General features: G+C 38.0%; 3 protein-coding genes and 1 long non-coding RNA gene across 8 annotated transcripts; 3 read left to right on the forward strand and 1 right to left on the reverse strand.

The window, feature by feature from the left end:
- Nucleotides 1–21,328: 21,328 nt before the first annotated feature.
- Nucleotides 21,329–24,550, forward strand: ATP5MC3 (ATP synthase membrane subunit c locus 3). Its single transcript, XM_029959577.1, has 4 exons — nucleotides 21,329–21,411; nucleotides 22,373–22,453; nucleotides 22,806–22,999; nucleotides 24,309–24,550. Exons 1-4 carry the CDS (start codon nucleotides 21,376–21,378, stop codon nucleotides 24,421–24,423), a joined length of 426 nt encoding a protein of 141 aa, XP_029815437.1. The 5' UTR covers nucleotides 21,329–21,375; the 3' UTR covers nucleotides 24,424–24,550.
- A 4,107-nt stretch (nucleotides 24,551–28,657) lies between these two features.
- Nucleotides 28,658–75,783, forward strand: ATF2 (activating transcription factor 2). Of its 5 annotated transcripts, XM_018071753.2 has the most exons (15): nucleotides 28,662–28,726; nucleotides 32,489–32,521; nucleotides 34,039–34,137; nucleotides 37,840–37,908; nucleotides 38,535–38,604; nucleotides 40,906–41,002; nucleotides 42,706–42,824; nucleotides 44,386–44,514; nucleotides 49,865–50,043; nucleotides 50,359–50,473; nucleotides 50,652–50,738; nucleotides 58,443–58,592; nucleotides 60,510–60,716; nucleotides 66,388–66,493; nucleotides 73,119–75,783. In XM_018071753.2, the coding sequence occupies exons 5-15, from the start codon at nucleotides 38,557–38,559 to the stop codon at nucleotides 73,343–73,345; spliced, it is 1,464 nt and encodes a 487-aa protein (XP_017927242.1). In that variant the 5' UTR covers nucleotides 28,662–28,726; nucleotides 32,489–32,521; nucleotides 34,039–34,137; nucleotides 37,840–37,908; nucleotides 38,535–38,556; the 3' UTR covers nucleotides 73,346–75,783. The 5 variants fall into 5 exon arrangements, with proteins under 5 accessions (XP_017927239.1, XP_017927244.1, XP_017927243.1 ...); XM_018071750.2 differs by lacking the exon at nucleotides 34,039–34,137 and having other exon boundaries at nucleotides 28,658–28,726; XM_018071752.1 differs by lacking the exons at nucleotides 28,662–28,726; nucleotides 34,039–34,137 and adding an exon at nucleotides 29,199–29,241.
- An 11,114-nt stretch (nucleotides 75,784–86,897) lies between these two features.
- Nucleotides 86,898–90,807, reverse strand: LOC108639500. The gene is made up of 3 exons (XR_001920564.1): nucleotides 90,241–90,807; nucleotides 88,770–88,892; nucleotides 86,898–86,963 (listed from the first exon to the last, which is right to left on the reverse strand). It is a non-coding gene; the product is annotated as an uncharacterized LOC108639500 (long non-coding RNA).
- A 22,134-nt stretch (nucleotides 90,808–112,941) lies between these two features.
- LOC108639501 (N-chimaerin-like) lies at nucleotides 112,942–137,999 on the forward strand. The gene is made up of 6 exons (XM_025895007.2): nucleotides 112,942–112,964; nucleotides 116,057–116,112; nucleotides 123,323–123,354; nucleotides 124,237–124,350; nucleotides 136,860–137,148; nucleotides 137,708–137,999. The coding sequence occupies exons 4-6, from the start codon at nucleotides 124,247–124,249 to the stop codon at nucleotides 137,882–137,884; spliced, it is 570 nt and encodes a 189-aa protein (XP_025750792.1). The 5' UTR covers nucleotides 112,942–112,964; nucleotides 116,057–116,112; nucleotides 123,323–123,354; nucleotides 124,237–124,246; the 3' UTR covers nucleotides 137,885–137,999.
- The last annotated feature ends 442 nt before the right edge of the window (nucleotides 138,000–138,441 follow it).

Consider the following 138,441-nt stretch of genomic DNA (forward strand, 5'->3'; position numbering starts at 1 on the left):
CAAAGCTAAAGGAGCTAAGGAGACCATACTCAGGTTTAAACTTGCTATTTTGAGAGAGTTCCATATGTGAAAAGGTCACCTAGATTTCATTAATAAATCTGCACTGCTGTTTGTTTTCTTTTTTAATCAAACTCAAATGCATCCTGTTAAAGGGCTGAATGATTAGATCGTAAATCTGGATGTCCTTGAAGATGATGAAGAAAATGCTTATCTGTAAAGCAGTCATCATACTGCCAGTTCTATCATTTGCACGTTTTTACAGGTGCTGGAAAAATTGTTTAATTTTAAATAATTTGCTTGAGTTTCCAGATAAGAACAAAACAAATGCTCTCAGAATTTACAGTTAAAAGAGCAACTGGGTTACTTGTGACATATGGAAGCAACCCATTACATCTAATATTCTGTACCTAAATTCAGGGTATTAAAACAATCAACATTCATAATAAACATGAATTAATATTTCATCTTAGGAAACTCAACACTCAGTATATTATCTTCTGGTTCCAGTTATATGATACAATGCTCCTAAATTCAACAACTCTGAAATTAGTCAGTTTTAATGGGACCTGAGTATAAATTTGACTTGCTAAGTTTTATTAGGACTGGTAGAGGCAATCTGAATGAAGTTACCAACTGTTTTTGTTACATTAATGCCTGGAAATCCTTATTCTGTGGGCTCCTGACCAGTACATATTGTGCTAGGTTTCTTGTTTCTTCTTTTTTCCAATTTTTATTTTCCTTATGTCTTGATTTTTCCTTCATTTGCAAAGTATTTATTCAGTACTTTTGGCAGTGTATTTTTCTATTGTAAGCATGATTAGGATATTGCTGTGACTTCTGTGTGCATTTGGGTTACAGCTGGTTTGTCACTTTGTCCGAACCCAGCTGTGGACACAACTATGTCCAGCACCAGCAGTGTATTTTGCTATTGCAGTGCTAGCAGGAAGTTGAGAAATGAATGTCTCTTTGGAACTTTATTAAAACAATGGATGTGGAAAATCATTTTTGTGGATTTATAAACATTATTACAAAAGGAATGAGATATGGAGCAATAGTTTGAGGTGGCTAAACAAATTTTGCAATTTCTTAGCTGACTGCGTGGTGCCCTTTAACTTAAATCCCATCTAATTTGATTCAATGGAGCCATTTTGATTTCTGAAGACTTTGATCCATAGTAGGTAAAAGTTACAAGATATATGTATCTGACACTGATGCTAGTTCCAAAATCTGGCTTAGTGGAATTTAGCACAGTGCACGTTATCTGATGACAGTGGACGTGTTGCATTATTTAGTGCATAGAATGTCCACCCTGAAAAGATTAATGTGTTTGTTTAACTTTTTCTGTCTAGTTGATTACTTATAGTCACTGAAGATCCTCACATGCATAGAGTGAAATATCAATGTGTTTTATTTTCAACATATTGCTAAAATTACTTTTTAAATTGTTCACTACTTGAAAAGGCATTATGGTAAAAGCTTGTTGTACTTTCTAAAGGTCTGAGATTTCTAAATTATATTTTTGCTGCAGATCATAGTGAGTGGAGGGAGTAACAGCATCATTCTAACGTTTGTATGGATGCTTCTAACTTTACTTCACACAGTTTTCTCTAACTGACATTTATAAACATTATTTTTATTTGTTTTGCTGTAGACCCTGCGATCTTTTGCCCATAAACGCAAACAGTAATTTAAATTGAGTTCAGCAAGCCAGTTTTGAACTGCATGCAGAGAAGATTAAAAGAAATAGTACAAAATCCTCTCCTGGGAAAGATCAAATGGTTACTGAAATGAAAGCAGCCTAAAACTGTAACGTTTAGCCCAAAGCGGAGGAGGGGAATTGAGCATTTAGCTATAATTAACACCTTCTACTTACACTCTCCGATGTTTCAAACAGGTTGTTTCTTATTATGGGTAGTTGCTCACAAACCTAAAATTAATTTATACAAAGAAAAAAATAGAATCAGAAAAAATATTGGCAACTAATATGTCTAAGTTCAAGGGTTTGCTCTTCAGACAAAGGTTCTGCAATCTTCAGACATCTACAGTCAACCATAAAATCATCAAGCCTTAGCTACATATACAAATACATTATTTCTGTGTGCATATGTGATTGCAGAGAAAAGTCACACTTTTTTCTGCTTTCTAAGGAACTTGTACTGAAGTTTTGCTTGGGCAAGCACATTAGTTTTATTAGTTTATCTGAAGCTCGAGATTAGCAACTTTATCCAGGATAAATGTCTTAAAGATTCTTGCTGCTATTTCTTCATTCCTCCATTATTTCTGCCAGTATCGCTTAAAAATATCTTAGACAGCTACCTGGAACATTTTAAATTAAGGTATTTTAGCTCTTCCTTTTTTCAGTTTGTCTTGATAGATAAAGTGTCCAAGGAAATAGAAAAGCTGACAAGCTTCCTTACTTGGCTTTCAGAGACCTTTCTCAGTGTTTTTGGTACACTGCATGCTGGAGTCTGAAATACAGCTTATTTTCTCTCCCTTTCTTCTGTCACGAGTCAATCATTGTCAGGTCATTGCCTGCTGATCATCCAGTCCCTCAGTCTGCTGCCACAAAACTACTTGTGTTTTCCCTAAAAATAAGTATGTCGCTACTCTGCATCAGCTGATCTTAAAGTAAGATTTCCTGGCTTTCTGAACTTTGATTTACATGTTGCTACTGCTACACTCCTTTGGCATTTATAAATTCATATCCTGTGTAGGTTCATATCCTGCCCTTCTAATGCATTGCAGGCTGTTAGCATACTTCTTCAACTTGTGGAGATAAACTCCGGTAGTACATCGTAAAAATAAATTCTGGTTCACATGTGTATTAAATAAAATATAATCTGTATAATCTGCATATTCTGAAATAACAAGACAGTGGAATTTGTTTTGAAATTCTTCCGTAACTGCAGAAGTGCCTCAAAATCATCACCTCTCCTTTTTCCCTCTCCTGTTGAGCTGTACAAGGAACCCAAGAAGTGTGAACAGAGTGCAGATGTGTCCTGCTGAGTTCTCTGTTCACCACTGACCTACCACTGAACAGCACACCTGGTGATTCTGATAAATTTATGCAAAAATTTACGCCCATAGCCTTGTTATAAGATTAGGAATGTTTTCTCTGTGTGAGGCCAAGACCCCTAATATCAGGAGTTTTGTGGGGATACAGTGGGTATGGAGATGGCAGATAGTAGTTTAATTATTGACTTCAGTGATCTGTGGTAGTGCATCATGAAGTATTTTGGTGTGTAAGAGGACATAAGAAAGAAGCTGATAAAACAAAGACTGTAAGATTGGTTCCTTTCTTCTCTGAGTGAGGTCTATGAGATGTAGATTTGTTTCCAGTTTTTTTTGTTTTATTCCTAAAGAGACACTGTATTGACTATAATCTTATTTTAAGTAATTTCTTTTTCTGCAGATAAGGTTAATGCTTTCTAACTTCCTCTTTTATGCCTAAGGGGTGTAACGCATATGGTAAGTAACAATAAAATACTGACCTGACTGTACAACTTTATGTAAGGCATGTGACTAAAACCTGAGCAATAAAATTTCCTTTCCTGCTCAGACAAAATTGTATATGCCTGTCATATTTTATTGGTTGCTAAATGGCACATACACTTATGGATCACAACCAAAAACAGACAGCTTACAGTATTGCTGCATATTTGTCATTTTCAATGAAAACATTGGAGCAGATTTCTCTATACTTGGGCAAATTAAGCTATAGGAAAGTAAACAATCATGTTGCTGATGAATATGCATGCACTTAAAGCTCATGGAAGCTGTAACTGTTCAGTACTAGTGGCAAAAAATATTTGTGATTTGAGTAGTGACACATGCAGTAATCAGAAAGCAACATTGTAGAGCAGTAATTTTTTAAAGACATATAGTCACCTTTGCAGAATGCAGACAAAAAATAGCTTATGGATCCAACAACTCAGACCCATTTTAGCTACATTAGTAAATATCATGTAATTCATTAACACCCAGTGACTAGAGCTATCTGAAAGAGATATACTCAGAACTTAAGTTACTGAATTATTATTAGTATCACCATTAATAGTGTTATTCAGCCTTGTGAATTCTGAAATTGCTGGTTCTTTTCCTACATGGTAGACAATTATAAAAATTATTTTAAAAATTCAAAAGGAATCACATATAACAAAATTGAAAAATGAACTATGTTAAATATACAGTGAAAGTGTGCTTCAAATTCCCTTTCAAGGAATCCAATGGTAAAAATCAATGACAGTGATTTTTAATATGGATTATTGATATTAATGCATATGAATTAGTAATATCACATGCTGCAAAACAAACTGCACTGCTGTTTTCAGGAATTTCTTTTTGAAAAAGTGTGAACACGTAATTAATTAGTCTAAGTACTGGAAGGTGTTGTAAGGATGATAAACAGAATACATGATATAGTTACATTTGTAATTCATCCTCTGCCTTTGCTTCAAAGCTGGCTAAAATAATGTTTGTTTAACAAAATAAAGCCTTGTGACTTTTTTAAGCTCATATGGTAGTATAGACTACTGAATAAGCTATTTGGACACAGTAACATTGATATTTATCAGAGAAACTTTTGGTCAGGAAAGATATGAATGTTCCTTCTTTGCAGGTATTAAAAATCTTTGGTCAATGCCCAGCCCTCAACCAAATAAGTAACTAGGAGAACTATACTGATCTGGATTCCAAAGAGCAGTTTGTCATTATTGTAAAGCCACCCAAGGTAAGAAGATTTAATTTTGTCATATTCTTGACACCAGTAGCTAAGAAAAGACCAGAGGAGTGACAGTGACATGTAAGGAAACTGAGAGTGGATTACTGAAATTGATTTTGGTGACCAAGTATAATTTATTTATACAACACTGTGAACACTTCAGATTGCATGTGTCCACTTCTCATGTGCCAGGCATTCTGGCTGGATCCTTAGCCAGTTAGACAGACTGAGAGTAACTTGAAGTAATGCTTCCTTAGGCACTGCCTGCAACAGCCAGATGTGTGATACCACAGTGATGGAAAACCCAGAGCAACTCTGAGATCCCTCATTTCTTTTCAAGCAAGACCACCAGCAAAACCCTTAATCTTTTCTCTGCCTGTAAGATAAATTTTCCATAACTGCCATTTCCCCCAATGTCATTGTTGCTTTACATTCATTAGAAACAATGTACTAAAAGGCTGATGATGATAGTCTTCCAGTTTCAGATGGCTGGTTTTGAGATGAGCTGAACTGACATGATCCTGGGCAGGAACTGAGCTTCTGGGTTTGTTTTGCTGTGTTTATAAGCATGTCAGGTTTGTAGTGAGAGCATCTTCCATTAGAGGAACTGATAGGGTGGAAGGAAAACAGAATTCATGTGCACGGCCTTGTCATCTAGTCTACAATGTCTTTGTTAGGGTCATGTTGGCTGGGTTATTGGTTTATCTCTTGAATTCCTTGCTATTAAATACTTTTGTCTTGTGAGAAAATATGGGAGAATGAGCTTAAATCCAAGCTGATATATAGAGGTTTTTTGTGCAACTTTGTATTACTTCATATGAAGCGACAACAATATAGGTGTTCATATTCGGTGAAGATAATTACTGAAATGGGTAAAATGTCAAAGAGCCAACTAACATATTTGCTGGCATATTAGGACTCAACTAGGAGTTGTTTAACAGAGGTTGTCTCTACTCCTTTCTCTAGGACAAAGTGTTAAAATCTAGAGCTTTGGAGATGAACTACACTGCTTTATATCCAATCTTCTCTTACATGTGTTTTTAACAGCTGTGAATTTCCATTTTTCTGCTAGACTGGTGGAATGAAAATGCTAAAATGTCTGTTGAGGACTGATTTAATAATTCTGACACTTTTAAACATCGAAACTGAACTGTAACAATTGGCAACTTGAGAATACATTCCAACATCTTTCAAAATCTTAGGTTTTGAGTAACAACAGTTTTGATAGTAGAAATACATCTTCCCACAGAACTGTGGTTTAAATTGCAAAATCAGAAACAGTGTTTGCTAAACATCCTTGGAACATGCTTTCAGCTTACAAGATGTGATGGCCATGGCCTGTGTAGTCAGGTCTCTGATCTTATTCCACATACCACTTGTGTGCCGTGTATTTTTCACAGAGTTGTAGATATGATGCTACTGATTTAATTGGAGAACAGACAAGAGTTTATTTATAAGAAATTACAACTATTTAAATTCAAGGATTATTTCTAGCCTCAGACATTTTTCCTTGGTTCCTGCTGACAGCACTAGAAATTTTGTCACGGTGTTGCAGAATTTGGCTTATTGAGTGTTCGAAACCCCACGTTTGTGCAGCATAATCGCTGGTGCTCCCTCTGCTGGTGGTGAAAGATGAAATTACAATCAACACCATGGATTTATAACTGTTCCATAATACAACATAAGATATTCCCAGTTTATATGTGTAAATTAGCTAATATCCACAGTTTTTGTGTAAAATTGAGCTCTGATTTATCTGATGTGTTCAGTGTGGCCTAGCTACTGCAATTTCATGTATTTTCAACCGTGATTCTTTTTATAAAGTACTAAACTGTCTCACGTAAAAAAAACCCCTCATTTTGAAACAATCATTAGAGAAAAATCAGGATGCAAACTAGCATACAGAATGGATTCTGTGAATGTATGGCCGATACCCCATTGCCAACAGAAATTGTTCAGGAGTACAATAACTGAAACAATAAACAGCTTACTCAGGAGATGTATGTGCATAGCATTCATATGTTTTCCCAGCTAAGACCACTCCACGCCTCCTACTAAATCTTTATTTAATACCATGTGCATGAAAGGTCTCCTTATTTTCATAATATAAATATGCTAAAGGGCCAAAGGACTGAATTACAGTATGCTGACAATTCTATAAACAAAAATTCTCATCCAAGGCAAATGGATGCAATGCCATATTATTCTAGAATTTAATCTGTGTATGCACCTTTCACTGACTTCTACAGAAGTTGCACTTGTGCATCTGGAAGAAGAATTTGAGCCTCAATTTAGTGTTTAGTGCACATTTTATACCTTTACACAAGAAGGAAAGTACACTGCAGTGAAAGTGTTGATCATTCAGACTCAAGGCATGCATGTTTCCCACTCATTATTCTCTAAACTGCAGAACACCAAAAAATATGTGGCCTTTAGGTCACAAAAAAATATGTTTCCCTCTTACTTCATATTTTTATGGATTAGGAAGCTTAGTAGTAATTGCTTTAGAAATCTGGTACTTAAATGGAAGATGATTCTGTTGTATGATATGCGATTTAATGACTTCAGCTTTTGCCATGCCACATGGAGATATTTGGTGAAGATTTTTAAACACCAACAGCTTCTGCTAAGCATTAAAAATGTGAAGCGTAATATAACAGGTGCAAAAGCAGTTCTTTAATGTTCTTGTGCTTTCCTCATGAGTTAGGTGGATACAGTATAGCCAAAGGGGATAAGCTGCCAGTTTAATATACTGTGGTATCTTCCACTTAGGAACTCTGACAGAAGCAGTGATACGTTATACGGCCACTAATTTTTCTTTAATGTTGCTTCTTCCGAGAAAGATGAATTTTCTTTCCTGAATTTCTCTGAGCTACTACTATAATTTGGGTTTCTGTTTCTCAAAAAATCCTTCTACATTAAATAAGACGCAAATGTCCTTCTAATAAAACCACCTCTTACTGTTATCACAAGGTAAAAAGATAGGAGATAGTATGGAAGATTATTTTATGTTAGACTTGCTAGTCTACTTCCACTAGTAGCTGAAGTGTAATTTAGTATAATCTCCTTTTTCTTGTTTGTTTGTGGTGGTTTTGTTTTTTATTCTACCAGTGTACTCATTTTGTGTGATTCAAAGAATACCTTACTGATAAGCAGAGAAAGGAACTACGTGATGCTCTTAATCAGTTATGGGCAGCCAAAGGGGAAGTCCTTCCCATAATTTGACTAGCAACTACATGCACTACCCTGTAACAGAAATAGTGTATTTAATGGTACTTATGAAGTATGTGTCTTTCCAGACCAATATCAGCAGTAACAAACAGAGAGGGCAGTTTGCCTCATCCTTGTAGGTGTGCAATCAAGTGTAGTGCTTTTCTCAATATGGTTTTCAATGACTGAGTCACAGGGTTTTTCCATTGTTTCCAATTTGTGGTTAAGTCCACTGTTTTTTAATTTCCAGTTTCAAATTAAATTAACAGTTCCTCCCTTTCATTATGCTACATCATTGAACTCCCAGGAAAAAAAATTTAAAAATAAAATTAAAAAATCTATCAGAAAACAATTTTGGCATGATAGTTATCTGTAAACTTGCATATTTTCCCCAGCTCCAATAATTATTTTACTTATCTTTCTGATTTGTCAGTTAAGTATTCAGTGATTCCCATGTTTACTGCTTTATCTTTAAAAGTTTTGGGATGTTTTTCCCAAATGGACATTTCTGAAGGATGCTTCTGAACTCAGATGCCCATACCCATAAAACGAATAGAATAAAAATAAATTTGGTTATTTAGAAAACACACAATTGTCCAAGATCCCTTTTCATAAGTAAAAACAAGTTTATAACTGAAATAAAAACATACAAAGGAAGAGGGGAGAAGGCAAGGAAAGCTAAGTGACTATTACATGCACTTTAATGAGATTGCCAAGTTAGTCTTTGATTTCTCAGTCTGACTATTTTTCAAGTATAGATTATCTTTCAAAAAGATTTCAAGGCTGGAAACTAAAAGAGATATAGAAAGAAACATTTTCAGCATCACAGAGTAGCCACCAACTCCTTGAAATTCAATATTGTAGGTAAGAAGGAGCTGACTAGATATATAAAAGCTAAAATCTGGCATCCGGGAATGAGATTACAACGTCTTATAACCACTCTTTGTGTGTGAATACATTAGAATCTGGTTAAAGAAAAATAAATTGCCTATTTTTAAAATTGATGGAGAGTACAGACCAATGGAGAATATTCCTGGATGGCTATTATTTACCTTATTTCTTCCTAATACTGTACAGAAATATTTTAAAATATAAATTCTAATAAATACAATAAAGACACTTTAATGTACATTTCACTGTAGGTTCTAATAACATAAATATGTTAACATACCTATTATTTCCTATTCATCTTGGAGCACACATAAAAATCACTTTCTAAATTAAAATCAAAACTTCACTTAGGAATTTCACTTTCTTTGAAAACAATTAAGAATACTCATGAGTCACATCCATAGCTTGCTTTTAGCACAGAGCTATAACGTAAAGTAAGTTTCCTTCACTCTGTAGGGATTGATTCTCCCTGGAAGCCTGGAAAAAATCATTCCAATAACACCTGAAGGATCAGTAGAGGATAGAGCTTTAATTACAAGCAAGAACTTGGGCCAAAAAGGAGCTTCTGTAATTCTCACAGTGCTCATTACCTTTGGCTTTCTGCCTTAACTACTGGCATGTACTATATCAGGTGTATAAACGTTCTGCATATCGTTGTTGCATATTCTCCACACTTAACCTCACTTGGCAGTGCTCTGCTTCTCCTCCTCTGCTGCCTTTCACCTTGTGAAATCATTATGTCGTTTACATTTACATAAGGTGGATCCCAACCACTTCTGAATTACAAGTCTTTGAATGGCACCATCTTTGCAAGGATGTGAGTAGCTGCACTACGAACAAGGACACAAAATTCCTTGCCCAGATTCTGGATTTCTGAGCTGTGCTTGTCTTGATTTCTATAGAAAAAATGCTTTAGCAAAAGTTGTGCAGCTGAAACAAATGCCAATGAGTTTTTTTCCAATTCACTCTTCATAAAAGCTCATAAAAATGACCTTTGTGTCAATTTGCCAAGGAAAAATATTTCTAGCTAAAAGGTGCACAAATCCAGAGAAGTCGAGAGGATAAACTCAACATTCTGTTTTTGCATCTGGCTTATATCAGTCAGTAGTATATGATGTGATAGTATCATAGAAGTAAAGAGCGTATGGAGGGATTCTAACACTCAGTTACCACATCTGTCTCTCTACATTATCATCATTAGAGTGTTTAGATGTAATTTATCTCTCTTTCCATTCGGAAGATTCATGTTCCCTCCCATGAACTGGGCATCAGCCCAGCCGTGATGGGTTGTGTCCATAGAGGAATGCCTTCACTTCGACACCTGCTAGTAGCCATCATCAGCTCAGCAAGCTCTGCTTAGCTCATTTATATATTTGTAATCCTTAGCCAAGCAAGTAAGGAACCAGTGTATGTTTCTCTGATATGGAAACAGCAGAGAAAACTAAGGGAAAGAAAGATAAAGGTATGTCCACTCTTACACAGCTGACAGATTTTACACTTCAGACATACCAAAACTTAGCAAAGCTGGGTTCTGCTTTTAATTATTTATAAATAGAGTGCTGCTGGGGTTAAGGCCATTGGCTAAGGCACAAGAGACCAAGAGTGAGTCACTAGCAACAGGTACAGTCTGACACTGGGCAAATCAATCTCTCTGTCCCAGAGTTACCAAATAGCTTGTGTATTTAGACTTCATGTTCCTTTGGGCAGGGATTGACTTTTATTACATTTTTGGCAGCATTCAGTACCCTGAAGCCCTGATCTCAATGAGGTCGTCTGGTTATTAGCATAATGCAAACAGTCCCATCTATGTCTCTGCTCTCTGGCCTAAATCTTACCAAAAAATTTTGTATATAAAAAGAAGCTGAGGAAAAATACCTAGATGGAGCACAGAGAATTTTCCTTTCAGGTAAAAATTTCTATTATGTTAGAACCAAATTGTGTATTGCTAATCAAGGCATAACAGGAAAAACTGGAGCTGAAGCAACTCCCTTTGTCCAACTCACTGGCATTGATGGCAAAAGCAAAAAGCACTAAGGTGATCAGAAATTCCAGAGTATTGTTGCAGTGCACACTTTGTCAAGTCTGATAACTTCTGGAAATGGTTGTTAAAGCATACTTGGAGAAAGGTACAAGTATCCCTGTTTTCTCAGTCTTCTACCAGGGAGGATAATGAGGATGGCCTGTACTTCTGCCAGCCTCATCTTACTGGGATGTGTAGGTGGGGTGATTCCTGCAGTATGTGTAAGAGTCATCACGTGAGCTTTTATCTAGAAGCCAGCCTGCACAGGCTGTGATGACACATCCAGTTGCAGCATACACAGATGTTAGATACAAAAGAAGACTAATTTGAATCAGGAGATCTGGGTTCTGTTAGTGACTCTGCTATATATTTCCTGTATTGCTTTAGGCAAGGTATTCAGGGCCTGATCCAGTTTCCATTTAATTCCACAGCATGGTTTTCTCTAGCAGTACTCTGAGCTGGATTAGACTCCTAGCCTGTCACTTTCCCAGGCTCTCCATATTCCTCAGAGGTACAATATTACCTGCTCCATAGGTGTTTGATATGGCTTAAACCATTTCCTTCTAAAGGGATTTGCTACTTAGGCATATCATGAATATGCAATTGAATTAAATTCTCAATTCAGCAAAACCCTCAAACCTTTAATAAGCTTCAATCAAATAAACACATACTGGAGAATTTCAGGTTCTGTGTCATTAGGTGTCAGTACATAGTCTTAAACATGCAAGAAGGTAAATTATTTCAGTGGAACTACTTAGGGACCCAACATTAAGAATACCTCAAAGTACCTTGCTCAAGGATGTATTATCTATCATAACCATACACATGTACTTGAAGTTAAGCATCTGCTTAAGTCTATTGCTCAATTCGTCCCTGAGAGCTTAATACTCACACACTTTCTAGCACAGAAAACAAACATTTGAGCCTAGAAGATACTAAAAATAAACTACATTTGATTATATGAAAGATCACAAATTATTATTTTAATCTTTTTAATAAATCTAAAGAAATAAAGAAAATTTAAGGTCAAGTAGCCCATGCTAATTTCCAGGAATCTTGCTTACCCTATAACCCTTCACTTTTACGTAACATTGAAATCACAATACGGATGTGTAGTTTGAAGTAATTGCGTTGGTGGTCCCTTCGTGCTTTCTGAACATCTAACAGTTAGCTAAGCAAACACACGTGACTGATTAAAAGAAGAAAGGGAACTATTTTTACAGGGATCATTAAAATTTAACTGCCATCTGGCAGGGAATGATTAGAGAAGATCAAAATTAAGGCAGTCAACACAAATACTGTGTGGATACCTCAGGGAATTAATGTGGATAGAAGATGGTGGACTTGTGGCTATGTTAAGAGACAGACAGAGAAGGAAGTGGTGAACACATCCTTTATGACTGCTGCCCTAATGGCCATATTCACAGAAACAGGAGCAGAGAAAGAAGAAATCAAGAACACCTGGGTATAATAGGACGCTTGCTGTCATAAAAAAGAAAGTTAAAGCATTATACAAGAGCCACACCATTGTTGTTCCTCAACAAGCCAGGAAGGAAATTTTTATTGTGGAGGTGTGTTGCAGTTGGCAGGTAGTTAATATTCAAATTACCCTACTATCTTTACATAGGCATTTTAAATAGGGTCTGTAATAAATCTTTTAATTGAAAGACCTTACAGAACACAAACCTGTGGTTGATCTAACTGAACACTGGATGTCACTATTTATACACACTATTACTCATTTTAGAGGCATTAAAAACACAATCCAGCCATGAATTGGAGCAATCCAGACATGGCTTTTTCAAATTAGCTCTCTTTAATTATTGGTGTTCTTGAGATAGCAGTTCAATGAGCCAAAGCTTCCAAGCTGCCTGAACGTGCACAGGTCATTTTTTACAACTACTCAACCGCCTGCCCTGGCAATGTTGCTGTTAGGTGTTCCCTAACAAGAGTACCACATCTGACTTCATATTTTACAGGAAAAATTTGAGGTTTGTACAGAGAGATAAGGGACTGGCTGTTTACTGCAACATATCATAGCTAAGACTGACCAGGCAGCCTTATAACTCTGCTGTTGTGACTGGTAAGAAACAATCAAAATACCACTCACCCAAAACTCCAACAGCCCCTGCATGAGGCAGCTCCTGGTCTGACTGTGCTGGAGTAGAACCTTGTTTCCACCCCTCATGAGCTATTGAGTTGGAAAACCCCTGCTCCCTCAAGCATCTGCCTTGAGGTTTGTTTTATTCTGTGGCACTAATAACATACACCTCTTCTGCCACTCTGCTACCCTTACTTGAGGAACAGGTGATATCTAAGGTATACAATTATTATGAGGGAGCACTTTTAGGAGACAGGGGAAGGTAAGAAAAAGAAAATTAAAAAAAAAAGAATATCTCTGAGTCCAAGTGGTATGGGACAAAAATCAGTGCTGATAGTCCACAAGGTCAGGTTAGCTGCCAAAAAGACTAAGGACAGAGACAGGTGAGAAGAGGCAAAGATTAGTAACAATTGATACAATAATGTACTGTGAAATTGTTTCTTGAGCTCAATACAGTATTTTGAAGCTGGGCTTTTCAATAGCATAGGAGAAGCACATTAAGTATGTTTCACAGCCTATGATATCTTGTCAACTGTACCCAATTGGACAAACATGCTAAACAGCAACAACATTATCAGAAATATACACAGTGCTGTTCTGAAATGTACAGTCAGCATAAATGTTTGGTAATCCTAGACCTTGATTCCCAACAGAATTTTTCAGTATATTCATGTGTCTACTTGTCACTCTGCATCCTTGAAAATGCTAGGACTCTAAAAAACATCTGACTCTTCTGAACTTTCTTAAATTCATCAATCTTTTAGAGAGAGGTAAAATATAACTAAAGACAGCCTTAAGTGTTTTTTGCTGATAAAGAGAACGACTGAAAATACCTTTCACGATTTGCAAAACTGCATTTTTATGCAGGGCATGTGAACATGGTCCTTCCTAGTGCTATACTGCGAGTGTAGTACTGCCAAAACACTATGGGTGTCAAGAGGGTTGCATTTTTTGGTTTATTTTCCACAGATCCTGGGTAAACAGCACAATGTCTAATTATGACTAGAAATATATGGCTGGAAATTATCTACCCTGAATCTTACTTTATTTCAAATAGTGTTTTTCAAGAAATATTCTGGGCAAAATATTCTTTTGCTTAACTACAAAATTATATTTTAAAATTTGAGCACAGGTTGCTGTCCAGTTGAGGCTTGTGAACAGGTTTTACTCTTTCCTAAGCCATTTCTAAGCCATTTCTAGCCTTACACAGAACAGAATAATTCTGCTAACACAAGTAATGTGTTCAGTGGAGTAAAACAGGAGTCAAGTACAGCTATAACATATTAATATGATACTAAGGTGATACTAATGATCTACTATATGATACTATTAAAATGTATCTTATATAGAGCTTTATATAGACTAAAAATTTTAATAAGAAGTATAATTTTGTTATACATATATGCCACTTTACAATTGTGTGGGGACAGAATATGCCTTATACACAAATCTGTTGAGAACCTGGAAAGCCAAATGTGGTGCAAAAAGGCAATGGTCTATCATTCTCTCCTCAGAATACACCACAGACACCAAGCAGTCAAAAGCCACCTGAAAAAGCAGTGCAGCTCTGGTAAACTTCTGCAGTCTGTTGTCCCAGCTTTGATGCAGCAACCTGTTAAGACTGCTCAGGGCATATAACAGCCTATTGTTCACTCCTGTTAACAAGGTGCACAGCATTCATTCTCCACATGCAAAATTCGGATCATTAAGCCAAGCTGAAAGAGAAATACAGTAGACATTTGTTGATTTTTTTTTTATGATGCCCACAAGCATCTACAGATGTGATCCCATGTAATGAGGCATGTGGCCTTAAGCTGCAATTATTTGCAAACAGCAGGATCTCCTGGCAAAAGAGATGGCACTTGCTGTGTTATGAAAGCTGTCCCTCTAAAACCATGTTTGGTTAGCACCTATGCCCTGTTGAAATTGGCATAGATAATTCCAAGTGGGAAGAATGCCAGCATGACAGATGGGAATGAATACAGGCATGCCAGAGAACCAGGATGTTCGTCAAGTCTAAGTATTAGGGACAGAGTCCTTTCCAAGAATTTAGAAATGGCAGGCTGTCCAGACTTTCTCTACTTGAGGTACGAAATATAAGAATATATGATCTCTTTTGTAACTATGAGCAAAATCAATTATAGTCATTTAAAAATAGCTTATCTGTGCCATGCAAAACATGATAGTAGTCAGCTGAATTAGAACAACTTTTTCTCTGGATTCAGATTGGCACCAGGTCCTAGAGTGTAGAACCTGTGCATCAGAGTGAAAAGGATTCCACGGGTTTTCTCCTAAGTGGTTTGCACTGAAAAGCTTTTGGATGATAATGAGTATTGTTCATTTATATACTGCCTTTCAGGCTGTGAGCCCAAAGCAATTTGCAAGTTTATGAGAATGTAAAGTTATAACTGGGAGGTACGTCATTTACAATTAAGCAAATGAATCTTGCATGTATTAATGGGCTATAGTCCTATCTCCCATCTCCTCTCCCCCCAGGGATCATAAACTGGAACTGTAGTCTCTGTGAAGAGGGTGGAGGAAGGCAAAATCCCTCTGCCACAGTCCTGACAGATATGCGTGCCCTGCTTTTCTCTTTACATGGCACAAACAGCCATAACAGATCAGTTATCCAAAACACTAACTTAATCTCCAAACAAGAATTACTAAATCCTATGGGGTTTTTTGCGCACTGAACAGCTACTTTCTCTATTTCTCTTTTCAGATTTTGAACAGCCAAAATATATCACCCAAAAAGACTTATCTATGATCATTTATGTGATTCTGAGAGATAGGAAGAACAAAAATTGCTTAGGTACTTCTGTTCAAAAACTAAGAATCTGGTGTTGCAATTCCCACTGCACAAAATGACTGGACTCCCAGAAGAGCCTACTAACAAAACATCCCTCCATTTTGGATTTGTTCAACTTCAGCAACCAAAATTTATGGATACCTCTGAAAAAAATATTGGCTCTAATATGGACCAATTCATGGCTGTCTGTTCTGTGTATCATATGAAAGGTACTATAACTGGGTTGCCGATCTTGTGTTCTAACCAGTGCAGCTAATAGTGTCATCTTACGGCTGAACCCTGTTTTCTCTTCAAAAGAGTTTTAATACTATTAGTAGGAATAAAAAGCATTGCTGAATTTATTTTCATTTAATCCAGTGATATTCTGTAGACTAGAAATCTATATGTGTGTTATCCAATGAACTGACTGACCATTTCAGGTATCAGCTCTTTTTTGCAACACAACCTTGAGTAATATCACGAGTCATCTCAATAAGAAACCTTAGTTAATAGATTTCATGTTCTAAAGTAATACATGAAGAGATACATTCATTCTAAATGTCCTGAATTTTCTGTGCATTTATAAAAATTACTTTGATTAAAAATCAGTGGATTGTTTTATTACAGCTTTTCCTCAAAGATCCATTTCTGAAAAATATTGAATAGACACACAATAATGATTTTTAAACACATGAGAGCTCACTCTGAATGTGGCAATCCTGACACACACAGTGCAATAGATGCAAAACATCAGTTGAGACTATTCATGAACCTAAAACTTCCTTAACTTAAAGTTACATCGCGAAGGTTAATGGTTGGACTCAATGATCTTTGAGGTCTTTTCCAACTTTAACAATTCTATTAGTCTGTGAAATACAAATAAAAGTTACATTAAAATAGGGAAGCATAATTTTATATACAAATTATAATTTTTGACATATAAAATTAATTTTAAAAATGCAAGATTATCTTCTACCTTGTGATATGCTGCGTTTTACAGTAGGGTAAAACATGTTTACACTGCTGTACATCATCCTGAAGGTAACCAGCAGAACCTGAATGTAGACAATAGGGCTTGTTATCCAGAGTGAGAGCAGCTCTACCAGTCTTTTCTGGCAAGATTTCTTGGAGTCTTGATCTCACTTTCCACCAGAATCCAATAGCTAGGATGGGAATGAGAACGCCTCTTTGCCATGCTGAATTTCTGCTATAGCAGAATGTTTTTCCTCTTGACAACATCCCATTTTGATGTATAATGGCTATTGTAGTAGCAGACCCTATATATATAATCACTGTGCTATTTAAAGCAGATTTTAAAGACTCAAAAATTACATTATAAGGATTATCATGATTTTGGATTCAAATTTTATTAATGTTCTCAATGATATTAGCATACATTGCAGATCTTGCCTAGTATGAACATGGTATAATGTTTGTGGCTAATGTCATCCATTTCTGGGACTCAGGTGTTAAAATAATCAATGGACTGTTGAGCAGAATGCTCTACAGCCTAAATTAGCTCTACTTGGTTAATTGCCTTCCGCTCTCCACCGAAGGGAGCTGTTGAGACTATAAAAAAATAATTTTAGAAAAAAAACTGCTTGAGTAAGTAGTCTGGAGGACAAAGATCACTCAAGAAACAGTTTCTACCTTTCTCCTGTAAAGGAGAAGTTTAGAATATGGAGAGAAAAACTTTATCTTCTGCATTCCTATAAAGCATCTCTTACAATTCAGTCAACTCTGTAGTTAAAACTTGCAACATTACTTGTATCAAAATTTGCTATCTACTAATAATCAATAAAGTAAACAGGTATTAAGAGTGTGCTACCAAGAGAATTTCTCCTTAAAGTAGAGCTATCTAATAATGGCTTTGTTTCTTCTTTCCAGATCTAAAATGGTTTAAATATTCTGGAGTGTATTAATTCTGCTCTATATACCTTCTTTCTACAGGCCATTACTCCAGTTGTATGAGAGGACCTATGCAGTCCTGAAGGGGAAGATTCAACTACACGGCTGTGAATGGAAGAGGTAGAACTGAAACGTGGCCCAAGCTGTGAAAAATGCTGAAAAACCCTGACTTTGTAAATCAATATCAATCAATGCCCTGCAAAGTACATCATAAATCTGGGTGTTCAAGAAGGCTAACACTGAGGTAATAACACCACCTTAAGTTTTAAAACATTTCACAAACATTAGGAGAATCTCAGGAGGCCTTTGATCCAATGTCCTCCTTGGGGGTCTTCCAACAATTAAGAGTTATTGGAATAGATTGGTTTTCCAGACACATCTCCTCCTCAAAACAGATTTAAAAAAAAAAGACTAGTGTGAGTGTGGGACATGTTTTGAGTTAATAATCCTCTGCTGGGAGATAAATTTAACCTGGAAGAACAGGTTTCAGTGTAGAAGGAGAACATTTTATTTAGGCTTTGGACAATGGGATTTCTCTTGACTAGCCAAGATTTCTCCTTCAGCAAATATAGAACAGACATTCATCTTTTATAAGTTATTAATAATAAATGTTGAACTTTCTCAGACCCTTCAGTGCAAAGCACTTACGACACGCTCATTTATTTAGCACTGAACAGGATTTTACTTGTTCAATTGAACCAATATGCAACTGCCATCATTTGTCTGTACCTGGAGGAAAAGCAACCCATATTTACCAGGCAGGCTTTCCAGTTTAAGGGTACTGTGCCCAGTTTCCTTATTATCTGCTTTCTGGACAGCTATAAGGCTCAGACAGTTCTCTTTTAAGAAGTCACCAGAAAAATGCCTTTTGAATGCAATATCTGTTCTGCTGATACTTGTGTGTCGTAACATTCAGAGCCTGATATGTGTGGATACCAATTCATTTCAGGGTTACAAATGAAACTGCATGTCACTATAGGACTGATTAATTACATGGTGTACCTAAGAAATGAGCTGCTTGGCAGCAAGAGTGAAAAAGACTGCTTCTTTTCTAAAAATAAGGACAAAAGGACTGGGAGAATCTTTATGGTTTCGTAGGAAGTGAAATCTGAGATTATCTTTTCTCTTTCCTTTCTGGGAAAGGAAAAGGCCAGACTAGTGAACCACAGCTAGTGGTCATTTGCTGTTCTTACTGCCCTGTCCCAAACCTGGCTAAGCAGCAGGAAGCTGTGGGAGAGAAGTGAACTGGCTCTTCAGGCACCATGTACTACTCAAACATCTGTACTGCTCAAGTATCTTCCTCACCAGAGGCAAAATGGGGAGAAAATCTCCTCTGACAGCCTTTGCTACTGTGCACACGCATAACTGGTCCTGACGGGGGGAGACAGTTGAAGAACTGGGAATCTACCCTAAGAGATTTTGAGAGCCTAAGATAATATTCCAAGTAGAATAGATTTTAAGAAACGTGGTGAGTGACTAGAAATTACACTGTCTTTAGTGCATTGATGTCTTTCCCTGGGGACCTAACAGCAGGTCAACCAGATAGGAAACGGTGTGAGATTAACAAGTCTTTCTTTATGATCTGCTTGAATTAAAATCAACATGGCCCCTAGAGATCAGTAACTGCTCTTCTAAGTCCTCCTGAAAGTGAAAGCTGAGTCACATTCAAAATACAGAATAACCTGTTATGCCTTAAAAGCAACAATCAACAAGTGTTTAATGGTGGTTCTGATGTTATTCACAACAAAGAGCTTGTGAATGCATTTTTTTGCAAAACATTCCAGGGCGGGAATCGTGACACAAGAGGGCACTTTCATGAATGAAGAGTTTCCATTTAATGCATCTTTGAACCCATGTGAATTTGTACAATGCATACTGTGTCCTCTCCATTCCTGAGAGCTGGGGGAAGATCTGTGTCATACCTGGAGGCCCAGACCTCCACTTTCCCAAGAAGAAAGTATGTCTCTGTGCTGTACTTCCTTCCGTGAACAAGTGAATTCCTTTGTTGTAAACAGCCTGCTCACTGCTACACTTCCTAAGGTGAAGTACCCTACTTCATAAATGGTGTACTCTGTATATTAGTGTACAGCAGCATGTCACATTTAAGTCATTCCAACTCTACAGCATCCGCGTTTGCTTTCTGGTTTTATTAATGAATAAAATGGTGCCGGAAATATTTGTTCCCACGGTAGCATATAAATTGAATTTTATTTTTTTTAAGTGAAAAGTTCTGCCTAACCATTAAAGGGTTTTGCCATTGATATTTATTTCTTAGTGTTTGACTGTGAAAGAACCACATGGCAGGCACAGCAGGTCTGCCGATGTGCACCTCAGTTCCCAAAGAATGGGTGTAAGCTGTGAAAGGAAAAATAAAAAATACAAAACCACCGGCAACCTCTTTTGCTGGCCTTTACAGGCTGATTTTATACTGCTCTGTAACTAAGACTCTGGATGAACACTGGAACAAAACCAAGCTTGCTATTGTATTGAGGCAGGGAGCACAATGCTGGAAAATTCAAACCGTACTGTTTCTCACCTTCAGGCCTATAACTGAGTACACCTCCACTGTACCTGAGGATCAGAAGACACTGTGTTGTAGGTTATAAAAGGAAAATTATCATTTACATTAGTACGCAGCTGCTGAAAGTACCTATTGGTCATGTTTGGTGGTGGGTGTTCAAGCTGCTGATACGGAGCATGTCAGCTGGGTGGCACCTGTGTTTTAATCCATGACAACAACATAAATCGTCCATGTAAGTTTGCAGGAGACCAGCAGCTGAGTCCTAAGAGACTGTGCTATGTTCCCATCCCTAAAAACAATGCACATATCCTCTTACTTGTTCCCTTAGAGGCAGTACGCTACATACAGACCATTTAGAATTTATTTTTATGGCACAGATTGTATCAAGTGAAAATTGTGCAATGACTTAAATACATTTCCCAAAGTTTTACATAAAATGTGGATTTTTCTGCATCTTTCCTAGTTAATGCTAATACTACTTACAATGGAAAATGACCATTAAAATGATGATCCCTTTATCAAATAAAAAACACCAAAGCACGTGTGAGTGATCAACGCGGGAATCTCAGGAACACGTGCCCAGCTCAGTGATGATAATCCTGTTTCGACTAAGCTTGATTAAAAAGGATTTTTGTCGTTGCTTGGGTGTGAACCTGCTCATGGTGGAAAATTACTCATTAAACAGGAGGGGCTTTTTGAGCATTACTAATTAAAATGTAGCCGCATACGAGGACACAGCAGGTGTTCTCGGACGCGACCCCTTCTCCTGCCGGTGACCCGAGTCCCGGGGAGGGGGCGCGACACCGCGACACCGACATCGCGACACCGACACCGTGGCACTGACACCGTGTCATCGACCCCACGACACAGCCACCGCGATACCGTGTCACTAACACCGCGACACCGCGACACCAACACCACATCCCCGACCCGCCCTCAGCGTTCGCCCCGCCCCTCTCGCCCCGCCCTGCTCCGCCCGCTGGCGGCTGGCGCGATGGCTACTGCGGCGCTGCGCAGGAGCAGCGGCGCGCGCGCGCGCACCGCGCCCCCCCGGCGCCAATGGCGCGGCACAAAGTGACCTTGGGCGCGCCCCGCCCCTTCCGCCGCCGCCGCGCTCCGCCGCGGCCCTCCGGCCGCCATCGCCAACCACCATCGCCGCTCCTCCCTCCTCCTCCAAGAGACGCCGGATCGCGACCCCGGGACGCCGCCCGCTAAGATGTTCGCTTGCGCCAAGCTCGCCACCTCGCCCTCCTGTGAGTGGGGCCGCGGGGCGCCTGCGCCTCCTCGGCGGCTGCGTCCCGGGCGGGGCGGGGCCGTGGCGGCGCGCGGCGCCCGCGTCGGGCGGGCCTGTGGTCCCTGCGGGGCTCCGGACGAGCCGCGTAGCGAGAGCCGCCCGCCCAAGGGCGGAGGGCGAGGGAGGGGCGGTCGGCTGCGCGGCAGGCCGCGTTCTCCTTCCCGCCTCCTTGGCGGGGGCCGCGGCCCGGTGCCAAGGTGAGGGGCCTCCACACACAGCGGCGGAGGGGGAGGGTAGCGCAGACGGTGGCTCTTGGGCCTGCTGCTCTCCGCGCCTCGCTGTAGGTCAAACTCCAGCCTGTTGCTTGTCCTGTGCAAGGCCGGGACTTTTTGCCCTTGCGGAGACAAAAGAGTGACCTGCATGAAAACGATCTCTCTGGCCTGCAGAACGTCTGGTTTTGCGTGGTGCAGGTACAGGTTTACCCTGCAGGGAGAGATTTGTGCAAAAGCCTATATGACCTTACACTGCCGGGAGCCCAAGGACACATGCAGGCCTCTTGTGAAAGAGAATTCATTCATTTGTGCCTCGCTAGATTTAAAAGTCTAGATTACACCTATGCATTTAACAGCTTTGAAATTCATTTTGAAGGCTTTTATTTTTTCATTTCAAAACGTATATCACCGCCTGCTGATCTGTCGGGCCTTTTTGTTGGTGTTTTGCTACATTGTCAGCATAATGCACGTACAGAGTCGTTGAATGATGTGGCTGTTTGCACTAACATCTGCTGAGAATGGTGCTGTCAGATTGCATGACAGTGTTTGCTTCTCTATCATTGATTGTATATCCAGCTGTGCGGAGATGGCCGTCTTTCCAGGAAGACAAATGGCTTAGTAGCTAATAGCCTTATAATCTTACAGACTATTGTATGGAACAGCTGTGATCAAATGTTTCTTCTTTTATAGTTTTTTTCCTCCTCTTGCAGATCCGTGCTGGATCAAGAGTCTTGTACAGACCACTTTCGGCGTCTGTGTTGTCTAGGCCAGAGATCAAGAATGGAGAGGTACCTTATAAACAAAATTCTGTATCTTCTTAAATTACCCGGTGAGCCTAAATGTCCTCAGCCTAGAGTTCACTTGTACTAACTCAAATACCTATAGTGTGAAACTTAACTTAAGTGAAACACCTAATAATGCTTGTTGCTGTCTTGCTGTTTCCCCTGAGAAGTGTTTCACATTTAAAGTTGATGCTTTCAGGTGGAACAGGTAACATTCTGAAGTTTTTAACTCTTACAATGTCATCACTTGGACAAAGAGCTAGACATTTGATCTAATACAACTTTTAATACTGGATAATAACACTGCCACATGGTCTTGTGTCTGAATATAATGCTTTTTCTTGTTTTGTTTTCTTAGGGCAACTCAACAGTTAACGGGGCCCAAAATACTGTCTCCCGACTAGCACTTAGAGAATTCCAGACTAGTGCTATCAGCAGGGACATTGACACTGCTGCCAAATTCATTGGTGCTGGTGCAGCCACAGTAGGTGTGGCTGGTTCTGGTGCTGGTATTGGAACAGTCTTCGGTAGTCTAATCATTGGTTATGCCAGGTAATCAATCTCTCTCTCTTTTAAAACTCTTAAGTTGTATGCAGATGTGTCTTGAGATAGAACCCCCAGATCAGCTAAGTTGTAGTAAGGATGTTGGCGCTGTAATAAATTCTGTTAATGATTACTGTTACTGATAAACATGGCTGAATAGAATCATATGAAACTGTGCTATATTCATCAGGACAGCTCTGTTAAATTCAGAACTTTGTACACTCTGCCTGGAGGAGAGCCGTGAAAGAAATTGCACCGTTAGACTTACTTGGTCTTTCAGTCACTGAAGTCTAGTGTTTCAGCATTCAAGCCTAGAAATGAATTAAAAATCCATCCTGGGTCTTTTCCCACGTGAGAGGAAAAGTCCTAGAGAAAAACGGACTGAAAACTGGTAATAAGGAGTGTGAGTCTGTGTGGTTTAGTCTTCATAGTCAGGATTGTTGTTTACAAATGGATGTTTAATTCAGTTTTCTAACACATTCAGCTTTGCACTCAAATTATGTAATTTATCAAATGAGTTATCATTCCTTCTAGAAATCTGAAGGGGGTGAGGGTGAGGATTTTGTAGTAGGGATGAATTTCCACATAACTTCGCAACATTCCTGTTATATGAATAGTTCACATGGCGTCATGAAAGAGCAGAACTGATACAGGCATAAAAAAGGTTTCATATTCTTCATTACTCTTTCAGCCAGTTAAGACTTAAGTCTTATTTCTTAACAAAGATTTTTAAGCCCTACTGAAGACAAGTTCACTTTCCATTGAAGAAAAGAGTATTTTCAGTACAAAATTAATGCATTGTTTTTTGAATTTGGCATGAACATGTCAATAAGCAGTTGTAGAACATTACTTCATGGTTTTATGTTGAATACTTTTTCCTCTCACTCCTTGAAGGTATATTCATTGCATTTTTGCAAAAAATTACTGTGAATTTCTCCCCCCCTGTATTGACTTGAGCTGCTTAAAACATTATAAACTACCTTGGGAGTATAGTTCTCATGTCACAGATGTGAAATAAATGTCTAAAGCATAGTGCTGATAGTTTCTGCATGGGAGGATGTAGAGAAATCAAATTCAAAAGTATATATGAGCGTAGTCATAAAAACTGCCCATTTGGAAAACCCCTGTACCATCTGCATAAGCTGAATCTAGTCTTAATTGCCAACTCATTTGTCTTCAGTGAAATCCTTGCAAAAAATAGTTCTGCTTGGATTTATTGGAGTTTCCTGTTCTGTAGCAAGGAAGTATGAGGTTAAACTGTATGAGAAACATCTTAATTGTAAAGATAAAAAGGTCTTACACCTTCACTTTCTTTTAGAAATCCTTCTCTGAAGCAGCAGCTGTTCTCATATGCTATCCTGGGATTCGCCCTGTCTGAAGCTATGGGTCTCTTCTGTCTGATGGTTGCTTTCTTGATCCTATTTGCCATGTGAATGGAGATCTGCCTGAAATACTGGCATTGGAATGTAACTGCATTTTATGGGACTCCCAAAATGTTGGTGTCATGGAAATTGATGCTATTTCCAAAGTCATTTCATTAAAGATAACTTTAACTGTCAACCTGTTGCCTGCATTTATTGTCTTTCTCACTAGGATGTCTGGAAGATGGCATTTTGTTGTTCAGTCGCTGTGGATTTCTCCTGATAATGACATATTGCATAGGACCTTTCAAACAATGACTTCAAGCCAAGCATTAATATAGATGGTCATGTGGCTTGTTTGCTAAAATCCACGTGGCATATCTTTGAAAGATGAAAGGATGCAGAGATGAAGTGTGAAAGGCTGTAGTGCTGGCTGCCCTCCTGTTTGCGTTTTAAACGTCCAGCGCTGTTTCTCTGCACAGTTTGTTTTTTCTCAAGCTAGCTGATGCATAAGTTGTTCTGGCACCTCCTAATAGAAGGAGCTAAACACAAATCCATGGAAGGTTTAAGAAAGTTCTCTTTGTGTCAGTTTTCAGCTACATTAGAAATTTTGATTACCATGGTAAAAGTTTTCCACTTGGATCTGACATGTGTCCCCATTGAACTAAATTAATGATTGATTCAGTTTGGTCCAAATCATTTAGTTGTGACACTCTGATATTATACTCTTGGCTCCACCTAATTAAAAGGAAGAGCTTCCAGTTTCCTAATTTTGTAAAGTCAGCCCTGCATTTTCTTGCAAATTCTTTTAAGAGCATTAGGATCAAAGCATTTTTGTTACAAAAATATTGCTGCAGTATCTATCTGTCCTTCTCATAGTATCTGTCTTGTAACAGTCTAAATGCATTTATAGTGTCATCTACACTTGGAGCAAAATACTTTGTGCTACTACAGTAATCTGGTCGGGGGGTTGATCACATCTCAAACTTTATTCAGAATATTAATCTGATCATTTGACAAATAGAAGCTGAACTTGGTAAGAATGTGAGCAAGCTTGTTAAATGTTCTGTCATCTTCCTATTAAATGGGTAATTACTGAATTAAATATAAATGCCTATCCTGTGGGAAGTGGAGAGAGGATTACTGACTCTCAGATCAGTGCAAGATGCAGGTAAGATTTTTTTCATCTGAACTAAAAAGTACCAAATTGGTGTTTACAGAGATGTGGTGGACTTTGCAGTGTTAGCTTACTAGTTGGACTTGATGATCTTAAAGTTCTAAGAGACCTTTCCCTAAAGGTGTTTCCCAACCTAAATGGTTCTGTGATTCATGTAACATAATGTGGCCCTAGCATGAGAAGTAGCTTTCCCCACATGTTCTTAGGAGAAAATAGGCATCTCTAATACAGAGAACATCCTTGTATATATGTGAATTTCAGGAGTGTAGAATATGTAGCATCTTTTAAGTATTAGCTTTATCACAATACAAGTAGTGTCTTATATGACAAGATCTGGAAGTCAGGGTTTTGTGGAGAGAGGAGGTGAAGGATGTTGCAGGTATCTTCCATGTCTGCACTCATGCAGTGTTGATTTTAGGAATTGGCTATTACCCATTCTCATAAGCTGTTGAGTTGCAGAGCTGACATGCAGTGCATTTACCCTGGTTGAAAGGTAGATAATCTAGACTAAATCTTGTATGTGTACTGCTGTCCTGGTAGGTGATGAACTTTATTCTGTTCTTTCAGTACAGCAGAGATGTCTGCCGGTATCTGATATCGCAATCTACATTTCCTAAAATCATGGACAGTCTAGTGGACTAGCTTAATTCAAGCTTCAGATTTCCTTTTTACTGGGATTTGGCCAAACAGGCATCTTCAAACTTGTCTCAGTCAAGTCTAGCTCTGGCTCTGTTAATTCTACGTAGGAATTTGTTTGCAAATAAAATGTTTATGCTGAGTTGTTATTATGTGTTCAGTGTAGATAGAAGACCCGGCTGAGCTATTGCTCCATAACCTCAGTAAGAAAGCTACCTGGAGTCACCATGAGTTACTTGAATCAGGTTTGAATAATAATTTCTGGATTTACATCCCATATTTTCCCATATGGTTCACCGTGTCAACATGTGCCCTTTTTCTTGTGATCAGCCTTTCCTGAAAGGCAGCAGGACATCTTGGGTGATCCTGTATCTGGATGTGAAGTCTGTTTTAGTAGTAGCATCTCCCCAAGCTTGTTATCTTTTAAATCACTCAGACTGATGAACATAGGCCAAACTCAAGCAAAATTGCTGTTTGGTTATGCCAGTTGAGAAAGAATTGGATCTGGATTTTACAGATAAAGATTAATCAAGGACTTTCAAAACATGGCCACAAACCTTCGCACAGAGGATTATCCTCCTTATAGACAATAAGGGGCTTAGAGTTAACAAGTGATGGGCAGATGTTGACAGCTGAACTATCACAGGACACATTGAACCCTTTCTCTATTCCTCTAGTTTCCCTATTCTTAAAAAACAGAGCTTAGTTGGTCAATTTGAGTGGTCTGACAAAGAGTACTTGCTCACGAAAGTGTCAACTATAAATGTGTAAAAGACTAATTTTTTTTTCCAAAGAAAATGCCAATCCAACCTCTTTGGATTGATAGAGCAGGAACAGACCAAGGTCTCTCGATCTTCTCCATAACAATTTACATCAAGAAATCTTTCTGTAAGTCAGAGAAACCAAATTTAAAGTTTTTTGAGATGATACTGTAGGCTTCACTTCTTGAAACCTTTTTCACGGTTTCTTCTGACATGGACCATGCTGACCATAGAGATTGTCAACTCATGAAAATTTCTGTTAGAGGTTCTCCAGACTCCCAACACTGTTCATGTTTCATTGTTGAAGATGAAGCTAAGTGAAGCAGAGATCTTCATTGTCTCTGAATAACTGTTCTTCCTGCTGTTCAGGTAGCTCAGACCTCAGTGGTGTGCACAGTGTGTTATTCTAATGGATAATGAAGGAAATGCTTATGTTAGCAATTACGCTCTTAAGTTATTGCTGCAGGTAAAAGTGAACATCCTGCTGCTGTTTTTTTCATTTTCCTCGTTTCTCTCTGTCTGTTTTTTTGCACCGGTTTCAGAGTGAAGAAAAGTTGAGATATGGTAGGAAAAAAAGCACTGCATAAAAGTATACTTTTCACTTAAAGGTGGTATTATTCTTTTATGTAGCATGTTGCAGTTCAGGTTTTTTTGTTCAGGCTCAGGACTGCAGCTGCCATGTGATGGTGGAGCTAAACTATTGAAAAATGCTTGCTTCCAATACAGCTTTTAGTCGCTCTGTGAAGAAAGAAATATTTAAGATCTCTATTCCTCTCTTCTGCACTCATATTTGAGTCCTTTGCAACATGCTACATAAAAGAATAATACCACCTTTAAGTGAAAAGTATACTTTTATGCAGTGCTTTTTTTCCTACCATATCTCAACTTTTCAAAAGTGCTATATAGTGCCTACCAAAACAATACACAAGAAATGAAACATACTATATTGTCTTTTGCAAGTTCAGAGAAACTCAGACAAAATGTATTTTACTGGGACTAACACTACTTTTTTAGAAATACTTTATTGTTACAGTCTCATAATCTCGGATCAGTCTCAGAACAAGACAGTTTGAAATGATACACAGGCACAGAATTAAAACTTCATCTGTGATTCAGAGCACATACTAGCTAAACTGTGTTGCCATATAGGGTTATATTTTTTTTAATTAATCCAAAATGCTTTTAGTTCCTCCTGTGTAAAATAGAGGTGCATGCCATCATTCTACAGTGCTGCAGCATTTTTGATACATCAACTATGGCAAACGTTTAGCAGAACCACGGCTTCAGGCACATGCCAAGCTCCTGCCCCGAGTTGCGTAGGGGGAAACCAGTGTAGCCAGTACAGGGCTTTGGAGGTCTGATGATTCCAAAAATTAGATGTGACAAGCACGTGAAGACTTGCCACTGAGCACAGCCAGGCAGTGGTTTAGACCCTGCCTGCTGCCTTCCCTACGCAGCAGCTCCCAGCCCTCCCGCAGCAGGGGACGGGCGCTCCATCCCGCGCTCCCGTCCGCCATGGCTGCACAGATCCTGCTCCTCCCACCGCGCTGGGCCCGGCACCGCCACGGCCCGGCTGTCGCGGCAGAGGTGCTGCGGTGGCAGCGGAGCCCCGGGCAGCCCCTCGTTCGTGCCCCGGCAGGACGGGCACTGCTCCCGCCCCGCTGCCTATGGGTGTGACGGCCGCGCCCCCGCTCGCCACGTGACCCACCCCGCCCCGCCGAGGTGTCAGCGGCGATCTCGCGAGAGGTGACGGAAGCCCGCGGGGGACCCGGCCTTTAATGTGCGGTGCGGCCGCTTCCGGGTGAGTTTGTAAACACGGCCCGGCCCGGCTCGGCCCGGCCCCGCGGCTCCTCCTCCCTCCGCGCTGCGGCGGCCCGGGCGGGCGGGGGCACCGGGTGCGGCGCGCGGGAGCGGCCCGCGCGCGGTAGGCGGGGGATGCCCGGGAGGCAGTAACATGGCCGCCGCCGCCGCTCTCCGCGGCAGCCCCCTCCCCCAGCGCGGCCTGCGGCTCCCGCCGCCCCCTAGAGCGGGGCGGGGCGGCCCGGCCGGCGCCGCGGACACCGGCACCCCGCCAGAGGTAGGCCTGGCGGGGCGAGCGGGTGGGCGAAGAGGCTGCGGCGCATCCGGGAGCGGGAAGCCCTGCGGGGCAGCGCCGGGACCTGCCTCGGCCCGGCCCGGCCCGGCCCGCGGTGGTGGGCACAGGGCGGGAGGAGGGGGCGGCCAGGCCTCGCCTTTCCGCCTCGGCTCGGCTCCAAGGAGGCGTCCTCCCCATCCATCTTCTGCTTTGGAAGGAGATCTCGATCCGAGCCTGTGCTGGTGCGGAGAGTGCCGAGAGGGGTGCGGGTGTGAGGGGCGTTGGACGGGGGGGTGCGAACAGCTTTTCTGCACCACAGGGAGGTCTTGGCCTGCTTGGGGTTTGGCCGTGGCCGTGGACCTCCTGGACTAGTTGCCTCATTGACTTTGCCTGTTATTGTGCATTATGCCTCTCGAGTTGCCTAATAGAAGGTCTGTGAAGCTTTCACGTGAAAAAGACCCATCACAGACTCTCAATCAGTGATGGCTGCACGGTGTTTCAGGCACAAATGTTTTATGCCACGATGCAACTTGATGTTTGTAGTTAGGGCATGTGCGTGCTGCCATGTTGCTTCTGCAGTCTTATTCATTCTATAGCCTTTTTCTATCCCTGTTCTTGAAGGGAGATCCATGAGTGTCTTCATGTCCTGTCCACGCACTCTGTGTCAGTCATTTGCTTTTCCTTGCGTTGCTGTCTCCCATAGATGTTTATCTTCAAATAGTGATGCTGACACCTGTTCCCTTGCACTGGAATGAGAAATTTAAATAAAACTGAAAATTCTGAACCATTCTCTGCTTTCCAAATAGTGACCTCGAATATGGCCCAAGTGTATTTTATTTTCTACCTTTTAAAATAATATTTTTGTTTTCTTCTCGTCAAATTGTGTTCATGGGGGTGAATGTCATGTCCCCAGGTCTGGCTGAGCGTAAAACCAGATAAAAGTTAATAAAAACAAATGTTCCTGAAGTTAAGGTCATAACACTGTTAGATGCTAAATTCAGCACCAGCTGATAGGATGAGGATGAGGCCTTGTGGTCCTGGTCCTATACAGGTGTTCCAAATGGGATTTCTTCAACCATCCTCTGAAACAGGTTGCTGTTCAGTTAATGGACATCCAGTTGCAGACATAATTTCAGAGGGGCAAACTGTAGTTGAGTTAGGCATTCACTTAAATTCTCTTAAGTGTTTATAATTCCGCATTCAAGAATCAAAATTGTTGTCTTGTTAAAAACCAAAACAGTAATTTTGTCAAGAATTGCTTGTTATATAGTGCATCAAAAGAATTGTGAAATAATAAACCTTAATGTGTCCATAAAGTGAAGCAACTCTTTTAAAAATCCATTTTGACTTTATGTTTCAATACTGATATTGCATGTTAATGCTTAATCAATTAGTTGAACTTTTGATCTTCACAATGTAGCTGATGTTTCTATCCTAACTTGGATTCTAGAAATATGAGTATGTTTGGTATGTCTTTTTCCAGAAACTTCTAGACTGTGCAGTATCTAACATAAGGTGCTTTCAGCTCTTAAATTTGATCATACATACTTTTATTAAGTGTTGTATTCTCTTTTGTGACAAAATGTTGAACAGCTTGAAATATTATTCTGGTTATGGTTTCATTACATTCTAGATGTACGTAGTGCTAAAAATTCCTTTTCTGTCATCAACTGTTTTTTTCCTCCATTCTTAACAAATTTAAACTTACAAATGCACATTTCTAACTCCAAGGAGTTTTACTTACTTTAAAAGTTTCTTATGTCTAATATCAACATTTTTAATGGTTTCTTAAAGTAGTCTTGAATTTCTGTATAAAAACTATGCATTAACTATTCTCAAAGGAGCAAACTTGATTCAATAATTTTAACTTTTTTTTTTAAACAATTAACAGATTTCAAGTTATCGTTGTCCTCCTGCATAACTCAACTGCATTTGTTTCACATATAATGTGCACTCTAAGGAGGCATTGGTTATAGTTAGTGATAGAAATATGAGTCAATATTTAATAATCATGCAATAAATATTTTTTTCAAGTCTGGGCTGTACTGTTTCCAACTTTATTCTGTGTCACTTTCAGTGCAGCCTGAGAACTTTTCCATTGGCTTCACTTCAGATGAGAGCTTCTCTTCAGTAAAGCATTCCAAGCAATACTGTGTGTTTCCCTTTCTAGATGAATGCCAATGGTCGTTGATATAATTACTTGTATATAATGATCTTATAGAATAAGATCATTCTGTTTTAATGAGCAAGAAGAGTCTTGTAGTGGGATATTTTTTATATTTTTAAAGATTTTTTAAAAATTAAATTCTTAATTATTGTCTTCAATTTTATAATTCAGGGATGCAGTCTGAGAAAATGTGAAAAGGAAGTAACTTTTTGTTAAGCTTTTTTTTAATTTGTTGAAAGTAGTGTAGAAAAAGGAGGTTGGATTTCTAATGTTTGTTAGGTTGATGGGCAATATGAAGACATCCAAACCTAGATAAATGAGCTGGGGAAAGTAAGCCCTAATATCTCTGTAAGCGAATTGTAAAAAGATGGGTGGAATATTAACCCCTTTATATTTCTTCTTCGAGGTTCATTGACTTTTCATTTATCTGCAAGAGCTGTAGTCACACAGCCTGAATTTTTAATAAGTTAAAGAAAGATCAAGGTGCCTCTGAAAAATACTGAAGCCAGAGGGTTGAATTAAAAGCTGCCTATCCAGCCAGTAGGAAGCATTTGGCCTAAGGATCTTTCTTAATGCCCTTACTGTTCTCTCTTTACCAGAAAAGTGTCTTCTTGTAGATGAAGCCTGCTCCTTCAGCAGAGGTGAAGGAACGTAATTGCTTTGTTTCTGTATATGTGACTATCTCTCCAACTGGCCTTCTTGCTCTTACTTGAACTTGTTAAGTTCATCATCGTTGATTGTTGGATCTGTTCTTGTCTAGAGGCTCTCCCCTCTACAGAATTTAGACAAACCGTGGAAGGTATGGAATTAACTCTGGACATCAGATATAAGCAGTTAATTAATAATATCAGCACAAAGTGCGTAACATTTGACTTGTTTAAAGAAAAAATCTCAGCATTATGCTACAGGTGTTCCAGTCTTCCTTAGTCTTCCCCAGAACTCTCTGAAACAGATCATGTGTCTTCTACAAAATAGCACAACTTTTCTACTAAGCAGTATAGTCTGAAGAAGCAGCTCCTGTTTTCCTGTTCATCGGGTTTTGATATTTACAATCTTTAAATATTGTGGACTATGGGTTGTAGTTTCCTTGCAGAATCTACTGAGCTACTTTCTGGCAATCTTACTTTCATTATGAGGACAAATGTGTTTATTTTTCAAATTTTATCTCCTCCATTTTCTTCATCGATCAGTTTTAATTTTTAGAAATGCTGAATCCTACAGTGTGACACAAATACAGTTAGTCAGATCACTTCTGAAAGTGCACTGTGATGGTCAAGTATTAATTACACTGCTTGCTTTACCTTTCTTCTTTTGCTTTATAGGAAACAGAAAAATAGCTGTTCCAGTCCCTCCAGGTAAGTGGAGCAATGCTTTTTTTTCCTTTAAAATACAAAACTTTATTTTTTTTTAATTTACGTCACTTCTTATTAAGTAGTATATTCTACCTACCTTCTGATTTTTACTCAAAATTTGCAAGTCTACCTCTACAGAAAATTGTGGAAATAAGGATAGACTCAAATGTGGGAAGTGATTAAAATTGATGCTTTGAATACTGTATGCAAGTGTTGAAAGTATAAAGGTGCCACATTCATTTTGATTTGTGTTGATTTGTTTGATTGCATGAGAAAACCATCTCTTTTAATTTTGAGATGTTTAAATTTGGAAAACAAAAATAACTGCCCGTTATGTTTTTGGTGGTTTTTTCCCCCTCATCCAAAGAAGCTAAGCAAAACATGAAATTCAGCTCTTCAAGTAACTAGTAAGAGAATGTTATCCTTTAGTGTGGCAAATATGTTCAGTTCACTTTGAGTAAGTACCTCAAGTAGAGCTCTTAAAGTTGACAAAGACTTAAAAATATTGACCTTATCATTTTATGCTTCAGTTTCCTATTATAAAATGAAACTTTAAAGTAAAGTTTTATACTATCTAAAGTAACTACACACTATGATGAGATTTATAGAAAAACTTAGTAAGAGTTAATAATTCTCCTCACAGTAAGGCTACTGTATCTTGCAGTAAAAGGGGCACAGTCCCAGATCAAATGTAAAGAATAAAGGGAAATGTTGACTAGACATGATCAGTCTTGAGGAAATGCAAACATCCGTAGGAAAATACGTCACTGATACTGTAACATAAGCACTTTGTAACGTTTGGACCCAGAGAAGACTGAATGATGATGGACTACTGTAATTCTAACTCATCTCAGTGGCCTAATATAGCTTTTGTCCAAGTTTCATCTTTTTTCAAACCAGAATGTACAGATGTTTCTTGAGTTGAAGCCACGTGGAAATGATCAGTCTGGCTGCAGAGCTTGGATGTGCTTCACATGTGAGCAGTAGTAGATAAATCAGCAACTACTGTAGCTGCAGACTGACAGGTTGTCCTCTATGGACTGTCCAGTTTGGGGGGTGACACAGTTGTGAGCATATGCATCTCTTCTTGCTGGTTGGCCAGCAGAGGAATGCTGTCCTTCAAAAGGTCCTTTAAGGTTTTTGTTTGTTTGTGGGGGTTATTTGTGTTTATAGTTGTCTTTTCTGTGTTCAGCTCTGGCAGTTTTACTCCATGCTGTCTGTGTCAGCCCTGACGTGTCAGGAGGGCAGTCTCTCTGTTGCTACAGTGCTTAAAATAAGTAATCGCAGGGTAAGACTGCACAGCCCCTGAGCAGGTTTGTGCATGGAGGTCTTTCAGCACAAAACTTGCTTTCTACAGGTAAAGCAGAGGCTTTAGCTATAAGTCTGATGAATCTTTACTAGAGATGTGCAAAGAATTATTTTTCTCAGCAAATTTGTAGAGGTTTTTGCAAGGACTATCAATATATATACAGTTTAAAAAGCTACTTAAATAGAAACTAAATTTTGAAACAGGGTGTAAGTTGTGTTTGCCATGCTCCTGTATGTGGGAAATTAAAAGAAGACAGAAGAACCTTTACCAGTAAAATAAGCCAATAAGGCGTGGTTTAACTCAGTGTATGGTATGATTCTATTCTTTTACAAATTGTCTACAGAAAGGTATTTTGAAAGCAAGCCTCAGACTATGTAATAATAGTTTCCACAAAGTGTACCCAAGATGTTTAATTAAAATCTTATAGAAATATGCAAGTAATTGTTGAAGCTAATTTTGTAGCACATTTAGGTAAACATTAGTGTAGCATTGTATAGAGACATCTTTATTTTTAAAGAAGCACATGATCCTAAATATTAGTGAATTACTTGCAAACCTTGTTTTTATTTCTCTGTATTATATATATCTTGAAGATGTATATGTACTTATTTATATGTTTTACTGCACCGTTTACATTCCAAAAGCAATAGAAGAGGCTTATGACATTTTAAATAGGTATGCTTTGAAAGTATTTTACTTTTGCATTGAAAGTATGGAGCAAACACCAAAAAAGCGAGAGTATTTTCTGATTTCAGTACCGAAGGTGATTATATTGCCAAGATTATTTCATGTTTTTCCCATGTTCAGCTCTGATCCTGTTACTGTGTGACTTCAGATTCTTTGTATGGGCTTCTTTATGCTACTGAAAGGAATGTAGGGTTGGAAGATTACAGAAGAAAGTTGCAGTTCAGTGGATTGTAGTAAGAATCACGTCACTGAATGTTCATTTTGTCTGAAGAGGATAGTTAAGGCTGGAGTTTCGCATTCAGATTGGATTCCTCCGGGAACCATCTTTTTTTCTATGGGTCAAGGTGTTTGCTGTTGCCTGGGTAACAGTCCAAGGTGTCTATAATTCACCTCTACTGATGGGGCAATCACTTTATGTATTTTGTTTCTCATTTAGTTGGGTGATTAACATTTTTGTCAAGATGGCATTTAAGTTGCTGTTTTGGTTTTCAGGGGGATAGCATTACTGTGATATTCTCACTCAGAGCAATCAGTTTCCAACAGAGACTCTTGAAATCAGAGAGGGAATTACAAACATTTTTTTCTGAAAATTTGCCTTCTGTGTGTTAGTCTTGCTGTGCCTGTCAGGCAGTGTAATCCAGAAGGAAAAGAGGAGGCAAAGGTCTGTTTGTATTTTGTAGCAGCAACAGCTTTAGTTGTTGGGCTGTGAAGTTAACTATGCAGACTCTTCTAAAGCTGTCAGAACATTTCCCAAGTTTGGATTGTCTATTGCGGTTGTTCACCTCTGTTTCTAGCTATGATATCTCTATGGTATACTTTAAATTTCAGAGTTATCTTGGGTTACTCAAAATTTCATCCCCTCATATTTTGAATTCCGACAAGGATGGAGATTCCACAGTCCCACTGGGCAACCTGTACCTTGCTCTTAACTTTCCTGGTGTGCCTTGTGAATGTTGCATCTCATCCTTTTCTTGTACTATACACAAAGTCTGGATCTGTCTTGTCTATATCAATACATCAGATAGTATCAGATAGCAAGTATATCCTTCCTTAGCCTTCCTTCTCTGTTCTGAACAAACTTTGCTTCTTGATATTCCTGTTTTGATAGGGCCCTGGGTGGTTTCTCTCCAGTTCATCAACTGTCTTGAGGGGCTCAACAGTGGATATAGCACTCCAGCTGTAGCCTTATGAGTGCCAGATAAAGGGGAATAATCAATTCCCTTCATCTGGTTGCTGTGCCTTTGCTAATTCATCCCAGTAGCCTGTTGGCTTTCAGTGCTGCAAGTGACATGATTCAGTTTTTTGACTGCCAGGAGTTAGAGATTTTGCCCCTAAACTGCTTGACAGCCAGTTACCCTCACCCTCCACTGCTGCATGGAGTTATTTCGTTCTAGGTGCAAGCTTTGCATTTGTCTTTGTAATACATAAATACAATTCTTATCAATTTGGCAACATTAATGAATGCAAACCCTTTGTTTTTCCATCCTGTCAGATCCAGTTTTTATTTAGATTTAAAATGTCAGAGATCATGCTTGGAATGTGAGCACTCTTTTAGGTGCAAAAATTTCAGTGCTTCAAGATAATTTTTTTCTTCAGATGTTAGCTGGAATCTTTTTACAAGGGATTACCTCACAAAATTCCATGTGGCCTGTAATCAAATAATGCTACAAAGATGAGGACATGAATTTATCTCCAACTTTTTTCCAGTAAGTTTGCCAGGAAGACAGCACTGCTTTTCTTTTTCACAAGGATTGATTTTTAATTTATATATCAGGCATTCAAAATTCACAGGCTTCTCAAACCAACACATGGAACCAGACAACAACTTCATATGCAAATACATGCTTTGGTGATACTCCTTTAAAAGGGAAAATGAGCAGACTTAAAAAATTGACCTTTACATCTTATCACCTAAGAAAAATGCTAACAGTATGGATGGAGTAGATTTTATGGCTGATACTATGCATTTCTCAGAGACTGACAACAAGATACAGTAACAGCAGAAAAGATGTCCTACGTGCATTTTGGTTAATCAAAATCTTCATCGTTTGGATAAAAAACCCAAAACCAGAATTGTTTCTTACACCATCAGGCATTTTTGATATGGATGTAACTCTTCTGCTCATAATCCATACGTGTATATTAGCATATGGTGGCATATGTAGCCATATATAACTTTATGGTGTCCCTTGATCACAGATTTAAAAAAAAAAAAAATTCCTTTTGAGATCTCAGTGAGATAGAATGCGTTTAAAAAAATGAGATTGTTGCATAGCTGAAGAAGGATAATAAGCTTGTGGGATAGCTTTTAAGTGTCTGTTGAAGTTCCACATAATATAAGGATATAATCTTAAAGCTTCATTGATAAAGACCTTATCTCTTACCCTGAAGCCACAGTCATGAGACTTGCCCATAACTTGTTAATACTCTTTCTTAGTGAGAGTACAAAGTTCATAGTTTGAACAGTTCAAGAAATACTCTTTCAGAAACTTGAGACAGGTTATGAACTATTTGCAAAGAACAGCAGAACAGTCTCCATCCCTGATTTGCTTTGGCATCTTTCCTTTGGGACATAATTGTTTCCCTGAACTGTCAGTGCCAAAGACTCTTAAAGTTTCTGGCAGCCATTCATCTCTTCTTGACTTGTGATCTCAGTTCAGTATCCTCATTCTGTTAAACATATATTTAGATGCGACAGTTTGGAATCTCCTCCGCTGCATGTTTTGTTTCTTTGCTGTTTGGTGTACATGTCCAAGGACACTGGGATCCCTTCCTCCTTGAAGTAATGTCCAAAAAGTCTGTACAGTTTTTTACTGTACAGGTACAGGCAAAAGGATGAGCTAACATGTTCACTATAGATCTCTGAGGTAATAAGTGTGAAATTTGCTTAGGTGTACTTGATTTGTCTTGTGTCTGGTGTTCAGTGGTGTACCAGAAGTGTGCATTCTTAGCATGGCTAGACAGTTCCAGAAGCCTTGCAACTCTGCATGACCAGCATACTGGGGGAGAGATGGATTTATTCTGCTTATGATTTTTAATCATAAAGGCATCTTTATTTATCTGCTTCATCAAGCTAAATAGTGTTCAGAACTAACATTGTTAGTTCTCCATACAAATACTCACATTTAAACATGAATGTATTTCCTCCAGGGTAAAGCCACAGATGCCACAACTAATTAGAGAGGATGTATTGAAGTAACCATTTCTTTGAAAAACTGTTGTGTTTCATGGGTGAATAGTGGGCATTTTGTCATTTATCTTTACAGAGTCATGCATTATTAGATTTTTAGCATGCATAATAATTAATATCTTCTTTTAATTACAGTTCATTGCCATGAAAAGGAGGATATGATAGTTTGCCCTATGAAACAGGTTTATATGTGAAATCTGGCAGGTATGTGTATTAGTATGTGGGGTGAGTATGCAAAATAGCACTAAATATAATTAATATCTCTTTTTTCTTAAATATTTTAGCCTGTTAATAATTTAGTGGCTGAAATATTACTGAAGTACATGTTTTTGTAATTAAATTTGTAACAGTTTATGCAAAGGGCTAAGTGTCAACTTATCCTTAAAGATGAGCTTTAAATAAAGATTGTGAAAAGACTAAGGAATCAACACTTCCTCTTCTGTTGGAACAGTAACCTTGACTACTTGCTATTGTCTCCTGCTTTTATACTTTTTTAATTGTGGGAATTGGATAATTATTACAATGTATTTGATTTCAGTGACAAGTTGTCCTACTGTGTTTTCAGATACTTTCTACAGTTACTGATGTTACATATGAACACTTGCATTTCTGACTGAGTGTGTGTTCAAAACCTGCTCTGTCTCTGTTGGGTTCTGTGTACCTTCCTGACATAGCTTGAAATCCATACTCTTTGAATCCTGGGTATTTAGAATATTAGTATAGCCAGAAGGCAGAAATTCTTGCCCATGGAATATTAAAATATGGATGCTGAGGTATTGATAATTTGTTGCAGTATTTGTAAAATTTGTTCAATTCTAATTTTAATACAGGTAGCACAACGACCTGTGGAATATGAGTGATGACAAACCCTTTTTATGCACTGCCCCTGGATGTGGCCAGGTAATGGTCTGAACTGAAGATACTAACATTAATCAAATAAAATTATAACAGTGAAATGTATTTTTAGAGATTGAAGAAAAGGGGATGATGATAATTGCTACAAAGTATGTTTTGCTGAAGAGCAGGTGACAGCAAGAATTTGTAGCATATTGTGTGTTTATCCATTTACTTTCATTAAAAAAAATAATCAAGAAACAACCTAATTTGTATCAGGTAACCTGTATTTTCCAGAATACTTCAGTGTTGGTGTGGAGCTTGCTTGGCACTAATCTTCACAGCTATGGTGATTGCAAATATTTAATGGCATAATTTTGTTTTATGTATATTTTTGTGTATAGGAAGATGCTAACACTATTCATGCCACAAAATGTATTTCAATTCCTATTGTAGTTTTAATGTGCTATAGTAAATAGCATTAGTATATATAGAGGTGAATGTGAGCAGAAAAGTAAAAATGTTATGGAGTGTTTTAGGACATGGTTGCTTAAAAGGAAGCTGTCTTAACACTTTAATTTAGTAACCTGAAAGTAAGTGACTTTGCATTATCTACTGCACAAGATGGACATCCTTTATATAGAATTAATTTCATAAACTGAATCTTTTCATTATATTATAGCTGCTGTCTTTATATAGAATAGATTTCTTAAACAAGATGTTTTTCATTTTATTAGTGCACTTTCATTTAGTTGGATTTTGAGTTCAAAATACTCTCATTTTTATTCTGAACACTTAGTTCTTATGATGAATGACAGCATTAATGTTAAATTAACAGAGCCTTCTGTATTTAAAGCGGGGAAGGAGTAAGATTTCTTACTATGTCTCATGTTCAGAGACATCAAAAGTAAGAGAAGAGGACTACTTTCTCCTAAGCAGCATGTTTGTCCCCATCCTGTTTGAATCTCATTGCGATGTAAGCTCTGTCAGAAGTATTTTAGTAAATAAGTCTCATAGAAGACACATCATGGGGCTACAGCAGTTGGGATTGCAGTGCAGGCGAAGAGCAAAGTTCATGTCCCTGTAAATGGGCAAGGCTTCTCCAGAACAGATAGGATTCTCCAAAATTCATATTATAGAATAGAGTGAGTCAGGATCTGGAAATCCTCTTCCCTCTGAAAGACCTTGTCCATTGCTTAGTGGAAACAGAAAGATGCATTTAACTCTTTTAGCATGAGACTTATGTCCTGTCTTATGCCATATGTAGAGATAGGGTACAGGAGTTATGGAGAGCTGGGTATTTGGAACCCTGGACAACAGAGTTCTAACAAAAAAAAAGTCCCTGGCCTGTTTCACCATGTCCCACAGAGATCCTGGATTTTTTGATTTCCCTCACAGTTCCGCATACACATGTCCTTTCTCACGCAAACATTCTGAATGGCTGTACTCTCAGGTCAACTAAGCCTTATGTGTTGGTTTCTGATTGTATCTGTTATAAGATATATGTGGAGTGACTTATATTAGTGAGGCATAACCAGAAACATAATTTGAGGCTCAAATGTTCACAAAGAAAAGTAAGAATTTCAGTTTTAGGAAACCTGCATCTTGGGAAACATTTTCTTAGATTATGTCAATTGAAACACTAACTTTACCCACAGTTGCAGATGCATAGCAAATTTCAGGTTAGTGAAAGTAAGAATATCTGTTTTACAGCACCTAGTTTGCCTGCTTATTGCTTTTTTATAGTATATACCTTGAATTTTAGGAAAAGTATGCACAAAACTAGCATAGTTTTGAAAACCTGACAGATTTCTAAAGTGCTGGTAAGTTTAGTTTGTTCGCAGCATTTCAGTTGTCTGATATTGTTCCAGTGTATCCCATTCTATCTGCCCCTTATTTTATGTAGTAAATAGTCAGGGAGCAGGAGCTATGGTTTATTTTGTCTTTGTGCTGTTAAATACAGTGAAGTTTGTGATTACAGATCAATTCTCATTATTGTGATAATACACACAATGCAGTAATGAAGTAGTGGTAATGAATTACTAGACATTGTCAAGATCCATTTGACTGTTTGCCCATGGTTGATGGAATCTGCAGCTCTCTCAAGTTCTATCTTGCAATTTGAATGAATTCAAGTACTTATACTACAATTTCCCTGATATCATATTTAGTTACTGTGAACATCATTTGAGTTTTATATTTCTGCTTGGTAGTGTTGACCAAGGAGCAAGACATATCTGCCTAAAAGGGTTGTCTTTTAATGTCGTAAGGATAGTTTTTGGTGTTGTAAAAGTTGCTTTCTGTGGCATGTCATTTACTCTGTTCACACTCAGAATTTCAACTGTTTCTTAAAACTTTCTGCTGCAGCGTTTTACCAATGAGGATCATTTGGCTGTCCATAAACATAAACATGAGATGACACTGAAATTTGGTCCGGCTCGTAATGATAGTGTCATTGTGGCTGGTTAGTATATACTTTTGTAACTAGTTTGTTCCCTTTTTTGCTGAAATGGGCATATGTTTTATGCATTTTTGTGTACATTAAGCATAGGCTTATGTTAAGAGAATATGAAACATTTTCTTCACTACAATGTGTGCTTAGGTAATATTTTCTTACATAGTTCATTTGAAGCCAGTATTATTCTCCATAAGTTACTTTTATTTGGCTCAGATATATAATCTAAATATTTTTAAATTATCAATACTCAGATAATTGATTAAATCATGTAAAAAGCATTCAGTAAGAACAGGCTAATAAAGGTTATGGCTAAGAGAATCTGTAACGGGGTTAAACTCTATTTCAGTTTTAATTATTGATTGATATTACCTGTCTCTTAAATTTTAGAAGATACAGTATCTTCTAATCACACATATAATGGTGATATTAGAAGAATGAATCAGTAATTATTATTCTTCAGATGGGATAGTAGAAGAAAGATTAAATATTTTGTTTTCATTTTAGCTTCAATTCAAAATACTTTTACTGTATTTCCACTTCTGAATTTATGATATATCTTTGGTCAGTTGTAACTAAATTTTCTCGTTTGTCCAGGATCAGAAGTAATCACCAATGGATGATTGATTGCATTATAAATTTTAAAGTTTTTGAATGTAGATAGCATGTGCTAAGTATTCTAAAGTTACAGTCAGGCTGGGGGTTTTTTCAGTGGTGGAGCAGCCTAAATGAACTTCACGAAGGCTTTCAGATGTTTTCTGGTTATTTGTTTTCCTTTTAAGTGCCTAATTTGTTAGGACAAGCAGACAAAAAAATATTGCTCTTAAACTAGCAGTTACAAATTTTAAAATTATTAATGTGCTCCTTGGCAATTATACCATAAGAAAGGGAACCTGTCAAATAATCAGGTGTTTGAGAATGAAACCATGACAGTGTCTGTCTCTGTGCAGCCACATTCCAGTGCAGGAACTGTCGGAAACACCAGGTTACGTTAGTAACTACACATAATAATACCACATTACAGTATTTTAAATGCAGGTAACTCTGTGGCAAATGTGGTTAATTTTGACCTGGTAATGACAGTAAAATAAGGCAAATTTACATAGTACCAGATTTTATATAAAGACATTTTTGAAACTGCTTCATGAGTGCTTCATTTGGGCACCCAGATGCCAGAAGTCTTATGATTCCAGCTTGATAATACAGGCATCATAGGAGTCAATATGATCTTGTGTACAGTATCTCACTTCCCTTTAGAAGTTCCATGCACTGGAAAGTAGTCACTACTGCTGTCAAATTGTGAAAAGAACGAAGCAAACTGCTGTGAGCTGTGCACTTTTCTCTCTTTTTATTAAAAGCCTTCATGTGGGCTTTATTTGAAAATAAAGCCTGCTTGCTCACTGAAGTGATCTGCTATGCACTTGAGAATAGCTCCCTGTGGTTTGTGGATGCAGAAGAAATGCTTTGATACCCTCCCAAAATTGTAAGGGGCTTACTGCTTTGCAGGCTCCAGTTATTTGTCTCCAGCAGGTGGAGTGTGCCTGCTGGCTGCCTCCCTGGAGGGCAGAACCGAGCCGCCTGCAAGGCACAAGAGTTTCCAACCTCCTCATCTCTTTCTGTTTGTTTGTATCCTGAAAAGTATTTATGATAAATAGGTTCATAAATGGTATTTTAAAAATAAAATTGTGGGGGGTTTATACACTTCATTTCAGATCAGACACCAACACCAACTCGATTCTTGAAGAACTGTGAAGAAGTGGGCTTATTCAATGAATTAGCAAGTCCTTTTGAAAATGAGTTTAAAAAGGCTTCTGAAGATGACATTAAGAAAGTATGTTCAAAAACTTTTTCTTCTCAAAGCTTCTACTTTTTTATATCAGAAATTTCATTCGAAAAACAAACTTTGGATTTATATATTGCTTTCTAAACTATACCAATAATCATTTGTTAACTACTTACATATGTTGTATGGAGAGAATACAAATCTGTGATTACTCTTCTGAAGGTTAGTTTACCTGATTAATTTTGCATAGTTAGCATGCACAGTGGGACACATTGACTTTGTCTTAGCTCTTAAAGTATCTAGTCTAAATACTTCTGCAAATAAAAAATTTTGTTCAATGTCCCCTTTGAATAGTTTTGCCTTTAGTTGATTACCTGGTTGACTTCCATAGGAAGTGATAAAAAATACAATTTTATACTCATTTATACAGATTTTGTAGAATCAGTGGCTTCATTTACTTTGTTTCAGTAAAGATTTTCTGAATAAGATGGATTATTATCCATTCCTGATAAGCCTCACCCTTGCTTTGTTGCCACAAATATATCAAATCATGGATTTTTAATTTTATTTTTTCTAATTGATATACGCTGGTTTTATAACATGACTTATGGTAAAACTGATTCTGAATTTACTAAGACTGTGTTTTCTGTATAGTTCACCACTGTCTTGGGGGAGGTTGTAAGTATTGCAAAGTATTTTAAACATTTTGTCTATTTCTTTAATTGATACTAATTTTCCAACCTGCCCTCTCTGTTACAAGAAGAAACAGAGTCCTGCCGTATCTCTGGATGAGTTATATAATAACCGATCAGAGCACAGTGTGGAAAAATAGCACACTTCCTAGGGGATTGATAGTTTGGTTTTTTCTGAAGTGTTTCATGTTCACATATGGTATGAAGAGATTCCACTTCTTGCAGTCCTCCCTCTCTATTAGTAATATATTATATAGGAGAAGTAGGAACTGAATTGAAAAAAAAGGCATCTGGAAGAACTTAAAAAGAAGATGAGCTTTGGGGAAAGTTTCTTCCAAAAGTATTTGGATAGCAGACTAGACAGGAGTGTAGGCTTTCAAATCTATAGTATTGCTTTAAGTACTTTTGTAACTTAATTTCTTTGTGCCATTTCAGATGTCCCAGTGGATTTTGCCTGTGTAGTGATATAAAAATTGCTTTTTCAATAATTATTTGCTGCAATAAGCTTGAAATTAATTGTCCATAGTAGCTTTTCTTGATTTGAAAATATAGTTACGATTTTGTGCTTTGTGGCATGAAGTCTAGAGGGATAGTACCTTATTTTAGCTGTAATTTAAGTGTAACACAATCCTTCCTCAGCTATAATTTTCTTGTGACTCTTGGGAAAGGAAAACTTTAAGAATGTTTTTAATTCTCAAGAAGAAAATACTTAGTCTGGCGTTGGTGTTACTGAATATTGGTGTTCATGCAGCTGCTGGTAAAATAACCTTGACTGGTAATTCGTCTGCAAACATCATTTTTCAAACATCAGCACCTGTGTTGTTATGGGCTGGTATTTCTCTTTAGTTATTTACATTTTCTTGCTTAGTTTAATTTTTTAGAGATTGAGTAATTTTGGTTTACATTGTTTCTCACAGATGCCTCTAGATCTGTCTCCTCTTGCAACACCAATTATAAGAAATAAGATTGAAGAACCTTCGGTTGTAGAGACAACTCATCAAGATAGTCCTTTACCTCATCCAGAGTCTACTACCAATGATGAAAAGGTCAGAACCTTTATTTTTCTCTTTTGGGAATTTATTTTTCAAAGCTTCTGATGATCTGTACATTTGTTGTACGTGGTAATAGCCACACCACTTAGGTGGCTGAAAGGAAAAGAGTTTCTATTTGCCTTATTCCAGTGTAGATCATTTGTTCAGTTCTTTAGTTGGCTTTGTTCATTGCGATTATTTCTTTCCCTCCAGTAAAGCTAGAAAGGAAGTAAAATTTAAGATTCACGCTATGTTAGAAAACACTAAAGGGGCTCTTTATTCCTATTTATGCATCCTCATTTGTTAAAAAAACCCAAAGAAAGTTTTTTTTGTTTTACTGTTTTTTCTTTTAAATAACATCAGAAGTTTGGACCCTTCATGTGTATGTTTTTGTTTAGCCTATGTTTTACCAAAAATTGTTTTGTAGAAACAGAAGGGGATGTTCTACAAAAGTATACAAAGTATACAAGTATACAAAACTGAGCACCAGGTAATTTTGTTTCAAATGTTATACTCTTTGAGATATAGCAACGTGTTTAAAAGTGATCCCAGGCATTTGCTTATTTAGAGTTTACCTAATACTCATAGAAGACTGAGGTATTGTCTGTCACTAGAGGATGCTGTAGTCAAATCAGTTTTAGAACTGTTGCTTTAATGAATAAATAAATGGTTTAATAGTAATGATCACTTCGATATGTGACTTACAATGTTTTCATCATGTGGAGTTCTCTTGAAGAACATAAAATGAAGCAAAAATAGTGAAATCGTTTCTTGTCTTACTTCAGATACCTTACTCCCAAAAATCAGCAGGATATTTTAGGATCACAGGGTAATTCAGTTTGGAAGGGACTGCAGGATTTCCTGGTCCAACTTCCTCCTCAAAGCAGGAGTTAGCTCTGACATCGGAACACGTTACTCAGCACTTTACACAGTCTGGTCTTGAAACCTCTGTGGGAGAGAGGCTGCACAGCCTCTCCCTGCAGCCTGCTCCAGTACCAGCTGTTCCTGTGAGGAAAGTGTTTTTCTTTGGATCTGAACCTCTCTGATTTCAACTCTTTCTCTTATACTGCCAACAGGAACCAATGTGAGAACAGCTTGGAGTGCGTGACAGAAACTGAGAGAGAGTTTCCATTCAGATTTGTCCTTAAAAAGCTTTGCTCAGTTTTATTAGTTAGCAAGGATGAGTGATCGTGGGTAATCAAAGCAATCATGTAGTCTCAAAAATAGTAAAAGTAGTTTAAAGAAATATGTGTAAAGAACTGCTTAGATTAAGTGAATCATAGTCCAAATCATAAGTTGTCTTTATTTCATTTGTTCTTTGTTTCAGAGGTTAGTTTGGTTTTTTTGCTGCAAATACTTATTCCCAGTAGTCTAATTTTGGCAGAAGATAATATTAATATCTTTATACAGTAGTGGTTCAGTATCTATTAGCATCAAGTGAAAAGTATATCTCAATGCTTGGCAGTATTTATAAGCTTGTCTCATTCATGATGTAATTTCAGTGTGTCACTGTATCAGTACTGCTGCTCAATGCTGTTCTGATGTCTGATTGTAGAGACAAGCTGAGCAAGGCTGAGAGTGCTGCTTGGAATGTGGTGCTGCTGCTAAATGTGGCCTGTAGAAGTTGAGAAATGTGAGCAGTGTTGCTGTTTACTCAGCATTTTGTATTCTCCTTTAGATTTATAGAAGGAGACATTTTTTTTCCCCAGGACTTAGCTGTTTTTAAAATATGTACGCCACTGTAACTATTTCGTTGGCTGAATATATTTTAACAGCCTGAAATGATTACAACCTGTTAACATATGTGCAAGGCAGTTCTAATTTTCCTTGTAGTTGTCAAAAGAATTCCTTGGAGATTCTTAAAAAACTGCTTAATTCTTTTCCTGGTTTTCAAAGAGTTCCATGAGTTCTATTAGGCTTCAGTAAGAGTTGATACTATGCTTTGAATAGACCAAGGTATCATTAGAAGTGTATGAAGTCTTTAAGCCTTAAAATAATAGTGAGAGCTTTCAAATGTTATAATTGTTTATTAACAGTACTTTAAAGTAAAGGGTGACCCTCAACAGAGTTTTAAAAATTGCTTAGTTGTTTTCAGGTAGTTAATTGCCTAATTTATTTATTTGAAAACCAGTTTTCTTACAGTAATAGTGAATTAGTAGTAATGTATTAGTTCTGGCCCTCTGCATTTCTGTATAAAGAATTCCATGTGTTTACTGATAGCATTAGAAAGTTGTTGCATGATATTTGCTTTTAAATAGAAAATACTTTCAAATATGTACATCTGAAAACATTTAAGTAGCTATCCTGTTCTGTGAAGTATTTTCCAATACAGTGAGCTTTAGTTTCAAGAATAAAGGAGTTGGAGAAGTCCTTTCAGTAACTTTCTAATACCTTTGAATAGGCTTAATCTATTTTACATGGGTGGCTAAAGGTAGAGATCACTTTGACTTAGTCTCATGACTTCATTAATTAAGTTACTGTTACGAAAAACAAAGAATTATTCACAGACTGCCATAACTTACTTGCTCACTCGTACATTGTTACCTGGTTGCAGCAACAGTTGAGAGACCAATCCCAGCTGCTTGCTGAGAGGTAGAAGGTTTTGCTGACATGCCAGTGACTTCTAGGTAGGTCTTCAGAAAGCGCTCAGGATCAGGTTGGCTGGGGCTCTGACCAACCTGATCTACTGGAAGATATTCATAGCCATGGCAGAAGGGTTGGACTGGAATGATCTTTAACAGGCACTTCCAGCTTCAACCATTCTATGATTCTGTGGAAGTTCTTCCAAGTGTCCATTCTTTATCAAGTGTATATACAGTCCTGTAGTCCTGATTTGCATATAAGAGCCACCGTAATTTTGGATGTTGTCTGAATTGCACAGCATGTTCATGCTAGCATACAGATTCATCTGGTGTTCTGAGTTCATTAATTGCTACAAGGATGGTTTTCTCTGGAGCTTATCTGTTGTTGAGAGACTTGCACATGCTGCCTCTTGGCACTTCTTTTCTTGACCTTCTCTATTTTGATAGCTGTTTCACCATCCACATACAGAGGTACTTAGAGAAACCACTGGGACAAACCTATACAGAAGGGGCTGTTATGGCATTGCTGTTGTTGACAGTGTTTGTGTTTACATGGCTCCATGGCTGCTTTTGACCAACTGTCCTTTTCTTCTCTTTTATGGAATTCAGAATTTCTTTGTGTTAGCTATTTATTCTGGAGTGTTCATATAACTGCACTTATAACGACGCATGTACTTTTTTTATATATGTGGTTACCATGTATGAAGATGTTTCAGATGAAAGAAGGAACAAGGAAAAGACCTCAGCTGGCTGTAAGAGGCAAATATGGGTGTTCCTCTGTCAAGATCCTACAATAGGAATGGACTTTTTAGTGGCTCCTTGCTCACAGTAATGAGAGAGGTAATAGTGGCAGGAAAGGGTAACAGCAGGCAGGATAGGGTAAGCTGAAACCAGTGAAGAATGACACAATGCTAATTTCTGAATTGGACATTGCCAAAAGATTATCAGGGCAAGTGTTTTCCCCTTATGCCTTCCTCTAATGTCCCACAGTCAAACAGTTTAGTCTCATTTATGTTTTCACTGGGACTCTTCTTGTTGAGTAAGAGCTGTACAGCTGTTCTACCAAATTCCTGATTTGCAAAGGAGTATTTAATCTTGTCCTAAGAGTATGCATTGGGCTCTGGGTTTTTCTGTTTCTGCCATTCTGTACTGGATGTTTTCTTCTCTTTACTGAATGCTTATCTGTAATTCTAGGTACTGTGTTCCAATATTATATCTCAGATTGATACTAAAGAAAAAAATTCCTGCTTTCCTCAACTCAGCTCACTGTTAGACTCCAAAAACACTTCATTCGCTGTGAATAGTCTTTTAGGTCCCATGGGGAAAAGACTGAATGAACTAGTGAATCCTGATGACAAATCCAGCTGTTGGAGGGAGAAAATTTCATTGAAAGTCCTTTCCTTTGTGAAGGCCTCAGTTTGCCAGCAAACTTACAGTTCTACAAATTGCTCAGAGGAGGACACACATTTTACATTAATGTACAAAAAGAAAAGCAATCTGTTAAGAGAGCTAAGACCTTAGTACTTAAAGCTTTGTGGATGAATTTTCAAAACTTTAGCTTAATTCAGAGGAAATAATAATCAGTGCAACCTGTATGACACAGGTATGAGATGTTTTCATTGAATTACGGTTTAACATTTTCTTCAGCTGTGCCAGGGGAGGTTTAGGTTAGATATTAGAAAGAATTTCTTTACAGAGAGGGTAATCAGACATTGGAATGAGCTGCCCAGGGAAGTGGTGGATTCTCCATTCCTGAAGGTTTTTAAGACAAGACTGGATGTGGCACTCAGGGCCATGGTCTAGCAACCGCAGCGGTAGTGGATCAAGGGTTGGACTTGATGATCTCGGAGGTTCCTTCCAACCCAGCTGATTCTATGAAATTCTATGAAACAGCAGAGCAAAAGTCTGCTGGTCTTAAGAATGTGATTTTATGTGTCATTGATTGCAGTAGCTATTGTCAAAAGAATAAATAACTTGTAAAAAGCCAGTCTGAAGGTAAATTTGAAGTCTGACAATATCAAGGGTTTTCTGAGAAGGAAGGCTTTGGTTACAATAAGGCCTTCTAGCTTTTCAGAAATAGCAAATGCAAGTACAACATTCAATTGATAATGTACTTTACCTGATTGCTAAACTAAGAACTATGGTAATTTCTGTCTACTCTTTATTTGCACCTAAAAATGTTTAAGTCCTGTGCCCACGAAATTTTTTCTGCATCAGGATACTTATATATTTTTGCAGAGTTCTGAATGTAACACTCCAAGTATTTTTATCACTCTAGTTAAGAGAGCTTCATGGGTTAAGGATAAAAGCTTAAAAAAAACCCAGATTTTTTTTTTTCGTTGTTACTGAACCATAAAACTCTTGTTTCTCTTGTTTGAAGCCAGAACAATGGACTGAAACTGAAATGTACATAAGGACACCATAAAAAGTTTTCCTTATTTTGAGTGTGGGTAAACATGATGGTGTTGATAGCACCATGGGTGTGTTGGAAAAAAAAATTAAAATCTGATCAAAACTGAATTATAAGTAATAGCAGCCTTAGCATAAATTTCCAGGTTTGTCATAAAGCTAAAATCACTGTCGTTGGAACAAATTTTACTTTGATGGTTTAAATGATTCATCTAGAAGGGTTTTTTTGAATGTTTTTAATTGTATAACTGATTCTACTTGCATAATGTTACTGAAATTCTCATTTGTTCCTTCAAGCTGTTGTTCATTTAACAGTCGGAATTAGTGGTCTCTAACTGTAATTTACAAACTGATTAACCTTTATTTTTTCTCAGGAAGTGTCACTGCAGCAGACTGCACAGCCTACATCAACAATAGTTCGTCCAGCATCACTACAAGTTCCTAATGTACTGCTTACGAGTTCTGACTCGAGTGTTATTATTCAACAGGCAATACCATCACCAACTTCTAGTACTGTTATTACCCAGGCTCCATCATCTAATAGACCAATAGTGTAAGTTACATAAATCTTAGTAAAATGTTTTCTTGCAGAATTTGAAAATCTTGTTTACTTTGTTACTGTTTCTGCAGTTAATGTATGAATTTGAGATGCTTTGGTGTAATGTGGTGCTTTACTACACATGAAACATGTAACTTTCACTACATGTGAGATATAATGCCATGTTCTCCACATCACTAAGTTCATATTTTTGATCTCCAAATGAATATTACATTACACCTGTAAAGAAACAAACCAATTTAAAATAATGTGTAAACTTGTTCTCTTCTCTGGATAAGTTTTCTTTTATATAGTTCATTCCTTTTTCAGTCCAGTTCCAGGTCCTTTTCCTCTGCTGTTACATCTTCCTAATGGACAAACCATGCCTGTTGCTATTCCTGCATCTATCACAAATTCTAATGTGCATGTCCCTGCTGCCGTTCCAGTAAGTAAGCATGATGCTATATTAATTTGAAAGTGGAGCAGATTTGCATAAGTGCAGCATAGAACTTAGTTATAAGCACCTTGATAGCTGTTTTGGCTTCAGAGGGTAGTGTTGTCATATGCTCTCTGTTATGATAACATACTCAGGTTTTCTTCATTTTTATACTTTATCTGGTCAGCTTGTTAGACCTGTCACCATGGTGCCTAGTATCCCAGGAATCCCAGGGCCTTCCTCCCCACAGCCAGTGCAGTCTGAGGCTAAATTGGTAAGTGAAAAACTCCATTATTCCTCAAGAAGAATAACTTCAGAAATTAATTAAATTCTGTTGCTTTTTAAAACAGCTTTAGTTTTCTTTTGTTAGTCTAAATTCTGCAAGTACAGGTTTAATAAAAGCAGAATAATAACAGCTGCATTTATTTTACCGCTGTTTCCAATTTCAGCCTATGTTAGTTCTGTTGATTTTGTTTTTAAACATTCTTTTAAATTCATTAGATTTTAACTAAACTCCTTCTTGCTCCTTGTATCCGAGGATGGGAAATATTAGTTGGAAGAAAGACAAGATTAGTAGCATCTTAACAGTGAACATTTCCTTCAGAAAAGCAGAGTACGTTTCCTCCCAAAGAACATGATATTGCTTAAAAAACTAGGGAAAAAAAAGTTTTTTTAAAAATGTTTTCAGAATCTTAACTGAATATAATCCACCTGGCAAGAGTTTTGTAATTAGATACGTATTACTGACATAGTTAACAAATTGTTCTGTGTGGAGGTTGTTTCTGTTGTGTTGGGTATTTTGGGGGGGTTGAGGATTATTTGGAAAAATCATTAGTAAAACAAGCAAAAGAAATTTTGGAGGTTTTGTCTTTGTTGGTTTTTGTTTGTTTGTTTTTCTTAATAGTAGTGATCCATTTATGATGGTAGTTTGAATTAATCAATTTCTTGAAAAATTTTCTGCAACGTTAGGTAGGTGCTTCTCTTTTTTTGCTATCTTGTCTGTTTATTTATTCCAGCTGTTCTAAAGCAGTAGAAAACCTATTATTAAACAATAATTAACCAGTTACATATTTACAAGATGCCTTCATAAACAGTATCTGTCCTCTGAAATAGTGTTTGTCTTCCTTCAACTCTTACTTTGTGCAAAAAAAGAATCAGGAACACCTGCTAGATAAAATATATTTTTCTACATTAATATTGGTAAGTGTGAGGATGCCCTGAACATTCTTTGATACCTCATTTCTATTGTCCTAAATCTGTGGGCTGTCTTTCCTTACCCATTTTCTCTTCTCAATCCACAATATGAAAAACAGTGAGTCTGGGAATACTGGTTATTCTGCTGTGTGAAGTAATGGGATTCCAGTAGAGTGGGCACACTAGACCACATTTACTAGGTACTGAAGCTGTTGAGAAGAGGTGGTTACTGGTGCACTGACTGGGCCTGATGCTGTCAGGTCTTCCTTCAGTTTCCTCCTCTGTTGAACCTGAGGACTTTTGAAAGAGTATAGAGAGGGACAGAAAGGAAGAAGGTGTATTTCTCTGCATCCTTGTCCCCCTGGGAATGGGAAAAGGAATCTTTTAATATTTGAGGAGATATCTAAATGTAACCAGTTCTGATGAAATGAGTTTACCTTAAATCCAGGAAAGAAGAATGTAAGAAAGTGAAAACAAGAACTGTTTTCTCAGAAACTGCATGTCTTAGAGTTAGGAAACTTATACTCTGAATTCTGCTTTGTGAAATCCAGGAGGAATCGGTTCCAAATAATTTTTCAGATGGGCAAGAAATTAGGTTTTTAAGAGTATTACTGAGCGATTTACTCTTAAAAAGCTTTTAAGGGCAGAAAGGAAATACATGGATGTGGCAAAGACTTTGATGTCAAGTTGAAAGAAGCAATCACTCAAATGCAAAGAAAAACAAAAATCATTAGACTTAAATTTTAACAGTCTCATTAGCCTTCTCATTACAATTTAGCTAATATATGCACTTCAGTGATTGCTTATCTTTTTTTTCTAAAGAGAGACTGTAAAAAGGGTATTTGCAGTATTTCTTCTCTCCTTTCTTGTCACTTAATATCAAGCATGAGTAGAATTCAAGAATATCAGAATTATGTGTATTTCTTATGCTCATTTACTTTTATATAGTGCCTATTCGCAAAAAATAAAAAACTTAATTTCTTATCACTCTGAAAGTAAAAGCAATTTAATGAGAAACTTAATGTTTATGTAGAAGAGCTTCCAAACAGGAAGATTAAGTCTCTGTGCCATGTGATGTATTGTTGGCAGATATGTGATGGTTTATTAAATGCAAAGTTCCATTTAATTTTTAAAATTTAAGTCTTTGTGATATCAACCCCCTTCTTTTTCATGTATCTCTTGAAAATAATTTTACTTACTACATACTCAATTCTGCAAAGGTATGGTAACCAGGTTTATTTTTCACTTGTGTTCCTGGTTAAGCCAACAGAAGACTTAATATTTAGTTTTACAGTTTGTTTTTTATTTCATTAATAGTTCACATATAGTGTTGAAATACAAGCTGTTACAAATTTAATAAATGAACAGTGTGTGTTTTGTGCATTAATGGTATACTGCAATTTGTGGATTTATTAGTGTGGTTAAGTTAGCAGAACACTGGAACATGTTCTCTATCTCTTTGCCTACCATAGCCACATTTCTCCCTCGTGTTGGGAGGCAATTCTGAAGGGCAAAGGAGTTCAGGACATCCTTTGAGAAGAAAATTTCAAAAGTACAGGAGCAGACCATCCCCTTGTGATGAACAGTGAGCCAGCAGAGAAGAAGACTGGCCTGGCTGAACAGAGAGCTTTGGCTGGAACTCAGGAAAAAAGGCAAAGTTTATGACCTGTGGAAGAAGGAGCAGGCAACTCAGGAGGACTACATGGGTGTTGTGAGGTTATGCAACTAGGGATCTAGTGAAAAAGCTTGCCAAGCCTCTTTAAATCTTTTACCGGTAGTCCTGGCTAACTGGGGAGGTCCCAGGTGACCAGAGTAATGTAATATAAATGTGATGCTCATCTTCAAGAAGGGCCAGAAGGAGGATCCTGGGAACTAAAGGCCTGTCATCTTGACCTCTGTGTTGGGGAAGGTCATGGAGCAGATGATTTTGAGTGCCATCCCATGGCACATACAGGAAAACCAGGGGATCAGACCCAGCCAGCTTGGATCTGTGGAAGGCAGGTTGTGCTTCACTGACCTGCTTGGCTTCTGTGATAAGGTGACTTACTTAGTGGACAAGGAAAAGGCTGTCCGTGTTGTCTATCTGGACTTTTCTGAAGCCTTTGACCCTGTTTGCCACAGCATTCTCCTGGGGAAACTGACTGCCCATGGCTTAGACAGGCATATTCTTTGCTGGGTAAAAAAAATAGCTGGATGGCTGAGCCCAGAAAGTGGTGGTGAATGGAGTTAAATCCAGTTGGTGGCCAGTTACAAGTGGTGTTCCCCAGGGCTCAGTGTTGGGGCCAGTTTTGCTCAATATCTTTATCAACAATCGGAATGAAGGGGTTGAGCCCTCCCTCAGTCAGTTTGCACACGATACCAGTGTGGGCAAGAGTGTTGATCTGCAGGCTCTGCCTTGTGGAGGGATCTGGACAGGTTGGATGCATGAGCCGAGGACAGTTGTATGAGCACTTGGATCATAACAACCCCAGGCAGCATTACAGGCTGGGAGCAAAGTGTCTGGAAAGCTGATTTTTGGAAAAGAACCTGGGGATGCTGGTCAGCAGCCAGCTGAATATGAGCCATCAGTGAGCCCAGGTGGCCAGAAAGGCTTTTGTGCTTTGGGCCTTCCTTTGCAGAAGGTATTTCTGCAGTTCATGTCTTGCATGACATTTCAAGGAGCTAATGCAGTTTTGTAGTAAGAAAAGCACTTCATGCTCTGATTTCATTCCTTATCGCAGTCATTTATTTCTCTCTTACCTGTTTACAAAAGCCTACTGTTGTGTAACTTTTTTTTTTTAAGTGAAGTTGGGAACCAATTAAAGTCAAATTAGAGATTGTAGTGCCATTATTTCCTAATGCTATGAAACTTAATTATTTAAATATGAATTCGGATAATTTATTGATTTTTATTAACATGAAAACAACACATTTTTCTCTATTTTTATGAATACCTGTTGGTTTTTTATGAGCTGTATGTTCCAAATTGTACAAGGAGCAGTGTATATTCTTTTTATAAATTCATGACCGAACCTTAGTAAAACAAATTGATATTTTAAGCTTTAGCTTTTAGAAATGAAAATAACTGGTAGAAGACGTCTTTGGTAATGGGCATGGGATGCCTTCCTAGAGCACAGTTAAAATTTTTCTCCAGCTGTTGTAAGTCTTAAAACCCTTTAAGGATAAGGGAACTAAGATACTTGCTGAGTAATTTTTCCCACTGTGGGCAGCTTTTGGACACTTTTTCCTTTTGGTAAATGGGCTCTCTTACAGCTTTTGTAAGTGTTTTAAGATTAGAGTGTCCAAACTTAATAATCAAACTGTGTATTTATTTCTGTATTTGATAAAGTTTTCAATCTGAAGTATCAAACTCCTTCAGCATGGCAATTTTGGTTATTCATGTAAAGCGAGTTACTGAGATGTCACCTCTAGAACTTGGTTCTTTTTTTTCTGAAATAGTTCTTTTCTCTGGTTACTATTTAAGTTGCTTGACACTAAATGATTATGCAAATTCCATAGACGGACAGTTGCATTTGGGAACAGGTTCACTGAGTGAAATAGCAGATAGAAAAATATATGTCAACTGCAAGGACTAATGACTGAGAGGAAAAAAAAGTCATTAAAAAAAAATCATAAAACGATGACAGACAGAAATTTAAAAATTGGCTATGCAGTGAGCCAAATCCTTAGATTGGTGACATTACTGCAAGAGGCTCTTGACTGAAACAGCTGACATTTAGTAGAAGAGTGCATTAAGCACAATCTTAGTGTCTGCTTCACCACAGAAACATGTACAGTGCTATGTGTGTTTCAGTGCTGTGGAAGAATCACATGAAATTAGATTGTGTTTTAATTTTATTGCCCCAGTACTGAAGTTATTGTAGTGAATATAGCTGGTCCAGTCACACCTGTGAAAGACACTGTTAAGTTTGGAATGTTCTTGGATCCTCTTTCTCCTACTAGTTGTGAAAGTGAAAAATGACTAGAGATTTTATTCAGACACAAGCTGTCTTTTACTGCTATTCTTTTGAAAATACCCTTCCATCTTGTGCTGAGAATGACATTCAATAGAAGTGAAAATGAGTTTCAGATTTCTGTGGCACACTTAATATAAATTGTCAGTTTTTCTGAAATGACTCCATGTTTGTTATGCTAAAGAAACTTTCACATACTTAAATAAAATCAAATGTATAAGTCAGTTTTATGGTATTTTAGAGAGGCTTACAAGTAGATGCAATAGCTGCCTTTAAAAAACCAAAACCAACAAACCAAAAAAACTTTGTCACTAAGATAAGGATGCATGATTCTAAATGTTGCAGAATTGCTTCTGATCTTGTGAGAAGATCTGTAATTGTATGCTTTTGGTGTATGAAACATGAGCCTTGAATTGCAGCTGTAAAACATCCTTTTTTGAGTGTACAGCTTGTGAGTGCAGACTTAATGTTCAGACCCTTCTGCGTGTATTGCAGAAGTTTCTGAAGAACTTAAAAGTTGCTTTAACACTGGATGTTTTCCTCAGTCTCCTTCTTTGCATATAAAACCTTTTGTCACAATCTGAGAAATTCCTTGTGCTCAGTGGGCAACCAGTAGACTTTCTGCAGGAGGTTTCTACTGAGAAGTGACAGAGGGCAGCTTGGCAAATGTTCAGAAACCAACATTAACTTGCTGGAGCCCGGCATGGGACCTTGTGTTCAGCAGAATTCTTCTGACCTGTCTCTCTGCATGCCGAGCTAATCAGCAAACACCTAATGAGCCTACTCTAAAGAAACAGACCCTCTCACAACCTACTTCATTTTCATATGTTCTCTGGGGGTGGAGAGACAAGACTTCATAAGGACTGATGATGCTGCAAAGACCACAATAATGATAATTAACTTGCTGAATTTAGAAGATTATGCTGTTAATTAGTTGCAAAATAAAGATAAGTAATAGAGCAGCAGATGGTAGGATAACACCCAGGAGAAGGAGGGTTATTACTCTGATGAGCTTTTGTGGCAGATATGAAATATGGATCTGAGTTTTTCACAAATTGTTTCTGGAGTATATTATCTTGTTTCTGTGAGCTCTTGATGGAATGATCTGGTCCTACCAAATTTTGACAGATGTGGTGAGGATTTGTTTTCAAGGATATACATGAACAATAAAATCTTCCTAATCAAGACTTTAGAAGCTATTAAGCTATCTGAAAATACCAGTTTTAGTTTGCCTATAACCAAATAATACCAAAAAACCTTGGTTGTCATCAGGTTTCCCCACTCCCTCCAAAATCTTGCTGTGCAAACCCAATGCAAGTAATTTTTGAAACAGTAACGTTGAAAAATTTCCTAACATGAAGGCTTGAAATAAAAGAGAGCATACCCTTTAAAACCTCAGAAGTTAAAGTAGACACGTTGTAACTGATTCGTTACAACTGATTCCTACTGTCACTACTCTCTTGATAATGACTGATGAAAGTTTGTCACGTCCTAACAGTAAGTTATAATACAAGAAATATTTCTAGAGTAATTCAGGTCATAAATGAAAATATATTGGGAAAAATCGTACGTTAATAACTTTTAGAAAGAATATTGTCATATTAATGTCAAAAACTTGCTACTTTCTTCTAAAAATATTTTTTACAAACTGACTTGGAAGTGATATGTTTCCCTGGTAGTTCTGGTTGTTGCTTAGAAAAATTTACCATTTAGAAACCAGGATTAGTTGAAGGAGGGAGAGGAGTCAACTTTGCAGTTGTTGCAGGAAGATCATAGGGTTTGGTTTTAGCAATTTTATTAGACAATTAGAAAACACTTAGGCCTTGCTGGAGACAGGAACTTAAACTTTTTGGTTAACTTGTTTTCCAAGAAGAATTAGGAAAGTACAAATTAATTCTTAAGTGTTAAATACCTACGGGCTTTCAGAATGCTGTACATATACTAAAAAGTTATGAACACGTTATCTTGAAAATTTTTGTAGCCCTGCCCTAATGCTTGCAGCTATCCTAAATTTTTGTTGTTAAAGCTGAGCTCTGGGGAAATTGCAGTAAATTTGGTTTGTGTACTTTTCTGAAACTGCCTTCTTCATTCTGGGAAACTTTCTGGTTTTTGTAGTGGCTGTGTACAATAAAGGAAGAACATCAAACCTTTTAGCAGTTTTTTACTGTAAAATAGCATGCCATAAGAGTTACCTCGCATATTTCTACATAAATAGTTTTTACATATAACCTCACAAGTATTTTGTGCATTTTTAAGATGTTTCAGCAAACATCTTGGCTTTCATCTAATTACCATAGGAAGGATTTCAGAGGTGAGTATTTGTAAAGACCATGAAAAAGTGGAGGCATAACGAGCTATTTTAAATGGATAGAGAATACCAGAATTTTTAAAATGGAAAGACGTTTACATTCTGTTTTTTACTTATTTTCCTTCATGTGTGGTGGTTACACATGTAACTACTGTGGTAGCACACCTTTGTGCGCTACCAGTCTCAGCAAGTGTTTGTTAATGACCTTCCAGAAATCTACTTTTGGGCACAGTTCATCAAGAAGGAGGCTTTCTCTTTACTTCTCCATACAGCTTACAATCCCCTTCTTTCTGGGATCCTATGTAAGCCTTATTGCTATTGTCATGCTTGCCAAAAATTGTTACCTATTAGTAGGTATATGCCTAGATCACTGTTGAAAGCCTATAAAAAGAAACAACTGTTTAAGAGGTGGAACTCTTGTTTCCGAAATGGAAGTAACTACTAGTATAAAAAATTATTTGCTTAAGTTAGCATGATAGAATATTTCTTTTTTTTCCCCCTCTTCTTTTTTTTCTGCTTTCAGAGATTGAAAGCAGCCTTGACCCAGCAGCACCCTCAGGTAACAAATGGAGATACTGCCAAGGGACATCCGAGTGGGTTGGTTAGGACTCAGTCAGAGGAACCACGACCACAGTCACTACAACAGCCTGCAACTTCAACAACTGAAACACCGGTATGGCAACAGAGTGGACATGTACTTCTTACGCCCTCTCTTTATTTTGCAAATAAATATATTTTTTCTTTACTCTTGATTTGTGAAATAGATGTTAATGTACTCCTCTTGGAGTCAGTAGTTCTGTAGCAGTAAAGTGTTTACAGTTCTTACATGTTCTTAAATGCTTCTAAAATCTGTTATCCAAGACGATCATTTCAAAATAAATATTATCTATCTTCTTAAATTTAGGACTAAGTCCTGCTTTCTGGGGTTCATTAACAAGAGATTCTGTGGTAGCTGAAATTTGTACAGCTGGTCAATATATATACGGGGGAAAAAAAGGGGGTTTATTTTGTATTTCTGTTGCACATGTTGTATGTTTAAATGCTCTTAGAAATTTTTAAATTCCATCAGGTATCAGCTTTGTTAATTTATTTGAAAGATCCTTTCTGGGCTGGCACATGAAGAGTTTCAGCTCTATGATTAAGTGTACTGTGTCATCTCAGGTTCTGAAAGAGGGGCTCTGATTTTAGGTATAGTGTGCTGTGCTTTTGGGATGTTAGATGAGAACAGGGGAGTAAAAGGCAAGACCTCTGAGTCAGACTGGAAGTGGGATTGCTGCTGGAGGAAAGACAGACTTCCCTGGGTGAATCCTGGAGGATTGCAGCTGGTTTATGTCTAAAAAAAAACAGTTGAAATGTGTTTTCAGAATGCTTTAAAAAATCTCTAAGAGTTATTTTCAGAATTTGTAGCATAATACTGATTTTATAAAAGTCACACACTGGATCCAGAACCAGAAGGACCTGTATCTGCAGTGAAAGCCTCACATTCTTAGACTGGCCAGTAAAGTCAGATAATGTATCAAAAGAAATATATTTGGAACAAAAGAAGGAAAAGGATGACCCATCATAAAATGATTTCCTTTTTATGGCTGCTGTTCCCCATACTTCCTTCAGTTTTTAAAAGAATATTTTTGTAATATCACATGGCAGAATTTTCAAGGTGGAAATCTTGCTGTTTGATTATTTTATGGTTATTTCACAATTAGTATTAATAAAAAATTGCAAGTGTTTCATTCTTAAAAGGCAGATTTGAGTTCCTAGATTTTTTTATTATTAGCTGTCTAGAATTTATGCCAAATTGATATGCCAACCGATACATATTTGGGGTTTTTAATTTAAAAAGAAAAACTTTCTTACTGTGCTAGACTGAATGCGCAGGTGCACCTGTGAATATGTCATGTAGACAGTTATGTTCTGTCTATCTTATCTCATTAAAGGATTTTAAGATCCATTATATTCTTATCGTTAAATCTTTGTTTCGTTAAATCTTTGTTTCGTTAAATCTTTGTTTCGTTAAATCTTTGTTTCGTTAAATCTTTGTTTCGTTAAATCTTTGTTTAGGTTCTGTATACAGCTGTGAAATGAGCATAATGTATAATTTAAAGTATTGAAATTTTTTGATCCTGTCATAATATGCGGGTGGATTAAGGGAAATTGGTATTCAGTGATGGGGAACACATCAACAAGTAGGAAATTGCTATCTGGAGATTCAGGGATCAGTGAGTCTTGGCACTGGCAGCATTTGTCAAACAGCTTCTGTGTGGTGGGCTTAAGTAATTGAGTTGTGACGAGGTTTGTGGGAAGAGTATTTTAGAAGAGTCAAAAATAGAAAATGTATTTCCTACTAAATGTAATTTGAAAGCTGTTTTGGGCGTAATATGTTAATGTAACATGATCAGGAGTGTAAATACGGTAGAAGTTTTACAACCATAGCTGTAGAGTTAAATGGACATAACTTTCCATAGAAGAAATGTATTTAGAAATGTGCTGAATGCTTTTCTCAAGATGTGATGACTGTTTATACCAATGCTGTAGGTTAAGTCATGAGAGGTATTATACTGATAACTTAATTAATACTTTCTACTGTTTTCAGGCATCACCAGCTCAGCCTACGCCACAAACACCAAATACAGGTGGTCGGCGAAGAAGAGCTGCCAATGAAGACCCTGATGAGAAAAGGAGAAAGTTTCTGGAGAGAAACCGGGCTGCTGCTTCCAGGTGCCGACAGAAACGGAAAGTCTGGGTGCAGTCATTGGAGAAAAAAGCCGAGGACCTGAGCTCACTAAATGGCCAGTTACAGGTATACTTTTTATTTCAAGTCAAAATGAGTTAAGTTTTCTCAATGGAACTTAAAACTTTGCATGAAATCTGAAATAGAAATGATTTTGTAACTATGGCTCAGATCAGACTTGAAAATTCAGCACTAATTGCATATAGCAGTAAAATTAGAGTATAAGAGTATACTCCTGTTTCACAACGTGTGAACTTTAGGATCATACCCTTTTATCCTGTGTTCCATTTTAAATAACTTTCAGACTATGATACTAAACAAAGATGACAAGATGTGTTGGAGTAAAGGCTTATTAGCAATGTAATAGTCTTACTTGAACACATCTTGCTCTTAATTTGTTTCACAACCTGAGTTATTTAAATAAGTTTTCAGTTTATTTCCTGTGGTTCTTTTAAACTTCACTTTTTTTCCTTTAAAGTGAATGTAGTGCTCGTGAAAGGTGCCAGATTGACATCACTGGAAACTGAAGGCCTCTTTTGTCCACAGAACAGGTACAACACAGGCAGTGGCAGTGCAAATTTCACCACACTGCCCTCCCAGTGTGCATAAATCCTATAGAGATGGAAGTATGCTGTAAGAGGGCAGGCTAGTGTATGCTACTACTCATTTTTCCACCTCATCTGAGGTTGTCAATCTTGGAAGGTTGTCGCGTGGGCACACTTTTTCTCCTACAGAACAATCCATGACCCTTTTATTTAAACTACTCTTAAATGTTAAAGCATACTTTCCTAATGTTTTCCAGCAGCACAGAAGAATTGGCACAAAGTATTGTTTTCAAAATAAAAAGTCTAAAAGCTTCATTTTGAAAATTCCTGAAAGGAAAAATTATGTCATTTCCTAAATGAAGCATTCATTTAGAAAATGTAGTGAAATGTATTTTCATATGTTAAACTTTCACTTCTTTTTCTTCATCCGAGCTGTCCACTGAGTCAAATTCACATATCTTCTCTTTCCTATGGGAGCTCCTCTTACATGCTGTTTGGTAAAGAAAACATCATAGTTTTACTAACAAGAAAGTAGGGAATGTTGAGATTACTTTTTATCATGTAATCAAAATTACAGTGTATGAGTCATCTTCATGTCTTTAAAAATACTCAGCATCCCAGACCCTAAAATGTAAAAAAATTCCTCCCTAAGCACACAACATGAAATGGTTTCCTGTGTTCCAAGAATCATGACACTGCACCAGCATTAGTTAAATTTCTTGCAAATATATGTTCTCATATCTGTTCACAGTTTTTAGACTGTTCCTTTAATGCAGTCACAATCCTCAGTTAAATCCAATAATTACAAAATTATACGTAGCACTATAGCTTAAGTAATCTAAGAAACAAGTGAAGGAGAATGAAAAAAATTGGCCATAGTTCAGTTTTTTAGTGAAAGTAATATTTTGTATCACGTGAACTTATCACTTATATGTACCAATTTTTATAACAAAAAATTACCTAAGTACCAAAAGGCTTCCAAGAGTTAACTCAGTAATAGTGAATTCAAGGAAGGTTTTCTTATGATCTAACCAAAGCAAAACTGTTAACTGTAAAGAACAGAATGACTTGTAAAGAAAATTGAATGTCAGAGAAATAATTAAATTGTACTTTATGTGAAAACATTAATCAATCCTGTATTTCCATAATAATTCTTCACTTGACAGGCTAACACAGCTGATCAGCACAGTGGGCAGTTATGACCCATGATTACTTACTTTATATTTAATAGAAAATTTAATAAGTTTGGAATTTTGCCTTAGTGCAGTTTTATAGACTGAGTGTTTGGGTTAGTAGTTCATATTTTGTTTAATATCTAAGTGGCCTGCTCAGCCGAATTTACCAAGACGTCGCATTTCCAAAAGCAGGTTCCTACCGAAATGACTGCACTGCATTGCTTCATGTAACAATTCTGACTCCTTTCAACACAGTAGCATTCTTGTAATGTCTGTGTTAAAGCTTCTGATGTCAATGGGAAGGTTTTTAAGGCTGAAAGCTTGCTAACAGTACATATGGATTTTGAAGAGGTTTACTTAGTTGACGTATGTATTTTGTTCTGTAGATCAACGTCTGCCAAGTTCTTTTAAATGTTTGAAGGTAATTTCCTTTTTAAGCAGTATTTTTCAAATTTTTGCTTAAGGGAAAATTTCCATCAATTACATCACGCTAGTAACATACATAGGTTAGGCAGGCTGTTTTTATTTTAGGCTCTGCTATGTAAATATTTCATGCTTCCAACCATTTAAAGTTTATTTACTGTTTGATTTTTGTTGACTGAGTGTTCTACTAATGTGTTGAGTGGTTTATTAATCTTAAATTTTGTTCATCACCTGGTTTAGCTTGTATGCCTTGCACAATCCTGCAGGGTATGGGGTGCTGTATAATGTATTAAGAAGGTATTGACGGTGTGTCCACAGCGGCCACTCAGCAGTATTGCAGGATCAGATGCCAAAGTGCATTATATGGACTGTGTTTGGTCCCTGTTGCTTTAAGAATCTTAGAGGACACAGTATTAGAAGAAGAATAGGCTGTCTTCCTCACAGTTTCACTGTGGGTTCTCAATGAGCAGCAATCAAGTGATGGCTTGTACTGATGCTGCAGAAGCTGCTTTAGGAAGGCTGAATTGTGAAAGTATGCCCGTGAGTAAAGATCCTTTCCCATATAGGAAGTTGTCCAAAAAGAAGCAGCAAGAGCGTTGTTTAACTCAGCCACAGACAATCCCCTATCCCCAGAAGTCACATCTACCTGCCTCTGATGGTAATTCTGGTAAATATATATCACAAATACTGTCCCACACCTTGCTGAGTAAGGGTTAATCTGGTTCCACCACTACATATGCATTTTGGATGCAAGGAGAAAGAGGCCGATATGGAAGAACGTGTTGTACACTGTGTGGTATATCTTCATAAGAATATAAAAGGGAGAGCATCTTTTGAAAGATGGAGTGCAGGTAAAAGTCAATATGCTTTCCTCCAGAAACCTGCTTTTTAAAGTTAGCACATTTTGAAATGTGGGAACGTACAAATTCTTCTAGACAGCATGTGTGGTGTATTTCATGCTTATTTAAAGAAATGTTGATGCCTACACTTGATTCAAAGACTCATTAAAGAGGAGGACCTTTCTAGTATGAAAACTTGAAATAATCTTTCTTCATACCAACTGTTTAAGTGTTTATTCCATGTGTTGCTTGTTAGCCTGTTTTCAACAGGTTAACCACATGTTAAATGACCACCACACGTTAACGTTAATGTGTTTCGAACAAGATGAAAAAGACTTTCCATTGTCACATACAAGATAAGTAACTACAACGTGTATAGGAATTGGTTTCAACAGCCCCTCTTGACCAGTTAGAAGTGGTGCCATATAAATGGCAACCATAGATTGCCTTTCTGTGACATTCCATGTCCCACTTGTCTAGCAAACATAACTCAGTTCTAGTTTAGCAGTGATTTGTGCATTGCATATAGCATTCTTGGCACAAGTGTTCATATTATGGAATACACAGCTAGCAGTGTTATTGAGATTACCTCAACCTTTTCTTTTATATGGGAATGCTGTTCCAATTTTTCAAGTCTGCTTTAATGCAAGATAATATATTTGCTCTTTGTATTTTTGCTAGCAGCATTCTTAATATTTTTAATACAGCTGACATTAATCTATAAACTTGTAAAATTTTTCATAGACATTATTTTACTTACACAGATAAACTGCAACTTCATACTTAAATGTGCTTTTTCTGTATAAAATTCCTCCTTAAAATGTGAAAGACGAGATAGAAAATTTCTGGAAGCCTTTTCCTGATTTGATCACTTCTTTTGCCAAAGTTCCTTTGAACTAAACAGAAGTATATTTCATAGTCTTGGATGTTGCTACTTCTGTAGATTATCAAGAAGTTGTCTCTAAACTACATCAATACAGGCTTTTTCTTCCCCCCAGCTATTTCAGTTCTGTGCAGCTCCCTGCTTGCATCCAGGTTTGTGTCTCCTCAGTAAGTAACATGGTGAACTAAAGGGAGACTGAGAGCTGGAGGCCTTTCTTAACAGCCTAAGGTTTCAGGATGCGTAATGCCAGCTGGTAGAGAATTTTGGGGCTTTTGGTTTGGTTTCTTTAGTTACAACCTTTTTTGTTTGCAGTCACATTTTTCTTTTGTTAAAAATGTTTGTGAAATCAGATTTTTGGCATCTCTCAGCTTTTGCTTTTAATATAAAGTTTCTAAAAGAGATATTTTACACAGTGAAATGACTAAATAGAAAAGGAGTCCTTAATAGTTTAACAGGATTTTGTAAGGATAAAGGCTAGAAATTTGTTGTCTTCTAAATGGAGGGAGAGAATACAAAGAAGAGATTTTAACAATCTGCTATTTTAGTTACTTAGCGTAATTAAACCTAGTAAGTTCTGTTCTGAAAAAATTGTTTTTCTTTGGAATTGTTTTACTTGTAATTCATCTCATTTCTGACTGCATTGCCTTATTTCTAGCTTACAAGTAAATAAGTTGACTTTCTTGTGGTTTATTTTTCCAGATAATTTTAGTTGCAATCCAGTTTTCCTGTATTTGCTTTTATTTTAACTTGCTCCTAAATGCATAAACATAAGCTTTTACCAAACAATTATGTCACGTGTGTGGTATATTATGCTAATGTGCAAAGGTTCTTATACTTGAAGTAACTTCAAGTGTCAGTGGAAAGGATTTATATTTAAAATACAGTAACCCATGAAAAACACATATTGTGTCAAGATATGGGGATCACAAAGCATTACAGATAACTTGATTAATAATATTTTTCTACTATTTAAAGTGAAAATGGTTCTATCAAAATGCCATACCATTCCTAATTTAGATTGTCACATGTAATGCAGTTATGTAGCACTTCTCATCTACAGACACCAAACTGCTTTACAGGGAAGGTAAGTGTTGCTGTCTTCCATTTTACAAATGGGGAAAGTGAAGCACAAAGCAGTAAAATGACCTTGCTCAAGGTCACCCAGGAGTGGAAAGGCACAGTCTGAACCCAGTCACTAGATTTTGCTGTCTCCTAGGTCGCACTACACTTTAGTGGCATAAGCAGACATCTCAGGATTTTGTCATTATTATCAATGATTCCTTCGTACAACACATTTATTTATGTATGGCTGCCAAAGGAAAAAATCGGTCTGGAGATCAGCAAATATTTGCTAAATTATTTTCCATTACGTGAGATTTTCTTTTTTGAAGTCCAAGTATAAATATAGTCACTAAAAAATTATTCTGCATTGGCTTTTTGGATTTTATTTTATATTTTTTTCCCTTTTCTTAATGTTGGCTGTGACATCTGTTAAGATGTGTGTAGCTAAATGTAGGTTTGCTCTGATTAGAATTCATCACAAAACCTTCCAGAAGAGCCTCTCAGTAGCTGGATCATGTGAATGAAACTATATGTAAACTCTGCATCTGCAAACTGAAAAACATACGTTGTATTTTTTTTCAAAAAAGCATTTCCTAGTTGTAGAAAATAATAAAGTTAGCCAAGTTTCAGCTAATATTTACATTCTCTGAGATAAAAGAAATGCATACATTTTTGTAGTATATGCCAAATGGAAACTTCTTGTATTTTAGCTACCCCTAAATGAACAACTGAAAATCCTATAAAACTTAATGCTTACCTTCAAAACGTGTGTAGTTTGAGCCTGGTAAAGTATATAACTTTCTTCTCCTTTAGAACGAAGTCACCCTGCTGAGAAATGAAGTAGCACAGCTGAAACAGCTTCTTCTGGCTCATAAAGATTGCCCTGTAACTGCCATGCAGAAGAAATCTGGCTATCATAGTGAGTAATGTTCCATTACCTATAGCCTGAGGCTGCATCAATGAAATACTGCCAAAGTGAACTGAATGAGCATTAAAATTGAGAAGTGCAGTTCTAATATTACATATATTACATTAAAGATTTTTTTTTTAATCTCAAAGGTTATTGGAAGACAGAAATTAATATGTGATATTTAGAAATGTATTTTTAAGTCGAAATTGAATTGTTGCATAACGTTGAAGGTTTTATGTTGGCTTAATAAATGCATATGATAATTAGCATTTAAGGACTATCGGTTACTACACCTGCTTTGGAAAATATAATTAAAGTATTAAGAGCACATGATAAACCATCTTTTATACATTATCTTAGCTTAGTACAGTGAAAGGTCCTTGTGGGTTTTTTTCCTTCATCATAATGAGATTTCAGTAGAGGTACTATAACAGCTGTCCTCATTTACCACAACATCCAGGATCAGTCAAGCCATTAAAATAATCAGATGCAGGTTCATGGCTCCTACTGTACTATGTCTTCTAGATTGTTCTGATTTCCACATTAAGTGACTGCTGTTCTATAAACAGGGTGTTTTTAAAAGGAGTTCTAATATTGACGGGAATACTGAGACTTTCAGTACCAGTTTTTTTCTAATTCGTATTTTCACCTTAAATTGTTCTTTTGGTTTTTCATCCTTCCAGCATTTTAAAGGTTAATTATGCTTTCCTGACTTGTAACTTCCTTTTTGGCTGTGATACACAGTGCCAGAACCAGCTGCTGCTGCTGTAGAATAAATGGCCAATTTTGTCCATTGTACACAAATTTGTTACAAATAACTGAGCTGGGAATGCATTAGGCAACATTCATAATATATAACCCACAGCTTTCGTTTTTATGATTTAGTGATATTTCAAGATATTTGTAAATGTGAAGATTGTTTCTGCCATATGTAGCCACTTCATTTTAATTTGCCAGTGTCAGTAATTCAGGAGAATAAAGGAACATTTTGTATTGCATGCAAACAGATCCTCAGGTGCTTGCGATAAAACTTAATGGCCACCATCTTTACTTGTAGTCATTGTAAGCAATTTCATCAGAATGGGCAATATTTTTTAATTTAAAAGATTCAGGAGATTTAGCAACTCTGTATTGCCATATATATTTAGAATACTGATTTTGTCAGTTTTGAGCTTATAAATCTTGGTCCTTTGATCTCCAGTCATTTTGACAAGACAGAAAATAGCATCTTGGAGTAAATTGGAACAGTATAGAAATATGTTTGGGATTTATATTAACAATGATTGCTGCAGGGATGAGGCCATTATAGCTCCCGTCTGACAGAACAAGATAATTTCATAGGGAAGCTACTAGGGAGATAGCATTATGCATGCAAGGTTTTTAAAAAAACCAAAACCAAACAAAAAAACCCTGTAGGTTTCTTAAATTTTGATGGGTTTGAGGGTGCATGTTCCTGAATTGCCATGAAAAATATTTAATCGTAAGTCATAAATTGACAAACTGGTTACATGGTAAGGATTTCTTTGTTGAAGAGTTAGCAAATGGCCTCTTTAGGAATGCTGGTTTTCTGCCCTCAGAAAAGGACTATAATGCTTCTGATTTACTGAAGAATGCAAAATGAATTAGACCTAAAATACTAATTAGTGGCAAAAGCAAATTTTAGAAAAAAATAATAGTTAGCAAGGAGATTGGAAGTGTAGCTCACTTACTTTCTTGAAAAGTCTCTTGAAAGTAAAAATTTAACATGAATGATAGTTGTAATGCCATCCCTCTGAAAGGATTTTGTCACATTATCTCTGTGTGAATGTTAGGAAGGCATGTTGGCTAAGTGACATACCCACAGTACAATTTATGAGAGGAAAACATTGTTTCAGTCAATATGTTCATGAAAATGGTGTTCCTATAAATAAACATATTATATTCATCAAGTAATCAAAGTTGAATTGCTTCAAAAATGTAGTGAGTGGTTTAATAGTCTTGTTTCTGTGGAAGAATTGAAGACCTCAGCTTACAGAACTCCTGCAGTGCTGAGTATTGTGCACTGCTGAAAAAATGATAGTTTAGGCCATGTAGACCACAGCTGTTTTAACAGCTAAGTCCACAATTTTATGGTTTTCATGTTATTTTTATGCATTTAAATAGGCACAAATAATCTATCACACTTCAGGGTATTTTGGCACTTGATTTTGCATACCTTTTAAGATCTTTTCAATTTTCCGGGCAATTTTTTCACAAGCCAAATGAAAAGCACAAAACTGCAGGTACCTCTTTCTTTTAAGATTGTTCTTGGGATCATATTTTCTTTATTTAAAGTCTTATTCCTACTTCAAAAGAGGGTGTCATCAGGACAGAGAAACCAGAAAAATCATTATTGCACTTTGAGTCAGTATGGATGAATTTCTGTTGCAATGTTTGAGTTTTCAGCCAGCTTAAATTTTTTTATTTCCCAGTGAAGGATGCTGTTGGTTCCAAATGTATCTTAAGCTGTGGCAGGGAAAGTGCTGTGTATAGAAGAAATCCAGATGCTGTTCATTTATTTTTCATGTTATCTTTTCCATACTAGATAGTTTCTAGAAGTCTTCTGCAGTACACCCTATACTTTCTCAGGATTTTTCTGGACTTGTAGTAGGAGAAAGGGGAAAACTTGTGAAAAGCAAATGTATTGTGAAAATCAAAGTTTTAAAAAAAAAAAGAAAGTAAGAGGATTTTTAGGTATTTTTTCATATTTTTGACAAGGACATCATAATATTTGAGAGCATTTGTTCTAAACGGAATATAAATGAAGATAAATAGAGGCTGCAGTGTAGGTGATGTTAAATGAGAGGGTTTGTGCTCTTTCTGTAGTTAGTTTTAAAGAAATGGCAGAAGGTGACTAACCAGTTTCAGGACTGGAATGATTTGAACCTCTCAAACCACTACACTCCTGCAGCCTGTTCTGGATAAGCAACAGCTCTTCAGTGACTGCAGGGGACATTCACAAAGGCCAGCTCACTGGAAATGAGCATTACTAGGCTTAAGTCCCTCTATAGTCCTTGAAAGGCCTAATAAGAATTACCATGAGGCTTCCTTTCTAGTGACTATCAGGGGACTGAAGGAGTTCAGAATCACATGTCAGTGCTTGTGTACTCACTCTCATTTTGGTTTTGGTGGGTTTTTTCTTCTGAAGACTGAAATCCTTCTTTGTTTGCTTTACCTGAATGAAAGCTGTTGGTAAGCAGTGCTAAGAAGCAAATAGTTTGAGTACTCTAAAAGAGTACTTTTTAGTGCATCCTCAAAAATCTCTGCTTTTTTGTTGTTTTTTAATTCTTTTCTATAGCTCATCTAGTCCATGTTGCATTCCATTTCCAAAATGGCTCGCCTGTCATGACACAGCCTGTCTAGGAACTATCTGGCCTTGAGGAAAGGTCAAGTGATGTAGCTCTGTAAATTTTCAACTTTCTAATATACAGCAAACGTTATTTCTGTAGATTAATTTCTAATTTGGACTGTGTATTTTCCTTGATTTGAGGCAAAGCTGGGGGAGCCATGAAAAAAGCTAAAATGCCTTGGCGGTTTTTTTTACATTGTTAGCTATAGTATGATTCTGGTATGTATCAGTTGCACTCTTGAAACCACAGTCCTTTGTCTGGCAATTCTCTGGTCAACTAAGAAAAAAGGAAGAAATCAAAATTTAAGTATGACTTTCCTGTATTCTTCTAAAAACCTTTGCTCTTTATTCCCAGTCTTCAGGCTTAAAAAAACAAGTCACCTCTGTAATGAGGTGACTTTTAAGTATCTTCTATATTCATTGAGTGATTTTCTTGTTTGGTTTTCATTTCTCAAATGGAGTTTTTATTCAGCTTTTGGCCACTATTCCTGTAAAGTTAGGGCTACCTTAGGAAGGACATTAAAGAAAATCCAAATAGCTATTCTTTAGGGTGGCACCTCATTTCTAAATATTGGTTTGTAGTTATTACAAGGGTTTATGCTTCCAGTTCAACAATTTATTACCATGAACTAGTGTTAGGTCTGTGTCTTATATAATGACCTGTCTGCTGTAAGCTCCCTCTCTCTAGCCCCTGGCATCTGAAAATACCTGAATCATGTATTTTTGTGTCTTCAGCACAGTATGTTTATCTGCTCAATGAAATGAACACTTCTATTGGTGATCGTAAGTGTACTCATAACTGTTTCTTCCAGCGCATATAGGGTCTTCCTGAGCCCATCAAAGTGAGAAAATCAAACCTCTCTCATATTCTTTACCATTTTGATATTATTACAGAAGTTTCTTTTGAGTTAAGAACATACATGTTAAGGGAGACATGACAATGGAAGACCTTCCTTCTCCGGCTGAAAGATCATGATCTATTTTAACTTCCTCTCTATCTCATGATCTGTTTTAACTTCCTCCCTATCTCTGACTCATAGCATTTAAAACTAACCCTTTTTCTTGGGTATAAGGAGAATTTGGACAACAAAGAAATTGGGGATCAGCACAAGAAGCTTGATAGGAAGATGGAGATTCATAGGAAAATAACAGCAGCTCTGGAGAGGAGGAGCAGGTGTTACAGCAGGGAGACTGTATTTGATACGTCATCCTACTTGCTACCATTTCATTCTGTCTGAGGGGAAGAATATGCTACTCAGGGAAGTGACACTAGAGTTTCTATTTTTAACAAAGTTTGCTCCTTCTTGTTTTTACATGAGATCTTGTACGTCTTGATAGAGGTACAGCAAAGATGAAATCCTGTTGAATACTGTTAACTGAATTGACACTTGTTCATGTTCTTTCTGTTCTTGAACGGACAAACTCTGCTAAGGATCACAAATGTCTTTCTGAAATGTCCTAATTTTCTTCCTCTTGCTGTATACAGTTATTATGAAACCTTTGGATATGTGGTAATTGTCAGCAGATCTAGCTCAGTGTCATGTGTCCCTCTCTCCTTTAATGCTTGAAAGATCTGTTTTTGAAAAAGTGCAGTATCTGTAAAATAGTTGGCCTTGTGGGTAAGAACATTATAACTTCCGAACAATTATGTCCATGCTCTTGTAGTAGAGTTGTAAGAGAAATTGCCACTTCGATTGTGTAGGCAGTATTTGTTAGAAAGAAATATAGCAGTTTTCTTGCTTACCCATCTTTTTTGACCTGTTATTTTCTAGCAGTGGTCAGTAATAGAATTGACTTTAAGCTTTGAAGAGAAGTGTGTTAATAGTATGCATGGGACTGCTAAAAGATCTTTATATTGGGGTCTTGACTTGCTAATGTAGCAAATTTTCTTACCCATAGCTGATATGTTATATAAACCTAAGTCCAACATGAACTTCATTTCACTATTGTTTGTTGATGCTTAGTGTTCTGTTGCTGCTGTTAGCCTGACTTTCTGTGGAAACAAGGGTATGACAGCACTGCTCGTCTTCTCATGTCATCCTTTCCCAACCTTTCTCTTCCCCTGGGACACTTCTAAATTCATAGGCCAATCTCAAACAAATTTGAAAGGGTTTGCAAAGACAAGACTAGAGAAAGTCAAGCTTTGTTCCATTGTTTAGTCAAAAGCAATGGTTCATGCCTGCTTCTGGCTCTGTGTATATCACCATAGTCAGTAGTGGTTTAAAAGGCACTTCCAGTATTCCATCTGGGTACTGCTTTTAGCTGGTGTGTAAAACTGTTTTTAAAAATATTTGAAAACATGAGGTAACACAAAGTGGTACAAAAAAGTTACAGTGAAATTCAGCATTCGTATTTCTAATTTTGAGTAAAAAACAGTAGGCTTATTTCCTTTTTTTTTTTTTTAGTCTTCAGCTCAGCTTTTTGCTTGACAGTGTTTGCATAATGCCTTGGCAAACATTTGCAACTCTGGAAAAAAGAATGATTTTAGAATGACTAGGAGGTCTGTGCAAGAAGGACATTTAAAATTATGTTCATTTCGGAAATTCTGATTTTGCACAGTGAAAATTATTTTTTAACCTGCTTAACCTCTGTCATGGGAAAAAATGGTGTAACTCTCTGGCTAATTCACTTCAGTTTTGTGGAGAACACCTGAGATATTCTGAAGATATTTTTAAAACCGTTTTTAACAATTTTAAACCCTATTGAGAGGCATTTGTATACTAAAGAAGACACGGAACTTCATCCCTTAGAAGAATGTGGGTTGAAAACTTGTCGAAGTATTGTCCAATTAATATAGTGCTCTAAATAGTATTTTTTCAGATGTCTTATTCATGATCACGAGTATTCATTACTGAATACTGAAAGGAGATGCAGTAAATAGCATATATTAAAAATCTAAAGCAAATTCATATAGAGGGGAGAGGTCTGGTAGCATTTTTAGTCTGTGAATATTGCTTATTGATGTGAACATGCATCATTAGAATTAGGCATGGTACCCACCAGCTGATTAACTAGGAAGAAATCAGACAATTTTAATCATGGCTTTGAAGATGTGAAAATCAGTTCTGGTTTCCTGAATAGTCCATACTGCAGTCTGTTTTTTTGCTTACAAAGTAGTATTTCTTTTTTAAAAAACGAAAATAAGATTGTTTTGCCATTTGTGCTGCATTACACCATGAATTTTAATCATTTAGGGACTGATTGCTGTTACTGGGATGGGGTGGTGTGCATTCCAGGAGACAAAATCAATTCGTTTTTCTTCTTCAGCTGCAGAGAAAGATGACAGCTCGGAAGACATATCAGTGCCAAGCAGTCCACACACAGAAGCTATTCAGCACAGTTCTGTCAGCACTTCCAACGGCGTAAGCTCCACTTCCAAGGCCGAAGCGGTGGCCACCTCTGTTCTCACCCAGATGGCGGACCAGAGCACGGAGCCCGTGCTTTCCCAGATCGTCATGGCGCCTCCCTCCCAGTCGCAGCCTTCAGGAAGTTGATTAAAAACTTGCGTTGCATCAGTTTCTTAGATACACACCTGTGACTTTAAAGGGAAACCAACAAAAGACCAGTCTCCATCTAGGAGAAATTGTAGCTTAAAATTACTCGTTTTTAAAAATCCAACTTAAATTAGGCTTTAACGATTGGCAGGTGGAGATGAGACAGAACAGCAGTTCTAGTCTCTTGGCAAAAGACTTTTTTTTTTTTTAAGTATTAGTTTTACTAGTTATTTTTTGTGCTTAATGTGTAAAGTGTGTGTACAGTACAATGTGGTTTATTTCATTTTTAATTTGGTATTATTTCAACAAACATTGGGGTGAATTACTGAAGGTCATCCCCAAGACTGTGATAGTAATATTATGTGACATTTTTATACCAAAGTTCTGCATAGTCCCTATTGACTTTGTAACGTTAGCAAGGTCATAAAGCACTAGGCAAGAGAAAGACAGTTACAGTAAATTTGCTTTTAGTCTTTTTGCCTTTTTGTTGTTTTGCACATTATGAGAGGAAGAACATTGGGAGAAAAACATTTGGGTTGTTTTATGTATAGCATTTTGGTTGGCTTTTAACTGTTGGGGTTCTTAATTTTAATAGGGCCAGTACAGTATATGAGATACAGTACTCTTATGCACATACCAATCCTAGATGAGGATCATTACTAAATAGATTTGATTTTTTTTTTTAAGTTTAAATTGATGTCAGGTGTTTTTTTTTCCACTCCAACACTTCCATTCTGGTGGGAGAAGAGCTTTATTTCTCTAGTCAGAATAGATATCTATAACCACCCCTTGATGCTGGGCTGAAATCAGTAAGCATATTGTAAAATACAGGGTTATCAGATATGGAATACATAGTATTCCAAAGTAGGTTGATATTTTGTGGATTTTTGAGTCGCAGACTAAGGAGTTTACTCAAGGTTTTGGATGCCAGAAAAGCCTAAAATCCTTCTTCAGACAACTCGACTTTTTTTTGTCATTGTCTTGTATTTGCAAGCTAACTTGTACTTAATTCTTGTGTAAGCACTGTCATCTTTTAGTAGCAAAAATTTTGATACCTTTCTTGTGGAAAAAAAAAATCAGTATCTACCGTATCTTGGAAACAATGTAATTATAATGTGGTGTGTGTGGTGTGTGCGTGAGAATGGTTCAGTAGTTAATGCCAGCAGTCTTTTGCTTGAATGTTTAAAGATGCCTTCAATGTGATGCTGGCTGATAGGTGATTGCAGTTTTAAAATGTTATTTACTGTGCGAACTTGGATAACTAACATTCCATGATGTAGTTTGTTTCTGATGAGATGATTGTAGGTACACTTTTTCTCATTATCCAATCATCTGCAGGATACTGAGTTTTTTAAATGTGCCATTATCTATTTTGATTCTGTACTCATGTCAAAATACAGTTTAATATTTTACAATAGATTAAGTTGTTTTAAAAAAAGTAGATGTGTGCTTTCAGGTCGGAAAACTTTGTATAATAGCAAAAACAGATGCATAGTAGCAACTGGCAGTAAAGCAGGATTCCATTATGTATATAACAAAGATTTAATGCATTTATAATGGGTTGTGTAGTTCATTTGCTCTTCCTTCTCCACACTATACCATGTGTTTTTAAGTGTCAGTGCCATCAAGTTTCTGTTTGGTTCAGTTTTAAGTCTAAAAATGTAATTGATCCACAGGAAAATCATAATTTCTGCAATATATATACAACCATACTATAATGAAAGCTGGACAAAGAAGTATCTAAGTCGTATATGTATCATTGCAGGGCTTTAAGCATGAAAATAATAGGGATTCTAAATATTTTGTATTTTAAATCTAAGAAAGTTGTGTTGAAAACCTCATGTGTTTAACAGTCTTACTTTCCCAATTTCAACATAAAAAGCTGTAACAGTTATTGAATGTTTCCAGGATGGGGAAATTCAATGGAACTCTTGTGAGAACGAAATTAATTGCATAGGCACAAAATGTGAATTCTGCAAGAAAGCTCTACAGTCACTTTTCATTGTAATTTTGGTGGACTAGATAAGGCCTCGTTGATTATACTATAATTTGCTCTCCTAAACACAAAGGCTTTTAAATCATATAAGTGGAGTTTTTTTATAACAAAACTGTTGCGCTTGTAAAATAAGTCTACATAAGTGTATAGGAGATATGTAAACAGTTAATGGATTTAACAGTGGGGCTGGAAAAAGAACCATTAAAATCTGTGTTCAGCAAATAGAGAAAAGGTATTAGCCGTACTACCATGGATTCCGTTTTGAGACGTATGTCACACTACTTCTGTACTTAGCATTTTGGGTCTTTACATTTGACATGTTTCACAAACTGTACTGTTTTCTTTTATGTGCAGTTTGCATGAGTAAATCATCAAAGAGAATAAAATCTATCTTTAAGTTATGTTCCTATTTTAATGAAATTATAATTGTTCTAAAAGGCAGCACTGTCTTCAGACTTATTTCTTCACCCTTGCAATAATCAGCGTTTTTCTGGAAGTCATTACTATAATGTCAGAGTAATGTTATGTAAACAAGAACATGTACATTTCTAGAGAAAATAAGGCAAATTCCACTGCTCTGTAGTTGAGCTCCAGCAGCTTCTGAGGAGTAAACCTTGTATCATTAGTTCCAGGAGCCCAGGGTAATCCACAGACAAATGAGTTCATAAACATAGCTTGGTGATCCCAGATGTTGCTCAGCCATTTCTGGTTGCCCCGAGTTCCACAGCAAAAGCACTGTATGTAATCAGAATTTCTAGCTAAGTTCCAGCTATTTTAATCTTATTTCAATATACATGAAGCCAGAAATAACAGCTGTAGTTAGATGAACGGCTGACAACAGTTGTGTTGTCAAAGGTTCATAAAAAATCATGCCCTCGCCTGATTTTTAGAATAGTAAAAATGGTTTGGGCTTATTTATGGGTGTTGGAAACATACATGGAGAGGCATGTTTTGTTATCATTTGAAAAGCTCTTGACAGAACCCCACTATGGAGGCTTTGGAGGAAACAAAAGGGTAAAGCTGTTGTGTGTTTCCAGTTGTTGCCTTTACTGCCTTTGTATGGACCAAAGGAAATGAAGTTAAGCTGCTCACAACTTTGAGCCCAATATGAGAATAATGCCTGAGGCCTCTATTGCTCCAGTATGTTCTTTTTCTGACTATATGAGTTATACTTGTCACTCCAAGGGGGAAAAAAAGAAGGCAGTATAACAGGGATACTCAGGGGAGGGTGTGGAGGGGTGGGGGTGGAGAATCAACCCGCTGTTTAATTTCTATACTGCAAAAAGACTCAGGTTTATACCTTAACTACTCAATCCAAGTAAGCTTTTTCTCTTTAAAAATGCTAATAGAGGCTGGGCAAAGAAAGATATTACGCTGAGGGAGGGAGATGACAGAAGTGTGGGATGAGTGGTGATTTCAGCTACCTGAATTACAGAAGTAATTTGCTTAAAGACAGACACAAACATTTTAATTGGTCATCATAAATGATAATGAGGAGAAAACATAGTGAAATTGAGTGCATCCTAATAAAGTAAGGTATGTTAAATTGCACTGAAGGAAACTTCAGCGATGCTTCTTGACATGATTAATATACTCATGGCAATGTGTCTAATGAAGGCTGTTTGCATTTATATGCTGCCTGTTGCTCCCCTCAGTAGAGACATAATTGGAACTGCGCTCATTTACATTGCAGAACAGTGAGTGTAAGATTGGCTTGTGGTTGTCTTTACATGTATTTTTAACCATCGGATTGATGGTATGATTATTTTATTTTTCTTATTATTTTAACCTGTGTCTTGTATAACACTGTGTAGGGCTGGTTCGGACAACAGTATCATGAAATTTTCAAAGTTTTGTATTCTTTAACGGTAAGTCTCCTGTCCTTTTAATTTTAGGTTTTAATATGACTTCTTTTCTTTTTTTTTTTTCCTTCACTTTCTTCAAAATATTTTTCCTTGTGTGATGAGCCCCAGAAAGTGCTTATATATTTAGTATGGAATGCCTTCTTTTTCCATATTGCTTCCTCCCTGGTTAACTCTCTTAGCAAACTTCTGTTTTGAGAAGTTAGTAGTCAGAAAAGGAATTTCTGCACACTGTATATCTTGTTTTCTTCAGCTAAAATAGATATGAGAAGCTTATGATATCTTGACATTTACATCTTCCTTAACCAAGTTATATTATAATACATATGTTTAGGTATGGAGGGACTTTTAACTGTTGCAAAAGATTTCATAACAGATGCTCTGCACAACTAATGAGTGTGGGTTGTAAGCTGATATCTTCATAATTCTGTGAAGTGCAACCTTCTTCAAAAAGAGTTTTAACTTCCTAGGTATGGGGTTAGTTATCTACTCATGTGGCTATAATATAATATTGACACATAAACTTGATCCAATTTATGTAATGATTTTATTTTAAGCCTTGCTCAAATCTTTATCCCTCCTCTATTACCAGTTTTATAATGATGTATATTGTTCCAAGCACTTAATGCTATTCCTTTTGGGGGAAGAAGAAGAGACAGAAGATAAGGTTCTTAAGTTTCTAAATAAACTATCTGTAACAATTTAATCTGGAAATGAATAGCTAATCAGAAAAGTGTTGTAAAATCATTATGCAGGGATATTTATTATTTGTAGTCAGTACAGAGAAACAGTATCTTAAGCTGCCTAGACAAACTAGACATGGTAACAAACATAAAAGTTGCAAAACAGCTTGAAGCAAAGAAAAGGAGTCATGGTTCTAGGAACTTTTATATGATTTTAATACCAATAGCAGAAAGAAAGTAGGGTAGGGAGTGGGCAGTATTTGTAACCACCATAGGCAGCAGAGCCTGGTCATACTCCAGTTTACAATTAATGAGCTTAGAGAGGTCTGTCGGTGCTAGCCTGTGATGAGCTTCAGGAATGAAGTGCTGGCACATAGATTCCTTGCAGGTAACCAGATTTTCCTTGCTTCACTCTTGCCTGTGGCTATCTCAGTACATCAAAGTGCAAACATGAGTTATTACACCTCCATTTAACACCATCCTGTGCACGTGGATGGAATGCACTGAATGTCTGTCTGACAGCTGTGTTCAGCTACCTGAAAGATAAAAGTCTGTGGTTTTTTTACTGCCTAAAACAGTCCTGCTCTTGTTTTGCTGCAAGCTACTATTGCCATGGTACATAAATAGTATTTCCCTCCCTATAGCTGAATCACTTGTTCTAGGCCATTACAGGAGGCAAAAACACTGCCTTTGAGAAATTACTGGGCTGATGTATTTTATTAACTGGATGATTTCAAAAAGCCTACTAATTTGCTTATGTTTAAAAATAAAATCAGAAATCATATCCATGTCCTACATCTGGGATTCTGATCAGGAGAAAAGGGAGATGAGCAAGGAGAGAATGAGCCCTCTGCCTTAGCAGCAAACAAAATAAATTGACTTTCTGAATAAATTGAAAGAATGAAACTCGGGGGGGGGGGGAATGTCTGAACTATTGCCTACTATTTCCTCTGAGCAAGAAGGTGCTATCTTTCACTGCTAAACTATAGCAGCCCTTTCCTCTGACACAAGGATTCATTCTGTGAAGATATATTCCTTCCAAATGTTTACAGTGATGTTAGGAGTGTTTGGATCTCACTTGAGGTAAGTAGTATAACTTACTATTCATAGTATAACCTATTATTCATAAGGGTGTGTTGAGAAAAATTCTGTTAAAAGTGATATATAGTCATTCTGGTTGCCTCTAAAATGCCAACAGACTTTACAGTCAGCCTGGCTGTGATTTGAAAACAAGCAAAAGGGTTTCTTGCTTTCTGTCCTCTCTTTCAGGAGAATTAATATAAAGGACTAATGATTTTTGTCAAAAAAATAGATAATCCATGTAAATGTTGAGCAGATGCTGTATATTTCACTGGTTGATAAGAACATTTTGAACACTTGCTCATTTTGTTGACTATTTAATGACTCTTAAGTTATTAAGATTACAATTTATGACTTGCACATATGTGTAAAATATTTCTTCATTCTGTATCTAACTGTTTACCCAAAATTTTTAGAGCTCTGATTCTAATAGCGCTTTACTCTTTTTTCTTCTATAAATTATGCAGCACTCTCTTGAATGCTGCGTAGGGAGGTTGCTGGCCATAGAACTTTGAGCTCTGTGCCCAGTCACCATACAACTGCAATGCTATTTCTGAGTTGACAGTTGTATTTGTCACATATGGCACAGCATTGGCTTCTTGGGATAGAAACACTTTATACTATCTTGGATTTATACTTAAATTGTAAGTACCAGTTTGTTATATAAATTTTGTACTTTTACTTTTTACAAAGGTCTGGCAAGGTCATTTTGTTTCAAGAAAGAAACGCATGATCTTTACCTGCTCTTGTAAGTTCACATCTAGTTTAGGTTTTGTTGTTGTTTTCACATACTGGATAAAGGCACACCCCCCACCTTCACGGAACTGCCCTTTGCAATATGCCAGGCACCCAGGCATGTTCCCGAGAGTGCATAAAATGTCACCAGTTTGGCAGAATTAGATTGTTACAAACACAGACTTTTACAGATTGTAAACTTTTGGTTTGACATGTCTATTGATTTATTCTAGTCCAGTTTATGTTGCTGGAGAATAGTATTAAGCTAAATTTAAACTAAAAAAAGTGCGGATACATACTTACTAAAACAATATAAAGCCATTTTAAAAAGCCAATTAATTTTGCAATACACTATCTCTTAAAATACTTGACTTAAAGCAAAGGAGTTTTTCTACATTGAGAACTTCAGAGAAACTTGTGCCTGTTTTATGAAGAGGTGAGGATTATTTTCATGAATATTCTGATTGCTGAATTTTGCTGTGATGAACTGTTAGGCTGCTATATGCTCAGAGCAGCAGTGCTTATGATAATCTAATGAAAAAACATCCTCATAATATTTGCATGCATGCAAAATTAAGGACATTTATTGAAGGTGTTTTGACTTTCTATAAGTAAGAGTTAACTGTACTCTAGTCTCTTTTAAGGAAAAAGTTAATAGTTCACTTCTCAGTCTCCTATTTTGATGCAGAGTAAGGGAAATACCCTTGCTTAGTTTAATCTGACATGGAGAGGCTTACAGATTTCAAACAATGTCATATTAAACAATGCCACCTATATGTCACCCCAGGTTGTGCCCAGTAGAGCTTCATTGCACCTCTGGGTATGATACATTGTACTCTGCAAAGATTAAGAATGTAAATGTCACCTTGTACATCGCAGCTTGTACAAGCTGACATTAAAATGAACCAGTGAAAAATATAATATTAATAAGTGAATATTATTAAATTATTACTTCATAATAAGCAAACTGTAACAGCTCTATTCCTGAATGGTTATTATTTTTTGTACTGCAGTCTGTATTAAGGGTTTATCCAAAAATAACACAGGAAATACTGTGTATAGTTACTGGAGCAAGGCATTTCTGGCAGATTTCCATGGCGTGCTCAAAGTCTGTGAATTGGCCTACATTTGTCTTTCATTTAAAAGTGTGGAAGAGATTTTTGGTAAGTGCTGACTACAGCTCAAACCTCTGCCTACTGAGCAGAGGGTTGAAGAGTCACTTGAAGAGCTATAGTTAAATAAAAGCAATTTATAAACTTGAAAATAAAATGTCTTCTGTTAGTGATGTCTTGCTTATCCAAGACAATGGATAATAAATTATTAACCGAATGAGATAAGTAATTCCATTTCCTACTGTTTCCTGCTGTCTGTAACATCTAATTTGAACTCTGGGAGTTTCTAATTTCTCAGGACCCAAATGCCATCTAGTGGTAACTGCTGAATATTTTCAGAAAATATTTTATTTACATTGACATCGTTTTCATACTTTTTTCCTAATATTCTACATTTTACAGTGCATTAAGCTCTTGAGAGAAGAAGATAAAGAGGGAGAGGGAAGGTACAGTCCCCCTAGCCTGGGCCAGTCTTGGCAGGGACGCCACACTGCCATGCTACCTGGGAGCTCCTTGCCTGCCTCTGCAGCTGGGCCCAGGTAGGTCATGGAGTTTTCCCCTGCTAAGGGTTGAATAAAATTTCATACCTAGTTGGTAGGCTGCACCTTACTGTTACTTGATAATAAAATATAATTTGGCCAGCACTGTATGAAAGGAGCTGAAAGCCACTTCTGTTTCACTGATTCTGTCCCTCTCCTGGTAGGAAGCTTTGCCCTCTGGTTCATCATTCTCCAAGGAGTTAAGGGGAAGCCATCCCTTTTACTCTTCTAATGAACCACCAGGGAATGGTATAAGTTTCTTCATGGCACAGTTTGCCTACTTGACTCCTTAGAGTAGAATATAAACTCTAAAAAAATTAACAAAACAAATTTGGCTTCTAGAATAGACTCCTGAAAAAGTAACTGCCATAAACTGGCTTGTAGAGTTGAATAAAAGACTTTACTTGTACAGCAAGAATAAATAATAAAAATAATTTTAAAAATTATTCTATGTAAATATATTCATCAATGTAAAGTGGGCATAGGAGCGTGCATGTGATATGAGCCCACCGATGGAGATAGTCCGGCTTTATACATGGAGCTGACTGAAGAGAGCTCTGCAGTGTTTCACCTTTCTATGAGTTTGCACTTCATTGTGATAGGGGGGTTGTTGTTGTTGTTGTTTATGGGTCTGCTTTTTCCATGCACTATCTGAATTCCTTCATCTACTGGTCCGTGTTGCCCTGTTCCATTGCAAGATGTTTGCAGCAGCAGCAGTCGCCAGGGCTGTGCTCAGACCGAGGGTCTCTGGGGTGTGTTCTGCAGGCTGGTGCAGAAATCTAATCTGTCCCACTGATGTCATTGTAAAGTCTATGAAGGTGGTATGAGATCAGTTTGATGGTCTGTGAAAGAGTTTGTGGATGGATAAAGAAATCCTTCATTTTGATTCTTGTTTTGTATGGTATTTGAAGTAAACTGCAGCCTACTAAAGAGTCTGATTAACAAGGGCACTCACAGCACAGCTTATCAAGAGGGTCTTCGGAGAGTTTGGGCTGCTCTGGAGTCCCTGCCCTTGCTGTGATGGCAGCACTGGCACTCGTGCACTCATCTGTCCCTCTAGGATGCTGCTGGTTATTTTCCTAGGCCCCAGTGTTGGCCAACAGCCAGTGCAGCTGCAGAGAAATAGGAGGGAACAGAAACAGGACTAGAGCAGCACTGGTTTTGGTGGGAGTAAATTGTCATGGAAGCACATTTAGGTAGGTGGAACAGGAAGGGTTCAGGAAGCAGTGGCAAATGCAGTCTGAAAAGCACCAAGGAATCTGTCTTGTTTGTCCTTGCTAAAAATACACAATGAAATCCCTAGATCTAGGACAATTTCTTAAAGCTAGAATAGTGGCTTTCTCTGAGTAACAACTGCAGTCTTGCAGCTGTTATCGCTACATCTGCCCTTCACTCTCAAGTTTTCAGAGCAGCAGGATGCTTTAAAGAGGATTCTTAGGATTCTCCACAGTCAGAAGGAGGGTGTTTTGCTGTGCATACAGGAAAGAAATCTGAAGAGCAAGTGGCCATGCAATCAAATCTTGAAATAAAGGAGAAAGAATAGGGAAAACAACTGATTGGTAATGATCCACCTGAACTTTGCATCTATGTTTTTGAAGCTATCTAGCTAAATACAAAGGCAAGTGAAACTGTATATAGTGCCTACACAATATTTTTCCTTCCTTCAAAGAACTGGACAGAATACAGACAATGTTACTTTCAGTGTTTTGCAGGGGGTGGAATTGTCTTTATGTAGCTAATGATTATATGCTATAAAGAGGAAATTATTTTAATGCTGTATAACATAATAATCTGGATTATTGCTTTTGATTTGAACACTCTGAAGATAAACTAATTAGATTTCTTTAGCCATTGTTCCCATAAAATAGTTTAAGACACATTCTTCATGAAAATACATCTATCTGGAAGCACAAAGGAGAGCAGCTTTCCCTTGGTGGACCAAAGAAACTGTTTTCTGACAACAAGCTGCAAACTGGCAGTTGAAATGTTGCTGTAACCCACACCAAAATGGTGAGGGCCTGGATCCCCCTGCTCCTGCAGCGTTGTACAGAGTTTCCCAAAGAGCTTTGCTTGGTTATGTATGTTCAAAACATACCTTCTTGACTTATTGGGGTTTAAGAAAAAAAACCAAACAGTTCTCTTTGGAAACTGCTCCCCTTATTAGTGACTTGTTGTGCAGATTAACTCTGAATTCTGAAGTCATCGTGTTTGCATAGGCTGAAAGCACTGGGATCATATCTGTGTAGAAAACTGCTAGGAACTGGATGTTGGAAGGACTAAACCAGGAATTAGTTTCCAATATATCTGTTTGGTTGAGGATTGCATGAGTTTACAATTGAATACATGAGGTTGAATTCCAGACCTGAGGTTGGTGTGGTGATGGGCAACTCAGATTGCAAGATCAGTTACCTGATCTCTGATTTTTTTTAAATAAAATTGCTGCATGCACAGCTGAAAAGTTGCCAAGTCTTAGTAATAGTCTCTGGCATCCAATTTAGGACCTGGATATCTGCTAATTTAGTTTTGCTTTGTTGAGAGGCTTTCCATGTGTCTTGGTTAACAATAAAGAAAACGTGTACAACAATGGGATGCAATTATTTTATTATTAAAGAAACGGGAAGTAACGATTTTTTCTCCCTTCCTTCTCTCCTCCTCCCCCAGAAAAAAACAGTGACATCAGGTACAGAAAAGAGAAATTTCTCTCTATGTGGGCTACATAGTAAATAATTGAGGCACAGTTAAAAGGGCTCAGAAAGAATCAGATAATTTTTTCCTTTCATAAGGAATCCTACTGTTGTAAACTTACAGTTCACTAAAACTATTGTGATACTGGCAGATAAATTAACGAATACTGAACAATTTCAAATTCTAATTAAATCTCACTATTACTTCCAGGACTGGTTTATCTCCTCTCCAGGAATACTTGATTTGAACAGCTTGTTTAACAGAAGAGCTATTGATCCCTTCAGTAACACTTTAGAATCATTAAGAGGAAAACTTTAATCTCTTTCAGCTCTTTGAAGTTGCTTTGGTAAATGTCGTCTCTCTGCAATCCTGAAGAACTAATGCTGGTCTTGAAAGATATTTCCCACATTATTCTCTGCTGCCTTTTGCACCCTGCTGCCGTTACCTGCCTGCTCACACTTAGCTGTACATTAAAGCAGAGAGATATCACTAGTGCATGTGCTTGCCCACTTGGTTTGGAAGATTTTATATTCTTCAAAAGTCTTCCTGGTGGAAGTAAACACATCTCTCAGAGACTTGTTGAGCTGCAAATTAGTTATCCAGTGCTTCTGCTATCTCAACACTCTGAGGCTTGGACTTAGAAGCATCTTCAAGTCATTAAAGTTCATTTTACAAAGGCACCTGATAAGTAGATTGCATATGTCTATACAGCAGGAAATTATCAGAACTTTTCCAAACTTCATTTCTTATTCATATAGTCCATTTTCTGAACTATCACATAGAATTCAACTTCAAATCTGATGCAGTTTGCCTTATCAGGGCTCATACACCTTTGTTCAAGTAAACTGCATTACTGAGCCTTAAAATACCCTTAAACATTTCATGTGCTCTAAAACATGAACATTGTCTCAAAGAACCCTAAGTAGTCTAGAAGATGCAACTCTTTCTGAGAAGCAAGTTGCATGGGATAACCAATATCCTCATTAAAAACATTACTGTCGACTAGCTTCAGTAACACATACGTAGGTTCTCTAAGAATATAGAAATTACTCTGAAGGACTGGTATTAGAAAATAGAATAATTGTGTGTCAGCTCTATATAGCACCTCAGAATTGCTGGTTTGGGTTGCTTATGAGAACGTTCAATTTCTTTAACAATCCTTCAAATTCCATCCAGTGGATCTACAAGTGGATCTAGTGGTTCTAGAAGTCTGAACTGATTGCAGAACCACAGCCAGCTCTGTGGCATAGCTTATGGCTTCAAGTAGAAGATCATCACTCAGCGTTAAACACATTTTGAAAGACAAGACTAGAGGTATCTTGGAGACTTATATTTTTCAATGGCTAGCTTGTTCTTAGTTTTTAGTGTTTATGGATGAAATTATAGTCATAACAGTTTATTCCCAAGACTGTTTTGCCAATGGCTTGCCTTCTGTTTTTTAACTTGGAATTACCAGGGATTTTTTTCAAATATATAAAAGCACTATTTCAACTAATGCCTTAATATGAATTTCTAAGCATGGTATAAAAAGGAAATATTATGAAAGTTAAATAGAAGCTATAAGTTGCATTTTACAGCCAGTATAAACACACTTAGGTGTTTTATAGCCATCAGTATTATCTCCTTTGACACTTGAGGCATGTCCCTAGGAGACAGAAAGCAGAAACTTCCTGGAATTTCTTTAATTAGCCTGTTCATTTCACTTAATAAAACAAGCAATCAAAAACATATTGTGTTTCTTGCACAGGACTCTTAAAAATGTAACTTAGAGTATGTGGTTCTTACATCTGAGCAAAAGTGCAAGCAATTTTGAAATTTCCTAATATTTTAATAATTTTATTACTAGCTGATCTCACACTAGAAGTCTCTGCTGATGGGATATGCTAGTAAGTGTGCACATGAGCAGTAAGAAAGCTCATAAAAAGTCTGGTGTTAAAGTACCTTCAGACCAGCTGCAAATAATAAAAAAAAAGCCCTTTTGCAGTTATAAATAGTTTAGTCACTTGCCTATTTTGATATTGCTACCTCTAAATATCATTGGGATCCTGCTGTGAGAGAAATGCCCCACGTGTCAGCATCAAAGTTTAAGATCATATGATTTTGCCAAGATACATAGGTAGCATCACCTATATCCTATCCATAGTACCTGTTCATGATGTAATTCTCACCACATTTATGCACATCTTGGAAATCCAATTAAGTGGGAGTCATGATGTAAAATTCATTAAAAACTCTTTTAGAAAGGACTTTGTTCAGGAAACATAGGCAAGGGGAGCTTTTTTTACTTTAATGCAGTTCCATTCAAAAATGGCATAATATCTCTTAACATCAGTCTAAACAAAGCACATTCTCTAGGCTTCAAAGAAAACAGCTTTAGTTTAGTTTTAAAACTATGACTGTGCTCACGTGCTGGTTCTCCTTAGATCTTGTGGCATTCACTTTGACTGTAACCAGGAAAAAATCCAACTCTAAAGGTTGTCATTACCAGCTATTTCTGTCAAACATTTTTTCATGACACAGAGAGCTAGAAGCAGGTGTGTTAAGCCCATTTTTCATTTCATAGGTGTACACCACCTACTGTGTACTAAACTGCTGTAAGTTGTTATGGGACATAGTGCCAGTCCTATGGATTTGGGTAGGATGCCAAATGTGAGTTCCTAATTTGGTAGTTGTGATTTAAAACAGGAGCCATGGTGGATATGTTACACTTATGTCACTTTCTTTGGCAATGATCATAAAATTCAACATGCAAGTTCCCCCTAGTAACTGTTATTTTGCTAGTCTGTACCCTGTAGATAAAAGAAAAAAAGTTACCACCAAAATGTACAGACTAGCACAGATCCCAGTAAAACACTGATTATGTCTGTTTTGCAAAGGTTGCTCATAGCGGCTGTACTTGATGCAGGAATTCTCTCTTCTTCTATGCCTGTAACAGTGTTAGGTAATATTGTGTTTAAATAACTTTGCTATTAATAATAAACAATAGCAGCATCCAAAATATAAGCTCAAATGCCAGTTCTCTCATTAAAGGGAGAAAGATTATCCAAAATGCTGGTAATGTGCAATGACAATCCTGGGTTTGTGGTAAGGCTTGATGTTACATTTAAATAGTTGTCATCTACATAAACATTAATTATAACTAGCAAGCTTGGTAGTCAGTCTTCAAACTTTTAATTGATGACTTTTAAATTAGCTAAAATAATTGAATTTATCTTACTGAATAAGTGGTAGAAATCTGCCTTGCTGTTTTCCAAGGAGTAAATGTTCCATTGCAAATACTGTGAACTCCGAATCTGCTCGGTAAGGCAGCCCTTGGCCACCTCCCTGCCTGCCTCACAAACTCCCAGCAATTACACATTAGAAGTTAAATTAAATTCTGCACGTGACAAGGCTTTTACCAGTGCTGTTTTCCTGCTGTCAAGGCTGTCTGTAGCACAAAGACACTAACTGTGATAAGATGCTACCGCTATTCATCAGGTAACATCTCCCCATGTCTTCAATTTTACTGCTTCCCTTTAATACAGGACAGCTTTAATTTATAGTGGTTTTTTTTTTCCTTCACACAACATTGTATTTACTAGCTGGGAACCTTTTTTTTCCAGTTGTGTATAAATCTTTAAAAATGTCAGTGATTAATTTTAAAAATCTCATTTATCACTATATGATTAGTGAATTAGTTAAGGTTTGAAGAATAAATGTCAGGTAATTAGAAGCAGTTTTGTACCAGACTCTCAGACAAAGTGATGGATCGAAGAAAGGCCACTAGAAAATGGGATACTGGTCCCATAGTGCTCAGCACCCAGAGCAAGGCAGCAAAAGGAGAGGGGCCAAAATAAAAAAACCCAAAACACTAGAAACCAATCGCAAATCCCAGTGATGAAATTTTACCTCAATAATGAAGCAGTACTAACTGACTGCAGTTTTTAAAGAGCCTTGAGGTTTGGGAGACAAGGCAAGAAACCTACTGAAGGACAGTGAGCAGGCGAGAAAATAGCATTTTATGCATGTATTTCTCTTTGGAGACTTTATCCTTGAGGTACACTTTGTAAATACACCCCTAAATACTCCTAGGAGGTGGCAACTATAATAGTGCTTTTTCTACTCTAAGTGATGCTAACAAGCCAATTTTGCAAAGGAGGGCTTTTCAAGGGCTAAAGATCCAGGGAAACAAGACACTGAGGTCATAATTGCTGTCATTTACATCAGGGTCATGCACAACAGGGTTCTCTTTTGTGCTCTCCCCTGCAAAAGATCAAACCCATGCTCTGGGGTCTGTGCAAAGGAACAGCCCCTCTGGCCAAACAGGCCCAGGTGGGAGCTGTGGTTCAGCTGCTCCCGAGCATCTGCATTTCCTCCCTTCGCCCCTCTGCAAGGTGACACGGGTCAGTGCTCAGTCAGCTCCAGCTCTCTTCTAACGAAATTCCCACAGTAGCAGTTAAATCATTGTTATTGCTGGGGCACTAATATGTGCTGGCTCGATAAGGCATTATGTAATTTTAAGATAATGTTGTTGTTAAACAGAAATCTCCATGAGGATTTCAGGTCCATTCAAAAGTAGGGTGTGGTGGAAGGGATCTTTGCCTGGTGAACTTCAGGCTAATTTTTTTTTCCGCTTTGCATCTTTGATTTCTTCCTGCCATGTTAAGGCTGTCAGCCCTTGTGAAAGCCAGAGCTGCCATCGGGTAAGAGGGTACATACTGCGTACAGACACGCTCCTTGCTACCCTCGTCACCTTTTTTGTGCCAACACCTGTGAGGGCTGGTTGAGAGCTCTGGGTATGAGCTTGATGGTGAAGTCCTTCCAAAATCTGCTGCTGTTCTCTGCAGGGTGCTGGAGCCTGGGTCAAAACATCCTCCTAAACCAAGAAAAGCATCTAATCAGAGATAATGATTGAGCTCAATTTGTTTTGAAAGTTCAGATCAGCTGCAGAACTGTTCCAGGCACAGTAAAATACAGCTCCAGTAACTAACTGGAGCTTCCCTAGGTTTTAGCCATAACTGCACTAATAGCAAAGGCATTATTAGACAATTGAAATGACTAATCAAATCGCTCAGACTGATCTTAACTACTCTAGTATTGATAATACCTATTACGAAAAACTGTTTTACACTCTCTGTACAGGAAAGCATTTTTCAAGTAAACACGCAGTTCAGTAGTTAGCAATAAAGATTTGGGAGTAGTGGAATAGTAAAAACTGGCTGTTTAATTGAAGGAAGTTGGAGTGAAAGCTTAGGATTTAATTCCAGGAAATGTAAGAGGGAAAAAATCTGCAGGAAGGTCTAACTTATTTCCAAAAAGCCAAGCAAAACACTCCGTGCACACAAAGGTCAAATCATGTAGGCAGGATGGCAAAGATTTATTGTGTTGCTTTTTTTCAAACCAGTTTTCATCTATTTTTAACCTTTTAGCTCTGCAATTAAAATATTATTTCTCAGTAGTCCAGCTGCTCAATAAACTTTTGCACTTTATACATGCAAAATGAAAATGTTTTGTGAAATCAGGTCTATCACGCTAGAATTCCTTTGGCAAGGAATAAAATGAAGGAAATTATCACTCTGGGATAAAGTGTTTATTTTTCTTTTAACTTTGCATGCTAAGCAAAGTATAGCAACATAAAAACCTATGTTTTGAAATATTTGACAGACATAAAAAACCTGCATGTTTTTCTTGTCTTAAACCAGATTTAAAGATACTGAAAACACCCACACTATCTTGTCCTTTTGTTGTCTACAAAAAAGATTAGGTAGAACACTGAGCATGAAAACAGCTAGCTGCATAAACCACGTGTTTTTCAGACAGATCTTTGTTTTAGTTGTCTTGTTGAAAGAAAATGTATTTTAAGTACTTGCTGACCCTGAGCTGTATTCACAGAACTGGAACCATTAATTGCAGCAACTGTGGATGCAGCCTGTGTACACACTCTTCCTCCTTCAGGCTGTCCTCTGCCAAAAATCTTGTCTTGAAGGCAGGCTTCTCACTGCGCACCCGCTGCAGAAGCCACCACGGTGCCCCAAGCGAAGGTGGGACAGGCTCTGTGATGTTCATAAAAACACCTGCAAAGCCTGCTTGCCCTGGCTGAGGTCTCCGAAGCCTTCAGCTGAAGGTTGTGAATTTCTACAGCTGTAGTAGATTAAACTTGTGTGGATTCTGCTCAGGCTGGATTTGAATTCTCAGCACGCACAGTTTGCATCTGAGAGAAGTACCTGTGAGTGAGGAACTTCTGTACAGCCAAGAGAGGTGGGTCTGGTTATCCTGCGTGTGCTGGGAGGGTCTGCCGAGTACTCGCTACCCTCTGTTGTATCTGTTTTCAGGTTGAAAATGCAAACTGTACAAGTGAGTTACACCAGGCGCGATGCTGTCTTCTCAATTAAATGCTTTTAGCTCTGAAGTTTACAGTCCTGGACAGCGAAAAATTGACGGTAGCTGGGCTGGCTGAAATTTCTCAAATCAAAGATTTGGAGGGGAAATATATGGGTTTGCTCTCTTCGTGCTTGCTGGCATTTAAGAGGCAATTCTCACCTCGCGTTCAAAAGTCATGTGTTTCACCGGACCGTTGGCTCTCCTGCCGGACCAGGCAGGCAAAGCCCCGCCAAGGCGGAGGAGGCACCGGCCGTGGGGCAGCGGTGCTTTCCACGGGGAATCTTCTCAGAGGAGCAAAGGCGTGCGGGACGGCTCGGCGGTGCCCGAGGGACGAGCCCGTGCCCCGTCGGTGTGCGGGGATGGGAGCCGAGAGCCCGGCGGGAGGGGACGCGCTTCCCTTTGTGCCCCGGCGGCGGCGGCCGCGTTGCCATGGGAACCGTCCGTCCGGCGCCGCGGCGTGCGGGGCCGGGCCGTTGCGCGCAGATGGCTCCCCGAGCGCGCGGGGACGCAGCGGAGCAGCGGGGGGGGGCGGCGCGGCTTGCCCCGGTGCCGGCGTCCCCGGCCGCCTCCCCCCGACACCCCCCGGCCCTGCCCTCCCCTCTCCTGCGGGCCTGCGCTCCGCCGGCCCCGCGGACCGGCCTTGGCCGCCGCCATTTCTTGCCGCGGGGCGTCCTGACAGCCCCCGCGCTCACTTGTGTTGCAGGCGGCGCCCCCGCGCTTTGATCGCGAGGAGCTGCCGCCCGCGCCAATGCCAGCGCCGCGCCGCCCGGCCCAGCCTCGCCCGCCCCCGGGCCCGCCCCCGCCGCCGCCGCGATGGCTCTGACCTTGTTTCGGTGAGTGAAGCGCCGCCGCCGCCGCGGCCCGGCGGGCGCGGGGCTGCCGCCCCCCATTGTCTGCGGCGCGCAGGGCGCCTGGGCGTGGTGCGCCGCCCCGCAGGGCCGGGCCCGGGGGCTGCGGGGAATCGCACCCCGGCGGGGCAGCCCCGGGGCCGGCCCGGCGTGGCAGCCCCGGGGCCGCCCGGCGGGGTCGGCTGGGGCAGGAGGGGGTAGAAGTTACGGTGCCTCGAAAGGCCGCGGCCGCGAGAGGGCTGCGCGTCGGAGTTGCGGACTGGCTCGGGAGGGCGACCTCCCGGGCGGCTCGGGGCGCCGCTGCCCGCGGGGACCTGGTGTGTCCCTGCCGAGGTGTTCGGCGGCACGGTCCGGGAAAGGATGTTTCGGGAGGCTGCGAGTGCAGCCCGGTGTGGCTGTGTTTCACAGCGTGGTGGGAACCGGCGTGGGAGAACTGTAGTTTAAACTGTTGAACATGCGGGTGCTGTTAAGTAAGGTTATTAAATTAAGCTTGTTTATGCTTAACATGCTTAATTTTACGGGAGGGGGGGGAACTGCGTCTAGCAACGTTAGGTAAATGCAGCAATGCGAAGGAAAGGAGAAATTAACATGATTAACGTCAGTACAGAGTTAGCAGGATAATCGGGATACTCTCTCCTAGGAGGCTCCTGCACCAGAAGTGATTTCTAGTGAACAGGTTTAAGTGAGGATATGAAGTCTGTTCGTAGTGTTTAGACTGTGGATTTTAGTTCATGTGTAAACAAATTACTTGCTTTCATTCATCTACTGATTCTTGGGCTGATACGATTTCTTAAAAGAATAAAAACAGTTTCATGGGTTTTTCTAAAATTTAACACCTGTTATATTATTGTGGCATATTAAGCCCCATCTAAAAACAAGTTTAGCTCGTGTTGCAAGATAGCTCTCTGTAGATAAAATCTGTGCAGTATTGGATTTAGTTACTGTGCTGTCTCTTATATTTATATTTCCTGCTCGAGTTTTTCAGGATGCAAAAGGTCATAGATCATAGGTCACAGTAGAGTAAACTGTGTCTATCATTATAGGCCTGATGTTGTCACTTGAGTTCCCGTGAATCCCCAGATTTCAGGAGGTGCAGGTACGGGGCCCTGCACATTGTCAGGTACAGGGTGAGCATCGAGATCTTTAATTTAGAAGCAAAAGTGAACATAGAGATCAAATGGCAGATTGGCTGTTGTAAAACAACTACTGCACATGTTTCACTGTATCATTGTAAATAGATTGTTAAGAAAATACGTAGTTTGTTACACAAGCACTGGAGGTAGATACTGTAGTCTCTAACAGAAAAAGAATTTTTAGGCTATTGAAAATACGTTTTCCATGCTGAGTGTCATTACAGTCTTTGTCTGCAAAAATTAAGAATATTTTAATTTTAGCTTTTAAAGAACATGGCATTCCTACATCAAGTACCTTTTTTTTAAACTCCTCTGATTCAGTTCCAATTCGCATGTGTTTGGTCTACTGAATGACATTTTCTATTAATACAAATTTGCATTACAAAATAAATTGAAGTTTTTGCGTGTTAGCACGTCTGTTGTTACAGTAAATGACATTGATACATGTAAAAGATAATGAGTCAAGAGAAGATAGAGTGGAGTACTGTGCTGTGTCTAGGTTTTAAACGTTATCTTGCCAAGGTTAAAACCTCAGGATTAACACACTTTAAGAAAATACAAAGTGACAATAAAACAATGTAACAAATATGGCTCGTGTGTGTCAACAAATGAATGTGGTGTCTTTCACAAACGTAAAAGCTTTAGAGTATGTCTGAAACTATGAATACAGGAGTGAGAGTTGTGTAAATGCAGAAATGTATGAAAGTGCAGTATGTTTGTAGATGCTGTAGTGATTAACTTATGGTTGAGGTAGCACAGCTGACTGTGTTGCTGTGTGTTCTCTGAGCTGAGGTAGCTTGCCACACTTTGTCTCAGCAAATAACAAAGACAGACCACAACGTGCTTGCTACGAGCTTCAGGACAGAGTTCAACCTTTATTTTAAATTTTGGCTGCCTGTGGATAGTTGCATTTTCAGTTACTGTGCTACAGCTGACCCATAGCAATTCATTAAAAATATAACCCACAAAAGAGTGGATTTTAGTTTGTTTCAAAATGTACCCCTACCAAAGCAACATAAGCAAATCTGAGGAAAGGCAAAATAAATGTGTCTGAATTAATGTATCTATTTTGAGGGACTAAGCATCTGTAATTGTACTATTTTAAATTCACACCTATCTTATACCAGTAAAATTGCCCTGAGCAAACAGGTTCCAGAGGAGTTGTTTCTTTGGTTCTGCTCATTCACATAAATTCTAGGCTCAATTTTGTGGTTTTATTTCCCTTTGTGTTTTTATTTCCCCTTTCTTTGCACTTTCTCCATGCTGTTGACACTGGTTTATGGCTATTTTGGTGCATAGTCCAAAGATTGCACCATAAGGGGACAGGTCTAGAGATCAGGGTGACGTTGCAGATTCTGGATTAAAATGGACATGGGATTACGAGGCAGTTGAAAAGTCAGATGTACCTTATTTTTACTTGACAGTGGTTGGGAGCTTCTTGTTCCTGTTGGAGGTTGCCCTTTGCCATAGTACCCAGAGCAGCCCCCCATAGCCACAGGAGCACTAACTGCAGTTTACACCTTTGAGGTGGCACCTTGAGACTCTTTGGAAAGTTGGTTGAAGAAAAGAGCTTCTAGTGTATCAGCAACATTTTTCTGATATCAAAATAAGGCCATTACCCTTGGACTATGTGTGTCTCCTGACTTATCCTGTTTCAGTTACAGCTTATTGTTGAGATCGGGATGCAACATTAAAGTACAAAGGAGGAAAATGTTAAGAGTCTTCACTTTATCAGTTTTAGTTATTTTAAAATTATTTTCTTCATTTTACCATATTCTCTCAGTCATGACCTTCCAAGATATCCTGTGCTGACAGTTGGCTGTATGGAAGATCAGTAGGGAACTGCCTATGTTCCCATGGTGCAGTGGTACAGATGATGAGTCTGTTTGTGGTATGGGCTATGGGGAAGAGGAGTTCAGCTGTTCCACAGATGCAGAGAGGAAGAGGAGCCCCTGTTGGAAGCAATCAGTGATGGGAGAGCATGAAGGTTGTTAGCTGAAAACGTACCTCTGTTACCTATCAATCACTCTGGCTACTTCAGGCAAAAGTGTCATCCCAGCAGGGTTCATAGTTACACGAAGTTAATGCTCACAGACATGTGGTGGGATTTTGGGGGTTGTCCTGTGCAGGGCCAGGAGCTGGACTTAATGGTCCTTTTGGGTGCCTTCCAACTCAGAATATTCAATGATTCTGTGATAAAGTTATGGTGACAGAAATGGCCTGTCGTGATTGTTGGTGGTCACCCACATGTGACGTGGCTTTTTGTGGTACCAGCAGAGGTAGGGTTTCGCCAGTACATTCAGTTTGTACTCTAGTGACCAAGCACGTAGAATGCAGGTTTGACAGAGGAAAGCAGATCCAGTACAAGGAGCACATCAACAAAACACTGGGAGACAGTCAATTTCTATGAGAAGTGGGAAAAAAAAGGGGTTTTGATCCTTTTGTTTGTTGCAAATAATAGATGTGATGGATGTGATATCCATATGAATTGCCTACTAAGAGTTGGGGGGGATTTTAAAAACATCTTAGTCCACAAAACATTGCACACTTTTACATGTGGTGTGTATAAATGTCTGGAACTTGAGCAGATGTCCAGTTCTAGTGCTGTTTTTCATCCTAAAGCAGATGCGTGTTCCCTTACAGAAGGCTGTGGTGATTACAGGTGTAGCCTCCTTTTTCTCTCTCTTCCTGCCTGCTGCAGCAGCTGAAATGGCTTATAAGCCAGTGTCCTTCTCTGCTGTTTCAGCACCAAGTCCAGTGGCTTCATGCCCAGCCGTCGTGGAGCTGGGCTGAAGCCACTTGCCTGGTTTAGCAGGGAGAGGCTGAGGGGTACCTGCCAGTTCTGCTCCATTGAATCTGTGCAAGGGGTAGCAGCTTCCTAGAGACAGGAAGAACAATCCGTCATGTTTCTAGACTTCCTAAAACCCATCTGTTAATATCCTAAGTTGTGAGATTGCACAGTAACAGGGCTGAGGTGCGTGCTGCCATTCCACTTGGATGATTCAAGTATGGGAAAGATAACCAACAATGTAGAGGGAAAAGAAGGGAAGTATTAAGTTATCCCATTGCTACCGCTGTTTGCTTGAGTCTTTGAATGTCCTGAGAAGTGTTTAAAGAAAGTCAGCATTGTACCTTGAAAGAAAAATAGTTGTGTTATGTTTTAGTGCTTACGAATTGCTCTTGTGTTTTATGAATTCCCTTCCTGTTCAGTTGTTTGCTCATCAGCTCTCTTGTGTGAACAAAGACATTTCAAAACAGCCAGGAGAGATCTTCATGGACATATTTGTCATTAGTTATTCATGCTCTTGCCTTCTTGCTCAGAGCCTGCCAATGGATGAAAACTCATCCCTGAATATTGGTGGTTAAGAAATGAAAAGTGAAGCAATTCTCTTTTAATCTTTGAAGTACTTGCATTCTGATGAGTGACTACAGATGAATGGGATTAGAGACAGAGCTGTATTCAGCATGACAGATATGGTTATATAAGGGATGATGAACAAGGGCAGTTTTTAGAGAAATCTATAGGGAAAATACCAGATTAAAAGAAACAAGCAATATACTGCTACAGGCAGGAAGGGTAGGGACAAAGAAGCCAATTATACTTCCATTTCAGGTGTCCATACATTTCTGAAAGAGCACGTAAATATTAATTTGCTCACTTGACAGAATAGCTTCCACAGCTGTGAGCTCTATCATACTGCACAGAATTAATTTTCTATGAATCTGTTTGGTACTATAGGTATGGAAGTGAACCTTTTGAAGTAAGTTCTTCCATACTTGAAATCCTAATTAACAAATTACTATTTAAAGTTCTATGCATCTATGATTACTGTTCTCCATGCAAACTGTGCTTATTGACTCATGGCTGCTTCAAAAGGTAGGGTATACTTATGTTGGTACAGGCACATATTTTCTAATGTGTCAATCTTAAAGAGAGAAATTGCTCTCTAAATAAATGTTTTGCTATCTTGGGAACGAGTGTTAAACTTTAGAGTGCTTGGTTAGCACAGGTACATAGAAAATAAATGTTCCTCTAAAAAATTACAACAGGTAATGCCTGCAGATTCTCTGTGGGATAGGAAATACTCAATCTGCTTATTTCTTGTCTTGTGTGCAGAGCCTTCTAAGAACAGGAAATAAACAGATCACCTACAATTCAAGTTCTTCTCTATATTTGTATATGTGGCCCTAAACTATGCTTAAAACTTTTGGCTAGGTATGATGGTAAAGTTTACTGACAGAACCCCTTAACTAAAGAGTCAGGTTGTACCAGAAAAGTGTTCTTTGAATATGTTCCTTAACTGAAGTAGGTGATAGAAGTTTGTTCATGGAATTGGGATATTTACAGTAGGGCTTTTGTCACTACAGGGAACATAAATGTGGGATGCTATAGGAATGATACCTATCATGCATGCTTCTAGGCTAAAAAAAGTGTGTCAAGAACTTTGAGAACTGTTTTAAGAGCATAAGATGAGCAACAAAGTGAATACATACCACATGCAGCACTGCCTGTGCTAGATCTTTTTCACCAGAAAAACAGTGAATTCAAACTGATCTTTTTTTAACTGGTTACAGTAGATACTCTTGAAGTGTTTAGCCCTTGCTGAAAATATTTGGGCTTCATTCACTACCAAGGGACAGGCCAATTTTAGAGGAGATTTAAGCAATTCGACATCTAGTCACAATGAGAACTACAGATAGTCTAATTAGACAAAACAATTTAGGGACATTAGTACAATGTTTGGGTTTTTTGTTTGTTTGTTTTTAAACAAGATTTAAGAATGAAGGTGATTTGTTAAAAATTGGAACCATTGTAGAGAGAAACTAGACCTTCCTGGCTCCTGTTCATGTGTCTGGGAAGGAAAGTGCTCAAGTGCTGAGAATCATAAGAATTTCTTTTCCTAGGTACTGTGCTAACCTTTCCTGATTTATAGAACCTAATGAAGCAAATAAGGAGAGCAGCCTTGAAAGGTTTTGCCAGCAATGCAATTGGAAGGAAAACCTGCATAGGGTCTGGGAAAAGAAGATTGATCTATTAACTAGTTAATTGGTATCAATTGATCAAAATATTGGAGAAGTGACACTAACACTTATAAACAAGGATGAAAAAATTTCAGTCATGGCTTCTCAGCTTAGTGCCTAGGAGTGTGCTTTATGCAGTGGCTGGTATAAAATTTTGTTTCCTATTAATTGTGAATATTGTATAAAAATCTTAAGAAATCAGAGGTTTGACAATTGTTGCTGAAACAGGAAAGGGCAGGTCCACTTGTGTGCTCAAGTAATGAATTTAAGATGAGATTTTGGAATTTTCTCCAAGGAGATTCTCTTGTGCTATCATCAGTTCAGGCACACTGAACAATTGTGTCCCTTCCTCCTTGACATCAAGTGACCCAGTAAGAAGTGGAGATAGTCTGTGTAACACAGAATCTCATCCGATGATGTTGAAGTGAAATACACTTTGGATCTGAGGATCCAGGAAGAGTTCCCAAGCCTTGTCGATGTGCACTTCACGTCAGCCAAGGACTGATGCTTCAGGTGTAAATCTGGGTTTTCTTCTCTTTGTTTTGGACTCAGCTGATGCATTCTGCCTTGTTGGGTCTCCATATGAGAGACCCAACAAGATCTCTTGTTCTCTTATGAACTCTCTCCAAGAGTTCTTAACTGGTTTTTTAGGTGTATGAAAAGATTTCCACTGATAGAAAGCACATCTCTCTGTCAAGAAAAGACTGTGTTTACACACAATGGCAGTGCCATAGTCATTACTTAAATAGTACTTTAATCAGTAAACTCAAAGCATAAACCAAATACAATCCTTTTGGAAGACTGTTATTTTCCCTAAATAAAAGAACATTAATCAGGATCCTCCAAGGGTGCAGACATTGGTAACTCATCTGTGCAGTCTAAGTTGACTGTGCATTGTGAGATGATTTTTCTTTTTTTCTGAACGTGGGGCTTAACATCAGCAACTCAGGCTATTGAGCTGCTCCACCCTGTGGTCAGAGATCGTACAACTCTGCACAAACATGTCTTCATAATGAAACAAAACAGACACAAGACCTGGCCCAAGGGCACTTTTGTAGTTATTAGCAGAGTATGAGATGCTTCCTCCTCCCTGATAAAATCATGAACGGGCTTGGTTGTTCTTTCAGTGGAGTGGACTGTATCTGGCCTTTACATTTTCACAAATGGCGGCAGAAAATTAAAAACTCTCTAGATTTTGATTTTTTGAGTCTATATTGAAAAAAGGAAAAGTGTTATTTAGAGTCTCTGCAATATTTGTTCTTCTAAAGCATTTAACAATACAGCTAGGACTTTGTAAGTGCATGACATCTGGGCCTCAAGCACCCTACCTGGCAATGCCTGAGGAGATGCTAGGAAGAGTTCTTGCAGTTCTCAACACTGTTCCTGAGGGTTTGGCTGTACGGTGGAGTGCGTGGTTGGTCACTGTCCTGATTCTAGTCAGGAGAAGGGGAGAGGGTTGGTCACACCCAGCTGGGAAACCAATAGTATTCACTGTGTGTTCAGCAGCCTCTGTGAATGTATAAGAATTGACTGACATTTGGCATTTCCAGCACTCTGTCAGAATGAAAAAGGTGATGTATCTGAAGTGATTTCATGGTTACTAGAAATTGTACTCATAAAATCCATTTATTCCTGTGGGAGTCTAATTTCCATGATATATTTTGATACATTCATGCCCAAATTTATTTTTATGACTTTATTAGCAGTTCTGTGATAAGCATCATGGAAGGGTGGTCATGTCAGCACTGGCTAGATTTGGGTTAAAAATGTTGCTTAATGCTAATAGGATGTGATAAAGTCTGTTTTTCACGTGACCGAATCTTTGTCCCTTGGGAAAACTGCATCCTCTGGTTGTGGATCACTGAAGAAGTTGCAAGCACCACTTTCCTGCTCACAGTAAGCAGGTAACTGCCCTTTTGGTCTCTGCCAGCTCTGTGAGGAAGTCCACTGTCACATCCATCTTTGGTGCAGGTGGCAGGATCTGGCTCTGTTGAAAACATCAACAGCTGGATATTCCTGGTGCTGGTGGGAGGTGGTGATTTCCTTTCTACTGCAGTCCTCCTCTCCTTCTCCATCTCCTTCCTGCTTCCTTTGTTGCAAGAGCAGCTGCTTATAGGTAGCTTTGCCACTTAAGAAGCTGAAATTAAAATGTTTTCTGATCTTGATCAGAAACTGAATGTCCCAAGACAGCTTGCTTGTGGGAAATTTCACTCTAAAGGTAAAGATAAAACTCTGCTTCCTAAATACTAGAATTGTTTTGTTGCCCATTGCATTGTGATGTAACACCACAACTACAAAGCCATAATTGCAACCATTTAAATTATATAGCAAGTACAATAGAGCATCATAGTGGTTTCAGTTAGAGGGGACCTTAAAGATCATCTAGTTCCAAACTCCCTGCTATGGGCATCTTCTACTAAATCACATTGCTCAAAGCCTCATCCAACCTGGCCCTGAACACTTCCAGGAATGAGGCATCCACAGCTTCTCTGGGCAGCCTGTTCCAGTGTCTCACCACCCTCACACTGAAGAGTTTCATGTAGCAAAGTCTTAGAGTACTGCTGCAGCAATGGATAAGGAAGTATGACATGATTTATTGTGCAGTGTAAATAGGGGACTGTGAAAAAGGGAGTCATAGTACAGTTCTGAAAAACAAACCCAGTGCGTTAGTGCAGTTCCTGACCGTTCCTTGCTCTCACATTGGCAGGGTACAGGTCAGGCTCCTCAGTGGTGAATTAGTGTCTGATACATATGCAATCCAGAGCAGATTGCAGACTATAAAAATTGCTGATAATTATTTGGTAGTGCCAGTCTTCCAGGGTTTTTCAGCTGCGCTTTATGGTTTCCATATGAATCTGGACTCAATGCTTCGAAGTGCAATCTTGGATCACTTTTCATTAAAAAGAAAACAAAAAAAGAACAACCCAAAACAAAAAACAGCCCACAAAAAGACCCCCAACAGGATGTACTTCTTCCTCACCTCTGCCTTACACGCTGAACATGCACACATGGATATATCCTTCCAATAAAGGAAGCATGATTTTGACACAGCAATTAATTTTACTGATTTCCTTTCCAGTATTTTTTTTCTTAGTAGTATATTTATAAATAGGACTTGCAAGTGTTGAAAAAAGTCTTCATGGGTTTAACAGAAGCAGAGAAGTATTTTGAAATGAAATAGTGGTTCTTTGTCCTGGTGAGAAAACGTTCAGAAACTTTGTGTTGAATATTATTTCAGTGCCGAAATTTACATGGTAAATGAACTATGTTAGGTACTTCTTTGTTGAGAAATAACATTTTTAGTAAAACAAGGTAAATATTTACAAGTATGTGAAGGAAAATTACAAACCTGAAAAAAAACACAAGAGGAGAGGAAACTTGTTACAGCATTTGTTTCCACTGGTGAACTCATGTGCATATAGCTGTGCTATTGCTTTCATGTGGTTCTGGGGGAACTCCTGGCTTACCTGTGTATCTGCCCAGTTCGACATCATGTCAAAACAAGCTGTGGTCACAGCTCCCTCCCAGCACCCTTGTGTACTCCTCCTTGGTGGCAGAGCAGCAAGCTCATCAGTAACTCAGTGGAGCATCTCTTATTCCTGAGCTTTCATTGAAACTGTACTATATAAGAAGATATCCCCACCCCATCCACCTCCTCTTGCATCAGACCAAAGGTGATCGTTTTGTCCTGACTTGCTCTTTTGCAGGCTCAAAATTAGCAGGAGCCAAAACATAACCCCTGTGTCGCAGCTGTCCCAAGCATGGTGAGCTGCTGGGCGGGACAGAGAATGATGCACTCCTGGGCTGGTAACTTGGGGGATGCCTCCGAAGCAGCCTCTGAGATGAGTGAGTTACAGACTGCTCTGTCAGAGGGAGAGCTCACTCTGGCTAACTCAGCTTGTTGGCTTTTTTTTCCACTGAGTAGAAAGATCTGTGAGAAACAGAAAGAGCTTTTTTTTCTGCTTTGTTGGTGGGGTGCTCTTGGTGCTGCATGAATCATGTTAGTCATGTTAGTCCTGATTCTTAAATGTAAAAAAATTGCATCTTTCTTCTCCCATTACTGTTCAAGAGCAGCTGTGGAAGACACAGGCAGGGCTTGCTGTGTCTCAGAGCTGCATTTGCCATTATTTCTGTATGGAAATCCTGTGTATTACAATCTGACAATTTCTTGCAATGTTCTGCCTCCAGCAGTTCCCAGCAAGCCATATAGTCAGACCAGGACCATTTTTAAACTATAACATGGGTTTTTGATCTGTCATATCCTATCACTGTCCCTGTGTCTGTCTGTGTGTTTTCCTGTGCTGTCATTTGCCATGATAAGCTTCTTTTTATAAAGTCAAAGTGAAGCTGAAGACACTAAAAGAGCTGTTATCCAGAGAGACAATGCTGGCTGGGGGAATATTGGTTTAGCAAGACTTGGGAATATAGATACTGATCTTTCTTTGATCTATAGGATGATCTCATCTACAAAGGCCTCTGCTTCTCCCACCAGCTCCTGTTGCTATTTTCTGTTTAGATGTCTTGTTCTGTAGGACAAAGACTGCTTTTCACTTATGGACATTTCCATGGGATCTCAGTTCCAACAAGGATACATCAATATCCCAGAAATGCAACTAGTAATTGTTGAAAACCTCCTGTTTAATGCATTGCCGTGATAACGAGAGCTAATAACTCAAGTTTCCATTATTCGTGGACCAATATTTCTTTCTTCTAATTAGCAGAAAAAAGGAGAAAGAACTCCAAAACAGAGACAAGAAAACCATCTGAATTAATTTCCTGTAGGGGGAAAGAAACATATGGAGTTAGCTGGGAAAGGACTTGGAGGTTATCTCTGAGCATTGATCATATCATGCTTTCCCACTAGTTTTCCCATTCCCGCAGGGAGGTGACAAGCCTTTGTGTTCAGCACTCCTTCCCAGCTCCCCCGATCTACTTTTCTCCTCCCAAACACAGAAGGAACTGAGGACAGATGGGGAGCCCATGTAGAAACCTCTCAGTGCTTGCAGAGCTGCTAGAGCACCTCTGAGACGGTTGTTTGGCTGTTGCTCCAGACCCACAATGTGCTGGGTGGTGCAGGAGGGGACCCAGAGCACAGCTTCTCCATGGACTGGCCCTCACACCTGCTGTCTCTCCTTTCTCTGTTTCCTGCCTACTGCAGCAGGAGTAAAATAGTTATGAAAGATGGATATAATGCTATAAACACAGAAGGTCTGTTGGGTAAATATCTTTTGCTGTAGTTCTTTGGCTGCAGTTGTAACAGTGAACTATGGAATTGCCTAAAAGGAATGTGAACTTTTCAGCTTTTTAACCTGGAACATCCTACTTTGTGCCATTGGAGGCCTCTTGGATGTTTTATATGAGATCAGAAAGAGATAAGGAGTGGCGCAGCTTTCAGACTGGGGAGAAACTCACAGCAATTGGAGAATGCCTTTTGGAATAATAACTTAAATTCCAATTCAAGAAAAGGTATCACACCACATTGTGTCCATTTCCCTTTCTCAGACTCTGCCAATAATGTTTTTTAGGACTTTCCTTCATGACGTTAAAAAAACAATCCTGATCCTGGGCAAGGGTACTTTACTTGGTAGTTGCATCTGCTCTGGAAATAAGGACATAAATACAAGCCATATTTTTGCCTGAGCAATGATGTGTGTTATTGACAACTGTTTTAGAAAATTAAAAATCTGTTTGTAATAAGAATCGTAATAGGTTTGTTGTAACTTGATGGTCTAGGAGTTGAAATGGGTCAAGTTTGGGGAAGGAGAGGCAACAGCATCTATTAGACCATCTGACACAGTTAGATGTGCTTTGGAACACATGAGTCTGTCTTGAGGCCAGTTATAACAGCAGTCAGAAATCAGATCTGCTTTTAATTTTCTCTGGATGATGCTGATTTTTGCCTGGGCTGCTAATGGGTGGTTTGGTTTAGGTTTTTTTTTCCCCCAGGAGGCTGATGAATGCACAGCAGCTTTCTTGGTCTAAAATGCTGACAAGTTCTCAGCAGATACTTAACAATGGATAGGGAGGAGGTCAGTGCTGTGCTCTTGTTGTGGTTCAGCTTTTGGTAAAGCCACAACACTTTACTTAAAAGTGGATTTTAGAGCAGGAAAGTGAACTTATGTTCATTATTTCTATGTCTTGTGTGGAAAAAAAAAATTCAAAGCAACCAAGCAAATGGTGATAAAGCATGTCTCCCCATTCAGGAAATTAGGGCATTATGCAATAGATGGAGGGGTTGTATTTCAAAAGTACCTGAAAGCTCGTCTTTTTTTTAGGGCCTCTTCTGCTCAACCTTGACTGGACAGACTTCATATTCAGAGGAGAGGATTAATTTAGAGCTAGAAGACACTTTTATACTGTATCATGTTGTTCTTTTTCACTACTAGGGCAACGGTTCAGAATATTTGTGTAATCAAGCTGCAATCAGTATTTCCTGATAGATGTGTTAGAGAAATGAAGACAGAATATTTTGATGAATGCATTGAGGCTGTGGCTGTAACAGTTGTCACTGGCTTGAAGATATGGTAAAACTGATGTGCCCCTGTTAGTATTATTAATGTTTGGAAGAAGTGAAGCAAGTGATGGGAAATGAGCTCAGTCTCTGTGCAGGCAGACTTTTAAAACAGGAGACAAAGATGGATTTGTGGAAGAGAAAAAATAGGAAAGGATATGTCGAAGGTTAAACGTTTTCTGCTGTATTACCCTTGCCACAGTTGGAATGAGAGACTGTAAGAGCAATAGCCTCAGCAAGCATTTCTCCAGGCTTCCAAGGAAACTTCACTGACCATGATCAAAACAGTGTCTCTGAAGAAAACCAGTCTGGATTTAAACCAGAGAAGTTTGATTACAGTCTTCCAGCTTGTGTTACCTGACGTAACTCTGAATTTACAAGAGTTTGCTGTACTGATTTAAAAGATATTTGGACAAATTTCCTGTTAAATCTAAAAGATGTGATTCATCCAATAAAGGCATATTTCTGTCAATTTTGAACTTGCAAAATTAGGTTGCAACAGAACTTTCAAACCCTTAGGGAGGATGGGGAACTGCCTACTTCATTGATCCAGCACTTCAGGGCTGCACTCAGACACAGTCAGTTTAAAAAAAAATGAGTTTTAAAAAAAATAAATTCACAGGCTGTTTTTCTTTGAAATAGATACATTAGAGAGGCATGTTTGATTTAAACAACATCTTCATCTGGAAGTTTTTTACTGTGTAAATTAGACATTTCAGGATACCTGTGACTTTGTAGAGCTGTCATGAGTCCTGTGGCAAAGTAAAGCAGAGGGTTACAGGTACCTGGTGGCCTGACTGTTGTTGCACCTGCAGCTGACCCACAGAGCCATGTCAGGTATCAGTTCCATTCGTGTCTGTCTTTTCTTAGGGAGCAAAGCTGGTGTTCCCAGTAATACTGAAAATCAGCTGCAGCCTGTTGCCTGGAGGCAGAGATACCCCCTTGGAAACAGCAGCATTAAATTCTGTCTTTGTTATATGCCCACAAGGTGGCACTTGTCATCTTTTTACCTCTTGGAGATCTAAATTTTTATATGTTCAACAACACTAAAAAATAATACTAGAGGTTTTGAAACTTATCTTAAACAGTAAGCTACCTGTGCTTTCATGGCGTGGGTATTTCCCTACCCCTCCATTAAACTACAGTCAAGACAAAGAGAAAAACAGCTGTGTTTTGCTTATTACCATTGCATATGTGAAAATTCCACCTTAAAATTTAAATTAATATGAATTTTTTTGTTGTAAAGGATTTTAAAAATTTTTATTTCTCATCGTTCATGCAGTCATGTGTCAGTATTTGTCTGACAAAGGGGAGGAAAATGAATACTTGCTTCCCTTGCTTTGGTTAAATGAAAATCCAGAAATGGATCATTTGCAACCTGGTCTAGTCACTTAGAAGATGAGTTCATTTAACAGCAGCAGTGCTTGTGATGGGCAAAATATTACTTATTCAAATTTCCCATCATTCATAAAGAGCCAATAATAGTAGACCTGCTAATAAAAAGCATTGAACTCTGACTGTTTTTAGTGGGTCTCTCATTCAACCCCATTAGAAGCATTCCCACAGAATTTATTGTTGCTAGACCAGACATTTGTAGAAACCAGAATGGCAATGTGATCTGGGTTCTCTTTCCCCCCCCCAAGACTGAGGCAATTATTCAGAGCATGCCCTTCTTTAAGCCCCTTCACTTTTGCTGAGTGTGCTTTCTTGTCTCCCACTTGGTCACATCGGAGAAATGGTATTAGCCTTTGTAGCTTTCTGGGGCATTGTTCACACTGGCTTTCACTTAATCATTTTAACTCCAGGATTAATTAGAAACCTAATTGTACTTATTTGCAGTAGTAAAAGCAAAAACATGTGAGGATGAAAGAGCATATAAAAATAATTTTTGTCCTGTTAAAAATTCCTGGGGCCCAGTGTGTGTGATGTAGTGCAGTGTAGTGTAGTGATCTCGCAGCCAAAGGGATGCTTTTGTTATCTGTGCCTGTTTTCACTGGTTTTTATCTTTCCTTTTGATTGTATTGTGATCTTGTTCTCCTCCCAGATGCGAATGCCTTTGAAAAAGAGAAGAAAATACATTCAACTATTTTCTTGCTTAGATAACTCAAACATCATTTAATTTTAAAAGTCCAAAGCTGACCACATGCATGGGAATTTATGGGCATTAAAGAGTGTAGCCTGTGCCAAAGGACAAGGCCAAACAGTAGAACTTTATGTAAGGAGAGCTGTCGCTGGTGACTGTCCCCTCTGCCCAAAGGCTTGGACACATCCCTTTGGGTGGATGGCTTGAGTTGTGGACGGCCTTTCTTGTGTGCCAGCTTTACCAGGAAACAGGTATTTGAGCCAGCTGCCTGTGTCCTCTGCCTGCAAGTTGCCATCCACTGACAGAAGGCAAACCACATAAGCTGGCAATAGCTCCCTTTTGGTCCTAGAGGCAATTTGTCTCTGTGATCAGACTGAGATTTAGTTTAACACTTAACAGCTACCCCACTGCAGCTCCCCACCAGGGTGGGTTGTGTCAGCAGCCCAGTGGGCTCAGAGCAGGGGATCCTCCATTGGGAGGGTTAACTGTCTGCACACTGCTGGGGGACAGGCCGAGCTCTTACATCTGCCCACGTGTTAAAGTGGATGCGTGTCTGATGTCTTTTCTCTGCCCGGAAAAGGTGGAGAAAATAGATGGCTTACTTGGAAGCTTTTGCACTGAAGGTCCTTACCACAATGGTGTCTGACTGCCTTAGGAAGAGCCTTTATGAGTCTAAAAGTTTTCAAAGCTTTTTTTTTCCAATTCAAAGGAAATTGTGTGCCAAGGATAACACTGAAGTAGCATCAAAGACCCAGTAACAGTCTAGAAGTATCAGTCATCGTTGCTGAGTATCATACAGTATATTGTATATTCGGGAATTGGCAGAAAATGTGGCTCTTATTGCCTGGGGTGTTCTCAGCCCTGTGGGGATCTTCCCATAAACAAAGGAAATTCTGTGACACACTAGTTGTGAAACCCTAAGTGCTTTCCACATGGCTCCAGGCCATGTATGCCATCAGGTTCTTATCATTAATGTCTTTGCTTTAAGGGGCTAATAAAGCAACATTACTTATGGATTAACATTATTTATTTAGTGACTTTTAAACTCCAACATTTTTTTGTAAAATAACGATGTAATAGTTTTTATTTAAGAAAAAGACAATATACCAAAAAGTTGCCTGACATGTCTTAAAAAGAGTGCTGTAAGTCTGTGCAAGATATTTTGGTCAGAAATAGTTTGTTACCCCTGTGCTATGAAAAGGTGAAGACAGGTTGAGATTGAGCCAGAGGATCACTTCCCCTTTTGTATTCATGTGATGGACTTGAATGCTGAAGAAATATTTGTTTCTAAGAAAACATTTCATGCCAAGCAAGAAAGCCTGACCTCAACTTTCTCTCTGGTTTATTGAGCACTGACTGAAATGAAATGCCAAATGGCCTTTGGCACCTCTGTGTGTGTGTGGCACCCTGAAGCCAAGAGCAGGGACGGGTGGATTCCACAGGACCTCGTGTAATGCACGTGTAGCCACGCGTGGTGCTTGCTCTTTGCACCGAGCTGCTGCTTCTGCCCCCCACCCCGTTACAGGCTGTCATTAACTTACTGCTGCTGGTAGCAGAGGGGTGGAAAGGGACTTTGTAGAAAGAAATGCACATCCCAAGGTCTCGTTTAGGAGTGATGAAGGACATTTGGTGTGTGCCCCTTCTTTCTTTAGTACACATGCAATAGACAGGGACATTTTGGCTATTCTCTGCACCTTCCACCCTGCTGCCCCCTCCCAGAAGCTGACTGCCATCACTTTCCCCTCCTGCTGCCAGCTGCACAGGGATTTCTGCAGAACCCTTCCAGTGCTGCTGCAACCAATGATTGGCTTCTCCTATTTACCCTGAAACCATGGAGTTGAAGCCCATCTGTTTTAGTGCCGCTGCCTAGGGCAGTGGCTGTATTCATCCTTTAATTACCTCAATGCTGTTTGAGTTTTATTTTGGTTGGAGTGTGTAAAAGCCCTAACTGCTAGGGCCTGCTTGAATGCTGCTGAAAACATTTTGTGATGACTTGAGCTTAGTTTCTGAAATGCTGTTGGCACTTGTACTCTGAAAAACAGAGATGAAATTATGTTTTCTATTCAACTGTGCTGGTTTTTTGTGGCTTGATAATCTCCCCAGCCAATAAATTATGGCTTTGTTTCTCTAGGTTGAGTGATTATTTTTTTTTACGTACATCCTTTGGGCTTAGAGAAGTTGCTAATAAGGAAGATTTTGGGGCAAAGGACGAATTTTTTAGAAAAAGTTTTTCAGGCACAAAAAGGAGTCTGTTGTATGGGTCAGCAAATGGCCACGTCCACTGGTTGTGCATCTCTCCAGGAGTTAATTTTTGACAGATGCTGCTGCCAAACAAAGCAAGATTAGCATCTCAGAACACATGCTAATGCTTTCTGGTTAGTGCCTAGGCTGTAGCTTACAGAAGAATGTTTATACTTTCTTGTATCTTTTCATATTTGTGACTTACACCAGTTTTTGGCCCGAGTTCAGTTCAGAACATGAAATAAGACATTTTTTTTCTCCTGATGATATTGGTGTTTGGTCCACATTACTGAGAACTGGCCTCTTCCACAAAGTTCACCACCTGAGGCCTCACTTGGGTTCAATAGGGATATTATCAAAGAAAATCAAACTTTGGGGCAAGAGCTGCTGTGTCAGCAGATAGCTGACTATTTCCTCCTAGACAGTTACTCTCTGATGTTAGAGATGACCATGCTGCAGGGAATGACACCCAGTAAAAGAAAAATAAAACTGAGTTCTCTACAGGAAATCTCTGTAAGTCCTACATTGCTTTATGGGGTTACCATGCAGAGTTAAATTGCTGCTGCTCCTCTACCCTAGAGCTGACTGGTCTTCAATGGGGAGAGAGAACCATTTCAAGCAGAGGTAAACATTTTTATTCTTTCTGTAAAAGGAATACACAAAGATAAACACTCTGAACAGTTTGAGGCAATAGTAACAGTTTTCATATCTGCAGTTAAAATGTACACTCTGAAAGTACTGCAGTTGTCCAGATTTATATAATGGATAAAATAAGAGTGGGTAAGAAAGAAGGAAAATACCACATTGTATAATGTCACAATTAGTCACATTTGTGTTTATGGAAAATCTGAGATGCTCTCCTAGTGTTTGTGTCTGTATATGAACTTCTAAATGGCTGTAGATTGTCTGTTGGCAGAAGCCCTTTTCTGTGGAAGTGTGTGTTTCTGATGGTCACTCTGTGCTTTTCAGTTCTTCATTGCCAGTGGTTTGTGTCCAAAATCAGTTTCCTTTTTTTTTTTTTTCATGAATTGGTGCGTTCAAAGGAGGGCATACTAGGCCCAGAGAGCAACACTCCTGCCCACTGTGACATTTCTGGCTGTTGCCAGAAGCTGCCTGTTGTGCTGTTCTGGGCTTTCTATCTCTGTTTTCTCTGCATTTAAGCAAATTTCAAGGAAACTTTGAGTAGAGATGAAATGAGACAAGATGGCTTGAGAATGAGATGCTCAGTGGGCTGGTAGGTGAGTCCTAGCAGGACAACAGTGGGAAGCAAACCAAAACGCTGCTTAAGGACGAGAGGAGAGGTCTTGCGTGCAGCTGAAGGGTGCTGAGGCTGGGGGAAAGGCAAAGTCCTGGAAAAGAGAGGAGGGAAAAGTGTGTTTGTGAGGCAAGAAGATGATGGCAAGAAAGTGCTGAGTATTCAGAACTTCTCCTGTGGTTAGAATATAGGGGAACCAAAGATATATCTTGAAGAAACATTGTGCTTCTGAACGGCTTGAAACGGAGTGAGAAAGGATGAGCCACTTGGATCTTGTCATCCACAGGACTCTGCATATAGAAACTGATGGCCCTAAATATTGCTTGTACAGACTGCTAAAGTAAGAACAAACACTATGTAACAATGCTTGCTGGAAGCTCTACAGAAAGATGGAGATCAGTGTTTACAGTATTACATGGTAAATTTAGCTTACAGGGAAGCTATGTGGCTTTTTACACAAACTGTACCGTGTACGTAGCCCAGCTAATTCTGAGTGAAAGTATCTGTCAGCTTGAAAGTGGTCTCTGTTTGAAATTGGATTTATGTACATGGACAGTGTCCGTGATCTAAAAAGTCCTTGCTGATGAGAGTGCCCCCATACTGGCAAAAATCTCACCAGTGCTGGTAGGATCACAGAACTGGTAGCATCAGTTTAGGTATTTATGTCGTCTGTAGCACTCTAGGCCTTTGGAGAAGTGTAGCTTTAAGCTGAATTGCATCTTGCTTAAGGCAGAAAATGCAGTTAGATAAAACATGGTGCACAGCTTATAGAAAATTATTTTATCCTGGAAATATTTAGCAGAGCTGAGCTACTGCGAAAAAATCTGAGAACTGACAGCGTAGAGTTGATTGTGTTAATTAGAAAGTGGCACAGCATTAGTGAGAAAATATATTTTGGCTTCCACATTTTCTGTGGGTTTTTTATCATGCCCTAAAGTGCTTTTCAGATGCCTAATTGGAGATGTGAAACATGAAAGCCTGCACTGTCTGAAAATCAAACCCTTCTCTTGATAATGCATTTCAAAATACTGATGATGTGTAAAATGCGACCACATTGGTTAATCTTTTAAAAGGGGTAACTAATAGACAGGGGTTGTGTTTATGCTTATCCTATTTCATATTTGTATAGTGGGATAGTTTTCGTAATAGAAACATTATTGCACAGAAACTAACACTACAGACCCTCTGCTTCACCGTTGCTACTGTGCTGTACTTGCTACTACAGTGTTTTGTATTAGATAACTTTTTTTAAAAAATCACAATAGAAACGACCTTTTGTTTTTTCATTACCTCATGTGGATGGCCGGAGGGTATTCTCACACTGTAAAGGCAGTAAAGCTCACTGGCAGATTTTTTTTCTAATAAAATCCTGTGCACAGCTGCATAACATAAATCATTCCTTCCATTTCTGAATGTTAAATGTTTGTTGTATGAAAGTTACTGCTGTTCTTGCCTGACTTTAACAAGGTTTGAGGTTTTTTGTTTGGCACAAATATTGTTGCTTTTTAGTTTTATAACCATGCTGCCCTTAGTTGCAACAATTATATGGCTTGAGTGTGAGCAAGTATAGGTTAGACTGCCAGGATATGTGTATTTGCATAACAGTCAGCTCATATTTTGCAAATACAGTGTGTTGTCCTTTACTTAGATTATTTATTTGTAAATTTAGGGGGTGCATGTATTGCCAAAAAACAGAGTGTAGAAAAAGCAAATTCAGCTAGTGGGGTAAGAGTTGTCTTCTGGGACTAAAGCTATTATTTTTACTTACAAATTTTGCCCCTTTTCCATGTGACATTGCATTACTAAGGGATCACATTACAATGCTTCTGGAATGAATCGACTTGCACTGCCTTAATTAAAGGTATCAAAGTAGGAATGAATAACCATGGCTGCATCTGTTGCTGCTGATTTGCTTTTACTGCCATAGTACAGTGCAAGCTGCTTAAGGTCTCTCTGCAGATTCAAGGTGTTTGGGCCAATCCGCAGGACGTGGTAGAGCATCTGCAGGACCTTCCAAAGATCAAAACCCATCATATTCTGGGGGATGGCAGTTTAATTGAGTGCTGCCTCAATAATAAAATCATAATGGATTGTATTCATAAAACCCACTGCCACCAAGGTAGTTTACAAGGACTGCATCCTCTTCATGTGTAGAGCTAAAATACAGGGTAAAAAATTACAGTGCAGACAGGGCAGAGAGTGTGCTGAGAGGATGTGAGCAAGTCTGTGTCAATTAAACTGGAAAATACCTTGTTCCAAGCTCTAATTTAGAGATTTTTGGCATGACTATATGTGAGAGAAATGGACGACAGCAAGTATCTGAAGAAGACAGATTCCTTACCCTAAGGAGAGGCAAAGCAAAATCCTTTCCGTGCTTCAGGCTTGGTTTTGCAGGCCTTAAGGACTCTTTAAGTGTAGATGCCACTCAGGCTAAAATTCAGGCAACAGGTTCCCTGATTGCTTGATCTTTACGTAACCTTATAATAAAAACTAGAAATTTGGGGTTTGTTGCAGGTAGTTACAGCAAGCAGAGAATTGCAAACAGAGCTCAGATATGAATGCTGCAGTCAGAAGAGGCTTCAGACAGCAAGACTGGGTGTGTGGTTGGCTCATCTTGTGACCTTGTAGTGTTATGCATATGGAGTAACTCTCACCAGCTCCAAGGCAGAGAGCACAGCATCTTGCAGAAAGCCTCAGTGATTGTAACATCGAAACTGAAGCTGGTCAAGAGCGGTAAAACAGTGGATCAGAGTTGAAGTTTGCATCATAGCCCTGAGCTCAAAACGTCAGATTAGTTGTCAGCGAGCCATAAGGGTGACAGAAACCTAGAAGACACTGAAATTTATTTTTTTTTAATTTGATTTGAGAATTAAAATTTGGGATTAAAATTATGTTGGTACTTGTAATACATACTCACTACTTCCAAATAGAGTTTGTACTCTGTATGAAAAAAAATCCTTCTTTTTTTCAAAATATTTCACAGTACTTTCATACTCTGGTTTTATTTTAGGAGTTGTTAATTGCTGTCCAGAAGAGGAAAAAGCTAATGACAGGAATAAGTTGCATGGAAACCCATTTATTGAAATATAAATTGAGATTAAAAAAAATCTTTCTGATGTAGTTTAAAATACAATTTATAGACATATGTATAGTAAAATAATATGAATTCCCCTTCCCCCTCACAGTATGTTGGCTTCTGATCTGCATGTTTGCCATTTTGCAAATGTATTTCTTTAGTTTTTCTAGCTGGATAAAGAAAATACCTTTTCACGGTTTTAATTTGAGTAAAGAGGGGGAACTTGTAAGAGGTTGTTCTATAATAATTTAGAACCTAGGTGCAATATTTATCTTAATAATTCTGCAAGTGCATCTGCAGGGTTATTTCTGTGTTAAAATGTTTCCAACACAACATTAAGAATTTTTGTTTTCTTTCAGATACTGATGAATACAGACCACCTGTTTGGAAATCTTACTGTAAGTATCTCAGCGCTTTTTTTCTCCAACTCAGAGCTGAAAAAGTTTTGCTTGGGTGCTTTAAAAGACTTATTTTTCTTTTCATCAGAATGTGAGTTTAAGAAGCATCAAGGGGTTCATTGCTGCTTAGAGATAGTGCAGTTGAACGATCTCCAAGGACAAGTGAGCATTGATTATTTGGAGTAGTGGATTGTCTGCACTTATTAACTTAGTTGTCCCACTCCTGGTTGGTCTGACTTATATTAGTTTGGCTGCCTAGACCAGGATTTACATAAATTCTATTCATGCCTTAAAGTTGGTGACCTTACAAACTTTTAAGGTATCTTGTGATCAAGTACCTTGCATTACTAGAGCTGAGACTTGAACTGGTTAGAAAAAGACTCAAAATAAATTGTTTTCCTCCAGAATTTGGTGATGTAATATTGTTGCTTTTTATAACCATGCTGCCCTTAGTTGTAATAACTATATGGCTTGAGTGCAAGCAAGCATAATGCTTGCTCACACTGTGCATAAAATGATGGGGTAAAACAAGAGCGTTTGTTTGGCCTGGCGTGCATCCCTCACAAACCAAAAAACTCAAACCCATAAAAAAGCACAACCAAGATTACATTTTTAAATGCAAAAGAATTCCACGTAAAGGAATGACCTGTTGTTTGGCTGGGCTAATGAAGGTTCAGGGACATAGAAGAGAACATGAGACAAATGGCATTGTAAAAGGGCATCTCAGCTTCCCATAGTATCTCACCTATAAATTCTAGTTCTTTGTAGATAGAAAACCCAAGATGTAAGACATTTTGAGACTCAAGGAAACACAGCAAGAAAGAAGAGTCTTCTGTGAAAAGCAGATTTTGAAAGCAGAATGTTTGTGTGTATAACACACTTAGCAGTTTAGGGACATCAGACTTACACTTGCATTACTTTGTATATATTCAGCTCGATGTCTTCAGGTGGGATAAAGGATTTGCTCAAGCAACATTTCACACCATGAAAAGGCCCCTCTAAAGGTTGGGGAGATTTAGCACCTGATAAAATGTAGTTATTTCAAAAGGTTTCCATCCTACTGTGGGAGACTTTTCAGTCAGAGATACGGGAGTGTTCTTAAAGGGTTGGTGAGAACCATGGTTAGAAAGAGAGTAAGTGTTAAGAGAACAGTTTAAAGTATTTTTTTCAGTGTACCTTCTGTGAACTGGGGAACACTGCTTCCTTGTTTGGTTTGTTCCCTGCCATAATCTGTAACGGGGAGGTACAAGCTCTCTAAATACCCAGTCTTCATTGGCACCTTGCCAGGAGCTGAAGGCATGGGCGCATGCAAATGTGTATGCACCCACTCTCCTACAACATCATTGTTTGCCTGCCATGGTGAACCCTTCATGTGGTTCAGAAGTAAGATCAGAATCACAGGGTTTGATTATGTTTCTGTCTCATGACAGATTAAGAGGAATGTCTTGTTTGACTTTCCTGGCAATAATTACAGCAAGGAAATTCGTGTTGAATGGTTTGAATTGCATACATCAATTAGAGGAGGAGGGATAGGCATCCTGTTTTGTAGCTTAGCTAGTCAACCTGCTGTGCTTCTTGCTGGAAGAGAAGAAGGGTACTGCCATTGGTGAAAAATAATTTCCTTTCAGAAAATCTTTTCAGCCTGGCTGAAGTAAGGTGGAAAACAGTTCTCAGTTTTCAACCAATTTCTGTAGACCGTGCCCATCGTAAGTCTCCACTGCTCTTCTTTGAAATTCAGAAAAATCCATACTCGATCTGTAATTTTATTTTTTTTTTCTTTGAACTTGGCTCTGCAGTTTTCAGAATTAGATATGGACAAGGCCTGGTGCCATCAAATACAGCTTTTACAAGAAAAGCTAGGGAACTGCTGGCAAAATAAATGGTCATGCTATGCTTGAAATGCTAACTGCAGTTTTATATACCAATGTGCTGATCTTCATCACTTGCAGAAATCATTCTGGTATTACCAGTACCAAATGGTAAGGATCGATTTTAGTAACAACAGGAAAAACCATTAGCTTTTTTTGTGTGGAACAAAGGCAGTGTTTTTTTCCAGTTTATCTTATGACTCTGTGATCATCTGGCATCTTGCCATTTTCTCCATTCCAGTGTAACTTAGCCCATAAATACAGCATTTGCCAGTGGAAAAGACTTGTAATCAAATGAGAAGTGTAATGAAGTCAAATTGTATTTGTTAAATTAGTGTATAGTCTTAATACCTTAAGAAGGTGATAACACATATTATTAGACCTTGGTATTAGTACTAATTGAAACATAATTTAATTTTGAAAGATTACAATTCCAGATGTCAATTTTGTCAGTTCTAGAGTACTGTTCAAATACTAACTTAGTGTTGACAGCCTCATTTTGAAGGAGACTTGCCAAACCACACTCAGTTGGGGTAGAAGTTGGTATTATATTAGAAAGTCTGCACATACTAGTACCATTAAATTTACATGTGGTTCCTAAGATCTATTCTGGTGTGATGAAGCTTATTTTAAAAATAGAGAAAAAGGAGGAGAGAAGATGTAAATGTAAGTAAGTGTATGTCCTAATTTGGACTTTAACTGTTTTACTCTGCTGCTCAACTCCTGATGTCTTTTGATCTGCAAATGCAAAGGCCATCTTTCTTCAGAAAGGTCATCACTGAGCAGTGGCAAAAGCAGAGTGATACTGCATAGTTCTCAGTGGTTCTTGTCTTGACATATGACTGTGTGCTCAGCATAGTAGGATGGGGCTCCATCTGTTTACTGAAGAAAGTCTGACAGCAACCTGATTTGGCATATAATAAACTTTAATTTGTGTTTAGTATGATTCTTTTTCTGATCTTGTTGGAAACTTAACTGGTCTCACCTAGTTATTCCATATTACTTGATCAATTAATTGTAAAGAAAATCAATATCCTGTTTTGGCTAGCAACATTCTTTTTTCTGACCACATATTGGTAAATTTTGAGACTTTGGTATCCTTAGTATCCTCGCATTAAACTTTGTAGAAAGTCTCCTTATTTAAACAGTAATATTTAATGTTAAAATGTCTAACTACTGCAATGATTCTGTATTAATTAGAGTTTAACTTCTGCCTCCTCCCAGTGTATCAGTTGCAACAGGAAGCTCCCCATCCTAGAAGAATAACCTGCACTCGTGAGGTAGGTATTATGACATTCAGTTTATTATAGAGTCCAGTAATTCCATGTCTATACTTAATTGTGTCCAACCCCAGCAGTGGTTCTTTGGGACACTTTTTGTGCTGTGATTGGAGCAAGTAGCCTTGGGGGCACTGGTACTTGGAAATCCATTTGGTCTAAAAATGGAATTAAAAGCATTTTGAGTATCATGTGTATACCTGAGAATCATTTAATAGTTTTTGATTCTTAGATACATGAACACACATTTTCTCCTTTTTTGGTCAGAAATTCAAAGAAGCAAGAGCAGAGCTGTAGAGGGGGACTATGTACCTGTTTGTCCAGACATCACTGCTAGATGTGTAAAATAAATGAGCAGACGGAAGACTGAACCCTGGTGCTGTTATTTGAGTCGTAATACTTAGGACTCATTAATAGCAGGAGCTAAGCTATACAGAGCCACAGATTTTAAGACTGAACTGGTAACTATGGGATCCCATTGATAGACAGTGATACAGAAGCACCTGCTCATGGTGTCAGCTGTTGAGTCAGACCCCAAATTCTAGTGTGCCCTGAGCTACCATTCAGCAGAGCAGCACCTCTCCAGAGCTGAGGTGCTGGAGGGTTTAACTGATACCAAACATGGGTGCCAGCAAGATTTACTCATAACTATGTCTGTCTTGAAGCTTCAGTTGGGAACCTGGGAAACATTAATTTCAGTTTCAAAAATTCTGAAATGTTAGGCAGCATTACAACACACAGCTCTTACTGAATAACTGAAGTTTATTACATGGCTACAATAAAAATTGAGTATTTTTATCAAAAGAAAAAGAAATTTAATCTTTGCCAAGAGAAAGAAAATTAATCTTTGAGACATGTTAGTTGCTTCATGTAGTAATAAATACAGAGAGATCTAACACTGTCTGGAACAGTAGTAGCTTATAGTTTAGATCACAAGGAGAATTACTTGACAGAATTAAATGGGTGTTTCTCTGTCATCTCTTCAAATGCCCAATTGTCATTCTGTGAAGTAGTCTGTAAATTTTTAAAATAAAACGTAGAGATTAAACAAAAGTGAAATACTGCACGTAGTGGAAGCATGCTTGCTTTCCTTTGTGAATTTGATAGATTTGTGTTTTCAAAAAAGGTATAGCTGTAACTTATTGCACTTGGGAAAGATATAGCTATAGAAAAGAACAACACACGAATTTTACAAGAATTTTAGCCAAAAGTTCGTTTTGACAAGGGTTTCTACTGTTAATGAGTGTCCAAGCAGAGGTATTCTTGTTAAAATTGTTGTGCAGGTATCTTATGTACATCGAATAAATTGGGATGGAGATTTGAAGGAAAGGTAAGTACAGAAGATAAGATCTGAGCTGTGAAAAAAAGGAAGGTTTTCCAGTCTTTTATTCCCATTGCAACATTAAGAAGGTTCTCTTCTATTTTGTGTGTTGTCTATGATACATTTTTTCATTACAGTAATATACAAAGTATCTGAATTCTTGTAAAAGCTTTGTCTTACAGTACTGGTTGATGATTGTTCAGAGTGCTCACCTGGATAAAGTATTTTATTCCTTTCCTCCAATGGATTGTGTTTGTTGCTGTAAAGTGCTGCTGGACGGTTGGTTTTTTCATCCTCTCATCAAAAGTATTTCCCTGGTGGAAGAAGTGCTAGTATGTGTAGGTATTTTTTTAAGGGATTTTTGGTAGTTTTTTTCTGACACTGTTCATTGAGGTGCTGATGTTACAGCTGTACAATAATCACTGTAGCCTTTTATTTTTTGAGTCTTATCTCAGAATCCTGCTGTTGTTTACCCCCATAGTAGCAGACTTATAGTGTAATGCTCATAAATATTTTGCATGTCAGCTGCACAAAGTATATGTACCCTGTAGTCAATAAGAAACTGTAAACTGATAAAAGAAGTCTGGTATATTCAGTAAGATCTGTTGGCATTATATCCCATGCTAGTTTGACTGCAGAGAAATGCTTTGGGGTCACTTTGCCCTAGGTGATAAGAAGTTACAAGCAAATTTTATACCGAGTTCTCCTTCGTGCTGTTTCTATCCGGTCAAATAAGCAGAGACATAAATGTGTATTCAGTATATGAAAATTAAAAATGTCTCCTGCCTCTGGAGTGCTGAAAATCTTTCAGCTATTGGTCTTCTTTTTAGAATCAAACAAGAGATTTACTCTTGCCAGCCAAATATAGAAGCATCTGTGTAAAACTTCTTCAAATACGAATCACACTGAGTACTACAACTTTCTCATCCTCATTATCACTGAATTTAAATTAGAAAATTTTATTAGCTATACAGGTAGCAAATTGAAAAGTTGGACTGGTTTACAAAGGAATATTTGGCATGTGTGAGTGGTGTCCTGCATGAACTAATCATCCAAGCTCTTTGGAGGGTACCTGATCTCTCTGCATCCCTACATAGAGGGGTCCTCCTAATTCTATGAACTGATAGCCTGTTAATGGGAGATTGGCAAAAGTACCACAAACAATCAAAACACTCTGCTAAGTCCTGTCATCACTGAAAAAAGAAAGGCAACACATTAGTGCCTTTGATGTCATATTTCTATGAATTTATTCCAGAACAAGATGATAACATATGACAAACTTTAAATAAGTGTAAAAGTATCCCTGTGACAGAGTGAACAGAAAAATGAGATATTCTGTATTTTAAAACAGCTTTTTGAACTCTGCAGTGTAAGCTTGTGTCTGCACCATGAACATTGTTGTAGAAACTAAGAACTAAAAGCTGCAGATTTAGAAACCAGTGAGAATTGATAAAATGGAACTGTGAAAGAATCAGTCAGTTCCAGGTATTTAGCTGCAGAACAGAACACGTTAAATACAGGTTTTATCATTAAAGAATCAGAGTATTTTCAAAAAAGTTCTTTGAAGCTTATTTTTATCTAATAAAGGTAAAATTGAAAGAATATGGTATCAGTGTGCATTTTCCTACTTCTGCATTAATTCTTTATAATGCACATAACTGGTTTTCGTTATAAGTGTTGAACAATTTATGCAGCTGAGCTGATTTGAAGTGAAAATATATTCAGCGAGCAGTAATTTGTTTAACCTTTCCCTCTAGTCTCAGCCTCTTCTGCTTGTGTTGAGCTTTGTGATCTGTTCTTTCTCAGCTGGGTTTCTATTAGCAACCATGCATGAGTCAGTGGGGAGCAGAATCTTTTCCTAAGTGGTTGAATTATTCAGCTGTATAAACAAATTCATAAATATTAGGAAAAGAATCTTGGTCCTGAGAACATCAAAGAGGTCAGTAGGAGGGAACAATATGTAATTTGGTGAGGTATTAGCACAAAAATTGCTCTTCTTGCCTTACTGTAATCCACTTGTTGACATAAGCAAAAGTGATGATTAAGGGAAAAAAGCGCTTGTTAAAGAATAATTGGAAATTACACCATAAAACCCCCAACCTTTTATTTAATGTGCAAAGGCACACGTTGTACAAGTGCTGATACCGAGAGGTGTATTCAACAGAATGACCTACTTAAAATGAAATGCTTCTCAAATACAAAGAATTCAAGTTTCTGCTCTGCTACACCAGTTTCATATTAGAGCAACACACAGATCAGTGGAAGGGCTCAGAAGTAAAAAAGCATTGCATTCATTTGGGATTTTTTATTGTGAAGGTGCAGCAGAGCCAAGGCTTTTAACATTCTGTGAGGTTAAAGTTGATGATTCCATAACATTCATCTGACTTCTGCATGAGGCTTGCATCCAAATTATAATGTTGTTTGTCCAATTAATATTGTATTTCCTCTATGAAATTTGTATTTTTTTGTGCATATAATCTTTTACATATGCATGTGCAGGCGTATTTAGGGCATCCTTGACTGCTATATGAAAGCATTGCATGCTAAATTTTAAATAACTATATGAAAAAATACGTATGATGGATATAATTAAAAGCACTGACCTTTTCTGTCCTGTTGGGAGGCTTCATCCTCATTCAATGCTAGTAGTTAAGAAGCCTATTAAACAGCATCTCTGTGTAGTATTGTGAAAACGTCACAATGTTAGTAGTCAAGAAACATATAGATGGGCATATATAATGCACATCCTTTTTAGAGCTGTTTGTAAAGGTGGCTTTTTCTGTAGGATATTCGGCCAGGTTGACTTCCCAAATTTCGTGGTAGCTAAGCTCTTTTCCAAAGGAATGGCTACCATAAGGTACTTGCCAAATCTGCCCCACTTACCTGTTTATAAATTTGGTTTCCTTGGTTTCACACCTCAGTTTGAAAAAATCAGAAATTAAACAATGGTGGATATCTTGTTGATTTTTATGTTTCTTGCAGGTATCATAGGGAGATCTTATTTTTTTCCTGTGGCCTCTGCATCAATGATATACAAGTATACACACTGAAAACAAATATCTCACCTTTTTTTCTTTTTTTTTTTTCTAAGTTAGAAGCAATTTTTAAAAATTTGCCAAACAAACAACAATAGGAAATTTTTCCCATAAATAAAATGTCCAGAGAAGTCAAAAGAGAGCAGTCAGCTGATCTTTGCTGGATACAGAGAAAATTAAGTACTTAAGGTTGCCTTTACTTGTGCTTAATGATACTTCAGTCCAGAAATACTGCCAAATCAGAAAGAAACTCTGCAGAGGATAATTATACTGTATTTTCAGCTAACAGTTTTAGCTAAAATGACCAAGTTCTTGCTATTGCTTTGATCTTATTTAAAAATGTATTTCCTTTCTTAGGTGGGTTTTAGTTCCAGTCCAGATGGATGTTTTGGTTTTGTCTCCTTAAGCATGACTGACTGTTAAAGTTAGACTAATGAAGCTTCTAAACTAAAATGTTTTGGCTTTCAGTGCTCATGTACAATGGGAGGATACGTGGGTGCCTGTGATTCTAAACTGTAGAATTAATTATGTAGAATATGATCAGTCAGGAACTTTGTGAAGTCCAGGCAGACACAAAAGACCAAAAAAGCTGCATGTTGCTTCTGGTTCTGGTGCAGCTAAGGATACCTAAAGTAAGAACAAACGCTATGTCTGAGTTGCTAGGAGTATAGTTTGTGTAAAAACACTTTTTATGGGAAGCTGGAGAACAGTGTTTACTGTCTTACATGGTAAATTTGGCTTACAGGGAATCTGTGTGGTTTTTTAAGTACACATGAACTGCACTGTGTATGTAGCCCAGCTAATTCTGAATGAATTACAAGACCTCTGCTGAGTTCTGGTGGAATTTCCTTAAAATCTTAATGTATGTATTCAATCTAGATGTCAAAAAACCCTAATATTATCATAAATGTAAAAAGTTGTGGAAAAAAACCCAAAACACAAACAGGCAATAAAACTCAGCGAATTGAGGTTCCAGCTGCACTAAGTCTTATATAAGCAGACAGTGCTGCACATCAACATTTATACTAAAGGTTTTTTGCAAGTTGGTAAAACTGATCAGTAGAGACTCAGAGTTAACAGAAGTGGTTATTTTCCTTTTTAACTCATCATCCACCAAGATGAACTGCAAGCCCAGCTACAATTGACTGGAAGTCCAGTGGAGCTTTTTTTCTCATGCTTTGCTTCAGTCTTCTGCTAATTCACACTTTCAAATATTTGCACACAGAGTATATTATAAATTGTCGTAGGAATTACAAGTACTCTGAAGATGCTCTATCACATTAGTAATCCATTTCTGAAAAGGAATGCCTTTGCTTATATAAATTTTCCAATTCTGTCGTATAAGTTCACTGAGATAAATATAAAATCTCAGTAGACAGACAACAAAATCTTATTCATGACAGGATTCTTCTTTTAATAACTGCCTGAAACTAGTGTCTTGGCTTAAGGGTTTAGTTAGGAATTGTTGCAAGTTTCTGTAATATCAACAATAAAATGCTTTCACTTTTTCTCTGTTCATATTGCTATCTTCTTATTGAAGAAATAGCCTACATTTAACAAAAAATATTTAAGACCTTTCTTCTTTTTTGAAATTATTAAGTCTCTTCAGGCCCTTTGAAAACAATTATAACACCAGTCAACTCTCATTTGCTCTTATAAAGGAAAAGGAAATCTTTTAGTACAAGATAAATCTTTTCAGTGATGGAATGTTTTTTCAAAAGTGATGAACCATCACAATAGCTTTTTATATGCTGGGAATGGGGAAGAATTGTTCTTAGACTGTACATCAGGATGTATGTTGGTTTTTGTTGTTTTGGACATCTGAAATCTTTATACTCCACTGAAATAATTGGTGAAAAGTGCTAATATTAATAGGTTTTCTGTTGAAAAGATGGAAAAAAGAAACTGAAGTGGCAGTTTACTGTATTTTATGTTTCAGTGTAGCTGAATTGTTTTATACTTTTGTAACTCAGGTTGCATAACTGTTGAATTTTACTCCCCAAAGAGTTTCCTCCTTTAAATTTATCAAGAAAGGATAACCTGGTAATCTGGTGGTTTAGATTATTGAGCTGATTTCTGTGAGGTCTGCCATTCCTCACTTAGCTCTAAACATTCTGGAAAAATGCAGATGCATTATTTCATCCAAAATAATTATCAGGCAAATTGCAATCTGACACCCTTGCATTTTGTGTGCATTTATGCAGTATGGTCTCTAGAGCACAGTCAGATTGGAATTACACAACATAACACATGCATACCTGTTGTTGAGATCTTTTAGTTGATACTACAGATCACATAGTTTAATGAAGTTGAGAAATACAAGGCTTAGGCACTTGATGACTTTAATTCACTTTAATTTAGGCACTTTAATTAAGCATTTGCCCTCACTCTGAAAGGATATGGTAGTGGCTTTATTTCTCTCAGCAGTGGCACCAGCAGCTCTGTGATGGAAGGTAACCTTTAAATTTAAGTGTTCTATAGATGTTTCGCTCTATTAGTGCACTCAACAATACTGTGCACTTACATGCATGAAATTCAAACTTTGTTCTCCCTTTTTGGCAGCTTGTACAAGAAATATTCAATGCCATCAGTTTGTATATGCAGAGTCTTGAGGATGATATGATCCAAGTGGTTCATCCTGTCTCACTCCAGGCCATTCAGAAGTGCAGTGTTTCCTGAAGGCCTACCTATGGTTTCCCTATGTTCTAATCACAGGAGAAATACTGGATAGTAGATGATTTTTGCCTGTACTTTCACATTATATCCCTCTCTATTTTTAATACTATATTGTGGACAGTATGCTTACTGTATAGGTTCTCTTGTTATGAAACATTACAATTTCTGTTGTTTTTTCTAGGTAGAGAACAGACCCAAATATTATGGAAGAGAGTAAGTAACATACACCTCTAAAAGTGATTTATCTGAACATGTTGGTTGATACTAGTTACAGAAGGTGGCAAGTGTTTACTCTGTGCCCTGTGTTTCTTCTGTATGTTTTACAGCAGTGTGCCTTTGCTCACCATCAAATTGTTATTGCAGTACTATCACTTTTGTCTGCCTAAAATTACAGCTGCAGTTTCTGATGGATATGGATATCACTGAGTGCTATTTTAAGTGAGAAAAACATACATGTGTTTCTATACTTTCAAAGGATTGTCTTTTTCTACCTCCCCTTCCAGCTGGCTTTGCAAAAAGGTGTTTCTGTGTAGGAAAAAAGATATTTGGATCAGAAATGCAATATATGTACAGTCTGTATGTGTCTTCTGTTTCAGGTTGCTAAGGCAAAGATGGTTAGATTTAGTGTGGAGAAACAAAGACCTTACTTAGGTTTATTTTGGTAAAAGATGTGTAGTGTTGCTAGGTCATTACACCAGTAATTACTGAGATTATGGCAACTTGCTAAAATCTTGGGGATTGCATATAATATCCTTGAATGCTTCAGAATATTTGATTGCATGCCACTGGCACAAAACATGTGAAGCCAGCAGGAGAGAATGGATTTATTTCTACATATTAAATTGATAGATGCAGATTTAAAAAGCAATATAGTTGTTTCATTGATATTGTTTCCTAGAAGCCTTTCTAAACCATTTAAAGTGACTTCAAATACAGGCAGAAAGGGAGATTAATTTAAGCTGTAGATTCCTGCAAATCAGTCATTTTAATGTTTGTTTCTTTTTTAATTACTGTGGCTGGTGCTTTTTAAAAGAAGAGCAAAAGGTGATTTAAGAGAGAAAAGGCATGTGTTTCAAAAAAATTTTTGTTCCTTAGATTCCATGGGATGATCTCAAGGGAGGAAGCTGACCAATTATTAAGTGTTGCAGAGGGAAGCTATCTCATTCGTGAAAGCCAAAGGCAACCTGGAACCTACACTTTGGCATTAAGGTCGGTAATTAATATTTCATTTTTAAATTTATGAAATATTCAGAAGACTTTACTGTGTTGTTGACCTCAGATCTTAAACTTCCTTGTAATTGTTTTAATTTTTTTTTTTAAATCATGGTACTTTTTTACCCTAATTACAGATTTGGTGTCTTTGAATTTCCCTAGCCCTTTCTGAAGTGCTAACATTCCTTATTGTTTGCACCATCAGGATAATAGCAACTGGTTTTGCTGGTGGTGCTTCATTTTGCCACTTCTCCCACTTCTCCCACTATGTTACAGATGTGACCCCATGCAGATATCAGGAGAGCAGGTGGTCAAGAAATAAAAGGCATTGTATGAGTTCCCCTGACTAGTCTACCGTGTGAGTTACTGACTAGCTAGTTGTTGCTGAGGAGCACTTAGTTCTCCCTCTGTGGGATGGTAATAAATCAGGAGTGTTTTTTTGTCTGAACACCTGCTAGCTAACAATGTTTGCAGATCCGCTTCCTTCATTCTGCAAAATTCTGGCACGTGGATCAGATAGAAATAAAAAACTGAAATAAGAGCTCAAATAAAAGTAGTTGTAGGTTTGAAATAGTTTCATTACTTTTAAGAAAATAAGGTTATTTTGGCCTGTGCTACACACCTAAGTACTCAAATGGGAGATGGTGATTATTAGCAATGTTTTAAATCTAAGCAGGACAGAAAAACATTGAAGGAGAAGATGCAGTTACTAAAAGTTTGATATGGGTAAAATAAGAGTTTAATTAAAATAATGATATCTTGAAATAATAGATTGTGATGAATCAGTTTTCTTTTTCAGGGGAAAAAAAGGTATATTTTAGTGAGGTATATTTGTTTCTGTAGTAATAAGATTCCAAAGAGAATCTTTGGAAATTCTTTCCAAAGAGAATTTACACCGTATTGCATTAAGAGTATAAATTTGGTTTCTTATTAAAGCAGTACTCAATTTTATCTTCTTCTGCTCTTACAATATTCATTTAAAACTAAAAAGAAAACAGTTGTTGTAACACCTGGCTTGAAGACAGAGCTCCTGCCCCTTGCTTCTGATGGTGCAGAAGGCTTAGGGCCTTGTAGACTGTCAAAGACAAAGCTGCTGAGCATCTTGTAGGATGTATTGCTACAGCTTGTGTTTCAAATGCGCCTCCAGTCCAGCAAGTCAAAAGATGGCTTTTTTTTAGGTTTGATAATATCTCTTTCAAACTGGAAACCTTGAAAGCAACTGGAAACTTTAGAAGCAATAAAATAAATTTTTATACCCAATAGAAAAAAGAATGGATAACTATTGGTGATCAATTTGGGAAAAGGTTTCAAGTGGTAGCAAAGGTGTTATCATTGATTTATTTTGAGGAAATTGAGCATTCAGCAAAACATGTCAGAATCTGAAACTGAAGCATCTTATAGCCATCTCATTATGTTTAAGTGCTACCTGAATGACTTGTGTGTTAAGGGCAGTGGGTCTAGGTGTTTGGTTTCCATCCCACAGCAGGTAATGCCCTGTTGTCTTGCTGTTGACCTTTGAAATGTATGAATGAGGGTCTTTACTCTCATACCTTAGGAGCTCTGTGAGCTGCAGTGCCATGTATTCCACACATGGGAATTTTACCACTAGGATTTCTTCTTCTCTCTACTAGAAAGTGTAGCAGGAGTCTGTGTTTCCACTGACTGGAGGGAGAGTTTTGCTCAGTTTCTATTTTTCCTCTCCCTGGAATTATGTATGCAGAATATACCCATTAGCCAATGTGCCCACTGACTGTGTTGCTGACATTGTAGCCTCTCTTAAAGACTAGGCCCTTTCTGCAGTCTGCTCATCCTAATTGTGAGGAGTTTGCTGTGATTCCCATCGTGAGTTTATGTATTTTACCTGTAATTTATAGCATTTTTGAGACCATCATTTGTGTTTGTGTCACTACACTGCCAGATGGCAAAGGTGGCCCTATCTGAAGTATAGATAATCCCAGCAGGAATTTAAGAATGTCATTTCCATGGCCAAAAATGGATCTTGTCGGTAGGGTGGTTTGTATGAGCAAAACCTTCCAAGTTCAACAGAAGACTTTGAGTTCAGGGTCTCTAATTTCACCCTTTCTCTTCTAGCTGTGTGAATCATTTTGATATTTTTATACTAGGTTTAAGTGCCACTCTGTCCTTCAAACAGTCATGTTAATTTTAAGATAACTTCATTATGATTTTTGCTTTTCCTTCTTTACCTCTGTTTTACCCTTTAGAAGGTGTGGGAGGAAAGAAAACTTGGTCGGCTGTTAGTTTTATATAAAGACACAGAACAGGTTTAATGGAATTCTTTGAAGTTAACATAGAAATGCTTTAGAAGTTCTCTAATTCTGCAACAAATAGCATAGTGACAAAACATAAAATTAAATATCCATGTGTTCTGATTGCTTTTCAGGCACGTTTTGGAAAAAAATGAAAAAAGGAAAATTTAGATTCTTGAGGGTACCCATTGACTCTTGGCATAAACACTTGATTCCCTCTGTATTTCTGTGTATCTGTTCAATCTCTCTGTCACTGTGTTTGTTGTCTGATTTGGTGATCTGACAGTCTGTCAATTCTGATTAGGGCAAATTGGAAACTGCCTATGAAGTGTGGTTGCATCATGAAATGCCGGTTCATCGAGACGTAAAAGTCTTGTGGTACCTTTGGGTAGGAGCAGCTGATGCTGAGACTGAGATAGGTTTGTTTCCTGGCTTGTAGTTACCACTTCTTCTGCTGGGGAGGGAGGCAATTCAGTGATACAGACAGCTCAGCACGTCCAGCTCTGGCAGATGTCTTCTTCCTGTGTTTGTGTCAGCATGCCTGGGAATCCTGAAAAACCCAGTGCATCCAGTCGTGAAGAGCAGTTTAGTGAAACAGGATCATATCCCTTTCTGTGGCAAAGTATGATGTCTCTGTAATGAAATATTTCCAGTCATCTTTCCTACAATGGAAAAGAGCAAGCTTTTTGTGCTTTGTCCTGAGGACCCAAGCCAGACAACTCCTCAAATCATCATGGAACACTTTGAATTTGATTCCATGAGCTATTGTAGCTGATGTCTAAAATCTCAAAGGTGTGATCATACCAGACAGACTGCACATCATGTTCAAGATGAAGTGGGCCACGGTGTTTTAGTTCTTTGTTCTCTAAACCTTTTTAAATGAATTTTTGACAACTGTGAAGCATTAGGCTGTGGCGCTTTTAATAGAACCAGCTTCAGTAGATTTAAAGATCTTGTTCCTGAGCTGCAATAACTACAGACGTAGCCTAGCACTGCTTAAATGACCAAATATAGGACAGCAAAAAACAATATTTTTGCAGATTTAAGCAAGGCAGTCAAATATTCTTACTGCGATGCTCTGGCATAGTTAACTGAGTTCAAAGTGAAGATTTTTAATATTTTTTCTTCAGTAGGGTAGGGAAGGTGACTGTTAACCACAAAAAAACTTTTCAGTTTTTAAAGTTGCTGTTGAGTTTCTGTAAAATCTGCTTTCCACTTATATAAGAAGCTGCATTTTGATCATCTTCTGATGAGCTATTTTTGTCTACTTTCATCCATTATTGTGCAATTAATTTGGATCATGACTTCTTTAAGGCAGACTACCTTTTAAATCTAAATTTGAAACAAAAGAGGGTGAGTTTTTTTCAGAAAACAAATTTCTCAGAATTTGTAACAGAGGTAGAAGTATGTTCTTAAAGAAAAAGAAAATTATAATTTAAATGTCGTTTTAAGTATATAAGTTTGACTAAATATTCAGAGCTGTCCTTCAAACAAAATTGATGTTCAGAGCCTAAGGCCTGTAAAATTGTATCAGCTCAGACACCAGATAAAGAGAATAAAGCATAAACACAAATGAGAGCAACAAATCAGCACCCTACTCTATTTAATGCCTGTACTTAATCATGGATGCATTCACCAATGTTTACTAATTAATTAATCAGAGAATGCCACTGAAAATCTTTTGCAATCCTGAGGGTTAAGGAAAATTAGTAACATAAAAAATTATCGTAGATATATATCTGTGTCCATACATATCTGCAAGTCTCTGTTACAATAAAAATATATAAAATACATTATAATGTTAATTCAATGTTCCAAACAGATTAAAAGAATAAAAATTCCTAATTGATTTCTGGAGCTATTAGGTCTGCTTTTAAATTTTAAATTTGGCAAAAGAGTAGTACATTGCTTAATGTTAGGACCTACAGCAACTGACTGTCACAGTAAGATGTGGTTTGCAATGTAGCCTTTTGTGGTGGAGATTTTGTTTAATAATTAGGATGAGGATAAAGAGGAAATGGGTAGAGATTGTACTAGTGGGTAGGCGTTGAAGTGTGATGGTACTGCATGTTCTTTTGAGCAGATATCTGCTGTAGCACAGTTAATTGGTTACCATGGTTTCCTTCCTGCAAATTCTATTGTTGTGATACTGAGAACGAATCGAAATAAGGTTCTGCAGCATGATTTAAAAAAAAAGGTAATAATGTGAGCTGTGATTATGAGTCATGTTTTCTTTATGTTTGGGAGTTAGGGCACATTCAAGATTATGTAGCACCAGGAAAGAATTCTTGAGGTGAAATAAATGTCAAAAATTAGTAATCTTTATTTTAGCAGACCAACTACATGTTTTGTGCAAGAAATTCATACATGTTTTCTCTCCCTAAATTATGAAATTTTGTTAAGAAACTAGCCACTGGCATTTTAAAAAGAGACCTCATTGGTGGGCTATTAGAACATAATGCTGCAGATGAACCTTTTAAATTTCAGAGGACAACTGCTTTGGTAGCCGGATGCTGTTTATTTTCAGTGGGCTCTTCTGGGACACGTGTGTAGTGCTGTTCCAGAACATGCCTTAATTGCTGTGGGATTACTTACGCATGTAGAATTCAACATCTGCAAAAGGCTTCTCGAATTCAGAGGTTAGAACTGTGCATCTGCTGAAAAGCCTTGTTGTACAGACTGGGACATAGGAGAGCAATGGGGGAAAGAAGAAATGTTTGAAACTACTTTCTACATGGTAATAGCTGAGTTACATTTCTTGAATTATGGATGTATCAAAATTTGGTCTAGTTTATCCTGAATCCACAGCTGATCTATAAGTAGTCAGAAGGAGCTCAGCAAAACAGTAGCTAACTGCATCCCTTCATTTTACCATGGTAACAGTATTCTGACATCATGCTAGTTGGTAGGAAAAAAATTATAAAGACCATTTTAAAGACTAAACTTTGCATATCTTTCTGTGTATTTTTTTACCTGATTTGCAAATGCAGTGATTGGCAGTAGCAAGGGCTGAATTCAGTTTCTAGAAACCTTTCTAAAATATTCACACAATATTCCTTGGCTGCTAGCTGAAAAACCCAGGGGAAAATGCGCTGATAAATTTTGGATCTTGCTTTTCTGCTCTCAAGTAAAACAATTGGCCCTCTATTTAAATGATCTTACATGTAAAAAGTTTCTTTCCCTATATAAAATTTCACACTAAATAATATACTCTGTTAGTTTGTCGATAACAAGGTTCAGCTACCAGTGAACAGCATAGGTGTCCAGCACGTCATCTGCCTTATGTAAGTGCACCTGGGCCCTACTAGGATGGCTTCACTTAAGTATTTATAATAATAATAAATAGCTACTAACTTTAATGAGTAATTAACTGGCTACCTAGGTCCTCCCACATATTAGAATGCTTTTTTCCTTATGGTTCATGTCTTCTTGCTGTGTTCCTGTTCTCCTTCCCTCCTCTTCCCATCTGTTGTTGTTGTCAGCTCTGTTTTCTTTTGGCTAGAGTGTCTAATTTATCTTTGGCAATTCAGTTTGCTGCAGTCTTTCTCCTGCTTGTGTAAGTTCAGCACTTCTCAGAGGAATATTCTCTGCTTCAGTGGTATTGTGAACTTTTTTGGTAGAACTTGTCCAAGACATGTCTGTGCTCAGTGCACTTAGCTCATGTTCATTTTATGCCATGTCCTTCACCCTGACTGTAGCTCCTTCTACACCTCTAAGATCTGGTGTAATCTGTTGCACAGTGGAGGTGTTGGGCTGGTGGTGAGGTACTACGGTGGAGCTCAGAAGATCTGGGCTCACTTCTTGGCTTCACATATGACTTGGCTTGGGGCTATTAAGTTTTGCATGCCTCATTTCTCCATCAGAGAGGATATTTTCTCTCCCCTATTGTCTCGCATGCCTGTTCAGGACAAAAGTCTAGGTTCTCTTAAAAATGGGCCAGATAGACTGAAAGTAGCCCATGTCTCAGACTACCCCCAGTCACAGTTCCTGAGCAGGAATCTGTGTTGTACTGTGCTATTTTTATGGTGTATGGTCTGCTGAGTTTGAAGCTTCTAGGCACTGTTGGAGTTGAAATAGTAAAAAGGTAAATTGTAGTACAACCAGTTGATACTTAAATTGTGTATACAAGTACATGGCATACATTGCGCTCTCTTCCCCGTCAAAAGCATGCACATCGTTTCTGTCTCTTGCAGGTTCTACTGGAATGCCCCTTTTTCTCTACTGCCTTTAGAAAAAGCTAGTTAGTCCTTTTGATTGGCCTCTTCTTTTGTATGTTTTTGGAATACATATTTAGAAATTTTTGTATTTGGAGAAACACCTTGATTCCTGTGCTTCATTAATAACCAAAAAAGTCCTCAGCTCTAGATACTATGGATGCTTTATAAACATGTTTTCAAGACAACACACAATAGCCTTCTATTGTTGTTTAATCTCATAATTGGTTTCATCAAAACATCTATGAATTATTCAAACACTAAAACAACTGACAGCAATAAATGTTATCTGGCCCAGTTTTCCTCTTCCTTCTCCCTCCTTTATGCTTGGTGTAGCTCAGCTGATGTAAGTATGGTTCCTTCTGATTTGATAGGTGCTAGGAAGAGAATCAGGCTAATTTTTTTCTTTTGTATCTTGAGATGAGTAAATGAACTCTAACAGTTTCAGTAATAAATTGACATCTGCCCTAGCTATTGCTTGCATTTGCCCGAAGGAAGAAATTGTATTCTAGAAAAACAGAATGTAATAGTAAAAAAGCTACCAGTCCTCACTGATGAGCTCTTAGTAGCCCCAAAAATTCTAAGTGTGTGTTATATATGCAGGAAACATTTCATTTTACATTATTATGCTTGTTTATTGTTAAGGAATGAAGCTTTGAGGAAAAACCATTTTAGAGAGCAGGATGAGTATATTGGTGAAATCTCATTGTTTGCAAAGATGTAATGAATGAGTACCAGAAGATCAGAGATTGAATACATTGAGAAAACAAGCTAAGTGAGTAGCAAATGCTGTAATAGCTTTAAGTAAGTAAACCTGCACTATAAGGTTGAAATTAACAGTGGCTTAAGGCAAATCTGATTTGACAAAATCTCTCTGGGACAGAAATCTTCCTGTAGTTATTTTTAATCTTAGGGATTTTTTTTTTTTGAGATCTTAAACAACCTGCCATGTACATATATGATACTGTTTTTCTGGTATATTTAGAAGTAGAACAACATTGGAAATGCAACGGAAATTCCACTGCAACTGTGTACTATGGAGAACTGCCACAGTATAATGCTCAAACATGTTCATATTTATTATTTCACATAGAGCAAAATTTGCATGCACATTTTGAAGTTTACTGAGCAGACACTGGTGAGGGCTGATACCTTAATTTCGAAGAACTGAAACACAGTTCTGTTTTAAAGTAATATGAAAGCTCTTAGTAGCATGAAGTCACACTGTAAAATTAACTCTTGAATAATATTTCTTAAAAAATTTTGGTAAAGACCTGCAAGTATTTACTTAATATGAACCTGTGAAAGTTTACTAACGTTCCTGCTAGTAATGTTTCCTGAAGGTATTTATTCCAGACAAATTGGCGTAGGTTTCAATTAAAGAGAAGGCTTTTAATATGTTCCCACGTGTATATGGAATTCAAATGTGTCTCAACCTATAACCACAGTGAGTCTTTTTGCAGGAAGTACAGAACTTTCATCAGGTAGGAAAGGCAGTAAAACATTGCCTAAAACATTGGTATGGATTCTGATACAATCATCAAATCAATCCCAGCAACTTATATCAAGTTTAAATGGAATAGGGCATGTAAGCACAGTACTAAGGAGAGATAATGCATCTGTTCGAAGCAAACAGATTATTTTCAAATGTTTATCACTGATCAAGAACAGTAACAGTTACCTTAAGTATCAAGTGATCTGACTGCATATTAATAACATACATACTCCTTGATCAGCTGACATTTCTTCATGGAATTTCCCTTCCACATATGCAGTAGGCTTCAAGGGTCTTTTCTAATTGAGTCTGAGGGCTCATCAACTCCCCTTCGGTTTCTCCTTCAAATGTCCTTGACAGATGATGAGCCAATCACAGAACACCAATTAAAACAGTTTATACAAGAAGCTCTCTCTCTAAGGAGGAAGTACCTGTTTATCAGTACTTGTTTTCTCATAACTTGGCGGGGAAAGAACAAAACTTTTACAGGTGGCTGGGCCACACACAGACCAAAAGTATCAGCGTAATTAACCTCTGATACAGGCAGGTACTCTGGAAAGTTGGCAAGTTCCACAATTCCTCATTCCTGGCCATTCTCAGAAATGTTGTTGCCAATAAATAATTAAATAAAATTTAAAAAGGAGCTGCTCTCAGGAGTTGGAGACCTTCAGTGATAACTGTGTAGAGGTGTTGGCTGCATGCAGGGCTTATGTTTGTTTGACAAGGAAATGGGCCAAAAGAGGATCTGTGGAATAATTTGTTTTCATTTCCAAGAACACAGCATGATTAGGAGACATTCCTGATTGCAATATTGCTTATATTCCTGTGGCTTTTTATGGAGTGTCAAGTCTCTGGTCATAAGTGTTGGTTGAGAGTTTTCAGAAGTTAGAACTGAAATTCTGGCACCTGATTTTAAGTAAGACTTCTACCTTCTGGCCACAAAGTACATTAAGACACTCTTTCTCCAAGGGAAGATTAAGTCCAAGTGACCTTTAGGCTCAGGCTTACCATTTCCCAGTTCAGTGTATGAAGTTGCTTGAAACTAAGGAGGACACGAGTAGTCCTGAGGGGCATTAATTTTGTGGTGTGGTTGCAGCTACATATTCTAAATAACGCCTTTGTCCAGAAAGTCTTCTCATCATAAAATAGCCCGTGTAAGTGGTGAATAGCTACTGTACAGTTCTGTATGTGGACTGAAAAATCCATCTTCTCAGATGGTAAGAAAGTATGTATGGGCTCTCGGTCCTTTGCTTCTTCCTTTTGTTTCTTCAGTGAATGCTACATCCAGGGTAGGTGGCTTATTCTGTTCTCTCATGGTATGATACCTATTTCAACTCCTCGGCCCTTTATTACTGGCCACATTTGCTCTGCCGTTTAATACATTTTCCCACGTTGTTATCCACTCTGCCCCATTGGCAACCAAAGGAACTAGACAAAGTGATTGCTTTTCAGACAACTTGGAATAAAAAAAGTCTTTTATCTGTAGTCCTGCTGCTTGCAAACAAATGCGCAGTGGACACAATGAGACTGTTTGACATGTCAGAGGCCTTTTTCTTTTTCTTGGAAAAACATCTAATGCTCCCCTGTTTAAACCAAAAGAAAACATACTTTATCTGTGTCCTGCTTTCTACTTCTTAAACAAAAGCCAGCTGGTACTAGTGCTTGTCTCTAGGAAGAGACCATCAGGAAGTTGAAATATCAAATCTTGGTTCTACTTAGTTGCCACGGTGATGTATAATTAACAAGACTTCAGGAATGTTATAGGAAGTAAACATAAGAAAAATAGTCTTGGTAATGGAAAAATTTAAACCATAGTTTTAAGTAAGACTGAAGGGACTGAAGATTAAATTTTAATTAATAATTTTCAATTGAACATGTATATTTGTTTTTATATTGTAATTTAATCAAAAGAGTGTCATTGTGTGGTCTGGAAAAATTTTAATTAATTTGAAAGAAAACAGGATTCTGAGACACACTATTGATGATACAGTTTTTGTAGGAGATTGGTGCTTCATTGACTGGTGGGGATTTTGGGGGGTTTATCTCCTTGCTACTAATAGGATTCTATTTGAAAAACAGTGTGTTTCTCCACAATGTATCCAATAAGAAAATAATAGACTAAAAAGTTTGGTTTGGAACAAATGAGAAAATAGATAAAGGCAAACAATTCATCTCTTGGAAATCCTATTCCTTATAGTATCTCTCAAAGACACACTTTATGTGCAGCAGTCTGAACAGATGTAGAGCATAGTGGCTGCTCAGTAAAACATACCTGGAGTAGGAGTGCATGCCTTCTGACCCTGATGGAAAGAGGACTAACCCTCTAAGAACTTATGTTTGTTCTCTGTATTTGGTCGTCTTGTTCTTCAGAACTAGTTTTAGACTTCAAGGGGTGTTGCTAAAGTCAAGGCACCATGCACACTTAGTAATAGGCCCTGAGATGTTTTTCTGTGCCTTATCTTCTCTTGATGAGATTAGTGTAATACTTTTTCTTCTAGAAAGCTGAGAGCAGAAAATGACCTTCAGCTTGTTTAAAACTCTGCTCTAAGTACTGTCAGAGCAGATGTTACTGATTAGAGCAGCAGTTCACCTACATCTCTTAATAAAAGTCATTCTAATGTATATTGTTATTTAAGGCCCATTATTCTTCACCTTCAAACTTATTTGGTTCTCCCAATGAAGTTTAACATCAAGGTGCTTGTATGTGCTCAGTGTGCATTATTCCCACTGACTTGAGCAGATGACAGTGAAGGTTGCTCATTTTGGCACTGCAAAGTGCTGAGCACTCTTGGCTCATGTTGACTTCTCTGACAGTCAAGGGTATACAAGGAGGATGTCTCGTGGTCAAAGCTTTTTTGCCAAACACTCTGTTGAGTATAAAGATGCCCTGAAGAGTGAACCTGAACGCATCTACCCCTTCTTCTGTAACTTACATTATCTTTCTGCTTTCTAAATTACTTGTATTCACTCAGAACTGCATCTTGTGATGAAATTAGGATCAAGTAAAAATTTATTTCTTTCTGTCATTTTGTAATTTCTTGCATTTCAGTTTGATTCAATGAACTTCTAGTTTGTGTGGCATAAAAATGTGCATGGAAGTAACTATTAATTTGCAGTAAAATGCCCATGTAGTTCCTACACATCATATTCTCTTTCCTTACTGAGCAGGATGCAGATTCCTGAGGGCCCCTTCACATTTGAGTTTTATGTGGAAATAACAGCTTCTGAAATTGCTGTAACTGTCAGACTATTGATAGGGGGGATGGGAAGGTTTGGCATTTTGATTTAGAACACAGAAAAAAATGCAGATTGCAGAACCATGGGGTTTTGCCCATATTTTCAAGAAGAGTGCAATATTTTACCTGAGGCAAGGTCTAAAATTAATTATACTTTCTGCTGTTTGGCAAGGCCCCACTGAGAAGAGGAGCCACTTCAACAAAGTACCAGTGTTTACTGTGTTTCTTAACATCTCCTGTGAAGCATTTGATTGTAAAGTGAAAGCAATCCATCCTTTCAGATTTAGTTTTTAGTAGTTATTTGGCAGATCTGACCTTGTAAGGGGGCCCAGTACCCTTGCTGCTGACTGACCAAGGAACAACATTGGAGTGAGCTGTGAAAGCAGCTTCTTTCCTCCATCTTCTCCTCAGGAAGTGTGTTGGTTGTTGCCAAGTGCAAACACTAGTGTGTTTTCTCATGTTTAGACTGCTTTAGAGGCAGAAAATTGCTGCAGATTCTATGTACAGTTTGTGAAAATATGCTACCGTTCAGGTAAAATTGGCGTTCTTATGGTTGCTAAGAGCCCGTATCTAAATCCTATTCCACCCTGATGCCAGTGTTGGATAGCTTTCATGTTATATATCCTGTATATTACAGAGATTTGCTTGAAGCTTGGGACTTACTAAGCATAACACAGAAGGACTTTTGTACCAAGCTTGAAGAGTTAGTCCTGGGCCTTTGGCCAGGAATAAAGAATGCTTGCCCTTGTGCCATTTTGTCCTGTGCTGCTCCAGTTCTGGCAGCAGTTCTGCTTCAGTGTAATTGTTGGCACTGAAGCTCAGCTGAACCCTGAATGGCCTCTTCTTGCAAGCAAGCAGGGGCGCAGAGGTCTGAGACAGCATCAAAACTCCATATTGATCAACTGTAATAGAAGACTCTATTATGAGAACTCTTCATATCAGAGCCAAGCGAATTGACTATGGTGATGTAGTAGTAATGTCCTAAAAAAAACCATAAAGAGTGTGAAATAATTTTTCACTTTTTCCATGGGATAATGGAGAGGCTAAAAGAAAAAAAGAACAAACAGCTCCTTCTGGGACAGTCACTGTTTTGGCTATCTATCTGCAGTTGTTGTTGTTTTCTCCTTCCTATGTGTGCTCAGTAGTGGTTCTCCACTCAACTGGACCAGACACAGAGCATAGTCACAGCTTTAAGTGATAAAGTGTTTTTAGTTGTTTGCAAAGGCTTGCTTACTCTTATTTATTCTGCTTACTGTTCTTTAAAAAAAACCACTTTCCCATTTCATTGAGGCAGATTTGGAAGTCAAACCAGAAACTTCAGACTCTACTACGATGGAAAGCACTTTGTTGGGGAGAAACGTTTTGAGTCCATCCATGACCTGGTGACAGATGGATTGATTACTCTTTATATTGAAACGAAGGCAGCTGAATACATTTCCAAGATGACAATAAATCCAATTTATGAACACATAGGATATACAACTTTAAACAGAGAGCCAGCACACAAAAAGCATATGCCAACCCTGAGAGATGAACATGATGGCAAAGAGTCTACAGGAGAGGATGAGGTAGCAGAAAAGAGGGTAAGCAATTGTTAACCCACACTTTTTTTTCTGTTAGACTTCTTACTTTTAACCTTCTCACTCTACTATAAAGTACTAAAAGTATCTGCAGATATTTAGTCTACATATTAATTTCCAGTGTTACATTAATAATAATATTTAATATTTAATATTTAAACTGGTTATAGAATTTTATAGTGGTCATTTTTGCATATTGAAAATCTTCATGATTTGGCAGTTAGTTATTTGTCATTGTGAGATTCCTTTCTTCAGGTATGTTTACAGTTATAGATGTTACCATTAAGCCATTCCCTTATTTCAAATGGGCAAACAATATTTAATCTTTAAATTGTTTACAGTATATAAGACAACTACTTTTTGGTCAAAAATTTTATTTTCTATTATATTCAGCATTCCCCAAACAAACGCATTCCATAATCTATTCAGTAGTCTGCATACAACGACAGTGAAGTTGTCCACATTATAAATAAGACTGTTCATTAAGTTGATAAAATGTTAAAACATTTCACTTGACTAAGTTCAGCCTATCAGAAGCTGACAGAGCTATTTTTGGCCTCAGCCAGTCTTACGAAGAAGGATTGCTCTCTTCAGAGAGTTGCACTATCAGCTGAGAAGTAATTGCGTCCTGGATTATAAAAAAAATGAACAAGAAAGAAATCTTAGAACCAGTGAACATAAAAATATTAAAGGAGGTAGGGAAGGTAATGGGCAGACAAAGCAGCTGCCTAAAATCTAATTTATGTTTCAGTGACTAAAGTTAAAAAGAAAACATAATGTAAATTCCATTGTGTTAAATTAAATACTTTGTTTATTGAAAATCTGACATATGAAAGTCTTTTTTGAAGTTATTTTTACACATGTGTAGTTGTTAATGTATGTATAATAGTCTGATATGTTCCCCTATTTCACAAACTTCAGAATGACATTCTGAGTATCTAACATAGTGCTTAGAAGAAATGCTAACCTTAGTTGGGATCCTTTGTCTTTCCAATCAGAAATATGTCTGTGATTTTAGTTTTTCTTGAGGTAGAGGAAAGATCTGACTGACAATTTCCAACCTACATGACTATTACAGTGAAACTAAACTCTGTAGAGAGTACACAGAGAGAGGAAGCTCATAGCTTTGGTCCTTGAAATCCTTCTTCAGCAGAATCTATCATTCTGCTTCGAATTTGCTGAGAGATGAAGCACCTAACTTAGCTTAAAGTATGAATCTTTGCCGTTATCAGATCATTTTGACAAAAGAAATACTGGTGGGGATATTAAAGCTACCTGGCCATGTTAAATATCCAA

The sequence above is a fragment of the Manacus vitellinus genome, unplaced genomic scaffold, assembly GCF_001715985.3.
Source record: "Manacus vitellinus isolate BGI_N305 unplaced genomic scaffold, ASM171598v3 scaffold_20_pilon, whole genome shotgun sequence".
Lineage (NCBI taxonomy): Eukaryota > Metazoa > Chordata > Aves > Passeriformes > Pipridae > Manacus > Manacus vitellinus.

Coding starts and splice junctions, on each gene's coding strand:
- ATP5MC3 (XM_029959577.1), top strand. CDS start 21,376: ATGTTCGCTTGCGCCAAGCTCGCCACCTCGCCCTCC. Junction 22,454..22,805: donor CAGAGATCAAGAATGGAGAG/GTACCTTATAAA, acceptor TTGTTTTCTTAG/GGCAACTCAACAGTTAACGG. Junction 23,000..24,308: donor CTAATCATTGGTTATGCCAG/GTAATCAATCTC, acceptor ACTTTCTTTTAG/AAATCCTTCTCTGAAGCAGC.
- ATF2 (XM_018071750.2), top strand. CDS start 38,557: ATGAGTGATGACAAACCCTTTTTATGCACTGCCCCTGGATGTGGCCAG. Junction 42,825..44,385: donor CTGAAGATGACATTAAGAAA/GTATGTTCAAAA, acceptor TGTTTCTCACAG/ATGCCTCTAGATCTGTCTCC. Junction 58,593..60,509: donor CTTCAACAACTGAAACACCG/GTATGGCAACAG, acceptor TACTGTTTTCAG/GCATCACCAGCTCAGCCTAC.
- LOC108639501 (XM_025895007.2), top strand. CDS start 124,247: ATGATCTCAAGGGAGGAAGCTGACCAATTATTAAGTGTTGCAGAGGGA. Junction 124,351..136,859: donor ACCTACACTTTGGCATTAAG/GTCGGTAATTAA, acceptor TCATTGAGGCAG/ATTTGGAAGTCAAACCAGAA. Junction 137,149..137,707: donor ATGAGGTAGCAGAAAAGAGG/GTAAGCAATTGT, acceptor TTTTGGCCTCAG/CCAGTCTTACGAAGAAGGAT.